We start from the raw sequence: 110,194 nt of genomic DNA on the forward strand, positions 1-110,194 counted from the left end.
ATCATTACCACGATAAAAATCATTCAATTTTTTTTTATAAAACATAAATATTATTAATGCTATTATTGATCAAAATCTATAAAAGATATAAAAAAAAACAATTTTTTGATAATGTTATTGATTATCAAAAACCACGCAAATAATCGTTTATAGAAAATAAAATTTTTTAGAGTTGTCATCAATGCAGTTCGAATATTTGCAACGAAAAAAATAAGAATCGATCAATAAAACGTTCTAATTTTTCTAATCTAATTTTTCTAAACTGATTTTATTAATTCATACATAATAGATTTTTAAAAATTATAATATACGAATGGCATATAAACTGCGATAAAAAAAGAAAAAATAATTGTATAATTTTATTTATACTACTACGAATGCAAATTTCAACGATGACAAATTGCCTACGTCAAATAATCAAAACACTTGAAATTTATATCTAATCAAAATTAATGCAATCATAATGCAACATATTATCTAATTAAACGTGAAATAAAATTTTCGAAAAAAAAAAATTAAAAAAATATAACAATCGATGAAACCGTATACGTGAAACAGTACACATGAAACCATAAACGTAATAAGAAAATTTGTACATTTTTCAAAGAACGATCAAGTTCTCAGAAAAATATTTTCTTAGTATGGCCAGTTGTCATAAAATCCTTATTTCAGATAAGAATCTCGTCTGACAAAATGCACTACTACACATTATAAAATTTTACGCTGATAAGTTTTAAATGTTCACTTCATATGCTTTTATTTCCCGCATCTAATCTATTTCACATGAAGATAATTCAATATTTTATTATGATAATCTCTATCTTTTACTTAAAATTTAAAAAATATATTTCGTTAATTCAATTTTTATCACGTTTAGAAATCTTTAAAAACAATTGAAACAATATTTTTAAGTTACAATAAGTATCACGAACCAATAAAATACGTATCGAAGCACTGTTCTTCGAAATAACCAATCGCTGAATACCACAAGCTAGATAACGGTAATAAATTCGTGATTAGTTTAACAAGGACGTTGTATGCGATAAAATATTGTCAAATATATGCAACGCGCGTTTATTGTCCATTAACTTTTCCATTTTTCTCGATGTCCCTAAGACTAGTACGCGTACACGTGTACTACTTCGTCTCCCTTCCTGAACGCGGGTTTCCATGTCGACGGGACGACGTACACTATTACCTGACAGACGTGTCGGCTCTCGTCTCTCCCAGATATAAACCGCCTACGATCTTCTGCGCGTGCCATTTACTTGCTAAGAATTAGTCATCATTCGATCGCCAAATTAAGACAATAAAATCATGTTTTAATTATGTATTATTGTATTTTTACTAAATTTTAAGTTAAAAAGTTAATAAAATCAATCGAATTATTCTGATATGTACATGAAAATTATTGGAAGTTTTACAAATAGATTAGAAAATAATTTCTATTGTGTAGCAGCTTCAGGAAGTGAATTTACGTCAAACTACTATTGTTATTGTTCACGCGTATTTTCATATTTTAATTAATATGTATTGATGAACAATTAGATAGAATGAATAAATAGATCTTTGTATCACGATACTATAAAAATTGAGTTGGTAATATAAAAGGCTTGAAAAAAGTTTTTGTTGCATATCAGAACGATAAGAAATAAACCTAAAGATTCATATCATGTTCACTACTGTTTATTTCATTTAAAATGAATTGATGAATATCTACTAAAATATTTAGCGATATATTAAAGTTTCTTCTATAGAATGCATTAATAAATATAAAAAAAATATTATTTACTAATATAAATATAAAACAATAAGATGAATATAAAAATAAATTCTCAATTGATTGACAAATTGATTGAACTTATACACTCTTGCTTAAAGAAATAAATAAAAAGATATTTAATAATCTTTAAAATTAAAATAGTTAACACACGATTATCTATAATATTTAAATTAAAACACATATATTAGCATATTAAATTTTTAGTAAATAAATACTATACAAAATGTAACATAATACAAAACGATTTTCCGACTGTAATACTACGCTATAGTTATAATAAATTAGATCAAGAATTCTCTTTGAGAAGTTTTTTGATTTCTTCTAAAAAATTTCTAATTTCTTACATTACACTGTTAATATTTTCATTGAACGTATAAGAAATGACATATATTTTAAAAATCGATTTTCCAATACGAATATGGAGATGTTTCATTAAATTATACTTTGTAAGGGGTAAGTATACTTTGTACATTTAAAGAATGTGCCTTGATATTCGAAATCGTCCTTCACTCGCAACCTATATTCCAGATTAAATATCCTATCTGTTTCGCACGGTCAACACCGCATCCACATTTATCACATTCTATGCAATATGCACAGTTGTCACTGTGTTATTACCACTCTATTTATTCTGCAACTACACATTTGTATTATTATCATTGATAAAATGCAAAAATTATATGAACACGAAACATTTGTCAAAGAAAAGAAACGTATATAACACAAAGTAGCCATATTGCTATTAATTAATTAATAAAAAATTATAAAAAAAACATAATTATGCGGTTAAAATAATAGAAATGAATCGATCGAAAGGTTATTGAATAATTAAATTTCATCGATTCGAATATAATTACATAATATAGAGTTTGGAAGTTACAAATAATAAGAAACATAATCGATTCTTATCCTGTTATTGCCAAGAATCGCCCTTTAGCGGAAATGGATTGCTGAGACTCGCAAAGGACATTACACTTTTAACCTATCCATGAAAATGTTAATCCACCGGAGTGTTTTTATTTCTATCGATTTTCAAGCTACATACAATATACAATTATATACATAAAATGTTTCATTTTTTCGTTTATTACCGTATTCGGTGACTACAATTTGCCATTATTTACACCAATGACGCACCCACATATATTAAATTACACAGAAAATTCCATATATAAATAAATGCATCGAGAAAAATTATATCGACCTATAATTACGATCTATAATATGATAGAAAAGAAAATATATTTAATCATGCAAAAATTTCAACATTTTTTAGAATCTATTTGCAGCAAAGTATAAATACCGAGGAAAACTTACTAAACAACCATATAGATGATGAAAAAGATTGCGTGATTTCTATAATTAGTACATAGGCGCAATAATAATTTTTTGAAACGGAAATAAAAGCGAAAAAAAATAATCGAGGGAATGGTGTAACAAGGAGCGGCTCTTTCTATTGGTTCGTCCAATGGGTGCGTATACATAGTTATATGTAAGTCTGTTTATTTATGAGGTTAGCTTTCGTGTTTGCGATCCGTACGACGTTGATGCCGAACTATAGAATATACACATTATGCCACACCCTATTCAAAACGAGATTCTAGTATATTTTTCTTATCAATAAATCGGAAAATAAATTAAAAAAAAAAAACGAAAATATAACATAACCGATAAAAAAAACGATTTTTTTTATTAGTTTATATAGAAGCATCGTGCACGAATGATTCGCGTGCAGATGGAACAACGAAGTCAAACCCTAGTAGTTTTTAATATTTTATGTTACAATCAGAGAATCTTATTAATCTTATTTTGAATATAACATTTAGATATCGAAAATAAAATCAAAATAATATATTATAATGTTATGGAATCGTTTGTCAAAAATTTATTACATTTATTAAATTTATGAATTTTTTTGACAATTTTTCTTACTATTTAATGAGAAGTTCTAATTAACAAAGATCAATATTTAAGATCATGAAAATTTTTCTATTTCTTTATGTTACAACGTGATAAATTGGTCTAAATAAATATTTCTTTAATACTATATTTAAGATAAAGATAATTAATAAAGATAAAGATAACGTCTAACATGTTAATTATAATATTACAAAATATCGTATTATGAAAATATTATTGCAAAAATTCGATTGAATATTCGTTTATCGGCAAATACAATGTTAGAAACATTTTAGCGCTAGTGAATTGCATTTTAATCACGCATGTAGGCAATCTTCCAAATCACGTTTTTGTAATTGGCACTGGCTGAATTTTGGTTGTCAACGTGATCATGTATCTACAAACTGTTCTGAAACAGGTTGGCTTTGGAAACATCTGTTTCGTACACGTGATCGAAATGATATTCCTTCCATTACGAATATCGAGCTACCTGTTGATGTAGACGCAGATTTCAAATTGATATTGAAAATGAAATTGAATCTCGAATTAAAATTATCTCTATTCTAAATAGCATTATTTTGAACATGTATATTTAATAAATAAATCGATAAAAATAAAAAAAATTGTATTAATTTAATTCAAAAGGTTCAGATTTTCTTTCAAACTTTTTTCAAAAAAGTTTATCATATGATCAGATTCATTTAAACATTATCCAATAGGAAATAATTTTACAATCGGAAATGGAATTTTTGGCAACTAGTTTTTTATGAGACTGACATGGATTTGTGAAAAACCATTCTTCTCAAAAATAACCCTATGAAATTGGGACGAACGAAATGAAAAGCTGGCTGATGTTCAGCGACATATGCAATTCATATGAAAGAAAATTTGTTCCGCGTTTCATAGAGTAAACAAAATGCACGCGTTGATAGACTGTCGAAATAAACTAGTACAAGAATAATATTTCAATAATTAAAAAATCTAGCTATAAAAAATATTTTATACATTGTTTTATACATAAGAAAAAATATGAAAATCAATTAAAGATATATTTAACGAAATCAATGACATTTTGATGATTTAAAAGCAGAGAGAAAGAAATGCAGTTAGATGATAGAACCTAGTATTCAGGTAGTATTAACAGGCTAACCGCATACTATTGATCATTTGCGAAATTATAGCAAGGCCATTAGTCCATATTGTTGAATGAAAGAAATAAAACCTATCGACTTTTCATATAATGGAATACAAGTATAGTATATATACCGGGTGTCGCGCGATAGTTGTTATCGTCATGCAATTGTTTCATGAGCATACACGTGTAATGCAAACAAGAGCAAGTGCATAAAGATGTTGTACAGTTAGGTTAGGTCACCTAAATCGATGCATTATGCAACAAGTAGTCAAACAGAAGTGCAATGTTCAACCTATTCGCGTGAAAATTCCATAAATATAGTTATGTATATATCAAATTTATTAATATTGTCGATGATGTCGATATACATAAAGAAAAATAATTGGAAAAATAATTTTTATTGTTTTTTATTGTGAATAACTGTTTCGTCCTTGTGTAATCATTTATTTTAATTAGAGATGATGCGTGTACTTATTACATTGATATTACACGCGTAATATCGAGTTAAGATTTCAATTTGAATTAAATATAATTACATTTCCAGTTTAAATCACATTTCATCAATGATAGATTTCTAACATGTTCACTATTTTATTTGAAAACAGAAGAAAAATAATATTATATGATAAATTGATATGATTATATTATTTCAATATTAATATAATTATATTCAGAAATAAATAAATTCATAACTGAATAAAACAAATTATATATAAATTTTTTCAATAATTCTTATTTTCTCAACTATACAATAAAAAAGTTGAATGAAAATGTAATGTTTTAAATAGAATATTAACATAAATTAAAATTGAATATTAAATTTATATAATATAAAATATATAAATAAAAAATATATATAGGTATATAAATAATTCATATTATATTTCTATTATATACATAATAATAAATTTCATAAAATTTGTAAATATTATCCATTTATAATGCATTTGTATTGTAATTATAGTTTATTCTCTACAATAAATTGTTGTAACATTTACAATTACAATATAACCTCTAATGTTATATACATTTCAGAATAAGAGAATAAAATATTTATACTTACAGGTACTGAGCCGTATGTCCGTATCAACTATGCTGTCATATGCATGTTGCCAGCTTGTCAGCATTTCACAGCGTTAGAAGATAAATCCAAGCAAACTCCAAGGAAATTACACAGCATGCACTAACACACGATTTATAACCACTAGTATATTCGTTTCGCACCCAGGAAATGTGGTACAAAAGAAAACGTCTTACATTTAACCTTAATAAAAACATACGATATCCAACTAAAGTTAACAGATTATCAGTGTCAATATAATGGATCCTGTCTAATGGATGCTTACTTTTAATCTTTGACTTTTTCTTTCTTTTTGAAACGTTTCAGAAATCTGCACGAATTCGTAGCTCGAAAGCAATACTTCGAAAAAATGCTAGCCGCATATGCGACACTATCGAAATCTACGTCGTCTGTCATAGGCGCTGCCTAGATTCTAAGGACTAGAAGTAAAACACGTAGAAGTAAAGTACATGTGATGGAATCGGTTATTTATTATTAACCCCCAGGCCATGGGCGCGAAACAACGTCCCTCTACGAGTATCATGGCGCCATGCGCTCAGAATAATTACATTTTCGTTGTTAGATGTCGTTATATGTCAGTGCAAGCGCTCTCTATGATAATAAAAATATCTAGCAACTAAATATTAATATATCGGTATTTTAAATTTAATAGAAATATTTTTTAAATTTAAATATTAACTAATATTAATAAATTATAAATTTTGTACTTATTAAATATTAAGATTTTAATTTTAATAAATTTTATCATTTTTAAAAGTAAGATGTAATAAAATACAATTTTATGAAAATTATTAATAAATAATATTTCATATAATATTTCATATAATATTTCATATATATCAAAAGAATAATATATTTTTTTAATCAATATTTGTCGTAAATATTAATATTTATTTTAAAATATATTATGTATATAAATTAAAAAAAAAATTAATTCAATATACTATATTACTATAAAAACATTATTTTCATATAAACAATTTTTAAACAATAAATCTAAGCGCTAGATTTTGTTAATGCAATTTATATTTACTAGACATGTCAAAGAAGTATTTAAAAATGGCCGCATCTACGAAGTAACTACGAGTGATTTTGAAATTATAATCGATATATTCTTAAAATCATCGTAGTAAATACGTCAATGGCCTAATTTATTTATAGTATCTAATTCTTTTTATTAGCCTGCCAAGTATTTTGACGCAAGAGCCTTGTGAATACTAATTCATACTTTTACATTTCCGCCTTGTCGAGACGGTTTCTGAGTCAGTCGTGCATTATTTATTTGAAATGCATCTTTTCGCACAATCGGCTCTATAATACTTGCAGGTAATTGACACTTTTTTTCTTATATAAAATCTTGTTTTTTAAAAGCCGCATCACAATTAAAATTGTGCAACAAAGTTAACTGTGAACAGCCAACAACCAGAAAGATACATTTTCAAGAGTGTAAGAATTTTGTGCAAAGAATATGTCGCCCGGTGTTAACGATGGTTCACGCAGCACAGGCACACTCCCAAAAAGCAATAGAAGAAATGATAGAAATAGAGAACGATCTGCTGCTAATCAATTTGCAATCCGTTCTGCTTATCATGGATATGCACAGCATTCTAACAATTTGGTAAACTAATATAAAAATATGAATGATAATTTTTATTTTTAATGTTAATTTATTTTATATTAATAATATTTTATATTAAAACATTTATTAAAAAATAAAAAATTAAAGATAAGTTTTAATAAAGTTAAATAATTTTGTTATAATTTAATTATAATATAGTAACATATTTCTATTTAAAATCTTAAAAAATATTCTATTGTTAAATAATATTCAGTATCAAATTTTATTATAGATTAAATATAATATATTAAATTAACTGTAACTTGAACTTTTCAAATGAAAACTTTGTACAGCAATCTGTATATAGTAGTTTAAAAGATAATCTATTAATAGATAGCTGAATAGTGGGGAAGTTCTCTCTAAGAATACATATCCAGATACAATTCTATCTTGAGACAGTAGAGTTTTAGTATTTCACTCATCATTTCTAAAAAATACAAATAATTATTTATATATCTAATTGATTTTCTTTTTTATAAATTATATGTAAGTATCAGTTGGATTGGAAACCAGTTGTGGAACAGGAACATTCAAGGATAACAAAGAATAGTAACACAAGATCAGTTTTTTCAGCACTATCTAGTTCTTATCAAGATATACCTGAATTTGGTATATATTAAATTATTTTTATATTTTAATTTTTATAAAGTTAATAATAGTGTTAATAACTAAAAAATTATTATTTTAGTATCATTTAGTAGTCGACAACCATATAATTATAGTGCAGAAGAATATTCACATTGGCAGAAGATGGTTCCACCAATTGATTCTCAAACTCAATCTCCTCCAAGACTTCAAGGAACAAAACCATCAAATGTTGATAAAATGGTAATGTAGTCTTTAATATTTGATTTATAATTTTATTTATTTAATTTTTTCATTTTATTTAAATTAATAATTTATTATTTTTATTTAATGTTTGTTTTGCAGCCTGATAGAAGTCAAGTAGAATCACGTTTAAATCAAATTAGAGATTATATCAGAGTTACATCAACTATGATGGATTCATTGAATCAATCCAGTGATCCTGTAAGTATAAATATTAGTCATAATATAATATTTTCTTTTTTTTTATAAGTTGAATATTTTTCTTTCTATATAATTGTACTATAGCGTGCACAAGCCCAAAATGAGAAGTTGAGTAGAATGGTAGAGGATCTTCATGACAGTGAAAGAAAACTAACTAAACTCTTGGAACAATATCAAAATCATGGAATATTTTGTGAGGTTAATAAACTTCAAGAATTATTATTTACTAAACTATAAAAGCTGTATACATAAAATTTTTATGCATGCTTCTTTAATTTGAAATTTATAAATCATATTTTATGTTTATTAATTTTATGCATTTACATTATTTTTTAACGAGAGAATTAATAATAATTTTAAATTATTTATCTTTTAGAATGGTGAAAATAATAGAGAGGAAATAGAAGAAAATGATGTAAGTAGGGAAATGGAGCTACGTAAGAAAATGGAGGAATCTCAAAGAAAACTTGCACAATTACAAGAACATCAAGCTAGTTTAGTTGGAATGCAATTGCGTGTTAGAGAAAGATTAAATGAAGCACGTCAAGCTCAACAAGCTCTTTTACAACAAGAAAATCAAAATTCAATTGGTTCAGCACTACCATTACCTATGAATATTGAACAACTTGAATCTGAAACAGCTGCATTAAGAGGAAAATTGGCTCAACTTCAAACAAAGAAAAAAAATATGGATCATCTTGTAGCAGAATTACAAGCTGTAGAGATGTCTGATAGAGGCAGTTGTGTCAGTACATTTTTTTTTATTAATTTTATTCAGTTGAGTGATACATATAGTTATGTTTTTTTATATTTAGAGTTCTGAAGGAATTATCCAAGGAAAATCTTCAAGAAGAAATTCTTCAAGAAATTTTGGAAAAGACAAAGCTGCTGAATTAGAAGCTATGAAAGCACAACTTGCTCATTTAAAGTCATTAATGGAAGAAGCAACAAAAGTACGTGAATGTCTCGATTCTAATTCGGATCGTGAAATAGACGTAGATGCAAATGGTGAAACATCTGGTATGGATGGAAATGAAGATGAAAATGGAACAAATATTTCATTTGAACGTCAAAGTGATACTGACGAAACAAATCATGAAAAGATCAGAAATACTGGAGACAGGCCAACTGTTGAAGAAATTCAAGTATAAATATAAATTAAAACTATATATTATATTGTTATATTTCTATAAATTAATAAATAAAAACTTTTTACAGGCTGTTACCCGAGAACTTCGAGAACAATCAGCTTTATTACAAACTACTAGGGCAGAATTACAACGAATAAAGCAACCCTTATCAGCAATGCATTCTAATTCTACATCTGTATTTTCGACTTCAACTCCTCCTCCATCACTTACAGCATCAACTGGCTCTGATAAAAAGCAAAGTAATACTTGTAACTATGAAATTCAATCTGCTCAGGAAAAAAGACGTCAAATCGATGATATTATGCGAAAAGTATTTATTTTAAATTTTACGTATTTATTTTAAATTTTTATATATAAAAAATAATATTCAATATTTATTTTATTATTTATATTTTTATTAAAAAATAGGAATCATCTCAAATAAATGTCAATCGAGATATAGGAGGAGCAAATGATTTAAGTAGTCATAGAAGTTCTAGTTCACATATTAGTCATATAGGTACTCCTGCTAATGTTTGGCCACCTTCGGCAACAATGGGTAATTAAAATATAAGAATATTTATAGATATTTATAGATATATTTAATATCTATTAATTAAAGTTATATTTTGATATGCAGGTGGATCTAATGATCAAAGTGTAGATGGCGTATCTTCGGAAAATTTAATGGATATTGGACCTCAAACGACGGCGATTGAAAATGGATTCAGTGGAAATTGGTGGACATATCCACCACCTCCGTTAAGTCAATTACAACATGGTAAGATATATTTGATAAATAAATATATATAAATTCTATTATTCAATATTTATACAATATAATAACTTTCAAATATATTTTATAGGCTCAGCAGAGTATTATCGACAACTTTTATTAGGTTCTCAAGCGCAACAACTTCAAATGATGGGTACTACGATACAACAATGTTGTCAACTATTATGGTCTCAACAACGAGAATTACAAGCTATGCGTGCAGCTATTACTCAATTACAATCTCACTTGAGACAAACACAATTACAACAGCGAAACAATAGCGAAAATAACGATGAATATTCTAATTTAAGTCGCAATATTCATCATCTTGGTGAAACATTAGATTCTGCATTACCACCAAGTTCATCTTTGCCAAATCTAGTATCGTTACCAAATTCTTCTCCTGCATTATCTCATATTGCTACAACATCTTCTGTTAATTCTCAACATCAGCAACAACAATTGAATAATCAAGTTCCTCCTGGGAATAGAGCAAACAACTACTGGGATAATTTCAGAAGGTAATAATATGTACATGTATATGTTATGATGACATGAATTTTATTATTATTTGTCTTAGTGCAGTAGAAATGTTATTGTTATTGAAACAATTAATATAAATTACATCATTAAATCGAGATTTTTAAGCATGTAATCATTTAGTACAAAGATGTATTTGATAAAATTTCAAAATATTTATTTTATGATTTATGGAGTTCAAATTTATATAATTTTTCTTTTTCTCTATGTGAAATTATTTGATGTTTTCTTTTCAATTTAATATCATTAAAAAAATAATTTTTTTTATGACTGTAGGTAATTTTATATTCAGATCTTGTGCATATTCATCTCCCATCTTTGTATAAATCTAATGTATCATTACATAAAGTAATAAACTTCACGATCTATCTCTGCACTTTTTTTTATTGTATTTCTTACTTATTACTACCCTCGTTTAAAATATATCACAAAAAATCAATATTAATTTGATTACCCAATCTGTAAACCAAAGATTAGTAAATAAGAATGAGGATAGTATATTGGTACGTAAATTATGGGTACGTAATATATGTTTGAGAATTATATAATAAAATATTTTAACTAACAATAAATATTCAATATAATAATCATAACTATTTTTCTGTGATATCTGTTGTGTTTTCCCTTATCTTTTTAAAGTATATACTCAAAATTATTGTTTTTTTGTCATTTTAATAATATCATATATTTTATTTTTTCAAGCATGGTATGAATAGTTTGAATAAAATTTTGTATTTGACTTGATAAATATATATTTTTTTACTATATTTTCAGTTATTCCAGACAAAATTTACTTTCTGGAAATATAAAAACAATGACTGATACTATTTCTGGGCCCATTGCAAATACATCTGGAAATACTATATCAAGTGTTAATACTTCTCTTATGTACGTATATGTAATTATATAAATTTCTAACAACTATTTTATCTCTAAAAACTAAATGTAAATTTTAACATATTGTTAACAAAAGGAAGGATAAACGTAATCGAGATCAAGGAACTGATAATATACCTTTACCTGCCTTAAGTGTAGCAGAAACGCAATATTCCTCAAATTTGCAACTACAGTCTAACTTGCAGCAACAAGAACGAGAAAATACCGTTATGCGTAGTAATATCTTAACAAATGAAGTATCTCAACAACAAGTTGATAATCTTTGGGAAGATACACATTCATCATTTCGATTACCATCTGTAATAAATGATGATAATCCATTTCAAAATTTAAGGTATATTTTTTTGAATTATTTTTTATCAAGAAAAAAAATTAAAAAAAAAATATATAACGAAATTAAATTTTTATAAAATTTATTATGTAGTTCTGAAATGAAAGAAGTATTAAGTTCACTCATACATGTGAATAAAAACCGGCCCGATTATCTTGTTATTATATTAAGAGAAATCAAAGCCATAAGCGAAGATCATAGATTGCGACCTCGTTTATGGAGATCATTGCGTGCTTTACAAGATACACAATCTTTAAGTAATCCATTGGTTTGTATATTTATAACATATATTTATATAATCAAATATTAATATAAATTAATATATATCCTCTTGATAGTTTTATAATATATTTATATATATATTTTTAAAGAATGAAACAACTGATCAAACTGCCAGTGAAAGTTGTCAATCTAGTGATGAAGATTCCGAGGTAGATGTAGTATTAGGTATGGGAACAGAAAATCATTCTATAACAGAATTATTTGTATCATCTCAAGCAGGAACTTCATCTCCTACAGCACATATACCTTTAATAGATCATTTAGATATGCCAGTAAGTATTATTATGAACATAATATATTTTTAAATATTTAAAGAAAACAAAAATTTATATTTTTCGTATATTTTATAGGGAACATCTTCAGCTGATTCTGCAAGTGTTCTACCTTTAACATCTATTAAACCAGGTTACAATGAAGATCTGGCAGAAGCAGATCAGTCAAGACCCGAATCTTCTGGTAATCAACAGGTATTTTAAACATATTTTAAAGTTATTTGATTAAATAAAATAAAATATGTGCAAAATATATGAATTATATAGCTTCCTGACAATGAAGAAGAAAATGAAGGTCAAGGTGAAATAGTAGGTCATACTGAATCTGCACAAGCAAGATTTAGTGGTGAAGGAGACTTAGAAAGTTTAGCTGCTAAAGCTGAAGATGAAAGGAATGAAGATAATGCAATATTTTGATATTGAATTACATTAAAAACTATCTTTAGTTGTATACATAATCATTGAATACATACTATAAGATTAATACATACCTTTTTTAATTATATATAATATATTATAATGCTATCAAGAGCATATTTTATAATACTGATTGAAATTATAATTTCTTTTGTAAATTGTTTACTTATTTATATACTAATTTAAATACTTGTCAATATTAATAATTCAAATACAAAAATATGAAATATATGATATAATTTTTTTATTTATAATGTGTATTATTAGGTTGTAAGGTCTAAGGCTCTTTTTAGAAAAAAAAAATATATATATATATATATGTATATAAGTATTTATTTTTGATTATACATATACTAGAATGTAGTGACATGTATAAGTGCATAAGAATGTATGTTTTGTGATACAAATAAAAAAAGAATATAAACATTAAAAATAATTATCTATATTCTATTTAAAATTCTGTGCAGTCATTATTATCTAATTGCAAACGATAAAACTGATATATTGAACATCCATGTGTTTCAAATAACATATTTTCATATTCAACAATATTTTCAAGTGATTTATGACTATCATTGAATAACAATTCCTCACAATTTGAATTATTTAAATTAATATGACTTTCTGTTGTCCAGTTATTATTTTTAATCACAGATTGTTGCACATTATTATCAATAATATTTACTTGAAATGCTTCTGATTCACAAGATGTAATGGTTGAGCCATAGTCCTTTGTACTTGTGTCTTCATGTACATGGTCCTTACCACCGCCTCTGAAAGGAAACCCATTGCCTTAACTCTTAATTTAACCGAATACCTCCTATACCATTTATTGTTTTCAGCAAATTATATCCTTACCATGAAAAAAAGACCAAACTTACTAAGTGTCATTAGTTTATGAAAAAATATAAGCATCCATGCTTTCCATTGCATACCATTATCCATGGTACAGAAGATGACAGGATGCATTAAGCTTCAAAATAAATTTAATGCCAGGATCGGATGAAAATCTCTGTGATCACATGTAAATATACAACTCTTTTCCCCCCATAGGAAGGAAAACTGAATATTCATATATTTTAATATTTATCATTAGCGATATACTAACAGAATTGAAGCAACAATAAATAAATTTCACAACGATATCCAAATTTAATATTCGAAAAATATTTTTACTATTACTATACTTAAATATTACGTACTTTTCATAATAAATATTTTCCGTGGTTAAAAATTTCCCGCTTAAAAATAAGAAAGGAACAAACAACGACCTCTAACAAGATCTATTTAAAGTATATACGAATATAAATTAATGAAACCGCGCTTTTGTATAACGTATTATAATAAATTGATAATCGTAATATTCTTATTAAATCTTTACCTTAAAAAAATATAAAAAAATAGAATTATAAATTTTTTCCTACCTCTTCGTAACTTTTTCAGTTGACTTGTGGGATTGAAATCGCTGTTGTGTCGCTTCCGACTTCTGCGTTGAAACATATCCGCATCATAAGTTGTTTGTTGTTGTGATTGTAATTTGTCACTAGTTTTTAACCGATTCTGTACTGTTGCTTTTAAAATTATAGAATCGTTGTTCAAATAATCAGACGTCATAGAATAATCACATCCGTCTTCATCAATTTCCATAAGTGTATCGTAAGAGCAACAATCGATTAAAGATGGTTTTGAAATTCCGATATGTTCAAGCATAACGTTATGCTGAGTTTCTTTTTTACAATGTTGTACACAACCATAATACATGTTTGACGATACGAATGATGGAGCAATGATTCTTGATTGATACATAGCATCACTTGTTATAGCCATTATTATTCTTTTTTACAAGTGGTTTTTAATACTAGAATGAATAATACAAAAATATGTTTTTATATATCACTTAATATGAACTTAATCACATAAGATTGCAAGAAAACATAAAACACTAATGGACACAATGTTCACAACTTTCCAAGAAGAGTAACGAATATTCGGGTCAGAAGCCGAATCCGCTCGAGTAATGAATCGGCAATTTTCGGCTTTTCTCGCCCGATTTAGTTAGTTTCTTTAAATCCCCACCAATTTATTTTCAACAATCGACCTATATATGAAAATTTATATTGCTTATGTCAGAATCTGACTCAAGTTCTTAAAACAATTTCTGAATAACAAATTTATTTTTAATTTGATTTCCAGATATTTAAAATAGAATCATAATATTTCTATAATTAATTGCTGTTAATATTGCCTAATAATATCGTCGATATTATGATTCAATATAATATATATAATGAATCTTTGAAAATATATTAGAGATAAATTTTAGATATAAATTTTTGATATAAATTTTTATTTAATTAAAAATATCAATTATTTTTTTATTATTTAAACATAATTTAAATTTTATCTAACACATACACACACATATATACACACACACACATATTATATGCTACGAAATATGCTACGAAGTATAATCATAGATAAAACATACTATAGAGTTACCATCTTATAAAACCTTATATTTCTTGTTTTGAAATCCATAAAAATCATTATATTAAATATGTTCTATACAACTTATAATGATAAATATAGGAATTACATTTAATGTATCGAAGTTAAAGAATAAATAAAACGGAAATAAAAATGTCGTTTTTGTTATATTGTTATATATATATATATGTAATATAATATAATTATATGCTATATATAATATAATATAAAACATATAATATAAAACGAGATACAAAATAAATTTAATAAATATATTTCTTTTGTTTGAATGAATTTTTTTTATCCCATGTTTCAAAAATACTAAAATTTTTTGTCAATTTAATATTATTCTCAATGTTGCTTTAAATATTCGTATTAGTATATATTAAAATGTATTATATTTAGAAAAGTAATGTTTTATACATATTCTATACATTGCAAAACTCAGAAAATTATATATACATTTTTTATATAAAAAATTAAGAAACATAATTTTGAAAAAGAAGATAAAAATATGTTTACTTAATTTTTTGTATCATGTCTATAATCAAGTGCAAAATTATATATATATAATAAAAAGAAATAGAAATAGTGAAAAAAAGATAGAAATAGTATATAAAATAAAAATAATATATAAAAAGAATAGAAAGTGATGAGAAAAAAATAAAAATAGAATAAGAATTGACTGTCAGTGCCATCTTTTGATTAAGATTTTTTTCAAAGGATAAGATAAAATAAAGTAAAACTAACGCCATCTGTTAACAACTTGTTGAACAATAATTGTTAAAATATTTGAAGAGATATCTTCAGCACTTAAGAGATGGCGTTTATTGTCTATTCTTATTCGTATTTCTATTTCTATCCTTTTCTCACTATTTCTTATCTTTTTTATATGCTTCATTTGCGCCACTCTGAAGATGGCGTTAATTTCAATATTTTTATCTTATCTCTATCTTTTTCTCGTTGTTTCTTTTCCTTGTCCATATGAATTTTGCAAAATTTATATTTTTATATATTTTGATATTTGATTAACTTGTTTTCTTCGCTTAATTTATTGATAATATTATTGCAATCTATTTTTATTTTCAATTTTTACATATCTATTATTTTTTTTTATTTCGTATATTTATATGTTATAAAATATAAATTAATATATTATATAATTTTATTTATTTAATTTTTATATACATTTTATACATTAGAGAAAATTCAATGCAATAACGCAAAAAGTTTCGTTCTTACTATATCTTGGAAATTAACATTAATCTATTATATATATTATATGTAAAGAAAAAAAAATAAGGAACACTGATTTTTGTGCAATCGATATTTCATCTGTGATAATAACAATAATTTTTTATTTTTTTATAATAATGATCAAATAATAATGATGAATAAAACGCATAAATATTTGCGATTTAATATACTTAATATATTTAAAAACATTTATGATAAATATATAAATATTCATGAATGAAACATGAATATTATAAAATGCAAAATTCGTATGTAACTTTAGATTATAAAATAAAATGCATAGTTTCCACATATCTAAACGGTACAACGATCGAAGCGCAATTAGCTTGTTATTCTTTTTACGCTTAATCGACAAAGTTGAGCGTTGTTACAGGAGAAATATCAATAATATCTGTAACTTCTCAAACGAATATTTTTAAAATATGTAAATGTTATAATTATTAATATTTCACTAATTATTTATTTTATAATTATAAAATATTATAATTTATTAATTTTATTGTTTTTAATTTATTAATTAGTTTATTAAAATTTATCATATTTTAGAAATATTTTTATACGTTCTAGAAAATATTACAATTTATTAAATATTTATTTTATTCAATTAACTTTTTGAATGTATATAATGTAACAATGTATTTTTATTGTTTGTATTCCTATTTACCCACAATCAGAGTCCACAATCAGAGTAGGGCAAAAATGTGATTCCTATATGAAAATAGATTTTTCCTATATGAAAATATAATGATAAATAACTTGGCAATTTTTAGATTTTTATATTTAATTTTTTCATCTTTAATTTATGCTTTATTTCAAATGAGACAAGAGAATTGAATATGTTCTATAATATGTTATGCATGCATTTATAATTAAAACAGGAACCAAAAGTCAAAAATTGGATCAATAATATTCGATTATATTAAGATTATAATATAATTAACGCGTTAAATTATAACTGTTTTGTTGCTCGAAACAATATTGTTTAAAATAACCTAAAGAATATTTCAAATTTGGAAAATATCTTCTTTGAAAATTTTCAAATTTAGAAAATGCCCTCTCTGTTCGAATACATTTACCTGGGGAAATGATTACACGTTGCAATGCTTTTGCCCTTTTTTGCCTTTTCAAAGAGCCCTTTCCGGATAATTTTGGTATTTATGGGATTAATGTTTGTGCTATGAACAATACACACACACACACACGTATATATATATAAAATGATGGGTTTTCGATAGATCGACAGGACAGCTGTCGTGGACACACGCCGCTAAGCAGCTTATGTCGATTCATGAAAATTTTTGCGCTTTTTTGGAAAATCGATCTCTAATCCGACAGATATTAGAATTATCGGTAATTTCGCCCGAATGAAATGATAATTGATTCGAGGGGGAACGTTGCGGATGAATCCTTAACAGAATGGCGTGTGTTTGCCAAGGAAAAAGAATTTTTATATACGATATTTTTATCGATAAACGTATCTAAGATTCTAAAAAAAGTTCTCATAATTTGTAACATGTAATATCGATTTAAATAAACAGAAAAAGATTCCTACAACAACGAACGATTCGACGTTTTTTCTATTCGACGATTAAAATTGAAAATTTGTTTCGGTTCGAAAGGAAAAACCAATTTCAAATTCATATCTCACTCGCTATTTTGCGTGTCAATTGTTTGCATCGTTAAACTTTTATCTTTGCAAATAAGTAATTAGACTGACTCGAAACGTTTAAATAACGTTTAAATAAGGAAATTATAGTTGCCGAGAATTGTAATCGTTGTTCTGCAACATTCCACACGTTCTGCAACATTCCTAATTCTGAATTATATCAAACGTATCGTTGAAGATTACAAGTTACAAATGAGAGTCATATATCGCCGGATTATATCCCGTTTGATACAGAATTGAAAGAGGAACCGCAGGCCTGAGTAAATAAGGTGGATGGTAATGGGTGGGTTCTTGCCAATAGAGAAGAACAGCTTGTCCTCATAAAGAAAACTTCAATGGTAATCGCAGTGCATCATGGTTGATACGTGTGAACACGTGAAAATGGCAGCATATGCTCGCAGAGGCAATCGCATAACTCACAAGAATGTCATTTTCAAAATGGGAATGACCCGAAAGATCGGGCGAAGATCGGTTTATAATAAGAATTATCGCAAACAGAAAATATTGTGTACTTGTACAACGAGATAGAAAGAAATAAATAATTCATCGATATATAATTGAACTGTCGATTATTGAAAATTTTATTTCGGCAAAAATGGGCAATGATGTAATTCAATTCAGTTGTTGTAATTAATCGTATCGTTGCAAATTTTTAGTTTTTTAAGGAATCGTATTTAAGACTTCGAACGCAGAAAAGTTACTTGTTTTATAATTATTTTTATAGATAATGATATCATCTTTTATTCAGAGATTTCTTTGTTCTACGGACATTAAATAAATGCAGATGAAAGTGAATTAATTAATGAAAAATCAAAGGATAGGATATTCATTGTCATTTGTCGAATTGGATCAATCACTCTGTTTATATTGTAACGTTTCTCCACCATTTATCTTTAGATAATACCTAAAGTCGTTTAAAAATAACCGGATATTGCAAAAATGTAATTCCTAACCTGTTAATAATGATTGGTCGAATTAATTGCAAATCATATTACTTTCGAGAACACATTCGAACATATTTCTTCGCAAAAGAATATTTAAATCGCGAGTCGCGAGTCAATATTTGGCGCGAGGATGCGATACAATGCACTTTGAAACGGAATTTTCGATCGTGAAACAAAAAATAAGAAAAAAAAAAAAAAGAAAAATCCAATACTACGCTTCAATTTTTTTTCATAGACGTTGTTATTTTAGGAATGCTTTGACGAATTTATCTATTCCGTTCACAAGTGTACTCTTCGTCGGACGAATCGGCGAGGAGCGAATAACGCGGTGTAATAAACGCGATATTTATACAGAACACTCGAACGAAACTTTGCTTTTACATCAAAGTTAATTTCCCTTCTATAAATCCTAATACCTCTGCGCACGCCACGATTCCAAATATCGAAACAACGTTGTTATCTCGCCCGTAATTTTTTCGCTCACGCTCATCGTGAGAACGTGAGTTTGTTTCAACAACGTTCTACCGCCTATGCTCTTTCCGACGGGATATAATTTATCGCGAAGTACAAGCATTGCGTAACTAACACGGCATAACTAAAGACGAGCCCTCGACGAGTCGGCACTCGACGCCACTCGAACGCACAATATCGAAATGCTTTTGCTGAAACGGTCTCTCTCTTTCTCTCCGTGTCGTTCGAGTTTACGTTGGTAAAAAGGAGGAGGGGGGAGTCGACATTGTCAACGTTATACGAGCGATTCGATCCACGTTTACGACATTGGGGAGAGGCGTTTAAGTAGTCGAGTTCTGTTTCTGCACGTTCCCGTACGCTCTGTTATTTTACAATGGACGAAAAACAATCGTGAATTTAATCGAATCGGACGAAAATTAATAAGTGGAAAAGTGGGCAACGTTTAATAAATTCTTCGATTTACTTGGCTACAAACTGATTCAATCTTGGATCGAATTTAGTTTCATCCTATATTTTCGACTTCTTTTTTTCTCGAGAAGATTTCTTTTTGATTAAAGACTCTCTCTTCTCCTCGACGTATCGTTAAGAAATCGTTCAATTTTCTTCTCCTTTCGCGAACCACTCCATTAGCCTTTCTCGATGGATCATTTCCGGATGGATCGTTCCTCGATACTTTTCCTTTCCTCCTGATATAATTTCGATATACCTCGTGAAAAAAAAATATATATATATATATATATATTCATCAATTTTGCCACGAATCCTGTGAATTTATCTTGTGAAAAAAAGACAAACGCGACAAAAATTTATATACATCGCTTCCACAAAAATAGATCGGGTTTTAGAAAGAAAGTTTCACTCGAAGCCGGGACCGATTCGAGCTTTTTATAAGTGGTTTCACTTCGATTCAAGCTTCGAATGCTCCACGATTTCCCGTTATTTCGACAGAAGCGTGAGGCAACGGGATGTTTTTTGTTCCGTCGGAGGACAGAGGAAGAAGAAGAGAAAATTAGCCTCGGCAAAGTTTGCAACGCGCGGGGCGGAGGGAGGGAGAGGAGGAGGAGGAGGAGGAGGAAGGTTTGGCGCGGTAACCGGACCAAATTAAACTTCCGTCTGTGTTTCAGGAACGGAAAACCGAAGAGCGGGGTCACTCTCGTCATCGATTTTCTCGCGATATTCCGGCTTCTGGAAATTGGCACGATAAATCGTAATACGTTGGTTTAACGATGTCCTCGAAAACTGCGCGGAAGTAATTTTAAAGCAGTAAACGGATAATAGTTTCTCGTTATCCTCCTCCATCCTTTCATCGCTTCCATTCCTCCATAAGAGAGATAAAATGTACACACCTATATGTGTGCACAGATCCCGTGGAAGCTATAAATTATTGTTAAACGTATGTAATTATCTGGTGTGCAAGTCGATGGTAAACCCGTTTGCAATAGGCAGGGAAAACAGGCAGCTTGATTAATATCGAGCCTCGTAAATTACGACGATACAGAGTAATATAACAGAGACCGTTCGAGCGGATGGGATACCATTCGAACGTGAATCATCGCGTCATTTGATATAAGAATCGCGCGATTAACCGTTTCTACCGTTTCAACGCCAAAAATGTTCTCGAATGCGATCACGGGCCATTGATCGCTCAATGGGACACACGTTTCTTTCATCGGGAGAGAGAGAAAAAAAAAAGCCACCAGAATTGTGCCCTACCTGTTTTTGTGGAAATCACCGGAGATGTAGAGAGGAGTGTCCATTGGTTCGACTGTTAATCGAGTGGTTTTAGAGGTGTCGGTCGAAACGAGCGAGGATCGAAGAAAGAGAAGAGAGGGAGAGAGAGGGAGAGAAAAAATCAGTGTCCTTCGGTGCGAAAGGGCGGCGAAGAGAGGGCGGCGGGGCGAGTGGAGGGAAGGACGGATATTTTCCGACACCTGGTAACACGCTGCACCCGTACACGATCTCATCGGATCGGAAAATTGCCGTAAAATTGCCGCAAAAAGTGATATTTTATTCCTTTCAGTGATGGCTCACGATTTACCAACCGCGCTCGATACGTTCTTTGGGATTATTTATGGGATTTTATGGACTCGTGTCTCCTCCTCGTGCTCGAGCCTCGTGCACCTGGCTTATTCGGTGTCAATAACAATTATTTCCATATGTACGATACTTTTTATCTTCCTTCTCGATGGATCCGTTTCGACCAGATTCCGATTTTAAACTCCCGTTCATCGTATATATCCTATTTATACGTGTACGTACGTACGTACGTTTAACAAAGCGTATTATTGCGAGAACAATGCGGCCGAGCGACGGCGAAACGCGAGTTCGTTCGTCGAACGAAAGAATACCGTTGGTCGCTATCCCCTATATACGAATAAACCGTTCGATGAATCGATATTCTATCGAACCTATCGATATCATCCACGATATTGTTCTCCACAAAGATTCGCGAAGTGGAAAGACGTATTATAATAAAATATCATTGGTCCTCCTTCACCTCGAGTGTTTAGAAATAGTCGAGGAAATAGATTTTTACGAACGAGGATTTTTCGAAACGAGGATATCCGCGAGCCTGTTCTTCCTTCGAATCAATCGCAAGGAATAAAAAGATGGATAGAATGGCGCGTTTAAAAGTTTCAATTTAACCGGGTGCAATCGTAATCCTGTTTGCTGCACGCTCGTCGTTGGCGTGATTTTGCGTTTTCGAGGCACGTCCGCAATTCGTAAAACGTGCCCCCAACCTCCGACGGCTTTGTTACATTCGAGCCCGGCCGCGCACGCCACCCATAATGGGATTAATCACGACGGGATTGACGCGGGGCCGACAATGAGCCAGTTAGCGCGACGACGTGGCCTTCATCAACCGGTGTCTTCAGGAATTATTATCCTGCCACGCGCTTATTATGCGCCACGTGATCGGTGCCGTCCACCCGCGGCACGCATCGAAACTCAGTTACGGAGCAATCTATCGTTCATTGTGCAACCCATCGAATAAAGTTTCCTCGATCGGTCGGAAACGGTTTAACCCAGCCCACCATTTTCATCCTTCGCGACTCCATTCTTCTCTCGTATTTAGCCATGCCGATTTCCCACTTGTTTATTTCGTTTCAAAACGGAGTGAGCGTTGGATAGAATCCAGAGGAACGTTACGAATATGTTGGAAATTGGAGGAGACTTCTCAGGTGTTTCTCGGTAAGTTATTAACAAGGAAACACTGGCAAATCGCAGTCTGGTTGCTACGACCGAGGGCGAACAATGTATATACGTTTTGGAAAATATGTTACGAGATGAATATGATGTTTCGATTGATAAAAAATTATACGACAAAGAAAATAATAAAATTATAATATTCGTTCCTTGTTCGAAGTGTATTGCTCGGAATTTGTTCGTCGGCGCGCAGCAATGCTACTCTCGATTAGGCTAGGCGTTTCCTGATTGACCAGTATTTTTCGTTAATCTTAAACTCGTTGGACAAAGCGTAACGAGAAATTTTTGGAAGGAAGGAAAAATCATTTCGGCAATCTCTAGTTTTTAGGGATGTTCCAATATTTTTATCCAAACGAATAAATAAATACTCGGTATCGTATTGTGGAAATAATAAAGGTGATGCATCTTGGCGCGAGTTAGCTATTTACAAGTAGGTTGCGAGGATGAGATATAACGAGGGTAGATTTTCGATCACCCTTTCCCCAGGTCTCACCCTGATGAATTTATAAAATGATTCAGGACGAACGGAGAGAGGATGCGGAGGGAAATTGCGAGGAGGAAGAATAGCTCTCGTATCGCCTTGTCATCGAAACTTCATTTTTCGCGATTGTTATTCAACGATGAGGGGATGATAGAGAGAGAGACGATCAACAATGCATCGAACGAAATACACAATAACCCCATTTTCTTCACAAACGTAAGCTCCAAATCTGAAACGTCTCTCTTTCGATCCGATTTTTCGCGAAATTACCTTGGATGAGATTCTATTATCTCCAATCGACGTTCGCTGGAAATGGATTCTTCTTCTCCCTTTTTTTTTTTCCAACTTTATCCCTGATCCATTTGAACGATACACGATTGTTGCGCAAAATTTTAATAACTCTTGAACGCGGAGAATAAAGTCTTTCGAGTAACGAGGGCAACGAGCCGTCCGTTTTAACTGTCTGTGATTTATCGAAGCACGTTGTAGTTACAGATATAGACGTAGAATAATCAGCTTCGAAATTTCAAGTTCGCGGGTTTTAATATCAGCATTATTCAGAGGGAGAATCCTCTTTTGCCCCTTTCTTCCTTTAAGTAATTCATTCTCTCGCAGAGATCTCGAACCGGTCCGTTGCAAAATTCAAGCTCATTAACGATTAACAGGCCCGTCTCTTTTCGATTTTCCGCAACCCGACCGAGCTCTTTACGAACAATTTTACATCTGTAAATAAATTTCTCGAGGGAAGAAACAGTGTATCGTCCGGGCGTTCGAATTCTGTCGAAACTGTTCACGCTTTAAAAAGGTGTAAAAGCAGAGAGTATCCATGATTCACACGAGCTTCCTACACGTTTCACCGTGTAGAAAGATCCTCTAGTAAATTCCCTGTTCCGGTTGTACGCGTTCCCACTGTCTCGAGGATGGAACAAGCTCGAGTCCTTTTATCCGAAAAGATACACGATTTGCCAACGTTTGACCAACGGACGGATGGAGTGATTACGGTCCACGATACTCTCACGTCGGTCCAGGAAACGGAGAACAAGAGGAGGATACCGCGATACGAGGATTCACGGTGTTCAGGAAACCGTGCTGTATCCATGCACAGCGAGGCAAAAATCCGAAGCTGACCGCGTTACTCGTGAAAGCTTGGTCCGGGCGCGTGTCGAAACACGGGTACCAAGGCGGAAAAAAACAAGAAAAGGAGGAAAGAAAAGAAAAAAGAAGAAAAGTCGGTAAGAAGATTGACGGTGGAAGAGGAAAGCTAGCGAAATTATCGAATGATCCACGCTACGATGATTATCTCGTTGTTGGCAACAATGGCAGGCGAAGGGCCGGCCGACCGACAAAAAGGTCATCGATACGGATACGATGAATTTAAAAATCCGTGGACCCTTATCTTATAAATCTACAGATTTCTATCTAGACCATCTTCTCCATCTTTTCTTTTCGCCAAGTTTACAAGTCGGCAAAAAGTCATCGTTGCTCGCGTACGATCTTTCTTTTCTTCCTTTCTTTCTTCCTTTCTTCGAGGAACAAGTTATCTCGATTGCGGAGCACGAAGCAGCAGCTTTATCGAGTTGCGGAATGTCGAGTTCGATGGAAGTTGGATATCTCTATGCAGTTAAGTGTATACTACTTACGTAGTTGGCGTGTGTAGATAGATAAGGGGGGTTTCGCGGTCCGTCGGATAAACTTTCCTCTTCTCTCCAGAATAGCGAAGTTGACGCCCAACTTTTACTTCGTTATAAGATTTTCTCGCGTATCGACAACGATACAAATTTCATTTCCGCGACCGATCGATCGCCGTTCGGCCAATCTCTCGAAAAACTTGGCTGTCCTCTCAAAGAATTGTATATTATTTCGTCCATCCGGCGGAGATGATAGAGATATATATATATAGAAAGGGACATAGGGAAGAGATGGTTACGAGCGATGTTAATTGTACGTCGGCGAAGGAGGGAAGAACGAAGGGGGTAAAAACGGGAATAAAGGATTTCCTCCAAAAAACATCGCTTTTTGGCCCGAACTATAGCCGAATTATTTGGCCCGGATAGCACGGGAGAAAAGGAAAGATCCGAAATCGTATTTGCCATTCCCATGATTATTATTTACCTCTACCCGCCACCGTTTCATTCTTTCGTTCCTACTTTTCCTCTTCTTTCCCCTTCATCAGCCTTCCCTTTTATAGATGACCAATAGCGTAGGTTGAGGTCGAATTTGGAGGATGAATAGGATGCTCCTTTGGGATCCTGCATTCCGCCTTCTAAGAATGCACTTTTCCGCCCGGGTGAAATGAGCCGAGCTAATTTTCAGATCCTTGCCCCGAGATCGAGAAACGTTCAGGGAACCGACTCGTCCCGGAACGAAACGGCCGCCGGTCGATTCGAAATAATGGAATTTGGAAAAGAAAAGGAGTAAAAGTTTGCCATCACGATTCTCTTCGCGATTCACCCGCGCTCGAGTCGGACCCCGTGATTCGATTCATTTCTTCTTCCATCCGACAAAATTGTCGAATCTCTCGAAACGCGTATCGCGCTCGATCGAAGAGATCCCGATTCGGGGATCGGGGATTGTCTACCTGTCGCCGTTGCGTCACGCTTTATCGCGTTAATCTCGAAGGATTTTCGCTTCGATCGACCCGAGGATTATTCTTTGTTTGTTTGTTTGTTTGTTCCTTCATGTCGTGATTTCGATGATTTCCTTTTTTTTTCTCTTGCTCGGCTGCTCGAAATTTCGGCCCAATTTTGACGCAATAGGAAAAAACGCGGTGTCGAGAGAGAGAGAGTTTTATTAAGAGCTAGGCAATTTAAAAATTTGGAATCAAATCGGTAGCGGCTTCCAGCGAGCGATTTTTAGTCTTTATTATTTGGAAAAGAAAGGAAAGAGAGATTTGAAATTCATCGCGACAAAGGATTGCGTTTCTTACGGCAAATTTATTCTCCGTTCGACGTCTCAAGGGGGAAAAAGAAAAGAATTAATAATCCTTTTCTTGCGAGAGAAACGATCGAAAATGGATGGAAGAACGCTTTATCTTTTTCTTCGAAACGACCGATCATTTTTACGACCAACTTTTACGATCGCAGAAGAATCTATTCCGGAAGAAAGTTGCGAGTCGAAGGAAAGTTTTACGAGCTTGATGCGAATTTGAAAAAACCGCGGAAAGGAAGAACGGGTTCGATTAGCGTGAAATTCCTATTAGGATCGATGAAAACTCGTCTCTCGACTTTTTTTCAAACGTCGTCGAAAAAAAATGGGAAATAATTGGCCTGCCCTCTTCCATTTCACCCTGATTCCAGCTTTTCTCTTTTCCTCCAGCTTTCTTCCAGCTTAACCCCCGTTAAATAATTTGGTTCATCGTTGACCCCGAGGCGTTCCGGTTTACGCGCCAAGAAACTTGGAGATCTGGTTGCCAACGTTGGGTAATCTACGTTGAGGAAGGGGAGGAGGGGGGAACTCATTAATATCCGCCGTTTAATAATTTTTTGGCAAATGTCCAAAATTATCTCGAGATTATGCCGCGAAGAAGCTTGCGACTCGCTGCGTGGTACGTCAGTATAAACCAGTCCCCCGGATATTAACTCAAAACTATGTTACACGATATTACGAATTTTGAAACTTTGTTTGCACCGATTATACAACGAGTTGCCCTTAATCCGTCATCGAAAACTAACTATTTTATCGATGAAAACAGTTTTCAACAGTCGTCAAAAGTCGAAAGCTGCCGGATTGGACGTTTCAAATATTTATAAGGTGGTGAGCGAGAATTGAAAGTTGCTCCACCTTTCAAAATATTCTTACTAATATCCCGAGCGTTAGAGCAGCACTGTTACTTGGGAAGAAATACACGGAGGAAGCTTTTAAAACTAGATCACGAAGGGTATTACTACTGGCAAAGAAAATTGAAAAATACCCAGCTACGTATGCCACTCCTCGAGACGTACTCTTTGAAACTTTAGCAGCAAAGAGATTTAGAAAAAGAACGGGAAAATTGAATTAGAATTTGTAAAATCTTTTCGATCGATATCCATCGTCCCTTATATTATCGATTACGGATTATTATATTGCATATAACTTTACTCGACATTAATATCCATTTTCAACCAAGAAATCGGAGATCCGAGTCAAAATATATATATATATATAAAACCTATTCTTCTTCCACCTCTGTTCGAACATCTAGTCTCGGCAGTTCTGGAGTCTCTTCCTCGAGGTTGGGATACGCCCCAAATAAAAAGGGGAGCCAATGGTGATGGCCTAAAGGAGGGGTCCCACGTGAAATTAAAATATCCTTCGGTCGTAATGATTCGGTGGTAACAAAGTACGCTGCATACGCGCGTCTCTAACTTTTGTTTGCGATATTCGATGTTTCGTCGTCGGAAGGGTGGCGAGGATCCAACCCCTCGCAAGGAGGGTGCGGGCAACCCTTCGAAATCGGCCGGACATATGCTGGAAGAGAGAGAGATACGCGTATTGTATTATTCACGAGCGGCTCGTGATACAGCGTTACCCCCCGATTTTTAATACGGGGTGGTTCCGGCCTCCTCCTCGCCTTGGTAACATCGTAATGGGATTAGTCGCGTTATTAGAGGTTTAAAATCAAGGGCTTTGCTCTCTCTCTCTTTCTCTCAATCTTTTCTCAAACGCGCCTTCGTGTCGCGTTTAATTCGTTTGCCGCGATATCTCGAATGCTCTAAGTGGATTAACGCGAACTCGCTAACGAAGGGAGCAAAGCGTTAAATTGTTCGACGTTGTTTCGAAATTCTTCTTTATCATTTCCATCGAGAGATACGACTCGTTACGCGTTTCGACGGCGATAGAAAAAAAAAAAGGGCACGAATCGTCGTCGTCGCCGTTATCGTCGACACGTGACGTGGCGATTCTCGAGCCGTGTATTCGTGGAGCAGGTGGTCGAAGCACGTTCGAGTACGGGAAAATGTGGCACCGATACTCGATACCTCGAAAAGAGGTTCTCGACGTTAAATATTAATTTTCCGGTTCCTGAACACACAACGTGAACGCGGTCTCTACACGCGACACGGTCGATAAAGCAGCCACGTAGTAATCAAAAGATTAACTCGGCGAGCAGCAAGATACCCTACTCTAATAAGTCCAAGTGGAAGTCCGTCATTCCGTGTTCGACACGGTTCGTTGTTCCATTTCTTCGATGGAAACGATTGAACACGACGTATCGCGTTGCCAACGGATACAATGAAACTCGAATTCGTTGGCAATTTTCGGGAATAACGTAGTTATTCTAGCGAATTATTTCACGAACAAATTTAATATTCCCTGCTCCCAGTCTCAATGTATGCCTATTCGTGGAATTATTGAGCGAGCCGCGTCTCCGGAGAACGACAAAAACTGGAACCTGGCCTCCCGTTTTCATCGATCGTCCAAGAGTTTAAGAGTTTGCATAACCGGGATCGTTAAAATTCTCGGTCGTGGAATAGGGAACTGAGCGATAGTCCTGCTTTAAAATTCTTGGCGTATCGATGGTTTGACAAATATTTATTTATTTGTCTTCGATTCTTCCGGTTGATACGCGAGCGAGGCCGTTCAAAGATATATACGGAATAATTTAACGACAAATGCGTGGAAACGAAATTAAAGTACTCGGGAATTAAACGGGAGAGAGGAATGGTTGAAAACGGCTGAAGGATTTTTCCAGAGTTCGTAGGATTATTATTATTATTCGTTTGATATTATTCATCTAATAAAAGCAGCGGCAAACTTTATCGGAAACGTGGATCGTGGAATCCAGATGCTTTCTGGAATGGAAATTGTTCGATGGAAGAAAGGGAGGAAGAAAAAAAGCTGCTCGTTCCTCGGATTCGATTTGGATCTTTCGAGTTATTGAATATCGATGCCGAAACACTTTTCTCTACGTTCCTATGTAGAGAAACGCGAGATGAATTCCTAAGAATTTTCTTTTTTTTTTTCCCTCTCCTCCGCTTAATCGAATCCTCCACTTCACTTTTCGACACGATGCTTTCAACCAAATTATTTATCACCCTTTCCTTTATTACTCTCCTTCCTTTCCCTTTCTCTTGAAATGTAAACCGATCGAAATGTAAACCGTTTCGTACGAAGGAGGAAGCGCGCGAAGGAACCGAAATTAAGGAACGTTACCTGGAAAATTTTCCCTTCGTGAATGTTTCCACTGATTGCCGTAAAACATTCTCCAATTTCACCCTCGAGGAAACCACTAATGACGCTTCCTTTAGTCACGTTGGATTACCACCGTGCCGTCTCCTCCTCCTTCATCTTATCTCGATTGGCCGAGCAGATTCTTCGACACGTTTTACGCGAAGAAATAACGAACGACGAAAACATCGCTCTTATTATTCCTATCATTATAGAAAAAACAGTTAACTCAAACAAAGAAACGAAGAAACAAACAAACGCGATATTCACTTTAACCGAACCCCACGCATCCCTGAACGTGTATCCTCCGGATTTCGCGCGTGTTTCCGCTAATTTAAAATCATACTTCAAAATCATTGCGAGGAACGAATGCGGCCGAGAATAATAAGGAGACGTCGCGGGAGAGGAGGGTTGGAGCGTGCGGCGCAGGCCAATAATAGTGGAAAGATGGGAGTATACGGGAGTGTATAAAGTTTCCGGACGTATTAGCCACCCGTCGAATTAGCGTTGCGAGAAAATGCCCTACTCGGTGTCGATCCCAGGGGAGGCGATCCGTTTGGTCCCCGCGCGCGTTTAGGGTGAATCGAAAAGGGGGGCACCCTCGAGAAAAGGGCGGGGCCCTGTACAAAAGGGGGCCCCAAGGAAACCAACCCCTGGGTGGAGTTAGCAACCCCCGTCTTTATATATATATCTCGAGCGCTGCTTTGCCGGGGTGCAGAGGACGGTTTACCATCGAACCGCGAGCATCTCTGAGTTTCTTTATTTTAAAAACCTTCCCGCGAATCTTTCTCACCTTTGCCGTCCATTCTCTCGTCGTTCGTCCTGGTTCGAACGATAAGATTGGAAAAGTAGAAGAGAAATTATAAGAAAAGTGACATCGGATGTGAGTCGGAGCAGAGAGTTCGTGCGGAACGACGGTTCAGTGGCTTCGGGATCGTTTAGTGTTTCAATTCGAGGAGTCGAAATCGTAGGATCTCGGGGAGGAGAACTCGAAAACTCTTGGAAAGTTTCGTGACTTCGGTCGTTTTACGTGTGAATCGAACGGATAAATTAAACGGTATGTCGCGAAGTTTCCTCGTGGACTCGTTGATCGGGAACAACTCGCCACCCGCCTACCCTTTGCCGTATTACGGCAATCAGTTGCCCAGCTACATGTTCAACTTCTTCAACCTTGGGTTGGGCTATCAGCCGATAAGGCCGGTGCCGAGGCCACCCGCGATGCCCGTTCCGCTCCCGATCAGCCCGCCCGCTTTGGGCAATTTACGCCCGATGCCTGGCCACAGCCCTCCATCCCCTTTAAACACCTCTGCGAGCAGACTTTCCGGTAAATCGCTTCTCTCCTCTCCGATCTATTCGCCAAAAGTCGAACGGATCTTCTTCGATCTCACCACCAATTTTATTATCTGTGCAGACGTTTCAGCGGCAGGAGAATCGCCGTCGCGCAACAGCACCCCGACGCCGCCCCCCAAGTCGCCCAATTCCATCAATAACAGCTCGAAGAGGATCCGAACCGCGTTCACCAGTACCCAATTGTTGGAGCTGGAGCGGGAATTCGCCTCGAACATGTACCTGTCCCGGCTCAGGAGAATAGAGATAGCGACGAATCTGAGATTGTCGGAGAAGCAGGTGAAGATATGGTTCCAAAATCGCAGGGTGAAGTACAAGAAGGAGGATCTCCCCTCGGGCCAGAGCCAGAAATGCTGTTGTCTTCGTACGTGCGGGAAGAGGAAGGAGGGTACGTGCGGTGACGAGTCGTCGAGTCGGAAATGCGAGCAGGAGGACGAGAGGTCGATCGCGAGGAACGCGAAGACGGACAAAATGGACGCGATTGGCAACGAGGAAACGTCGAGCGTCGAAATGCCGGATCGTTTCGACCGCTCTTTCCCGGACAACTCGAAACGATTTCTACGGGAGACGGAGGAGGGATTAAACGTCGCGGGGGTGATCGGTTACGAGAGGGACGTTCACGGTTTGCCGAAGAGGAGGTTGGACGGCGACGGGGCCGAGGAGGAAACGGACGACAAAAAGAGGCGGGTCGATGGGTCGCTTTATCAAAACGCGATTCGAGACACTTCTGTCGCGCCTGTGTTCAGGGGTATAGGATGCACCAAGCACACCGTGGAGAGGATCGTTAATTCGTAGAAAATGAGATCGGAACAAGGATTCGCGTTGTATCGTTCGTTATTGTGTATGCGATCTACGTAAGTCTTGTAAATATTGTATATAATAATATTTTTGTACGATAGCAAGAGAAGAAAAACGCTGTATACGAGGAAAAAAATAAAATGATTGAAATTGATCATTGAAATTTATCTCGATGCGTTTCCATGCTTCGAATATCCTCGTTAATGGAGTATTACGTTCTGTAATGTATCGCTATTACTTTTTGTCAGGATAAATAACGTCTTATGACGTATCCCTCGTTATATACGGTACGCGATTGATGGTGTAATTTCATTATAAATTTATTTCACGATAATTTCCCAATTTGAAACGATAATAAATAGCAATCGTACGTAAAATACGCGTTAATTTAGAAGTTTACGAAAGAATTACGCGCATTGAACGAGCGGCGATAAATATTTCATAATGTGAAACGAGATAATTCGTGCCAATTTCGTCGTATCGTCGCGTTATTGCTTTGGCCGCAGCGGTCAATCGTACGATTATACGATTATATCGATTTCCCTATTATAAAAATTATCATCGAAAGAAAATGATCAACGCTAGTTTGCACAGCACAACGTACTAATTATTTATACCTATCAAAAAAAATTGAAAAATGGATCGAAACGTTTATAGATCTTCGTGCAAAAAAAAAGCGTTTCCCTTCCTACAACGCATTGGCGGAATTCGAGCGAAAGGTCGTCCATTCCGAACAAATAATAAAATCGGAAACAAATTTTCAATTTTCAACCGGGGGATCTGTAAAAATTCACGGGCTACGATATTTTGGATTATTCGTGATAAATGAAACACGGATACGAATGGAACGAGTTAACGATCATTAATTACTAAATATGGATACGTGAAACGGGATCGTCGTTGGGAATCAATTATCCCGTCCATTTTCCAATTGTTAGCCGCGATTACAAAACGGATTAAAAGAGCGAGAAAAATTGGACGAAGAATGAAAGAAGAAGAGGAGGAGGAGGAGGAGGCAGCAAAGGTGGCAAGGAACGTAGAAAAGAATCGGCGATGAACGGGCGCGTCATTGTCGACGTGAAATCGGGTGTGATGCCGTAAATCCTGGAAATTTGTCAAGAGGCCCCCACTTTGGGCCAAATTTAAGGTAAAACGTAGTTAATGGCGTTAAGGAGCGGCGACGACGACGAGGACGACGACAATGGGCGGAGGCACTCTCGCATCCTCGTCGATCGACAATGGGACACTTGTGAGCTCCTCGCGCTGCGGGTGAGCGAACGAATGAAAACCGGCTGTCTTTTTTTTCCGCCACCAGGTTCCAGGTCCCATTCACGAATTCGAGGTTTCGTACTCGGGGGCCTCATTCATCCGCGGCCAAGAACGAGCGACCGTTTAAGGGAAAAAGTCGGAATCAAAAAATTCAGTCAGCTCGCGCGCCTCGCTTTCCTTTCCCTCTTTCTTTTTTTCTAGGGGGAGAGGAAAGCGGTGGTTTCAAAGGATCGGTTTCCTCTTTGATTCACCGGTTCGCTTTCGAGTTAGCTTGCCGCTCAATGTTTTTAACGTTATTTTACGTAACATCGATGCAACTCGAATCGATCGAGTTTTCGTTCCTCCATGGGAGGAAGGAAGATAAAAGGTTCGGAGAAGAAGTTGATCGGAATCGCGGAGGGAAATATCCCTATTTCGCGGTACGCGTAACGATCGAAACACTCTGTTCGTGTTTCGTTTGTTTGATTCGGGGCACAAAGGGAATTGTTTTTCCTTCCTCGCGCGCCAAGGTAAGAGATGAAAGGGGTGTGTACATCAACGTAGTTGTAATCACATTATCGCTTTGGCATGCAGCGAATTTCGTCTCGTTCTCGAAAATACGATTTTCTCCAGGCGCAATCTACTTACTTAACTTACTCTCCCTCCTGCGAAACAACGACGCGACGCTCGTGATCAACAGATCGTGACACATTATCTCCGCGAATGGTAAACTTTGAAATAAAGATTACTTTCCGCAACTTTCTCTCGTCAATTTTTCTCTTTTGGTCTTATTTTTTTTCTCCTCTTCCTCTTCTATTTCTTCTGATCATTCAAACAGAGCAGATTTCCATTTCGATCGTGGAGCGAGCTGTTCGAATTCGAGCGAATTTCAGGGCAAATGATTCTGCGACTGGCGATGGCCGGAGCGGCAATTCAATTTTCCGGACCCTCAGGCGTGTACAGGCCTCGTCATTCGCCTCAAATTCAATCCGATCCTAATGCACGATATGCAGATACCAGAGAAGCAAGCTCCTTTATTACGAATCTATCTCGATCAAAGTTTCAAAGTCGACTAGATAGACGACTAGAAACGAAAATCAAAACGGACAAATTTTAAGAAAGGCGAAGAATTAAGGAGGAATCTTTCGTGACCCAACTGAAAACCCAAGTGAAAATTAATCCTCGATTGGAATATCGCGTTGAAGAGGGAAACGTAGCCTCGTCGGCGTTTATTACGCGCTGTTGATTACTATCGGAATTGTAATTACGTTTATAACCGTATCGATGCGCCGCATCGAAAGAAATGATATTGGAATCGATTTCGAAATCGTTTCCGTCTCGAAAATCGGATCATTCGAGCCACGTTGAGTTGAAGCGAGAGAAAGTTGTTGGGGAAACACGTTGCGCGTTTCGTTGGATCGCGCGTACGAACGAGTCGCGTGGAGAAAAACTGCTTTCGGGAAGGGAAACCGCAACGGTTCTCGCGCGTGGAAACGAGGGAGAGACGGCGGGGCGTGGAGGAGAGAGAAAGAGAGAGAAAGAGAGCGAAAGAGGAGGAGGAGAGAGGAGAGTGGAGGGATTAGAAAGGGAAGGAAAGAGGACGAAGGGGGGAAGCGAGGCTTTCCGGTTCCGGAGCGCTAATTCATTTCATCTTATGCGCAGTGAAGAGGCGCTCGATCAAAGTTGAAAAGAGTGAGCGCGACAGCACTCGAGTAGCGGAATGGCGGGGGTTGCTCTCGTCGAAGGGGAAGCACTCCGGGTGATGGTGGTGACACGACGAAAGAGTAGAACGACGGCCACGGCTCGACTCGGCTCGGGCACTCGAAAGTTGAAACCGTTTTCTCGTGTTTGCCATTGCGGAGGGACAATGGCGAGGCGCGGTTTCAACGGTGAATGCAGGGAATCCCTTTTTAACGTTGTCGCACCACGAGTACCGTAACGAATTTTTTCTTCCTCACAAAGGGCGCGCCTCTTCTCCGCGATACGCGGACAGAATTCCACCCGTCCTGGAATAACGCTCGCGCTCGCTTTGGAATTTATTCGACGCGAGCCTGATACTGAATTTTGAATACCTGAACCAGCCATTATACGGGGATTAATGCCTCTTCCTCGTCCTCTCGTATCCCCCTTGGATTTTTATCATTTTCCAGTGGAAGCGTATATAACGTAGCCAACGACTAAGTTCTAATTTCTCTCTTCTTTCTTGGGAGAATCGTTAAAATATTTACCCTCGTTAAACTCGATTTCCTTCCTATCCGTGATGGACACGCGACGAGTAACGAAAAGACTTCGAAAAGTGTTCTTTCATCCACGTTATTTTCCTGGTATATTTCACCGGGTCCGGATTAAAACTCGTATCACGTCTCACGAGTGAACGAATACGAATCTTTACAAAGAACGAATTATTATGGATGGTTGGCGCGCTCACGCGCGCTCCATTTTGTCCCCTCCTTTCGTCCCTTCGTCTTGACGAAGGCATTTCGCCGCCTTACGACGATGACGGTGCACAAAACCTAAACGTTTTAGGGAAACGTGAAGACGAACGGCGCAGCTTTCTCATTGTGAGGCGGCCGCATTGTCCGATCGACTGCACTCGCCAACAACGTAAGTCACCGCAGCTACGCGCACTGTCCTCGACCAATGACACGAGAATAATTCCGCTGCACCGCCCACAACAACGCAACACGGGGGACTCTTTTACCTGAATTCGATGATATTCAATTCGAGAAGTTGTCATCGATGGAAAGCAATTTCAATTCGAATTGAAAAAAAGCATCGTAAAATCATCCTCCCAAGTCGTCGACGTTTGTCTTTTATCCCAGTTGATAATTAATCCTTCGCCCCAGTTATTACAATGTTATTCTACTTTTCCTGTTATTGTTATTAGCGGAGGGGAATTTCATCTACGAGAGAGAGAATTTGTTCAACTCCGACAAGCGGGGATCCGTGGAAAAGCGTCAAGTTTTGGGAGGTGACCCGGTTTCCCTCCGGTTTCTAGAGAAGAATAATAGAGACACGGTTCCGACGAGTCATTAGGGGATCGTTACACGTGGCAGGTGCCTTATCGCTCTCCTCGAGCGCCGTTTGATTTTCTTATTAAACCGTGAACCACGCGTGTCCCACGCATCTGCCTTCGTCTAATTCTGCCACGCAACTTTCAGGAAATTAAGCTTCGTCCGTTCGATTTTTAACCGTAAAACGTGCGTGGCCGAGCGCGACGATCATCCTGGCATCGAAGAGTTAACGTTGTCAATTCCACGAAAATGGAAAGGAAAAATAGAAAAAGTTGAAATCAAAATTTAATGACATTTTAATTCTTAGTAAAATGTATAAATATTACTAAAAGAAACAGAAGGAGAATAAATTTTGAATTTTCGAGGTTTCAGATTCGAATTCGATTCATGTTTAAAGATCGTTTGTAATAATATCAGAGTGGATCGACGTAATATTTCCACTTGTTTCTTTTGAAATTCGTCCTTTCGATTCTGTTTGTTACGATCCGCTTTGTATCTATACGAGAAACTCGAATAGAAATTCTATCCTTTAGGAAGAGAGGATGCAAACGAGACGTCTCATCCTTTTTCATTTTAATCGTAAGTAGAAATAGATGTGCAAATGGTTCCTACATATATATATATATATATATATATATATATATATATATATATATATATGGTTTGGAGATGAATGTTTGAAAGTTACGGGATAATGAAATAATAAAATTGTAGAAATGCAAATGAGCATCTGCCGTAGTGAATGATATACGAGGCAGGCTGCTCGTAATTGTTTACGAGCCTCCTCGTGGTTGGTTTGTACGCGATGATACGCGAAATATTCGCAAATTGTTACGAATGCTCGACGCGTCTAAATTTTATGCGTAATAAATGTAACGTATGCGAAGAGACCGATGCAATTCCGTTGCACATATATATATATAATTTCGCGAATACACGCAGAGAACAAATATTTTTAAAACTAATTTATATTTAAAAAAAAAAATAATTATTAAATAAATTATTCTTTCCGTTTCCTATTTTTTCTCCTCTTTATTTAACATTCGCACGTGATTCGAATGTGAAATAATTCAATTTGAGAATGGTCGCAAAACAATCCATGTTAAATTAAAAGCACGAATCAACTTGATGGAAATAATGAAAATTCATTCGCGTGACTTTTTTAACGTACTCTTTGACCGTAAAAAAAAAAAAACTTGTACTTTTAATTCGTATAAAATGTAATCGTATTACGTTTGGCGGAAGGGATAGCACCAGTAAAAAAAAAAAAATACATCGGTCCAGTGAAAGGGGAGGAGAAAAAAAAACGGGCTCAGCCGGGATTTGAACCCGGGACCTCTCGCACCCAAAGCGAGAATCATACCCCTAGACCACTGAGCCTGTTGTGGAAAGTCTCACTTATTACGGCATGTAACCGGTTGCCGTAACACAATTTCGCGGTTTGAAGATTAAATTAATCTGAACGTTGATTGTGATGTTTCGCGTTATGAAATGAACTCTCTGCATCGATCGATCTTTTAATAATCGTAATTAAAATCGGAGCTTTGACGTGTAATTTCAATTTCTCTGCGGTTAAACGTAGATACCTGTGCATATATATGTATATATAAATGAAACACGAGTAATATCGAAACAATTATTTGATTAATATTATAATTAACATTTCTACCGATCATCCGTATTATTTGATAATATTTAAATATACACGTATATTTGATTGATTAATCCTTTACACGAAGATTAGGCGTAAAAACAGAGAGAAAGTCGTGAATGAAAATTCGAAGCTCGCAGACAATGTACAGTATATGTAGCATATACGAAAGCTTCTTTTCAAATTCGAGAAGATATTCTGACGCGCTTAGCAACGAGTAACGGTGCAATGAACTTTCGAGTAAATATATACTTTCAGCGCGTTTTATATCGCATCGTGTCGACAATCGCACGTATCAAGTGTCCGATAATCTTTTTTACACTCTTTTGCACAAGTCGATACATCATTGCCAGATCTATTCTTCTTATAAAATCTTATCGGAATCGAATTGATAATTGAATATCGCGATCGAATAATTTGATTAAGATCTATCTTTAAGATGTACCTCGTATTTTTCCTTTTCTTTTTTTTTTTCCACTTTTAATTTCATCGTTATCGCGATATTCCCTATATTTAATCGAATAAGTGGATGAAACATTGGTGGGAACTGTTCGATGCTTCAATTTCTTAAGAAACTAGGTCGAAACGATTGCGAAACGAAATTGCGAAGAGCGGAACTCTGTTTCGAGATTAATAGCGAGATCGTAAAGTCTGCCCTATTTGTCATAATTAGCACCATGAAACAGCCACTTAATTTCCATCTCCCCTTTCGTGAAAGAACATTCTCTCTTTTGTATCATTCGCGGTGATGATACAAAAAAAAAGGAAAAGGAAAAAAACGCGCGTGTATTGTGCGTGGCCACGTGATGACGAACCAACGCGAGAACAGGCTACGAACCCGACTAGCAACCCGTGTACAGCTGGTCACGAAGGGGTCGGGAGATTTGTAGTCGTTCCATGATTACACACCGCCTCGCCGAGGCAGAATCTAATCCAACCAGAGACTCCGCTGAATCCGTAGTTGTCTCGATCCCGATAGAGACGGAGGCAATCGAGAAACCTAGAGATACAATACCTGTGAGAACGAGGACTGCTACTACTACTACCATCCTGAGAGAAATGAGACCTTCGTTGAATTTTCTCTGGATCTCTCCATCGATTCGCCATTCCTTCTTTCGCTTTCTTCGCGCAATATAGAAATAATAGAAGAAACGGCGTTTCCTTCCATTGCGAAGATTGTTCCTAGACTATTGTATCCAAGTATCAATCCAAGTATCGATTTCCGGGATGAACTGCGAGAAATTCGAGAGATGAAAAAATTACAGTCATGCAACCTTTGTAATCTCTCTAAGAAGGCAAGAAAACTCGTTTCGATCGCTCTCTTAACGAGTGACCACCTTTTAACGTCACTTTAACAGGTTCAGATACCGATCTACCGACGCTCTTCCCTCTGGAGGTGGAGGAGAGTAGGGACACAGTTTTTCACGCGATGATTCCCGAATCGGAAATTTGATCGAGGTCCACGATTTGGAGAGGAAAAAAAAAGCGGAGGAGAGGCGACAGCTCGGTCGATTCCGTTCCAGGATCGAAGACGAGGAACAACCTGTCCTTAAATCTCGTCGAGTCATCGCGCTAATCCTTATTTAACCCTCCCCCCCTCGGTTTATCGGCACGATCGAGCAGCGGGATTAACTTAACCGTTTCGACAACAATGGGGCGCACGAGAAGACACCACTTAGCCCAGCTACACCTTCCTCGTAACCCAACGGTATCTCTCGATCGAAGGCTGGCACCGGTACCGAGAATCGCCTGTAAAGTTGTCAGTCCTCGTGTCCAGATACGTGTCAGCGGAGGAGCCGTTCTGTAATGGAAATCGAGTAAGGAATGCAATTAGCGGGGAACATCGGGCATACGAAAGCGACAATTAGTGGTGACACGCTTGACAAGCCGCCGGTACTTAGACAATGCGATAATAATGATCGTTATCGGAATGATCGTTAATATAGGGACAATATCTTCTCCGTGTACCGTGTGTCGATACCGTGTATTAATTAATCGGTGATATTCGATCGCTCGATTTCATTGTTGCAAAGTTTTTTTCAAAATTGAATCGCCTGTTTCATTTTTGTTTTTTTTTTTTTTGGAGAAATGATGGAGTAGCCGTGATCGATTGGAGGTTAAGAATGAATCGACGAATAGCAATAGCACTATCCCTCGTAATTATCACTCGCGGTGGCGAAAATCGTCAACGTTGAAATCGTTTCGAGATTAATTAAGCCATTCGCGTCCGTTCGAAAGTTCTGTTTCATTTTTGTTTTTCCTTTTTTTGAAGAAATGACGAGTATCGATTGGAGGTTAAGAATGGATCAACGAATAATCGCGAAAGTCGTTAAATCGTTTCGAGATTAATTAAACGAACCATTCGCGTCCGTTCGCTGGAACGTGAAAACGCGCGGGAACGTCGCCGTGTTTCAAATGACGGCCCGTTAATGAGGGATTTGCATAACATTAGCCACCCTTCGACGCCGAATTAACGTCCCTCTTCGACGGTGACATAATAGCGGGACAATGAGCTTCGACAGTGCGGAGGGTTGCGTTAACCGATGCTATAAAAAATCGTGCCCACTTATGCCTATGCTAATTTTATCCGCTGGCGTGACCAATCGGTCCGTTGTATCGACCAAATGTGCCATCCTCGAGACAAGAGTTAATTGGTTAAGGATTGCAACGTACAATTGCCGGCAATCAAACCTATTTTTTTTATTTCTATAGATACTATTAATAGATTCGAATAAGCGAGTTTTAATTCTTAAGTTAAAGATTTAATAAGGGGACAGTTATAAGCGATATAAGAGAAAGTAGTTCGATTTCTTTTCTTTTTTTCCTTTCTTTCTCTTCCCATTAAAGTCCTAATTAAAAGTTGAAAATGGCAATGTTAACTCGATAGCTGAAAAAAGTTTTTGGTCCAATTGCGTGTTAAGTTTGAACTGGCGCTGGGTTTGAAAGCATCGACCAGAGGCATGATTTTGTTTATTTCTTTCCCGTTTATTTGGTCGTTCCTTTCCCGCGAAACCAGAGAGGCAATTTAATTAGCTCAGGACCATCCGTTGAATTCATCTTTCTCGAAAATAAAACCACAACCGTAGCCTCAACGTCACGACGCCCATACAATTACGCTTCTCTTCTTGACTTTCGTTTCTTTTTTTCTTTTTTCCACTTTCCATTCAAAGCTTGGCTACCGCTGATAAATTCCCAGATAATAATCACGCCTCTCCTCCATTCTCTTTTCCTCTCTTTCGCGAGAAACGTCGAGTTCCTTGAAAAAAATCTCGTTGTCCACGAGTGTTCACCTGGAAGAAACGAGAGATAAAATCGTGGCGGTTCAAAAGCGCATTCGAGTGCAAGCGCGCGAACATGTGACGGACATATAAATTGGAGATTCGATTAAACTTTAAATTCGGTTTTTGATCCATTTCCATCCGGTGCATCTCGAATTTTTCTTTGTTCGAACACGTGCCGCAGATTTTTTGAAAATTTTCCCTTCTATCTCCTACATTCTCCAATTGATCATTATATTTATATTACCAAATTTTTGGAAGAAACCAATCAGAAACGTAAACAAGCAAGTGACAGCAATGGTCGTCGTCCACTACTCTATGTTCGTTCATTAGCCTCGCGTTTCCTTTGTACCGCGTTCGTACGTTTCAACCACCGATAACCCCAAACGTTATCCTGTTTATTAATCGCCCTGGAAGACAGTATTATATCGCCGGCTGTTCGTTCCCCGCAAAGGGACAAAGCTGAAGGCACGCGTGATTTACAGCACGATGCAAGTTCCGTGCGATTATTTCGACACGAGTTTCAAAATGGTGACGACGACGATCGATAATTTCGCTGTCCGTCGCTTGTAAATTGTTTCCTCCGCCAAATTCCTGGCCGTGTATCGCCAAACTTTTTTGATTTCCTCGGGGACGAACGCGTACGATTTCTATCCAGTTGAAGAAAGTACGGTTGGCGAAAATTTGAATACAAGACAAGTTTAGAGCGAACGAAGAATAGAGAGCGAAGAAACGATTTTGAGTTTACTTGAAAACTCGCGCTCTCTCAATTTTCCTAGTATCGTTGGACAAAAATTTAACAATTTCCTCTTAACATCTCGAACTCGTTTCTGTTATCGTCGTTTAGGGGTTATTTGGCGCGGTGTCGCGTATACATGCCGCCTCCTCATAACGCCACTGTTTATCGTAGATTGCTTTGCTCCTGATAGCTTATCGCGTAGCTAAGACGGGAGGAGGCCCGGGTCTAGCGGCGAAACGATGGTCGATCGACCTATTTCCCTCGGCTCGTGGGGTCGGAAGGTTGTCTCGCAAGGTCGCGCGCCTTTCCACCGAATTCAAGTTAAAGGAAACGCTTTAAGACCTGCTCGAGTCTCGTCTTAAAGACGCCTTCGATTTTGGATCATACATCGATTTCGTGTATGCTCGTATCGCGACACGATGTACGCGCGTAGCAAGATTTTTCAATTCCTATTCTTCTTTTCTTTTTATCGACTCTCCAAACGAATTATCGATCCGACAAATTTTCGATCGACAGGTTTTTCCAAGGTCACTCTCCCCAAAATCAGGGAGAGAAGATTTCACGTACGACGGTGCTATTTGTTGCGAAGCGAGTCTTTCCCATCTGTGGAACGGGACGTACAATGGAACAATGGCGGGAAGAGAAAAGGGTCTGATTTCCTCGAGGCACATTCTTATTTACGCGGTTAATTTAATACGACAAAGAGGGAGTTTGTGTAACGCGTCCTTCCATTCTTCGAAATTACCTCGAAAGGCAGGGTCTCGTCGAATCGATACGAGATCGTGGCGCGTGTACGTGTACGAGAAACGTGCGTGTCTGGGCCAGGTAGCCCAGCTGGAATTCGCGGCATCGTGATTCTTCCGCATCGCGTGTAAGTGGATCACTCGTGAATCGCTTAAGCAAATGCCGTGGCGGTACGAATTAACGACGAGCCAGCTCTCCTCGATCGCCCGATTTTCTTTTCAACGCGAGCCACTCCAAGTCAAGGAGTCCACTTAATTAACGGTCGCCCCTTCCTCTCTCCACGTCTTTTAACAGCATTGTTACATGTGACGTGTGTTTACGGATGGGGGTACACCGCGTTTGAGGGTTCCATTCCGACGATTCGAGCTGGCAAGTGAACCGTTAAAGCCCAAGTGCCTCTCGTTCTCTCTCTTCGTTCTCTCTCTTTTATGCAAACGAGACGCGGGCCGAATATGCATCGAGTGTGCAATTCACCTTCGCCGTGTACGAGCATTCTCGAGTTTAATCGATATCGAGACGTTTAGCCAAGAATTGCTCCACGGAATTGTTCGCTCGTTCGAATTATTCGTAATACGTTTCGTAATACGGACGGTTTAATTTATCGTCGAGACGATGGAAATGGAAGAAATCGAAGATGAAAACCGAGTATGCGAGAAAAATTCCGATCCTACTTCTTTTTCACCGCGGGACACTGGTCGCTTTTTAAACGTCTCGTTGAATCGGATGCGGATTGATACGAATCGAAAGACATGATATCCGACGAATTAACTCGGTTCGATCCCTCGGGGGATACTTTTATCCCTCTCGTGGATTAATTTAACTTGTTTAATCTTCTCGGGATACGGAAATGAAATTTTACAGACACGTTTATCTTGAATTACGGGATAAATATTTAAATGATAATTTTCCTTGATTACGTCGACGCAGAAAGAAACGTACTTAAAATATCTTGTAGACATTTTTCTCCCGTTACCAATTGTAACAATCTGCGATGATTTATGAATACAGACATTCGAGTATAAATATAACGCAAAAGGGACGAAATGATCTCTTATTAATATTTTCTATGGTACTCTTTCCTCGTAGAATTAAACGTATATACTTGTACAATAAATGTTAAAATATATTTCTCAGCAAGCTTCTTATGATCCTTTGACTGCTTCTCCACTCCATTATAACGAGAAAATTAAACTTTTAACTTATGCGGGATATTTTTATCCCGAGTATCTTTTATGTACAATCAAATTGAGAGAAAATTGTGGCGGCCGTTTAAAGGGGAAAGAAAGAAAGAAAGAAAAACGCGGAGCGAGAAAATTCCTCGATGATGGATCGCATAACGAACTTTCCAAGACGCCAAAAATTATATAAAATTTAATTCATCAGGGCCAAGTTGTAACTTTTTTAAGTGGCCATCGCGTCTCTTTCGAACGACAACCCTCTCCCTCGATCGCGAAATGTAGTTAAACGTAGCTTCTTGAGTACAGGCGTAACCCAATAAAAGCGTGGTGGCGACGAGAGGGTCAGCTTTTCCATGCCAGCCAACCGTCACGGGAGTTCTCAAGTTCACGCCCGTAGATATTTGACGTCGACCCTTTCGAGAGATCCTTCCTCGTATTTACATTTCCATGTCGTCGTGCTGTGTACAAGGTTACCCGATTGGCCGCGTTAAACGGATTAAAGGGGGCGTACGTACGACCAACCTTTTCTCATTTCGACTCTGCCGATTCCTACTGTCACCGCGTGCGTATCCACAAACGCGCGTGTGTGTGCGTGGAGGATACGACGTGGTTTTACGTGTCGTTACGCTCAACCACGCTTTCCTCGAGGCTGCGATGAACCATCCATTCGTGAGTGCACACGAGATTAAACAGCGTGCTTCCTCCCCCTCCTCCTTTTCGAGGTCACGGATTAAGCGGAAGCGGTTTCAAAAAGAATAACAAACGCGGAGATATAACGGGAGATTTGGGATCGGAAAGGTTCGATTTAAAAGCGGAGGATTTGTCTCTGTTTGTCTCTCGAAAGGATCGAGAAATTGTTTCGTCTTTGTACATTTTGCCATCTTTGTCTAACGCGATCGAACGATAGCGTGGCTCGAGGATCACAAAGAGTCGAAGATTTCGCGGTGGATAGAAACGATTGGTCAATTTTCCAGAGTCAACCGCAGAGGGGACCTTTCGCCTTTTCTCTCTTTAAGGAGAAAGGAAAAGGAACGGCGAGAAGGGATTGGCAGTTGGAAAAATTGCACGTCCGTTGCTGGATTATTTTTCGTTAAAGAGAAGGGAAAATACACGGTGTCGTTCGAGAAACGGATGATTCACTCTACCTCATAGGTAATTTCATCGATCGATATTTTACATTAGGCGAGAGTAATCATTGTTTCGAACCGCTACAAGCGGGATGTCAAGTTGAAAAATTCGTTATTAAGAAGCAGTGGAGGCACTGTCGGCGAGGAAAAATGGCGGAGGAACACGCGAGTATACGTTCCACATTGAAGCATTTGAAACATTTACGAGTTCCTGTTTTTAATCGAGCAGAGAAATGATAAATCGAGGGAGAGATTGCTCGCGATTCGCGAACGAGAGAACGAAAAAAGATGTATCTATAAAAATTCGATACTTTCGGCGAGGATTTGTAAAAAAATTTTACGCGATATTATTCCGCGACGGTTGCGCGCAAACAACTGCTCGATCTCGCGGAGAAATCGAGGAACGATCGTTTAATGGCTCGTTTAAACGAGCGGCCATTGTGCGAACGGTTCATTCGCTCGGATAAACACAGATCAAAGTTATGATGCGCAGCTCGTTCCAGCCCGTCGATTATCATTTTTTTCTCTTCCTTCGTCCACAAGGAGCGAAATGAAACGCCCGTACGAGCCTAAGTAAACGAAATCGAAAACTGGTGGCCTGCAACTCGTTAATAATAAGGCCGTTGCATTTTACCACGCTCGCTTTCCTATAGCTTTCTATTCTTTTCATTGCTCTTTTATCGCGCCGTAATAAAAGATATTACTTTTTATGCGAATACATTAAACTATAATTTTAAACACCTTATTATACACGCGATCTTATTACATCTATGATCTTTCGATTAAAGTAATATGCACGCGTATCCAAACGTAACTTAAAAAAAAAAAAAAAAAGAAAGAAAGAAAATTGTAAATAAGCGCAAGCAGGAGATATTAAAATCGATATGGCAATATTTCAAATATCGTTTAACGGCCTTTACAGTCCGATCTAATATTCGAAGAGGAGGGGTCGTGGAGGGGTTGTAATAATTCGCCGTTCGATAAACACACAAATAACACGGATGATCCGTGACCTGATATTATAAGCATAAAGGGTCTCGAGTAAACTCGAGGTACTGCGATGAGCCCAAGTGAAAAGTAACCGACTGCGATACACACGTTTCTTTCACGTTGTGTACGTATCGCTGGCAAAAATTGTGGACGCGCGTTTGATCGAGAAGACACGACCCATTATGCGTCGATAATGCCTCGGCAGCATGGTCGAACCTGGGGCCCGTGGGTGATCCCATTGTTATCCATCCACGATGGATACCCTTGGCTGTGTACAGAAGTGCTTAATGCAATAATACACTATAAAGATACCATCGGGAACTCGATGGCCCGTGTTCTTTGCTCGGCTACACACCCTGACCTCTCCCCCTCCTCCGTCCCAACCAGATTTTCTTCCTATGCAGGGAACGGTGAAACTAATAAGCAACACTTGTATTCTCCTCATCTCGACTCTCCATCTCGTCGGTAATTGCTCGAATCAATTGTGTCCATACTGGTTCGAAAGAGGGCCTAACTGGATAAAATTATTTTTTTTCCGATTTTATATCAAGGAGATTTAATTTTTTTTTTTTTACATTGTGGTTATATCGAAGAATTTGTTAAGTGACGAGTGTTCTGCATCATGGCAAGTAAAAAAATAATTTTATAAGTATAATTTTGACATGTAAAACATATAAAAAATCATTGACAAATTTTCATTACATTTGTGAATTTCTAACGTGAAGTGATTACTTGACTTTAAGCCTTAAATCCCAAAAAAAAAAGAAAAAGAAATAATTTGTAACGATTTAAATAGATATTTTAAAATAGATATTCTGATATGCCATATCCGTTATAAAATCAAAATTTAAATGCTTTTTAATAAATTTACACAATATTTCTCAACAATTGAAACGTGACCGATCAATTATCGATTAGTTCTCTCTCCCTATATATTTTATTTAATATTTTAAAAGAGTTTTAACGTACCTTTATCACATTGAAACGATTATTTTTTCTTTTTATGAATTTGAAAATGAATTTTGTCCACTTTTAAGTACATTGTTCGAACACCGTCGCTCGGGTCTATTAATAATGAAATCCGTGACACTGATATTACGCCAAAAAGAATCGATCAAAGGGGTAAGGGATAATTTATTTTTTCGCGTGTTCATTAGAGGCGAGATGGATCGAAAGTAGGGATGGGGGGGGGGGGGATTTATCGTTTCGCATATACGCTCGGTCAGATCACCGATCTCGAAGAACACGTTTCGTGACCGAGCCGATCTGGCACGTCGGGCTATTTGCCGCATCATGTTCACGATTTCACGAGCATACGAATAATTAAGTGGGTCAGGTCAGCTGCCACTTCGCCTATGAAAGTCGTAAAACCCAAAGGAGCCCAACGGGTAATTCTAGGTTTACGAGGCTGCACACAGGTGCTCAATGGGATTAAATTTAATCGAGATACAGATTTATCGGGTATAATGGAATACCGATGAGTTTACGGTGAGTTATCGCGCCGTTTTATGAGGGGGGACAATAAACGTTACCGTTAATCGGGCAGCAACGATTTCGGTTTATTAAATATTTAATCTTCCGTTTCTTATTGCGAGTACACTTGTACGACCATTATTCGAAAATGGATAGTAATTGATTCTCGATTCGCGTTAAATGGGTTCAAGGGTTAAGGAAGTTGAAAAGTGGCAAAGGAGGATCAAACGACAAGATTTTTTTTTTATATCCATTGGATGATATATTTTAAGTTTTTCCAAGAGTTGTTTCGGTCACGCTGATGAAAAAAAAAAAAGAAAAAGAAGGAACGAAGAGGGTTAGAGCGCGTATAACAGGGCGACCAGGTAAATTACGTCACACCCCGCGGTGTTCAGGTATCCACCAGGTGTCACCAGCCACTACCCAGTCAGCGAAACCATTAACCATTCCAATTCTTCCCTCGAAAAACCTCTCTTCGACGAACGCTCCCACTCGCCCCCAAACTCCTAGCCCTATGTTTTGCCACCGTGCGAGAGTGCAAAGTCGTTCGTTCGTTCGTTCGTTGCCGACAATTCAGCTTTGTCGGTGGCCGCGATGTCTCGTTGCTTTTCTGACAAATTGAGGAGACGAGGGTAGCCTCGTAACACGGTTCGAAAACAAATTTGTCCGCGCAGGGTCATTGATGGATCGTGTTCCCTTCCAATTTCCCAGTTTTGCCTCCCCTCCTCCCCCGCCCCTACGAACCTCTCTCGAACGTCCGCCGATCAATCGCGCCAACATCTCTTCCTTCTTCTCGCGCGAAAGATCCAAAGATCCTTCTTTTCCTAATTTCGAATTTTTAAATTCAAATCATCCCAGAGATACTCCTCGCTTTCTGCACAGTTCCTTTTTCAAAATCTCAGCAGGACAAGATCCAGTGGAAATTGATTATCGACGAACTGGCGAGTCGGTGGATTTCGCTCCACTCGAAGATCCTTTTCTCGTGTATTTACACGGTGAGAAAGAAAAGGATGTGTAGGATGTCGAGGCGGTGAAGAAAGGGCTTTTGCGGCAGCTGCGCGTTGCGAGGCTCGTTGCACGCCGATTTCCAACCACGGGGAGGAGACGATTGGTCGAGAGTGGATTTGGAGAGACTCCGTTTAAATTTGATACGCCGGATTCGGGGAGAGATCGAAGAACGGATCGAAGAGCGTTTCACGCCTCTCGAGGATACACTGCCGCCTCTTTCTCCGTTCGATCATCCACTCTTGGAACCAAGGGAATCGAGAGAATACACGCGTGCTGCTCCCACTGACGCTGCGGGAAGGAAATGGGCAGAGAGGAGGGTTGGAAATCGGTGAATGAGCGCTCGAGTGTCCTCCGGCGTTCCGTCGATTTTGCGGAGAACGCGTGAAACCGGGAGAAATTCACGGCGGACCGCAGATGCGCCTATTCTTCCTCTCCCTCCCATTTTTTTACGTCGATCCATCGTCGTTTTACGATTCTTGTTGATAGAATTTGGACGATAATGTTGCAAACACGTATGAGATATCGTATTCGGTAGAGCGTCGCGATCGAAAAATAAAATAATTCGCGAATATATATGTGTTATTTAATATATCGCGTTTCAACCGAATCGTTCATTGTTCGCTCGCTTCAATTTTTGTTGGGGAAAATTTTAACGATTGAAGTTGAAGAAATAAAGTTAGACTTTAACTAGAGGTACTTTGAATAATTTATTATGGAATAAAAAGTATCGAATAATCGCAATTAATTGTGATCGACGAGTAAATTTCATTCGAGCATTTTAAAATTATTACGCGAAAGTAAGTAACTTGTTCAAAATTTTAGCCAATTAATTTTTTCCATTAGTGGCCAATTTCCACTGTCGAGAATCATTCCTCGTGTTTGCGAATTATTCACAGAATATGGGCGCGTAAATTTCTGCTTTCCCTTCTGAGAATTTGATCCACCAGTGATCCAATACCCTTTCCAACCATGGAAGTAATATCCTATCTATTCGATTCGATGTCTTTCCATTTTATCAATCGATCTAATTGAATTCATCTTCTTAAATAACTTTTAACCCAAATTCCATCTTCGAGCGACGTCTCTCTTTTATTTTCGTTCGATACTTATTCGAAATAAATTTCACGAACGATTATTAGAGATTTAGTACATAGATTGGATCTATGCGCTAGGTTGGGTCAACGACCTTTTAATGCGGGTCATTCACGGAGGAAATAATTAAGGAAACGACGATCGTGAGATCATTTCGGTTGAATTATCGCAGATATCGGAAAATTCAAAGCGAGCTCGACTCGTTCGCGGTCCATGAAACAAAATATTGGCGCGCCAAGGAAAAGGTTAAAGGCACGTTAAAGCGGATAATATACTGTTCCCCGTTCCATTTCTTGTCGATTAACGTCCGTAATTTCCGCTTTATCGCGACCGTGCTCTTATCAAAAATATTCTTTAATGCGATATTCCACGAAGTGTATTAAAGCGTATACGTTTCGATTTTGTTGAGATAACAGCTTTTTATTGCCATAGCTCGAATTGTTCTAACAATTATCAAGACATTTTTTTTTTAATACCATTTTCAAGAAATGTATTTTTTAACATCGATAATTGTATTATAAAAATTATTAAAATTAAGTTGATCGATTACGCGAAGATTAAGACTTTATTAAATCGTATTCTTTTTGACTTTGTATACGCGTCGTTTTTTATCCGTATTGAGTAATTTTCCAATTTTTTCGATCTCTTCTACGTTGAGATAAAGACGGCAAAGAGAATTGATATCTACGCTTCTTATTTTTCATAACCTTTGTTCTCTTCGATTATTTCTTTCTCTTTGAAAAATTTAATTCTTTCGAGTGGAATCTAAAGGAGTATTAAAAATAGAATCGTAAAACATCGAAATGGAAAAAAATAACAAATTTACCGAATTCTTTAGTTTTTAAAATTTGATCATGCTTTTATGCTTTTATCCATTATTCCATCATTTGAAAGAACGTATCATTTGCAAATCCTTCAACGATCGAGAAGACAACTCGGATACGACAAAAGAAGAAAGTTTCTCTTCCGATAAACATTTTTATTGGAAAGTCGCACAATCGACGAGGATGCCAGACGATTGCAATATCGCGTATCGTATTGAATAAAGATAGGTCAGTATTAACAACTGGGGAAGCGATCGTGACTTTATTACGATTCAATTCGCCACGAAAACACGAAGGAAAATACTTTCCTCGAGCTTCCATTGCCATTTGTCTGTTGGCACTTCAACAATCTGATCGATGACAAAAGGATTTATTTCTCTTTCACGGAAACTGCTTATAGACTGCTTTGCAAAATCGATTCCCAGACTTCGAGAAAATTGCCGTTCCACACCTTTCCATTCGAAAAGCTCTCGAGGATTTAACTTTCCTATTCGAAATCCTCCGTTCGTATCGATAGTTGATAACGATTCCAAAGCGTTTCCTTTCATTTTCCAAGCGCACGTAACACGTTTTTAAACGCGGCGAAGTCAATAATATCTTCCTAAAAATATCTCAAATTCCAAAATTTCTCGAGAATTCGGATTCGAGAATTATACTCGATCCTGTACGAGTATCGTTTCGTCCCTTCCACGTTTCAGTCCTTCTAATTCGAGATGGTGCAACGATTAGGCCACGATAAATTCAACTTAATTCCGTAATTCCGATAATCGTTCGGATTAACGCGTGGATCGATCGAGTTAAATTTCCAGACGCACATATCGAACGATCCTCTTCGATCCCTTCTATATAGGATTCGAACGAGAGGAAAATCCGAACGTTTTCACCGCGCGTCGAAATGTTCCTGGTGGATGGTGCTCGTCCCGCTCTTTTTCTTTCTCTCCCCGTGACACTCGCGAAAGGGGATGAAAGAGGGCTCGGCTCGAGTGGTTCGCGGGTTCCAAGATAAAGCCTCGTTTCACGCGCTCGTGATAGAGATTCTCGATCGACCGTTGGCATCGACGTTTCGCTCGTTGAGAAAAACGTGGATCCCTCTCGCCTTGCACCTGCGCTCGCTAATACGAAATCGATAGCGCGACTCCCGATAGCTCGACGAGGGCTCGTGGGAGAACGCGCCACGCAGGGAGGAAAGAAAGAGAAAGGCAACGATTCCGATTTTTTCCCTCATTGAGTCGCGCAGGGAACACGTGTCCCCGAAGAATCTTCTTCTCCGTCGCATATGCTGGTGTCATAAACCAGCATAAAGGATATAAGAGAGCGATGCTTCTTGAGCTTCGGAGATGCTCAATGATCCCCGTGAGGCCATTATTATACTCGTAGTAAGTCGGGGACTGACCAGATGTTAAGGCCGGCCCTTCGACTCGGACCGGTATAGATTTCATTCACAAGACGCTCGGCCGGCTCCTCGAGTCGAGGCCCATTGTGACTTGGAGTACCTGTAACCTAGAAGATCCTAGGAATGGGAGGGGGAGGAGGGGCTGGTGTACAGGGAAAAACGTAAAATTTAAATTTCTCGCACGGGAGGGGGGCGAGGGCTCGAAGGCCCCGAGAGGCTCTCATTGAGGAACGCGGAGCTCGAGGTATACAATGATAAAATGGCTGGGACGAGGGGAAGAGAATCGTAGGAGGAACGAATGGGAAGAAATGGAAGGAGGGAAGGGATAACCTTACTTGCTTCGGTTTAGTTGCTCGGTGAAGACGCGATGGGTAACACCTTTCTCTCTCTTTCTCTATGTCTCTCGAGGGTGTTTTCTTCTCTTTCGGCGCGAAACCCAAGTGCCTCTTTCCAGCTTCATTCACAAAGTCGCGGGGATGAATGGAAACCGAACTGGTGGGCGGTAGATGAGAGGTAATGTCATTGGAGAGTGTTAGGCTCGACGGGGAGTTTTCGGATCGAATCCCAGAAACCTCCGAACAAGGGCTGGTCGAAGGGAAGTCAACGATGTTTTTAAAGCCTTTGAGGACGATTAAACACCCATTCGAGGAAATTGGATACGAATGTTGTAGAATTTAAAGCTGGCTGAAATTTTATTTCTGGTTTATTTATTATATCGAATGTTGCCACCAACATTCGTAAACAGAAACGCGCAATTACGTATAATTAAATATATTTATTCAGTTAAATCCGTACATTTTATTCCTTGCTCCCCCGGTCAACGAATGGAAATAGGAATTTCACTTCCTACAATTCCAATCCTCTTTTTTCTTCTTCTTTTTCTTTTCGTTCATCGAAAATGAAACGCGAGTGAGAGGCGTTTAAATAGCGCGTGAAGGGCCTTATTTTCTAAGGGAGGAACGGTTAGAGAGAGGAGGAAGTGAAGAAGGAGAGAATGGATTTTAAAATAATTAATAAGTCGGCTCTTCCTCGAGAAAGGAAGGTCGGTTCTTCGATCGAGGAAAAGTGAACAACGCGAAGAGGAAATGAAGCGAGGAAATCGACTCGAAGGGACACTCCTTACTCCTTTTAGCCTCGCCCTTCGGAAAGGCCTTCGATCGTTCGAAGGACAAGATTTCGAAGGCTGAGAGATTAACCTAGATATTCCGTTTTCTCCCTTTTGTGTCCATTTTCTTTCTTTCTCGTTCTCTCTTTTTCCTTTGTCCCTCAACACGCGTGAAAGAGATAACGAGACGCATAATCGCTTACTGTATTATAAATAGACACGCGTATATTATTTCTGTAGCGACGATACTTTTTCATCTTCTCCCCGCGACGAAAAAGGGAGATGCGAGATTTATTGAACGAACGCCACAATAGAATGAATTTATTTATTCTCCCCTCCTTCTCATTACATTAGAAGAGAAAGAAGAATTTTCTAATAAGATAAAAACAACCATCTCTGTTTCAAGATGAAGTTTATCAGTTTACGGTGCGATGTTTGAACAAAATGGCGTCAAACTGTCACGCGAGTTGACGACATTGTACATAAACCATAACCATTGTTGTTGACCGTATTGAGCGTGCACGGGCCAGGGTGTTCAATGAATTAAACGGAAATCATCGAGCCACTGGATGAGCGTTAAGTTTACTCTTGTACTTTATAGGTCAATGGATCCTAATTGAGATATCTGGATAGCTGTAAGCGCGGCATAACCGATTCCCGAGCGCATAGTTTCCGCATAGTAATTTTGTTTCGACCGTCTCGTTCCGGCGATCATCGAGAGAGATCGAGAAATTGAAGCGAATTTGCGTTATGTATTCGCGAATATCCGCCCTCCTGGCATTTGGAAGGTAAACACGTTTGATTAAGAGAAACGGAGTAGGATAACGGTGGAGAGAGAGAGAGAGAGAGAGAGTGATCGGTCGTTAAACGAGCGTTTGCGGTAAACGGTTTACGACGTTCTAATTTTATAAGCGATATGAGCGAGGAGGGGATCGTAAGACGCAGTGGCGGCTTTCTCAGTCGTAAATTTTGATTTGTCAGAGTTTCTTAAGCCCTGTTTGCAACACCTTGCTCCTTCTGCATTCTTAAGGCAAAAAAGGAAAATGGCCTGGTGGTTGCTCGTAATTTTCCAACGAGGCCCCTAAATGTCCCTACCACCGGTTGAACTTTTTCTTAGAAATTGTATCTCGTTCGTGAATTCGAATACGAATCGTCAGTTTTTCTTCTTCTTTTTTTTTTTTAAGGATTAATCAAAGCGGACGTATTCCAGAATATCGTGTTCTCTTGCGAATTATCGTCGCGACGTTAGAAATTAAGAAATTAAGAAACAATATCGCAAGTTGAAAAATCCCTACGAGTTATTCTGAAAATTTAAAAACGGGGTATTTATAATTTAACGGCGAGCGCTGTTACATCGCGTTAACGTTGACCGTCGTATTTCTCAACTTTTATTCATTTTTCGTCGCAAAGAAAAATGTGTTTCGTCCGGGTGTACCGTTATAAATTTTTATTTATTCAAGTTCCAAGAACCAGTCGGACGTTCTTACGTCGCGACGATAAAAGTCTGCAATGTCCGTCGAAGAAAGCCTCTTACATAGCTTTTCACCGCGTAATTTTTATTTCGCAAAAGTTGCGAATAAGTTCTCGTAAAAAAGGAAGGAAAAGATAAAAACTCGGTATTCACGGTTTTGAAAGCTACGTAATATTTATATAATATATAATATTTTTACAAGGAGGGAGGAAAAATTTCGTCGATGACACGATTAAATTATTAAACGAGGATGAGATTCGTTTAGCGAGGATGGAACTGATTTCACTTTGACATACCTACGAGTAGCAAAATAATCTCTCCCCCCTCTCTCCCCCCGCATCGTCGTCCTTTTCAGGGACGAACCGCAACCCCAGCCTCGCTTCCTCTCCAGGCGACGTTTATTAAATTAGAAACGAAGGGAGCGCGCTTCTAGATGCAACTAGCGCGAGGGTACAGCTGGGCTGGAAGCATGTGGAATACGTGGCGAGGAATCTTTGCCCACCGTTTTGATCAAAACCTTGCGCGAGAACGGCGCTGGAATTCATCTTTCCGTCTTTCTCCAGTCCACCTACCCTCCATCGATCCGAGAACTCGAAATCAATCTTTGAGCACGTCTAAAAATACTTACGTCGTGGATACGAAAACATCGAGAAGAAGTAGAATGTAAAGACGAAGGAAGTAATTTTCCGAGACGACTGCATGGATATTTCATTGAATCGAGGTTGAAGCTTTATATATAATATACGAATATCGTTCGATTGGATTTTCAACGCGATGACTCCAGCCGCGTTGCTCGATTAATATCGCATCATCATAGATTCATCGATCTGAGAACCCGCAGATTCATCGGATGGCGCAGAGGCATTCGCCGCATATTCATCCTCGAAAACTAATAATTTCACGATCGTTATACGACTAGGTATAGCGACGGGTGGCCCGGAATCGACGATTAATCTTCCCGTTCGAGTTTGTTGCCTTAATAAACGCGTGATGTGACAGTTTCGAGCACGGATCCATTGTGGCGATCTTCCTTCCTTCGGTGGAGCACCTCGTTACATCTCGAGCACGCTGTGCACCGCATTTCGTCGAATCACGCGATGGCCGTCCCACCATCTCCACGTAATTTACATCGCAACGATGCACTTCAAAACGAAACTCTCCACAGTTGGCCATTAACGTTGAAAAAAGTAACTAGTCAAAAATTTCGAATAAACTTACTTTAAATAAAACTTACTAAGTTAAAACGAACTTGGATAATGTTTATTCGTGGTTGTTATCATCGGTTTTCCGTGTAACGATCTCACCTTGTTTCACAATTATTATTTCCGATCGTTATTACGTTTTGAACGATAAATTATTTAACTTATCCAAATAATTAACTTGGATTATTAAATTTTGCCCATCATTCCCAACGATCCTATGATTATCCTCCATTTTCAATTCGCGTGAACCAACGCGAACGATATCGGTGAGAAATTATTCGATCGATTCGAAGTTACGTTCCATTCCAATGGAAGATAATGGATATTTGTTGCCATTTGTTGTCTACGATCGAGCAAGAGTTTCGAGATATATATACATTTATTCCCAATTATTATCTTTTCTCATATAATTTCAATTCCAAACATTAAATTTTACTCGTCACCATTTCCAAATCGATCCTATCGAACGCGATACCTGTGAGAAATCGATTCGATCGATTCGACCTTCCATTCCGTATAATGGATATTCGTTACAATTTGTTCTCTACGATGAAGCAAGAGTTTCGACGGTGTGTATGGAAATTTTCTTACGGAGGAGGACACGTACACGTACCTATATACATCCTTGAAAGGTCTCCGCCATCATCCTTCACTGTCACGCACGATCGCGTTTCCGTTCCCGAGTAAACAGAGAGGATGAGGAACACGCGTAATTTGGTCGTGTTTGGCGGCGTTGAAGGCGATCGCTCGGCCGCGAAATCGGCGAAATGTATTGGGTCGCAAAAGCGAGCGCGTACGCCGAATTGTGTCCCCGGTGACGCGCGATATATCATAATTTTGTAACCGGTCTGAGAAAAAAACCGGTCGAGGGGGACCTAGTTTGGGGAGGAGGGGGCCCCAAGATTGAATATGTTTCGTGTATTCATAACCCGACAATGGCCACTTGAACCTGCCTTGTTAGATGGGAGCGCTGAAGCGAGAAACTGGGTGGAGTCTATAGGCCGGCTATAGGTCGTTTCAAGATCCGTTGAACGTTATTGATGATCATATATAAATATGTGTGTGTGTGTGTACTTCGGTTTCTCGATCAATGATCGAGAATAACTCGACACCGTGTCACTGTAACGTGCACGATTGGCCATCGATGCTGAATTTACCCGATTCAACTAGAGATCGACGTGTAATTTCATTGAATTTATTGATATCGATCGAGGATCATGGCGTGCACAAAAGAAGATCGGTGATCCCGATGGATTCCGATTGATTTGAATGGAATCGCACGGCTGGATCGTTGTTACGATTGTAATAAATACACGAGCTATAAACGTGTCGCGATATGTAAAATAATATTAGGACGATTATTTATCACGGTCGATGATTCTCATCTCGTTTGACGTAATTTCTTCCTTGCGCGCGAGGAACGCGAAGAATGCAATTATTTGTCGCCCGTAATCGCTCGTGAATTCTCGGAAGATACGACTCGGAAAGGGTGGATCGATCGAATTTGTTCCGCCATTGGCACAACTACGCAGCCAGAGACCTATATATATATATATAGCGAAATTTAATTCTTAATTAAAGCACGAATCGCAGAGAGGACGATTCGTTACGCGCTATCGAGCCACCCTAACGCACCTGCAACGCCTATGCCATTCTTCGACACGTGGAATCCGTAGAACGTTGAAACGAATAGCGAGCGAAAACAAATACGCGTCACCCTGGACCAATCCTCGTGCTAGCCAATATGTGTCCTCCACCCTAAATTGTCGAGTTGAAAAAGATGAGGCGACGCGAGTTCGATGCGCCACTCTTCAATCATGCAGTGGCGCAGCGAGTTGAAACAATTTATTTTATCGACAAATTTTTCCAAATTAAATTTATTCCAATTCTTTTGGAACAATTCTTATAAATCGTTCTTTCAACAACTTCGAAGCTCAATCGAACGTGCTTCAAAATTTTAAATCTTTGAAATGAGCAATTCTCGATCATCCTCATGTTTTTCTTCCCTTTCTTTCTTTCTTTCTTTCTTTCCCTCCCCTGGCGTGACACTACGCAGAAGAGAAATCGAAACTCACCGTTTTTCGAACAGCGAGCCAACTCCGCAACGATTCGGATCCGTTAGTAGCGGCGCCATTGGAACATCGAGACGCGGGGTTGTTTCGGCACCCCCTCTGCGCTCCTCGTTGCACCGTGCACGTGTGCCATCCCGCGATTCGTCATGCTTCTGGTTTCAAATGCGTTCTACGATCACGCGTGTTAATACGCGTTAATGTCCGTTATATATCCACGCGGTGTTTACATTGTGCACCAGTTACAAAAGATATCGCGATCGTTTACGACGTTAGCCGTACCTTCATTTTTCTACGCATATTGAAAGCGAGAGGAGGAGAAAGATGGGCCTGCGAATGCTGAACCACACCAAAAAAAAGGAAGAAAAAAATCAACAGCCTACGAGAAACCATTCGAACCATCGATCGTGTTTGCAAAAAAAAACGTGTTTACGTGCACGATGAATGTGACTATGTAGAAAGAAAGAAAGAAAAAAATTAATGATCTTTGTCGTTGCTCGATGACCGTCTGGATCGGTGGAAGAGAAGCGACGGAAATGGAATCGTCATCGATTACACGGTTCACAGTGGACGGCGCTGCGACAAATTCGTATTAATGACCAGGCAACTTTCCTTTCGACCAGTTTTTGCATACTCATCGCTCATCCACGCAATATGCGTCGTGTAACAGTTGGTAGCGGATCCGAGCGAGTTTCTTTTATTGTCGATTTCGATTTCGCTTCGCGCGATCATATGTCGAAAGGAGGAATGGCGTGAACGTCTGTCGCGAGACTCCTTGAAGGGCGGATTCCACAGTTCGACTCCGTCTGTAATTAATCTAACAGGATTCGTATCGGTCGTAACGTCAGCGTGACGCGAGAGGGGATCCCAAATTTACATTCTTCCCATTGTAAAGTAAACAACGATGAATCGTTATTTGCTCCCGAATAATTACTTTTACCTACCAAAGCCAGGCGATATATACTAATCGCAGAGAATTGTCGATCGAAATTGGACGACAGAATTGTCCGTGAACGTTTGCTCGATTTACGAAGGAGGAAGCTCGCCGTCGATTCGCAACTTTATCGCGGCAATAACGTTGCTTAAAAAAGAATCTTCCTTTCTTCGTCCTCGTATTTCTTCGTTTAAACAATCAATTCCCAAAATGAATCCCCCGATACATCCCCCTTCGTCCGTCCGAATTTAAAACCAACCAAACTTTCTGTTTGCTACTCGTTATCTTCCTCGAGAGAGACAGAGAGTTTATAATATTCAGGCGATGCAATCGCGATGCCTCGTCAAATATAAATACGCGATTTTTGCTTCCCGTGGGAGGGCGTCCAAATACACACGTACACGTACGCACGCGTGTGGGGAAAAGCGGGGGCAACGGAAGAGCGCAGAGAGCGGTCGATGCACGCGTCTTCGGCTTTGATGCACAATCAAGTGTCTCTCGCGTTATTGTTCGCGGTTATTTGCCCTGCGAAGTAGTCAATGAGGAGTGATTTAGTAAACAAGTAGCATATTGCCGATGGCAGCCCGTTCAACCGTGTGATTTAATGGTTGGACGGGATGGTTGGAGCGGTTAACCGATCGATTCGTTCGCCGAGCGAGCGCTCTTATCGGTGGGAAACGGCGCCCGCTCTCTCGGTGACTCGTCGCTGTTTTCCTCATTTAAGTGGCCGCGATTCATTAAACTTGGCGGACGGATGGACGCGCGCATCGACTTGTCCACGATTTCAGCACGCGTGGTTTCGCCCTCGCGGTTCGATTCATCGAGGATTCGCGTATTACGTCGATTGCAATTTGACGAACAGCGATCAATTAGGGGCACGACTCGGCAAGAAATGTTAACGCTTCGATCGATTACTGTCGTTTGTATCTACTGTGGACAGCGGATGATGAATGATTTGTTGATCGTTTGCCAGATCCCTTTGATTATTTAATTGCAAATTTAGCCGATAAACGTGTCGGAATTGTTCCAAACGAGGTGGCGCGCCACTGTGAGAAAAGAAACTGACGATTGTTAAAAGAGCGTCAATCGTTGAAAATGTTAAAGAGCAGCCTTGGAATCGAAACGTGGACGACTTCTTTACCCCGAAGAGGGGTAATGCGAATAATCTGGCAATTTTACGGAACATTGATCCTGTACAACGTGGACTTGGCTAGAAGTCGCAGGAAGTTGGGTTAGTTTAACGTCTATTTGCGAGGACGACCCAACGCTACACTCCTATCCCCGTCATCTTTCACCTCGAAAGCTATATTTTTCCTGGTGATACCTTCGCCTCCAGCACGTTCCAAGAACATATGTCGATCCTTTGTGCGAGATCCAGAAGATTTCCAAAAGTTTTTCCCTCTCTCTCTCTTTTTCGTACCCTTGACACCCTCCGACCGCCATTCGAACGGGCCATTGGCGCGTGGTCGATCCCGTTAATGACCCACGCCCGTGCCAAACGTTCTCCCCCTTCCTTTGCTCGCAGTTTCAGGTATTTTTTTCTCCGAGGTGAGTCTTCGTTTGAGAATCTTTCGAATCGATGCATGTTCGATCGAAGGATACGCGACATTTGAAAAACAATTATCTCTCTCGATCAATCTCCCTTTCGATTATCGCGGATAATTAGCAGAACGTTCACGATAAGATTGATTTATTCACCAGCTATGCTTTCTTCGAAGATAAAAGTTTCACAAAGTTCTGAGATGTGAAAAGAAGAAAATTTACGAATTTCTTTAAGTATTCCGAAAAAAAGAAGGAAAGAAGAAAAGAAGCGATGATTGATAATCGAAAGCGAGCGAATGGAAGAGGAAAAGCGTAAATGATCCATCGCCATCTCATTTCCTTTAATCCAAAAGTTTCAATTCGATCGACACCCGACCGTTTCCGATCTCATTTCCGTTCGAATTATCGAGATCCGGTTTTACGCGAATCCTCTGCGAAAGCTAATTAACTTTCGATCAAATATTACCACCGATTTCTTTGACTGCCGGATCGAAATTAATCCGTCAGCTGTCCATCCTTGCGATACCTTTGGGAGGGGAGGGGATTAATCGATCGCGATTAAACGCGACAGTTTTCCAGACGTTCGTCCGGGGAATAAAAATCGGGAGCCCCTCGTTGATGATCGTCCCATAAGAGGAGGGATAAATTCGAAGCGGGCGAATGTCAAGGTACGGTTTCCACGATTGGCTCGATAAATTGGGCAAGAAGACCGGCAAGTGCGACATCGCATGAAATTCTGTGGGCCACGTGTGACAGGGCTTCCTCTTCCTTGGACCTTCGTTAATTGGACAAATAAACTCGGCTCGCTTTCACCACGGATTCCGCATCTTCCCAAAGGATTAGAACTTAGCAACGATTCTCGAAGGGGCGAATTCGATGCGAATGCTTTGCTCGTATCGTTGATCTGCTTCTGTTTTAGATAAGATCGTCTCTGATATGATATTTCGCGTTATTAAGCTCATTACGTTACTTGGACTAATAAATTTTAAAAATCGGGTCCTTTCACGATCGGATATACATTGTTTCTTTTGAATCTTTCTTTTCGACCATCTGTTTTTATTTTCATTTAATAACGTTGAACGAAGGTTTATTATCGTGAAAAGAGAAGGTCGTCGTATAAACAGATTTTTTTATATTATCTGTCTGAGATTGCAGCATTTCAGCTCGCGGATTATTTCGAAATAACGGGATTAAGTGGCTGATCGGAATTTAACCGCAATACGCGCGGTTTATTCGAGATTCTGCCCATCGACATTCAAGCGCAAAATTATGCTCGCGTGTAATAGTTGAACGTGGCTATTGGCTGAGGCTAGGAAATTCTTGGTTTCCTTGGAAATCCGTTTTTTGTGACAAGTGATAGGTAAAAAATTCCACGAAAAACGGGTGGATATTTTAGGAATATTTTTGTACAGATACTTGGTGTAACGCAGTTTCATCAAGAAAATCTTTGCGCAACGCGAATAATTTACATAGGATTTGCATTTTGCGAATTTTGGGAACAAATCCAACTAACGCGGGAAATAACGCGTTACCCTGGTTAAGTATGGCGCACGAATTCGATTACAACGCGCCACGTTTCTCGAGAGGCGCTGCCAACCGGCTTTACTCCATCCGACCAAACAGACAATGATCCTCGACGTGGTGAAATAGGGCTACGCCTTCCCTCGAAAATCGATGCTTTCTCGCGCCGGATACCCGGCTGAATTAAACGAGTATTTTATCCGCGCGGGAAGGAGTCGAAATCCATTTGGACGCGCAAATTAGAAATTGAAAATCTAAATATTTTCCTCGTCGACGACACTTTCGACACTTGGCGAATCGATGGAAGGAAAGAGGGAGGGAATCCTTTGCGGTCAAATTCTTTCCTTCTTCTCTCGCGTGTTTGACGGTGAATAAAATGGAGCGCGCCATTTCCCGAGAAGAAAGGTGAAAAATATGCAAATATCAGATGCTACGTAGAGAGGAAGAAAGAGTTTTTTCTCTCTAACGCGCCCGCTGCTATGTACGAGAGACCAAAATATATTCAGTCGCAGCGCATTCGTCTTTCTTTTATTACGTTTCATTTCATTTCTCTTCGCCAAAGCGTCGCGCTCTGCTTTACCAAGTGGTAGTAGTAGTAGTTTCTAATTTAGAGCGTAAATATTCTATATTCGAATTTTTATATATCCCTCGTGTGACACGTATGCAATGCATTCGTGGATAAAAAAAGAAAAAAAAATAGGGTACGTTCTTTGAAAAATCCACGTGTAAAGATAGATGGAGAGAGAATAAGTGATTTTCGTTTACAGGAAAGATCGAAAAAAGCTTTGAAAAACGTGTTTTACGATTCTCCTTGCGGGAAACGATAATTTCCCGCAAGATCCCTGCGTGGATAAGATTCAAATTAGCTCGATCCTCAAAGATTTTCACTGGGAGGATACACGCGCAAACATCCGAGTGACGAGTTAGGAAAAAAAAAAAAAAGGGAAAGGGAAAGTTTCTTTTTCCTTCCTCGAACGACGGTTCGAGAGAGGATGGTTCGCTTCGCGTGAGAAATTGCGGTTCCCTCATCGAGGCAGAGATATCAAACTTCTCCTCGTTCCCTGACAATTATCCCTCCGTCTCTTCCTCTCGTATCCTATCCTCTGTCCCTTCCGATTCTTCGCCGTAGGAACAGGCGTCGAAGGAGGAAGAGAACTAATACCCAGTGATAGCCACCCTCCGACCGCGTGCCAGAGAACGAAATCAATAAAGCCAAGTTTTACCGCCGCTCTTTCTCTTCCTCCCTCCCTCTCTCTCTCTCTCTCTTTTTCTTTCTCCCTATCGTCTCTCATCCTCTTCGTGTCTTCATCCCGATTCCATCTTATTTTTTTAGTTTTACGCACCCCTTATTTTCCTCGTTGCTTGCTCGCTTCGCTTCATAGAGTCGTTAGAGACATTTTTTCCATCCAGTGAACAGCGTTAATCCTCCGGCGTACTTGGAAGAACGAAAAAAGGGGCAGATTTGCAGGAAATGAAAATTAGCTTCGAGTAGATTGGTGGGATTTTTTATTTGAAAAGTGTAAAAAGCGAATCAAATTGAAAGCTAAATCTTTCCATCGTTTTATATAGCTTTTACGTAGAATGCGAATCGAAACGTACGAAACGTTGATAAATGGAGGGATAAGGGTAGGTAGAGAAATTGTTGTTATCGCGGTGAAATGCTATAGCGATTGCATGCATGTAACGTGGAAATCGTATTTCACCACGAAAATATCAAATAAAGATTGAACTTTGGCCGGTTAAAACGGCTCGTTTTTTTTTTTTTTTTTTAACTCGCTTATATGCAACAAAGTTTTCAAAGAAGCGCGTTTCCATGGGGAACACGTTTTGCGAAAGTATGTTTCGCGCATGAAGCCAATTTTAATAAGGTCACGGGGATTAAGTTGGAAAATTTAATTTGCATAAAAAACGTTTTTATCCACTGCATTCGGAATTATCGAAGTTGACGACGGACCGAATTGGATTAAGCTGCCTCGTTATTGAATTAAATATATCAAAAAGTGAATCTTTTGATCAGGCTACGGTGAATCTACGCAAAACGCGAATCGCGACGAACATATTTATTACTCGTGACAAATGAAAATGAAGAAAGGGATCTCTGGTCAATTCTGGTCGTTTATAACGATATAAAAATATATATCATTTTTTTTAATTCGACAAAATAAGAATCTACGCAAAACGGTTCACGAACGATACTTATTACTCGCAAAATTGTGAAATTGCAATTGAAAATGAAGAAATGAAGGACTCGTTTATGAGATAAAAATATATACATCATTTTTTTTAATTTAACAAAATAAAACTGGCAATAACGTTCTTTTGAATAAATTCGTTCTTTCACGCAAGAAAACGTAAAGGAGGATGGATTTAGCATTGGTGAGAGATAAGGAACGATGAAGACGCGAAAGGAAGGACGAATCATCCGGCAATATTTAAACAATCTTACACGCATCATTATTCCATCCAGCGTCTCGTTCAATTATCCCCACCACCTATGCCCTCTTCCTCGCAGGCAAATGTTATGTCAGCTCCCTTTGATCGTATTCAAAAGATACTATTCGTGCAGGGTGCGACAATGGGAAAGGGGATTGTTGCGGTCTTGAGGCAAAGACCGCGCGAAAAGTTCCGGTTTGTCTCGGGATCCGGTTTTTTTCACGGTCGCGTCGCTCATCCGTGCGCGCGCGTGTGTGTGTGTGTGGACGTACATGCATCGTGCACGGTGGGCGTGCCGCGCTCGACAAATCGCCTTTCGATGTATGCCTGAGTGATTTCGAATGGAATGGAAACAGAGCCCGGAGGAAACAAGGGGGATGGAGGAACCGTAAGTATCATTTCTCTTGGTATCGCACGTTACGGATACTATCGTGTCTCGCCTTTGCGACAAATTTCGAGAGGAAGGGGTTGAAATGTCGCCGGGATCTCGAGTGGAACGAAAAAAAGGAAAAAGAAAAATGTACTCCTTTCTAACGATGTGAAATTTTGTGAAAATAATTTTATAAAACAATCTCGCGGAGGATTTCGTTTATCCGTGATTTTACGGCAAGTGCACGAAAATTTGCCTGCCAGCGGGATCCTCGAATGGACGAAGTTTCTTCGCTCGAACAGTCGAGACATCGAACAGTCGGTTCCGAGCGTGAAATATCGATCTGAAAATTAATTAGTTAGTTCGCTACCGTTTCAACATCGTGTCTTCGATGTACTGCGTCCGAAAGAGAGAAGCGCGATCGATATTCGCAGCCGAGTCAAAAACTTTCGGCCGGCAAACGGCTCGGAGACGGGGGTGGAAGAAATACGTATTCAATGTCGTTCGGCAGTCAGTCGGCTCCAACTTTAATTACATCCTATTCTTGAATTTTAAAATTATTAATAACGCGATAGTACGGGCAATTTTAAAAGTTTCGGGATAAATAATTCTTCGTCCTCCCCCCCTATGCAAACAATTTGTTTCCATCCGCTACCAATTCCGCGTAAAACGAATTTTTTTCTTTTTTTATATAAATTTCGCTCAATCGATACGTTCGTGTCTCGATTATACGATACCTGCAACGTGTGCGTTTACTTTCTGAAATAAAAAAAAGAGAGAAAGGAGCGGAAAAATTCTGTGTGTGTGTAAATTCAGTTCAGCGGGTAACAAGCGCGGATGCAACGCGACAATGGAATGGTCAAACTAATGGAAACTCGGAATGAGACGAGTCGGTTTGGACAAACAGTCTGTCTGGATTCTAAATTCCAGGTCAATCGATCTCGATTCAATCTTGTCCCCGGCAAAAGACGCGTCGATTCGTCGAGCCTCATCGATACGAGGATACAATGGAAACTACGAGACAAGAGCAAGGCATCATCATCGATGCAATATATTCGTACAGACGACGCCTTTTACCCGTTCCTCACAATGCGATCCCTTCCAACCAAGGATCGATCCTTTTCGAGACGTTCCTTTGAAAACGGCGCGGATGCCATCCTCCTATCGACGTATCGAAAAGATTAAACGCAATCGCGTCGCCCCATCTGGAGAAAGTTTGGGGAAAGAGAACGGTCGGATGAGAGTGGCCGCATCCACCTCGATCCGAGAGGTGGTTTAATTCGTTTTGACAACGCTGTTTAACCCCTCCCAACTGGATCTCCGCGCCTCCTGTTATTTCCTCCTTGAATTAGAACGTTGTGCACTTCGGCAGATGCCAGATTTTTTCCGATAAGCCGAAACGAACGAAACATATTCGAGCTAACTCGACTCGATCTAATTCATCGACGAGTGAAACTCTCTGTCTTTTCGCCTCTCCTCTCCTCCCCGTTATTCTCGTGCCAATATCCGGAATTCGACTATTTGCACGTGAGAAGAAAAAAGGATCGTGGAAACTTTTAATTTGACGGGGCTCCGAGTTTGCGCTTCCAATTTGCATGGCTTTAAAGATAAGATTCGGAACGACGATCGCCTAGATTAACGAGGAAATGTCGCGAATTAAATATCGAGCGAGAAAAATGCTCGTAGTAAACGCGCTAGCTTCTTTTCTCTTACTTTTTCTTTTACTCTCCTTCAGTTAGTTGGACAATACAGTGAATTAGATTTATAAAATAATCGACTCGAGTACGTATTGCTCTCAAAAAAGAGAACCAAACATCCAACGAGGGGAAGTAGTATATCGTTATAAAGTATACCGTGCGTGAACAGTTAATGGTCCTGACTAAAAGATCCATAATAGAGAAACTTTGCGCAAAATGCCGCTTTATCTAACGGAGTCGGGTTATTGCGCCGTTTGTTGCGTCCACTCCAATATGGCTGGTAATACGATACCTCTTTAATCATAACCTCGAAACTGTACAACGTTCCACGCGTTGAATATGGGATATCAAGTTTTCGCGATAAGATCTGACCGGCTGCCACGCGCAAACGTTTTATATGTTATGAAAGAAAATTATTCGATTCTGATTAGCTGTACCTCACATTTATCGTACATATGTACCCTTAATAATGCTTGTCTGTCTCTATACATAGCTCGAAATATATCCTCTCGAATAAGTTTCTGTCGAGCAACGATTACTTGTCGCGGGTTGAATAACAGACAATTCGTCCAAATTCCGTAGCAACTCGTTATCATTGTTGTTCGAAGTTTATTCAGGTCGCTTAGACTTTTACCCGAACTCCAGTGATTTCCAATGATCCGGTGACGATACGAAATTTCTCTCGGTTGACTTTTAAGGCGAGCTCTCGACGAGTATTCTCGAATAAGCCTCACGAAATTTCCTCTCTCAATCGAGAGCATCCTTAGTTAATCGGACAAAAAGTTTCGCTTCGTATCGACGTATCAAGGCAACGACATTACATCCGCTTCCGGGGATTCGAAGCGCTTAAGCGAATCGTGCGAAACGATATACATATACTTTTATCGACCTTGACCGCCATTTCACGCCTGGCAATACATTTCCATAATCCGTTCCACGGAGTTCAGTTTTTCGCCCCCCTTTCGTCCACAGCTCATTAAGGTTTCGACTAATCCTGTCTACGTCTAAAATACGAATAAATTCGTGGCAATAGACAAGATTTGGGGATCAAGTTTTATCTTACAATTTCGCGACAAAAATATTCGAGACTTCGTTTCTAGACAAGGATGAAAATTTCGAAATTCTGTTATTGTTCGGTTCACGCGAAATTAAGGGAGAAGGGGAGAAGAATAGGATGGAATTTATGCGCGATAACGTCGATCGATGTATCGATGAATCCGTCGATTCGTTGTACGATTAACGGACGATATAACGGACGACGACAATGAAATTGCTCCGTCGAAATTATTCGAGCGCCGCTCCGCTTCGATTTAATCGACCGCAATCAGGTTTGGGAAGGACGGATTAAACGGGTGGCAAGAATGAATGCGCGATACATATGTTTAAGCATTGTACACGTGCGCCACTACACTCTTTCTCGGCTCGCTCCTTCTTTTCCCTCCTTTTGTCGGGATCCTTCTTTGTGGATCGTGTGTCACGTGACGAGAATAGAATTGCCGTGTGCGGCTCGAATAAAAATCGTCGCGTCGTCAAATGTCAACCCCAAAGTGCAGCCACTCGGGTTACAAGGCAAGGGAAACACGAGTCCAAAAAGGAAAAAAAGGTCAGTCTTCAGCCTCGATTGTTGTCGATTGTCGACAACTTCTTTAGGGGGAGGGAGGGCAAATTCTCGCGCCTTACTTTATCGATTTTTCTCACTCGATCTCTAATTTCGCGACGAGACTCGCGAGAATTTCCCCTCGAATTCGGGAAAACTCGAAGACCCGGGACAAATTCGGACTGCATCGGAATCAGAAACGAGGAAACAAAAGTAAAATCGTAAAGTGCGTCGTAAGATGAAAGAAGGGTCGATCGAAATTATATATTGATAAAATAAAACGGTTAGGTTACGTGAAATAGAATATTATTGGTAATAAGAAGCGAAATAAATATTTTTTCGCAATTTCGTTCAGCATTCGGGGCATCGACGTTCTCTCTTTCTGTGAGATGGAGCCTTTCTCGTTATTTTCTCGCCGTTTCATCGGCATCCACGTTGGTAATCCTCTTACTCGCCACGATAAAACGGCCCGGTGATCCTCCGCCGATGGAATTTAAGAGCTTTACGCCCGGATCCACGAAGAATCCACGGAGATCCGTGGCCATCAACTCCGTTTTCCCATTTTCGAGGAAACGTCCGGGGAAAAAGGCGGGGGAGGGGGGGAGAAAGGGAGAAAAAAGGTCGAATTATTTCCCCCTCGCATATCCACCCCATCGACGATTTATCATTTATCTCGATAAAAAATTTGCGCGCGGAGATTCGGTTCGACGACCACGACGCTCTTCTCGATCGTAGTTCGAAAGGAAAGAAAGAAAGAAAGAAAAAAGCATCGTTTCAGAAAAATTCGCACTCGTTGGAGAACGAGGAAAAACGAGGGAACTGCACGCTCCACAGGATTTCACCTTTCCGTTGTTTTCCTTTTCTCGTGCTCGTCCTTCCGGAATACGGGCCGACCTATATTTACATTTAGATTGAATTTCGTATTTTCCAAGAGCAAGTTTGGAGCATCGCCTGGACCACGCTGATTTCTAACCGGACGAGAAAGGTGCATGTTACCTTCACATTCCTTTCTTTTCTACGAAATTCGTGCTTCCTCGTTGCGAGGATATACGTGAGCGAATTTAGAAACGAGACGTACACGCTCTGACTAATTTTTCGCATTCGTTGGCAGCGTATTTTTTTTCCAAAAAAAAAAAAGAAAGAAAGTTTAAAACGACAATCAACGATTCTTGTCTATTGGGCTTAAATTAAGCGAATTTCGTTCGTTCGATTCGCGATCACAATTCCCCGAGCAATCGTGCTCGATCGTTGATTTATATTATCGACAAGGACGATTGTCTTTTTCGCGAATCTCGGTCATCCCCTTCCCCCCGTTTCAATCGTGTTCATTAACGGCGCGTAATTACACAGGAAAATGCAAATTTGGGACATCAACGGTCTTTCTCTCCGACGCAAATTTCTTTCTTTTTTAAAAAAAAAATATATCTGTCTATAAATGTACATAAAAATTCGCTTATCCTTCCTTTAAATCTATCTCGATCCTTCCAAGAGCACGAAGGGAAAATATTTTTTTTGGAAAAGGTTCGAGATATCTGCGAAAATTTTACCTCCATCCATTCGTTGGTGTTCCATGTCAGGTTGACTGGAGAGCGACGGCGAGACGGTGGTTTATGCGGAGTGGCAGGGGACGGGTATGCACGAAAATGGATGGCGATTCGGGGTCAAAGGAGAGTTATTCATTGGCTGGTTAAAATGTAAATAGTGTGTACCACGTAGACACTTTTATTCCCAGTTACTCGGCGGTTACGTTATAAATGTGGGTCACAATATTAGTCCATCATATCGGCTTATAATTATCTCGCTCGCAGATGATGCAAATGACGTAATATAATCGCAAGATGATCGATTTAAACGATTTCTTTCCCCTCGTTCATTCGCATCGTTCATTCTCGGTATTAAAGGAGAACGGATATCACGTGTCATTAACGAACGTTACGCAGCTTCCGTCGCTCGATTCTTTGGTAATTCGATATTCGATGCCTTCGATTCGTGCATTCGATAATCGACCGTAGATATTTCGGAGAATCGCTCATCGACGCGTCGTCTTCGAAAAATACAAGTCTCGAATTCTTCTTAAAAAGATAAAAACGTCCAAGTGAGATTCTTGCATCGAATGATCCCCTCCCAGTAGAATGGAACGCGTTCTCCTTTTTCTCTTCTTTTTCCAATTCATTGTTTTATTACGCGACGAGTAGTTGCGCGTGTCACGTAAATGGAATGCGACAGAAAGATTGTATCGCGGTCGGTGTTTGATTAGCGAGCAGCTGCGAGAAAAGGGGGATGGAGACGGGGTAATAGGCCATGGAAGAGGAACGACCGAGTTCCTCCGTACCGAGAGTGGTTTAATTTAACGAAACACGTCGAGGCTCACGATAAGCTGTGCACCGTATTGAGCGTACGGTGTCGCGCTCAACCCTCACTGCCTGCTGGCTGGCTACGTGCAGATAATGCGTTCGCAATTCGACGTTCAATTTATTTTAAACGGCCGCCGCCGTTTATTGACGGAACGTCATCCATTAAATCGTGGTTGGACGTTTTTCTTTGCCGGTCAAATTGTTAATTAGAGACGGAGAGTTGGAACGTTAACGGGGCTGAAAAATTAATCGATTAAAGGTTATTTTAAACAGCAATAACTTTATACGTATTTAATTCAATCTCCTCGTAATGAATTAAATATAAATCGAATAATACACCGATCGATAAATCAATCGACATAACTTATTTTTATTATCGACTTTAAGTCGTTAAAGTTTTGCGAATATTAGATCATTAGAAATATATCGAGATAATTTAATATTTCAGAGAAGCGACAATTTTTCATCACACGTCACCCGCGTTAAAGAACGACTCGACAATTCCGCAGACGTGGCGGAGCAAAGTAAAGTATGATGGCACAAAAACCAGTATACGTACCGTATAAAATATAAAGAGCAACTCGTATCTGTCGCGACACCAGGGTGAGAAGAAGCGTCGTGGAGAACGCGTTCCCGAAAGAGCGTTACTCCACTCGAATCGATGTAAGCGCACAAACTCGCGCAAGAGTTGTGCCGGGATCTCTGGGATCGAAACGACGACGCGTCAACGTTAAAAGAGCTATCGTTCGCAGCGCAGAAAAATCGCGTTGGAATCGCGCAACGACTTCGAGTAATATCCTAAGTATCGTCGACTCGAAGATGTTTCCGAACATCTCTCTTTCCTTCTCCTCTTTCCTATAAAAAAATAATTCTCCATCCAACACGATCTCGCACACCTCTTCGAGACGCTTCTTCGAACCGACGATATCTCGATATTTCTTTTTTGGCCGTCGCTCGCCGATTCGAGCAGAGACGTCACCAACACAAATGACGCAAACTCCGTATTGGACCCTTTGGAAAAGTTTTGGATGCGATGTCTCCGACAAATCCGCGGTATTCTCGTGGGTCACGATCCACGCTGATCCCATCCTTCCTTTCCATCCTTCGCTCGACGGACGGCGCGCAATTTCGTTCCCCCTTTTTCGGCCGAGGCGCTGAATCGTGGATGCGTGGACGAGGCGCCATATCACGCGGTGGATTTCAATTTGTTGGAGCCGCGCTGAAACCGGGCGAAGAAAGAAACGTGGCCTGTTCGTTCGATGATTTCTGGCTCCGCGAAACAAACAAGGCGAAACTATATTTCGGGGAATTGTGCGAGCCGAGGCGTATCGAACGATAACTGCTTCTATCGTACGTGTTTTCGATGTCGATTTCGCGCACGACGCGATCTCTTCAAACTTATCTAAATACGTAGAGACGAGGTATATCTGTACATCTCGTACAGAAACGATGATACAACGATGTCGTATGCTTCAATGGATAGCGGAAGTAGCGTAGAAAAATGTAACGCATTCGCGATGGTAAGGTAGATCGGTGGATAGCGGTAGAAACCTTCCCTTTTTCTTTTCTTTTTTTTTTTCTTTAACGAGGATGCAATTTAGGCGAGATCGATGCAACAGGAAATTAGTTTAGGGAACGTCGAAGGTGTGACACGATAAGAGGAGCAAGTTGAAATGTTTCTGGACCAAGTGGTCGTTGGAGAGATGGAACGGTTTCCACCGCTATTTCCGTGGTGGGGAAGAGAATAGCCGTTCGAACGCGTCGAACAATGGTGAACGTCTACGTTAAAGCCTGGACCAGATTCGCGACACAAGCGCGTGCAAATCGTCTCTAATTTCTACTAATCGTTAGTTAGTTTCTTTTTTTTTTCTTTTTTCTTTTTTTGAGACACGTCTAAACGCACATCACCCATCTCTAAAATTCGAATTCTCGAGAAACGTTGTACACATAATTTACGTAATGCGTATTTATGGATTTGTTTTTTATACACGGTATATGTGATTAGGGGAGTCTAATTGGAGGATCCGTTTCAAATCAATCGTTTGAAAATCAATAGGATGGAGAGATCGTAGAGTCGCGATTACAAATCGGGGATAAACGAAGGAACCGCGCGACAACAATCAAGTTTCAGCATCTCCCCGCCGTTATTCAATTAAATATATCGGACGACTATCAAACGATCCAGTATAAAAATAAATAAGCTCTCTATTCTATGTAAATCCAACGTCAACGCGTTAACATTAGACGCAATCAACACAATCGTTAACGCTTAAGTGCTATCTTGCGATCGAAGAGAAGAGAAGATCGCGAAAGAGAAATCGTCTCAATTCCAAGCATGCATATTTGCTACCGCATACGAAGTAACGAGATTTCCCTTTCTCGATATATAGATCTATATTACATCCATTCTATCGGGAATCGTGGAAACGTTTCTAGTCAAAATTCATTCGATCGATTAATTTGATATATTTGTATTACATTTCAAAAGTTTCTCCGTTCCATCCATCGGTATCTCGTGTTGCGTTTCCGTGCAATATCGCCTCTCCCTCCCCGAAAGGAATAACGAAACGCTTTCGATTCGAACATTTTCGATTCGTCTCTTCTTTCTTTCCCTCCGTGATTTCAAAATCCAAGAATTTTATTTTCTTTTTTTTTCCATCCTCGATCGAGATTGGCGAGAAACAGGAAAAGAAAGAAGGAAAGAAAGAAAGAAAGAAAAAATAGAGATATTCGTTTTCACGATTTCCCGACCGAGTTGGGATAAATAAAATAGCAGCGAATTTAGTTGCGGATAATTGCAACGCACTCGCGTGTTCGCATCGTTCACACGCATTTGTACACACTCGCTCGCACACGGCCGTGAATTCGCACGATTAACGAAATAATCGATACTTGCAGATTATGCTCGCGTATGAATTGTCATGGAACAGCGGCACGAGCAAACGATTTTCGTGCTACACTATATCAAGCTAATTAATTCAACCACACCGTGATTAACTGGAATTGTACGTTTCGTTGACTCGTTTTTGCTTTATGATTACGAACGAATATTTATCGACGAAAGCTTTATCGGTATACGAATATTTCAAGAGTAGTTCGAATAGTAAGGATGCGCTTACGTCTGCGATTTTTACCGTGACACGACGAGTAAGTAGACAAAGTTATCGCGAAAAAATTTTATGCCCGTTTCGAGCGGTAAATAAACATTGGAGAATCAAATTTTCTTTTCGTTTATGAAAAAAAATCCGTCTGAAACAAATTGTCACGTAAGAAATTTCAGACGTAACCGTACATTTATTCAGGTCCCTTTTTCGTTCGTGTCCCTCTAAATTCTAAAGAAAAACGTCATCGAGTTCGATCCTATCGCGTATTTTCTCTTTTTTTCTTCTCTAATTGATCCGTTGTTCCTTCTTTGTACTTCGTTGTTTGCACACGGACGTTATTCATTCTGCATTCTAGACCTATCTATTTGTTGTTTTTCGTTTTTTTTTCCTTTTTCTTTTTTAGAGAAAATTCTAAGGTATCAAAGGGGTTTCAAATTTCTCTCAAAATCGTATTTTTTTTATTTTTCTTTTCTTTTATATTTTTTCCTTGGTTCGTTTAATTCGGTATTATATCGAGCGATTTTTCTATATAAATCGATTCGCCGAGGAGACAAATCGCCAAGAATTTTGCATCTCGTAAATCGCAACACGACACACGCTACGACGACGTTTGACAGTTAGGAAATGAAATTTCCAGTTGATCTCAGCCCACCAGGCATGGGAAAATTTCGGGTGATTCCACCGATTTAACGGATTATCCGCGTTCTCAACTCGAGCGTCGTAAATTCGTGAGTCGCCGATATAAACATATATCATTTTAACAGCACAAATAAATATTTTCTCCTTTCGCGTATATGTGTGTATGTGTATGCGTGTACGTATATCTACAATAATACATCTTTCTTCTTTTCGCGAGGCTCGAAACATATTTCAAACGATTATCTCACTCTTTCTCGATCGCGACTCGCGGAAAAAGGACAAGCGCGATTAGAGGGATACAATTGTCTAACGAAGTGGTTGGTTCACATACATATTTTTTTTTCTTCTTCTTCTCCTTTTTCCTCTTCTTCTACATCGACAAAGTAAATATTGATATTACAGATTAGATAACATTTACTCGTTACGGACGATTACAAGTATGGACCCGTTTTCCAAATCCACGCAATCATGGACGTCGAACGTGTTGTTACTCGATGAATTACCCTTCTCTTATAACTATAATTCTCATCTAGATGGAGCACGTGTGAAACTTGAGAAAACTTGTACGTTCGCGTTCTCTCGAAATACCTACTCGAGCTTTTTCCTCCTCCTCCTCCTCCTCCTCTTCTTCTTATTTTGGTCGATTCGTTAATTTTAATTAATATAACAGATACAGCGTACGTTTACAGATATTTATATATGTACATATACGGAATATGCATATACGTGTGTGTGTGTTTCTCTTTTCTTTTTTTTTATGTATACACCAAACCGTGTCATCGACCGGCTCTATTTCACCGGCTGACGAAACGAAATTTCCGAGATTGCGTTGGTTTAATTGACACTTATTCTCATTTTATCCTCTTTCGAGTTCGAGATTCTGTTCGTATTGAATAGCGATCGGGATAGTATCTCTGTCAGACACGCGTGGACGTTTTTTCGGACTCTGCAGGAGGGTGGATTTTCAACGTGGAAGGAACGACGTCGATACGTTATCCTTAAAAGTAATTTACAAACAGACGTTCCCGTTTAAGCTTTTTCTTTATCATCCGATATCAGTTCCGTTCATCGTGCTCGAGCGACGAGACACGAATAATAATAATGGAACGTGCACGCGTGACATTTTTTTTCTTTTTTGTTTATACTATTTAAAGGCGTTTCACGATTTCCATCATCTTGTTGACAATGGAAAAATGACAAATCAAATCATCGCATCTATTCGATCTAATCTTTCGACGTCTCGTGATTTTTGTTTGCACTCGCGAATCTATATTTAACGAAAAACTCATTCGCGAGACTCCCGTTTCAATGGAATGGATCGTCACGTTACGGAAAACAATGGTTGAGATATTTTATAGAATAAAAGAAGTTGTATCGTATCAATTATTCACGATTTCAGTTATTACGCGATACTGCTCGTAGTTTCAACGATCTCATAATCGCCGATAAAAAAAGTGAAACTCGTTTGTACGGATTTTCGATGCGACAGTAAAACTAATTAACCATATATTACACGCTCGTCAAAAGAAAAGTCGACATCTTGGTTCGGAACTTCATCGATCGCGCATTTTCGAGACGTTCGAAAGTGTTGAAAAAAAGGGGGAAATAAAGAAAAGAAAAAAAAAAGAAAAGACAAAAGCTTACCTTCGATCCCTTTGATAAATATTATCGATGAACGATTTATCAAGCTTCCCTTCTCTGACGAGATACTCGAGTTTCTTTGCGAGATTCTCTATGTAAAATCTCCTCCCGGTTAACCGTTTACTTTTCTGTAATCCTTAACGTATAGGCAAACACGGGTTCGAGAATCTTTTCATCTATTTTCTTCTCTGCTGCGCACTATTCGCGGCTCCTTTCTTCCAAATACGCGAGAAACTTCACAAGAGGAACCCCGTTCTCCATGGATTCGATGAATTAATTTCGGTTTAATCGAATGGCGATACTTTTCATTCCGTCTCAAAGCGAATTCAAAATTTCAAAATATCGTAAAGGGAAATTTTCTACGCGAAATCCAATAATAAACAATAGACCACGTTCGTAGTTCTCGAATGGATTCTGAGCAATGGAGCGCACCCACGTGTAATTAGCTAGGAACGTATATCACGTTTATTCTCTTCCGTTTATTCGTGGAATGGGTTTCATCTTGGCTTCGATTTTCCCAGAAATTCATTCCTCTTAGTTAACGGTCGATTAAATCGGCAAGAACGAATTAATTGGCAATCGAAAGTGAGGAAGGATAAACTTTTCTCGAAACGTTTTTTTCCCCTCCCCCCGTTCGAATCTCGAAAGGTAACGCGAGATTTAATCAGATTTTATTAGATATCGTAGAGGAATCCTCCTTTTCGACCTCGATCCTCGCAACGTTCGCTAAGTTACGAAGCGCCGGTTTCCATTGTTCGAATCGACGTCGCAGCCCAAGCTCGATCGAAAGTGTACCCCTTTTCCATCGGACGGGGCGAGATTACGATCCGACAGGTTAGATTTATTACGATTAATCTCGTCGTTGGAAACGATGTCGCCGTTTCGTTGTTTCGCACGATACTCGCTCCCCTTTATGACACCCTTCAGAAGTTGCCCTTGGACGACGCTCTCCGGCCCATCCTCCGCCCGCCCTTTCTCGCCCACCACCTCTCTTACGCGAGTAAAGAACTCCTGCGGTTATTTGTATCTGGAAAAAGAAGCCAACACGAGTCGATGATAAAAACGTAGATTGCGTATTTTGTTATCTCGCAGCGCAGACAGATAACGAATGTAAATAAATTGAGCGATCGAAAATGCGGGAAAAGGATATTTGACGAGTCTTGGAAAATTTTTGGAATAGAAAATGTTCAACGAAACAGGGTATCTTCCTCGTAGGGTATCTCCTCTCCGAGCGAAGTGGAACCGAAACGACGGTTGTTTCGTTCAATATGGATAACGTCTTCGCGTTAACGCAGCAAGTTTTTATTCAAATCTGAAACACGAATGATCGAACGTTCGAGAGATATTAAAATTTTATATAGAAAATTTACGAGGAGTATCGAGCGCTGATGTAGCAGTTTACCGCCACTTGGTGTAATTCGCCTCGAGTCGTCGCACACGTTGGTATTCACGATATTTCTTCACGGTCTTAATATTTCACGCGATTATCGAAACTTCCATTCTCCTTGATCGATGGTTTTTCGTTACGAAAGGTTAACATCGGCCATCTTCTTTCCGCAGCGACGGTCTATTTCTCCAAGAGACACCACTGTTTTCCGTCCCCATAAATTACGTCATATCGAGTTACACGCTTCGTTTTTACCCGAATTATCTCGCAAAAGTGTCTCTCTCTCAAAACCGAGAGATAAAATCGGAAATGGAAAATCAGGAATCGCGAATTTTGAAATTTTATCGCCACTTTTCCCTCGCTCCTCGAAACTTACAGCTGAATATAATAGTAACAGCTTTCCTGCTCGAAACGCGATATATCATGCTCGTTAAGATCGATTCGAGATTCGAAACCTGTCTGCAAGCGACCCGGTCTGCAAGCTCGCGTATCGTTTAACTCGGTACGCGTGTCGCGCAATTCTTTCCCCGATCGATCCTTGCGACACGCGAACCGGCGTTTAGCACGGAGGAAAGACACACAGGGAAGGAAACAGGGATGGGAGAAAGCAGCGGTGTTTTCCACGCAACGCAAACGAAAACGGTAGAATACGTTCGGTTCATCGACGCGGCCATTTCTGCAACCGTGGCCTCCTCGTATTTACGAGCCTTACCAGCGCCGACACGCGACCAAATTCGTTGACCTACTATTTTGCACGTAGATCCAGTTAGCGTGCACGTGTACGGCTGATTGCTTTCCGGGTATAGAATATTTGGCTTTCGCGTCGCATGCATGCGAAATACCGTCAGCCATCTACGTTTTGACCCAATATCTTAAAATATCTCGATTACACGCGCGGCAAGAGTTCGTCTCTTGCTAGGCCGAATTCGATGCAGATTAATCGGTGTCCAAAGCGACTTCTTGTGATACGATGTTTCTGAGATTGTTTTTTTTCGTGAAAAAACTCAATACTCTAGAATATTTCGATTACACGCGTGGGAAGAGTTCGTCCACGTCTCTTACTAGACTGAATCCAGATTAATCGCTGTCCAAAGCGACTTTGCTGTTTTTGAGATTGTTTTTTTTCGTGAAAAAACTCAATACTCTAGAATATTTCGATTACACGCGTGGGAAGAGTTCGTCCACGTCTCTTACTAGACTGAATCCAGATTAATCGGTGTCTAAAGCGAGTTTTCATGATACGATATTTTTGAGATTGCATTTTTCGTGAAAAGACCCAATACTCTAGAATACCTCGATTACACGCGCGGAAAGGGTTCGTCCAGATTAATCGGTGTCCAAAGCGAGTTGACTTTTCGTGATACGATGTTTCTGAGATTGCATTTTTCGTAAAAAGATCCAATACTCTAGAATACCTCGATTACACGCGCGGGAAGGGTTCGTCTCTTGTTAGGCTGAATCCAGATTAATCGGTGTCCAAAGCGACTTGACATTTCGCCATACTGATTTTTCTGAAATTGTATTTATCGTGAAAAGTCGAGAAATGACTATTCGCATGGAAATTGAGACAGTTGACGAGGGGGTACAACTGTTAATTATTCGTTGTACGATCTTAGCAATTACATCGAAACGGAATTTCGGTCCAATTTTGAATAGAATTTTGTATAGATCGAGATGAATCTGTGCACCACGCCGCTCTCCGTTTAATTCTATTACACATTTCGAGCGTAAGCCGCGGCTGCGAGGAACAATCTCTGCAACAAAGAGCGTATCGAAGTATCAATATTGATGGAGCTTCGTAACCCTTGAACTTTCCAAGCTTCTATCAAACGAATCCTACGGAAAACAGAGGGAGAATGGTTATTTCTATCTATCCGTTGCTTTGAAACGCGCACAACTTTTCTCCTTTCTTTTTCCTCTCCTTTCACGTTCCGCCTTCTCCTCTCCCCTCGTTTCCATGTTTCGCGTGCGGTTTACGCGCACCAGGAATTCCTATTTCCTATTTCGTACTAGCACGTACACGCGTACGAGCACAATGGGAAGCGGCGGTTTAACGCATCGTTGGCCAACAATCGCGTCGAATACCAGTAGCTTCGCACAGTGGTTTCACGCTCCACCCTGCACGGATCCGCGGATTCGTATCGGGACGAAACGGGTGTCGGATCGAGCGCCACGATTCGATGCAGGAGCCGACGCAGGATTCCCGGGGCTTACCTTTCCGATAATGGGCAGGCCAGGATTCTGAAAGACGCCAGCACGGTTACCACGAGTAGCATGATCCCGAACGTGATGTACATCACGCCAAGATGCACCAGGGAGAACATGTACAGCGTTTTGTGACAATGGTCGTTCGGAGTGTGCAGCAGGAACGTGTACGATGGCCACATGATGTGAAGTATCCAGTAATTTCCTGCGACAGAAATGTGTCGTGTCGTCGACCGTTTGGAAAATATGGCCAAAAGATCGAGTTTCGTCTCGTTTCACGGAAGAATTTCCAAAGAAACGGTAAGCGAGCGAGCTCGTGCCACCTTCGACTCTATATAGCGTATGTGCGAGGAGAAACAGATAAAGAGAAACAAAAAATAGTTAAGTTGGAGGCTCGTTAGTTTTTTTTTAAACGGACGCAATTACGTTTGTGTATGTATATATATATGTATATATATATATATATATATATATATATGTATATATATATGTATACACATTTATAACTAGGCGCGATCACGAACGAAAATTAGGTTACACAGCAGCTTACCAGCACCAGTGTCTGGTAATTACCGTGGCGGAGCACGGATCGATCGCGTCGTTTCGCGAATGAAAAAAACAAAAACGCTCGCTCGATGTCCGCTACGACGAGAGAATCGGGAACATTTTATATTTTACCCGAACATTCTTTAACATTTGTCCTCTTTTTTGTTTTCACTTTTTTTTTTATCATTCGAACAGAATCATCCCCGAAAAATTGTATTTCCGTCGTGAATCGCTTTGAACGTTCCCTTTCTCTCTTTATCGAATCGCGTACACGGTGCGTCAGTCGTTAAAACGTCGAGACTCGTGACAAAGGCATTAAAACACGGGGACGATTAAGCGTCGAGTCACGTGATCGATCCATTCCTCCCTATAGTCAGAGTTGGTCGTTCGAATAAAGTTACATCAGGCGATTACTTATTAAAACTTATTTAAATATTTATTGAATAGCTATTATAGTTGAACCTCAGCCGTTCCGTATTATTATTATTATTATTACGTTTTATTATTGTTACGTTTCCGAGCGATAATAATAAATTATCGAAGCAACTGAACAGAAGCAGAACTTTATTCGTAACTTTGACTATTAAATTTTGCTCGCCCATAGCAAAATTTAATCCAGATAAACGTACATATCCGTATCTGCACGGCGTGGCGTGTTCTGGCACGAAGCGAAGGAAAAATTTCTTACCCATCACGAACCAGCCGAGTAGGAAGCATGATAAGACGATGATGATCAATTTCATGAAGGAAATTTGGGGCCTGTTGGATGGAACCGGGGGCATTTCCGGCCTCCTCGACTGTATCTGCGAGTAGATGAGCAACATCATGAGCATGGTTCCGAACGTTCCACCGATCACCAGGTACATGGGTATCCTCGGCTCCTTTGGACAGTCTTTCGAGTAATTCCAACCTGCGGAAAAGGAAATTTCGACATTTTCTCGATATTCTCGCTCGTATATTTCGCCCAGCCTGCCGGAATCCCAGCTCTCTTTCGTTTTTCGCGGTTGTTTATCGAATTGGCAAAATTGGACGGATCGATATCAAAAAGTTTTCGCGGTTGAATAATGCAACGAAGCTCGCCTGACTCTCGCTCACTGTGTCGCGTCCTATTTCGATACTCAACTAGGCTTGCGTGCCAACCATCGCACGCCCGATGCATTCTTCGCTGTTGCTCCCTCTATCTTACTTATTATCACTAATTGCTGGTTAATCGTAGCAGACCAGGCGTCGCGTCGCAATCTTGATTTCCACGCATTTTCATAAATACGTTCGACGATTCGAAGAGAATTATTCCCCACGAATATACGAGCATCGTACGAACAATATCGTAATAAATACGTAACAAAGAAAGGCATCCTCGATACAAAATTCTAATCCCCGAGAAACGTAACACAATTCTCCGTTGGAGCAAAAGTTGCTCGTTAAAATCGCGGGATAACGAATCATCGATCAACGAGTCATCCTGGGGGCTTTACCGCAACGCGGCTATAAATCTTCTCTTACGTGGTAGAAACACGTTCACCGACACACGTAATTTTCCGTGCTTCTACGAACCAGCCGCGTCGTTTTTATCGATTCCAGGAACGTTCTACGCTCGGCGAAAAGGTGAACGTACCGTCCGCGATGTTGCTCGCGATAAACGCGAGTTGCTGGGGTCGTTGGCGACCCGCCGAGGGAGCGTACGTTTCGTAAGTAGCGCGCGAACGCTCGCGTGTCGCGGGGCGAGCAGACTCAATTAGCCTGGGAAACAATGGAGGCGCGTTTCAGAATTTCGGGGAGGTTCGTGCCTCCAATCAGATCCTTCGATCCTGTTTGTATCCTGTTTTCAAATTCGAATCCCATCCCGCATCCGGTTTCTTGTTATTTGCCTTTGATCCCGTGTTCGTATTAGCAGTTCCTTTCGTTTCCTTTCTAGAGTTGGAGGGAATTGCTCGATTCGTGCGTCGATTAATTTTGATTAATTCTCGAGGAGGGTTCGAGGAAAAGAGTTTAATATGTCGGGATTTTCGCCGTTCCCGTGATTTCTTCATCGTTCTCGCGTTTAGAATTGAACGGATGATCGGATTGCAAGCAGGAGGAGCAGGGAATCGCGTTGAAAGGGTCATCGTGACCTACGTTAGAAATTAATGCGAACCAAGGTTAACAAGCTGCTTTCACATCACCGGCGCATTTCCACTGCATTAACGTCGAATCATATGCAAATTTCATGTGTTCTATATATATATATATATCTTTCGGTGAAAGCAATTTACAAATCGAGAAGTTTTTGTAGGAAAAAAAAAAAAGAAAATAAATAAAAAAAGATCGTGCACGCTATTTGCGTATTATCGCGATTCAGTTTGCGATACGAAAGGAGGGTTTCGAAAAATGGATTCTTCGAAACAATTTTTCTCGATTTTTCATTTATCGAAGCCCAAGGATTTATCGAAGAAACTCTTGCCTCGTTGTCGCTCTTAAGATCTTCTAGCTCTATCAAGTTGGTCGTTAACGAACGTGGAAAGTAGAATAGGTGATAACGTTACGAATGACGACAGGCCTTCTCCAAGTTTCGCCCCGACTAATTTATTGATAACCGCTTATAAGCCGAGTATCGATTCGACTCGACTCGAAACGTGGAACTCGCCACATGTGTGTTTGCTACGCAATTCAATGCTAAGCTTTTCCAAGAGAAAAATTTCATTTCCCTTCCTCGGCCAATTTCTACCGGTTTCTAATTTGAATTGAAACAACCCTTCCAACTGGGACGAAGCGCAAGCAAGTTGAATCAAGACCAATGAAAATATTTCAAGGATTGAGCCCTGCTGACGAATTTTCCTCACTCACCGTAAATCAACATGAGGATCGGGACTGCCGACAGGCAGAACAGGCACACCGTAACAACCCTCGTCCTGCACACGACCCTCATTCCGCGGAACACGAAGTCGCAGATGTTGTTCGCCTCCAGATTCGCGTCCTTCAGCTGGAACACCACGGAACCGTAGGTAATCACGCCCAGATTCCTGTTCTCCGCCGTGTTCTCGGCCACTTTGGCGCCGTTCGCGAAAAGACGCCGCGACTCGTCACCTGAAAACTGAACGTCGACACGGGTTAGCCGACGGGTTCCACCGTAACACGAGTGGAGCCCCACTTCAATTTCAATATTCCAAGTGCTTTGTCGACAAAGGAAGGGAAGGAAACCGAACCGATTTCCCGTGGTTTCGAGACAACCGAAGCTTAGACGCTGGAAGCCGCAACCCTTTTCGAAATTCCACCGTGGAGAAGGTGAAAATTTGCACTTTAGATCGCTCGCGAAAGTTGCAAGAATTCGCGGTGAAATGGCTAAATTTCAAAAAAAGAAAAAAGAGGATCGAAACGAAAATTTTTGAAATGGTCTTCGCATCTAACGTGCAATCCGTCTGCTTTTTACGATTTTTTTGTAAGAGGAAATCGTTCTTTGCCTCGCGCGCTCATATACACACACACATACGCACACGCACACGCACGACACGAGCCAGTTCGTTATGTCGTTCGTAAACTTTCTCGGCCAAGAAGATGGGACATAAGATCGCGAAATATGCGACAGGATGAAAAATACGCGGTCGTATTTTTCGCGATGAAATTGCCGTACGTATCGTAGCATGTTACCCTGCTAAAATTCCAACGATGTACATCGTTCCTGCTAACGAAATTCAATAACCGGGTCGACGATGCGGAAAAGGAAAAAAAAAAAAAAAAAAAGAAGAAAAAAAAAAAGAAAGAAAGGAAGAAAAACGGTTTTCGGGTGGCGGTGCGCGCGTGGAATATTTTATTTGGGTAGTATCTCCGCGTTGATACTTTTATACCACGAATACCACCCCCTCGTAGCAAAAGCGGAATGAAATCATCATTGGGAAGGGGATACACGAAACGATTCCGTGCAACGATATTTCACGGAATAGTGGCGTAGAACGTAAAATTAAATTAATAGAAATTAAAAAAAACAAAAATTGTTTCGAGGAAGAATAGCGAACGTGTATCTTCACAAACTGTTGAAGAATGCTTTGCGAGGAATTGTAACCGCATTGTACTAACGAAATTTTCCTAAGAGGAGGGTTTTTCAAGGCTTTCAAGAGGTGGTATCTCGCGCGAGGAGGAAAATCTCGCTTTATCCAATTTTTCCGTGTTCTTTCTTCTCGAATATTTTGTTTTTTTTTTTTTTTTTCACGCGCAACAAATATCGGATAGCGCGCGAAGGAAGAAGAAATACATACGCGTCATACCTGAGACACGGAGCTGCTGGCCCGCCTGGAATCCTCGAACGTGTTTGGCCCATATCCTAAATTGACCTGGACCGTGCTTCCGCGGGATTTGACACTTCCCGTGTTCACCTCCTTCCTCTCCCGAGAAGGGGGGGAATTTCGATTCCCGTTTATTCCTGCACAAACATTACAGAAATCTTGAAATATATATATATATATATATGTTCACCAGTGGAAAAAAGTCTCGAGAGAGGCGTACGGGTATTTCTTCCATTTTAAACGCCACTTTTGAATCGTTCGAAGTCGTATAATTATTCAAGACTGGAATATATTCGAAACTATCAATTTTGATATTAATATATCTATAATATATCTAGTGTACATACAATTACGTTTATAAATTAAACTATTATATAATCGTTTATTAGCTTATATGTATTATAAGAAGTAAAAAAAATTGTATACTATATGATTTAATAGTTGAAATTACTTCGATGTATAGCTAGGAATAAATGTTAGTTAGTAATTACTTAAAGTAACGTTATTCGAGATTTTAATTACTTTTTCACGAGTTGGTCGATGCCTAACCCTGCCCCGGATTCTATTAATATGGATTGATTATGAAACAGAAAAATAGGCGTGAAAATAAGCGTTTCCTTCCGCAAGACTTGTTTCCACAATAACAGACGAACAATTATCTTGATTGCTGGAAATATAAATAATTTTTTTTCTATTAAAAAATAAATAGAGCCTGTGACGAAATTATTCTTATAGGGAGAGATACCCTTCTTCTATTTTTTAATCTACCTACCAAGTCTTGGACAAATCGGACAGCAACGTGTTTCGAATTCGCAATCCGTGAATTCCTGGCCAGCATCGGTGCAATAAAATACATCGGAATAAATTGAAAGCAGATATCACAGTTGGAGAAACACGAGCAATTTCGAGCGATTGCGCTTTATCCTCGACGGCGCGACGGAGTCGGCATGACGAAATCCAATTATTAATTTTTCCCCTGTTAACTGGTTGGCCGCTTCCTTTCCGTGAATCGTGGCTCCCGTTTCCAATCCAGAGAGGAGTCGATTACCAAGAATGTCGCTTAAATCTTTAACGCGTCGATGATTTATCACTTTTCAAAGATATAATTCCCGGAGTAAACTACTTTTATCAACGTAACCTTTTCGAGATCATCGTTCAACGAGTGGGCGTCCGATTATCTATCCACTTTCTTGCAAAGTTGACTCTAAACTCTTTCTTTTTTTATTTATTTATTTATTTATTAAAACGTGCGATGGAAATATTGCAAGTTTGCGATCAAAGGAAAGAGAGAAACGTAGAAAAGAACTTTTATACTCGCTCATTCGCAAAGTCAAATATCAATAACAGCTAAGATGCATCCTGTTAACGATATTCATAGACGAACGGTGTGCAATCTACGCGATGGCTTTAGGCCCACCTAATTTATACAGCGCGTATTCCGAGCTAAACCGTAGTAGTAGCCTAGTTGTCTCGAACTGCTGCGTACACATTTGGGAGATTGGCTCAGAAAGCTTAATGCGGTTGCGTCAAAACCGATGAAGCCACTGACGCTAACTAATTCGCTCCTATCCCTGTCCGTAATAGATCAGACGATCAGCCGATATTACTCGGTTCATTAAGAGATTCTGCGTTCTAGCGATCCGAGCCAATGCTTCTCCAACGATCTTTCCTCGAAAAATCGATCGCGAAACACGGAAATTTAATCGAAAGTTAATCGCGATAAATTTAACCATTAACGACTGATTTCCTCCACTTGGATTACCTCGCGAGATCCAACGAAATTCTAGGCAAAAATCTATGAAATTTACGACCCCCTTGAGCTATAAAATAATCGAATCCTGTTTTGTCGCGAGGCGAGGAACTTTGAAATTAACGGCGACTAATTATTTTATGTGTAACGTACCCTTTCTCTCTCTCTCTTCCCTCCCCTTCTTTCAACACTCGTCCAAGAACGCGAAAACGAAGAATCTAAGATCTCACCAAGGCTCTATTCATCTTTCAACGACCATCTTTCAAACAAATTCGAAACATCATTCTATCCATCCTCCATCATTCTTATTATATACCTTGATCGGCCGAGCCTCTCCTCGGATCCTGCGCTATCAGGCTCGCCTTCGTGCCTCTCCTTTCTTGCAATCCGCTCAGGCTGCCCCTCGGCGTCCTGTCGATCGCGTGCTCGGGATCGATGCCGCGGCGCGGGCTCCTCGCCTCCTCCTCGTTGGCCCCGATCGATCCTCTGTGCGCCGCCTCGTTCACGCCGATACTCCCCCGCGACGATCTCTCGTAAGCCGGTACAATGGAGCTTCTCGGGCTCTGGTTCAAGCATTCGGAGGCGATGGATCCTCTCGGGCTTCTCTGGGGGCTGCGATCGACCAGCTCCATGTTCGTCACGCTCCCCCTCGGGCTTCTCGAACAGTTGGGTATCAAAGAGTGTCGGGGGCTTCGACTCGAGCCGAGGTTCCCGTTCTCGGACATGAGCGACGTCCTCGACCCGGTCAGCGGGACCAGGCTGTTCCTGGGGCTCCTGTTGTGGCTCACGTCCGCCACCAAAGAGTTTCGAGGGCTCAGCGGGGGCGGGTCGGGCAGCAACGAGTGCCTCGAGCTGTAAAGCATGTCCGGCGCGAGGTTGGCGTCCGGGACCAGACTGTTTCGAGGGCTCCGCGTCACCCCGCCGTTCCGGGGTAGTGCTCGGTAGTAGTCGTCCGGGACCAACGAGTTTCGCGGGCTTCGAGCCATCTTCTGGTTGAACACTGCGTTCCTCGCGTCCACATACTGATCCGCCAGAGGCTTGTGGTTCATGGCCTGAAAGTATCAACGGCACGCTATTTCCTCAAAGTGTGCGCCAGTTTCTATACGTCACGCGTAAAAAGGAAGTAGGTGTAAACGCGATCTCTATTTTTCATTCCTTCCAATTTGACTGTAGATTGTATGTGGAGAAGAGGAGGAGGAGGAGGAAGAAGAAGGTACAGGAGGAATAATGTTTGTCCGTCACGGTTTCCCCTTTTTCCTCCTTCTCTGAGATATTATTATAATTTGGGAAGAATGATACGAAAGGAGGAATTGCATATGGTCGAAAGGGGTGTAATGATTAATGGTGGAACAACCTCGACGCCGTTTCCCATGTCGAGAGCGATATCAGGCACGATGCTGCCCCGTGGCGAACGTTGGCGTTCCATCGTTCCTCTGAGACTCGTCGGTGGCAAGTCGACAGGTTTGTCGGTTGCCACGCTGGCGCGCCGCCCCCTTGGTCCGGCGATCGGCGAGGTGTGGCCGAGATTCGTCATGTTCCGCGATGCTCTACAGCGTCGCGATGATGTGCTCCGATGCAACATCACAGAGGCATTTTCTCATCCCTGGAAAATCGAAAAACAACCTTTCCTATTCTCTTTTCTCTACGAAATGGAAGGAAAGAAAATTCATTCGTTCTAACGAGGGTTCGAGGAATAAAACGCAACGTTAAATCGATTGATTCTTATTAATTGTATATTACTGGCTGGTTTCTCGATCCTGCAAAAGGAGGTTAAACCGATATCTTTCAACAAAATTGCTAATTCTAATTAAATCGTTAACGAAGGATCAACGAGACCTTGGTTGGCAAAGGTCTCGAGGAAACGAGAAGCTAATCGGCTTCATACTTTATTTTCTTTTTTCGTCGGAATATTTTTACTCGGCGAGCATGCAAAGTGTCGACGAGCATGAAACGCAGAGGTCCTCAGTTAGTCTGGAAAAGATAATCAACAGTATGGAATCAATTTCTTGCAAGGCAGAGGACACGCCAGGTACGTAATAAACCGGCTTTTATAAAGATGACCCAGATACCCCCCCTCGGTGTAGGCGTCGCAGCTCATCGAGGTTTCGACCCTTCTTGATCGCGACGAATACTTTCACGATATCTTGGTTACGAGTCGCGTTTCGCTCCAGCAACGATTAATCGTGAATGTGAACGAACAACGAGATGGAAACGATGCCGTTATTTAATGAAATTGAATTTACGCGCTATTACTTTTCATCTACTCGTCCAACGAATTTCAATTGTCCGCTCGCGAGGGAAGGCGATAATTGCGCGAAAAGTTTTCCGTATTTTTAGCGTTAAAGTTTGTTAAAAAAAAGTCAGTCGAACTTTTCAACTATCAAAAACGTGCGGCAAATTATAAATAAGTAACAGGTAACTATATTACAAAGTTGGATCGTAATAATGTAATTAATAAATAACGCGAAGAGTAATGATAAATTTCATTTTGAAAAAAACTTTTCGTAACATTTTTCTCAATTTCCCTCGCAGATAATAAAGCGCGCGAGGAGAACGTTTCGTATTCCTCTGCCACGTCTTCGAAACGGACGAATCGTACGAAGTGGAGCGATACGAGGCGAAAGAGGCGGCTTTTTTTCCCCTGGGAAAATTGGATTCCGCGCCGGGCATCGGATATTTAATAGCTCGGCACGCCGACATTAAGCTTGACAGAGGATGCGCGGTCGCTGATAATTAATGTTCGCGACGACGGGCTGCTCTTCTCCAAGGGGAAACGGCAGTGTCTAACGAATCGAACGGAAATTGCACGCCTTCCGTTCCGTAATTGTCTAACTTTTCTGGAATGTTACGCCTGCCGCGATAAAGGCGGAAAGGATGGATTCGTAATTCTCTGTTAATTGCTATTGAAGAATATTAATCTGCGGGGGAAAAAATATTAATTCGTTATCTCTATCTGTTATCTTCCTCGTCGTTTTAAATACTAGATTTCTAGATTTTTATTTACGTAATGTAAATTTATACATTCGTAATAATTATTTTAAATTATTTATTTCATTATTATTATATCGCATTGTTCGGTCAATCTAATTTTCACGCTTTTCCAATCTCGTTTCACGCTAACTAAAGCAAAGGGATTTAATCCACCGAGGATTCGTTTTATTGATAGCGTCGAGTCGAACAAATTTTCGAATCATCAGATTCGTAAAAGTATAATCTAGGTGTTTATCTTGAGAAAAAATTGCATCAATAAATAAATACCATAATAAAAAGAGAAAAAAGGTGAAATTTCGAAAGTTTCGTTTCAAATCTAAAATTAACAAAACTCGATCGAGATTTAATTAAACAGGAATTTAATGGAAATTGAAAACGCTGATTCTCCTTGTCGCAAACGATACGCATGATAATCGACTACGCTCATCGATCTATCAATTTGTCGTCGCAGTTTCACACGTTGGCACACGTTTTTCATCGTTCGTTAATTGTCTCCATGTTTACGAAGCCGGCATATAATTACGATCGAAACTAGAGCGATTTCATATTTCATTTCCAACGTTAGAGGACGAGATATTCCGCGATGGGGATCGTGGAAACGTCGTCACGAAAGAGGGCGACGCGAAGAATGAAATATCGCAATGATTCGATTATTAAACGAAACAAGTACACGGAAAGTGTTACGGTTCAACGAATCCTTTATCTGTTAAACGTGGATAACCAATCCAGCAATGAAATTTCTCTCTCTCTTTCTCTCTCGATTTTTGCGTAACACCGGAAATTAATTAACCAAAAGCCGTCAATTGCGCGCGTTCCAATTGCTAATCGTTTCGATAACTCGTTATTACTATTTTCCTTTTATTCCGCACGTTATCACGGCACGTTTGTATAATGCCTTTTCCAATGTAATCGCGTGTCGGATAACAAGAACACGCGATCGTTGTTTTAACAGAGTCGAACATTTGGTCAAGCTTCGCTTTCGTTCCGATCCGAGCGACAATTTTTCTTTTAATTTATCAACTCTTAGCTCTTTTCCCTCTTCATTATTGTGGTTCACACGCAAATTTTATTCGCCGTTAAATTGATAATTTAACGAGAGAAGGACGTGGAACACTGCTCAGCCTGTTCAGCTTAGTTATCGTTTTATTAGAGAGCGTTAATTTCGTATCGACCGTCTTGACCGTTAGAACAAGTTATTGAAAACTTAAAAATTTTAAAGTGAGCAATAAAACACGCGCGCAAAGCGAAGAAATAGGAACAAACATCTTCCTTTGTCGGAAATCAGGTTAATATCTTAACAGTGTCTGTAAATTAATCATTCTGTCCGCATCGAAGAACTGGAAATTTAGAACTCCTTCCAAGGGATCGTCGCCGACTTTCCAATTCCCTTATCGTGAACCAATCGAATTAACTACCGAAATATAACGTGCTCCGAAATTAAAATATCGTCTCTCGCAAATATTATTTCGCTAAATTAAGCTCAAACAGGACTTCTAGATATTTAATCTCGCGAAACACACAAATTCGGTCACCGAGAAAAATCATCGTACGCGAAATTAAAACAACCACTTTGCGAAAATATTATCCTAGAGAAAATTAGTCCAATTAGAAACCAGCGGCCATCCTTCATCCCTCGTGCAACCCACGGATGGACGGAACTGTCTTCCATCCATTTCTCCCGAAAATTCATTTGTCTCCGTCCGCGACGGAGGCGGAGGGAAACGAAAGCCGACGAGTTCAACGGGGCGGAATCAAGGCCAATTTCGACCGCACCTCCGCACGCGATTCTTCTCAATTTCTATCGAACATCACCCCGAAGGGGGAATTTTTCCACCTGGTTTCGCCGCGAAAGCCGGAGATAAAAGGGATCGAAAGGGGCGAGCGTGGAACGAGATCTCCTCTCGAGAGGCTTCGTTACAACGAGAATCCGAGAAGACACGTCTCTTTTTTCAAGATCGATGCGCCCAGAGTATCGTAAACGTCGTTACCGAGAAAATTTCTCATTTCCTCGGACAGAGGGACGGAACAAAGTTTCGCGGATTCATCGTTCATCCCAAGATCAAAGTATTTGTATTTCCATTGATCCGGACGATTGATATCTTCATTCAGGATTGGGAGGAGCGCTGGGAGAACGAGAGAGGTGTGAGAACGATCGTTAAAGGTGGATTAATCGCTCGGGGGGGGATGTTAAAGGATAGTTAGGAAATTGTTCGAGGAAGATGGAAGATGGAACGAGGGAGGATGTAACGTGACTACTTCTAGCGTAGGAAATTTATTCGAACGGGTTGATGGAAATGAGCCTCGGGATTTCAACTTCTCGATATATAAATTTCGCGACTCGAACCTCGAATCGATTAGAAATTTTTATTACTAGAAAAGAAAGAGAAAAAAACTTCGTGGTCGAGTTGTGTGCGAATGTGATCCATCTTTCGGGTATCGTGTTGCGCAACAACGTTTATTAACCAAGTTCCCAGGATAGAGTTTGGAAAATTGTTGTTATTATTCGGGGGATGAAATTGGGGGATGGAGGATGGAATGGAAACTATATCACAGACGCACATGTCGTTCATTCAAAAGAAATTTCCGACAATAACGTAAAAAAAAGAAAGAAAGAAAGAAAGAAAAAAATATCGAGAATGGAGGGAGCGATATTCGAGCGTTAATTGCTTTAACAAGCAACGAGCGATCGATCAACCGAATGTCATATTCTCGACAACAAAAAAAAGGGAAAAACAAAAAAAAAAAAGGAGAGTTCCCTTTGATACAGAACCTCTAAATAAACAATTATAATCGATAACATTTCGGCCCACCTTTATATATTCCTTTTACTTATATAAATCTGAATAGAAGAAACACTTTTATTGTCTGACATTTACTTTTATTTTCAATTGCATTCCCAGCTTTATTTCATTCGGTGTTGTATTTTTTTCTTTTTTTTTTTTTACAACTACGATTTTAACTTTCGATGAGATAAGGAACAAAGTACAAAAGTTGTCGAAATGAAAAAATTTTCAAAAGGGAGAGAGAAAAAAAAAGAAAAAAAGAAGAGGAAGAAAGAAAAGCAGATTGCCGGATATTTATCCGACAAAATGGAATACAGTTCGTGACAATCGAGAAAATAGTTGCATTCGTGAGGATAAGTTACGTGCGATCGAGCTTGAAGTTTTGAAGCTGTTGTTCATCTGTTAAACGCCCGAACGCCATTCTATTCTCTTTTTTCAAACGAATGACAGGGATATCTCGCCTAAAAATGTCTCTGGAATGCATTTCGTTTAATTTTACACCGCCAGTTTTTTAATTCCGAGTGAGAAGATGAAAAAGATGCGTATCGCGACTCCATTTAATTCTTACGACATGGACATTCGAATCGTTTTAACTTTTTAAACAAAAGATACGCGTTTTTTTTATCAAAACATCCATTTTTAAATCCAAATTCATCGTTATTCGACATATCCGTTACCAGGCTTCATAATAATTTGTTTTTACAAGAGAATTATCGAAATCAAAAGTCGAGGTATGTCAAAAGATTTTTGGATACGGGCGTAAGAGTTAAGGAAATTAAATTCCCTGACATTTTCTTCTTTCTTATCTCATTGCTCGTAACTCAGACGTCGTGCAAATGCGAACGAAGATTCGAATACAGATCCTACAACCTATCCGAAGAAACGGGTATCAAATCAGTAAATGGAGCGAAACGAGATCGGCGAAGTTGAAATGAGAATCTTAATCCTCGTCTCCATTGTTCGTCCCTTTATTTTGCATTCGTAATATTCTTTGTGTATATGGGATGAAAAATTCACGAAGTGGAAATTGTATTCGAATCGCATTGTTCCAACGAGAGTCAACTATTACAACGTAGAATTCGGACTATTTAACTTGGAACATCGTTGAAAATTCATTGGAGAGATTCCGTTCCATTAATCCACTATTTTCTTCGGTGTACAAATATTATACACGATTTATAAATAATTCCAACCGTTGCCATTCAATCTAATCCATTGTAAAACATTGGTGGGTTCATCCACGGGAATTACACTTGAATATGGAATCCGCCATTTGTTAAGGAATATAAGCGAAACAATATCGAGCATAATCTTTTCTTAAGAGTTATATAATAATAATTTAAAACCGGTATTTCGAGCGGAAACCCGGGCCAAGTGGGAAATGGATTCAACGAAGGAGAATAAAAATTGTGATAATATGTTGACAAAGCCGGTTATGCTAATAATAATCTCGAACGAAACGGGCGCGAACGTAATCACCTCGGCTCAAAACTCGTCCTTAATTCCCCTAAATTTGCATAACGTTTCAGACATTCTGGAATTATCGAGATGCACATAGCAATGTGAATTCCTCAAGGTATTGTAAAGATGCAGATTGGTTTACAACCGGGCGAGAGCTACCCGAATTTCGATGCTATATATTTATGTGCGTGTTTTGTCGAAAGCCATTGGTAAATTTGCCGCGAAAGTTAACACTTATTTTTCGACGAGAATTTATAATATTTGAATTTCGTAATAATATTATGCAATAATATAAATAAACTGTATAATAAACGTAACGAATTTTTCTCGGCTCCTCTTTCATATTTGGAATCGAAAGAATTTCAATTTGTCAGTCAAAATTGATAATTGTAGAAATTCGTAGTAAACGGAAAACAGGAGATATCCGTATATTGCAACGATTTCTTTTTTCTCGTTACGACAAATGCTGAAAAACTTGCGCGATTTACTTATCAGACTCGTGGCAGTTTTACTCGTGAAATTTTTCGTTAATTAGCACCGTTTTCGATTTGAATCGCGCTATCCATCTTTTTGACCTGTCACTGAAAAACTATATATAGAAGAAGGAACGTTATCGGATATGGATCAAAGTTTCCAAAGATAGAGCGAAAATTGATGCGTTTTGGAACGAAACATTAGCCGGCTGCTAATTACGCGGAGGGTTAAGCGTGCAAGATTCCCGCTGGAGGGAAGATTTTCTCTTTGACGTGGAAAATGCGAGCGATAATCGTGCTTAACGATTAATCGCAGCACAATGGCGTAATTTTTAGACTTATTTGATGCCCCAGAAATGCCAGTAATTATTTCGCCAACAATAAAATTCACAAGAAAGAAATAATAAAATAAAATATCCGAATCGCACACGATAATTTGCCAATCGAGGGCGCGGGACATTTCAAGCTCCCTTTGCTAAAACGAATTGCGAATTTTAAGCCGGTTAACTTAGGAAAACGGCATAGGAGGATATCGAAAGCATTGCGCGCATCGATTCGCCATTCGCTGCTTGTAAACGACTGACTCTGTACAATTTCGCTTATTAACGATTCGCGATCGATATCGTGGAAACAAAAATAGAACGTAATGCGCTTATTTTATATCCAACCAATTGGACGATTGGCCAGACGATAGAACCTTTAGAAAAAGGGTGTCCCTGTGGCGCAGTAGTACGAGTCTTTCACGTGTCAGACGGTGGAACTCGCAACAACTTGATGGAAGGCACGTCCATCTGTTAACTGTTCAACGTTTCGAACGATTTAGAATTTCGTGAATAAATGAATAAATAAATAAATATATATATATATGTTTCCTTTCACGATCAATGGAAAATTCTAGAGATGAAAAATTTCGCATCGTTAAATGTGAACCGAGTGCTCGTTACCCATAAAACGGTAAGATGAATAATGCGAAATAATGAGTAATTAGGGTTTAGTTGTTATATACGAGAAAGTCTTAATTATGTACGATATGAACGAGTTATTTTTTTTTTGTTTGTACTATTTTTAGTCGATAATCAACGCCAAGAATAATATGAAGTTGCATGAACTAGTTTTCTATGGAGAGTAAATTATGATTGTGCGAATAACGAGGTGTTATTTTCTAAATTAATAAAGAAGATAGGCGGAATTAAAACTTTTGAAATTGCGCACACGTACACGTGGATTCTCGAAATTAATGAATTCCACGATTTTTGATTTTCCAGAAATGGAAAGATAAATATTACGAATGATAATATTTAAACACGAAAGTAGAAAAACGAGGTTGTGAATCTTGTTATGGAAAATGTTACAAAGTCGAGGGAATTTTAATATAATTTGTATCGTGGGACATTGATGCGTATCTCAGGGATGTTGAATGCTGTTGAGATTCCTTGTTTTGCATCTCGTCTTTACGATCAACTAAAAAAAAAAAAAAAGAAAGAAACGCGTTAATAGACGTTCTTATCGAGAAAAAGAAAATCGGTACATTTTGATCGTGACTTTTCTCGTCAAAATTCAATTCGATGAATTTTAAATAACTGTAAAAATTTTGAGATTAAAAATGATTGCAAACCAACTTTTTCAATAACGAAGATGTTGAATTCTTTCCCCTAAAAGATCGGTTAATATATTTTCTATTTAAAATTAATACATGTATTATAGATTATATTTCCGTAAAGAGAAAACTCGTTAATCGTAGGATTAATTAAATTGTTGCTTTTATTCCCCCATTAATGTCCTTCTCTGTGTAGAATAACAAACGAAGATAAACGTTTAACGAGAACATTTTTGCGATGGTATCGTTAAAGAAATTATTATATCAAATTTCGAAAATCGTGTATCCTCGTGTAAAGAAAATCCAAGAAGGAAGAAACTTTTGTTATTCTTCGGAAACGAATTCATACAAAAGGGGAAGTTCGATCAAAACATCGAATACAATACAAGAAAGAAATTTCTTCCGTAAAAAAGAATTTATATAAATTTATATAAAGAATAACGATATGATCATAAAAATATTTTAAAACTCATAAAGTCGCAAGTACGCGTTTGATGGGGACGCGTGTACAGATAAATGTTAACACAATGAAACACGATTGAAAAAACAAAAAAAAGAAAAATCTATTGAAATGCGTTCCTTGCGCCGCAACTACGATTAAAAGGATGTTCCATAATCGAAATTTTATTCCTCCGCGTGCCACGCGCACGCCTTCGCAATTAAATCCAATTAGCCGCTGCAGCGGGGAAAATTATAGAGGAATATCTCCGCGCTATCACGTACGAAGAATTTCCCAGAAGCGATGCCACGATTCCACGAATTAAATTTGCATTATCTCGTATTAAAATTATCCTTAAATTTCCTTTTTTTCAACGTCGTGACGAAATCCTCGCCTGCATTGTTTCGCACCCTGGCCGTGGAACAATAAAACCCGTTCGCGTTCTTCACCCATTAGCGCGCCCAAATTAACCAACCGGGGAAAATTCCACGTCGAAAACTCGAGCCAATTGTCAATTGATCGAAACGGGGAGTTTTTCTATCGTAGAACCGGAGAACGAGGGTCAACGCCCAATTATTCTCTCTGTTTACAAACGTCTTGAAAAAGAGGCGTTTCTCCTTCCGCGAGTATAGAGGCGTAATTCCACGTATTTCGTAGCATTTGTATTTCTTTTTTCTTCTTCTTCTATAAACACCGTTTTCGTCCGTGTCGTTCGTTTGCGAAATTGCTTTGTCCCCCAAACCAGCGGGAAACGAGGCGGTGAAACGAGCGATCGCGTTAATAGAGTTTTAAAGATTGCTCGTTTGAATTATTTACTCCTTCCCGTTTCCGTCCTCTCCATGTGTCAATAACATCCTCGCGGTAAGTCAACACCAAGTGTCGCTATTGTCACAATCGATCTTTCGTTCTACGCCACGCAGAAGCTTTTCATTCGAAACGTAGCTGTATTACGTAGTTCAGTTGTACGTAGATTCCAAACTGCTCTTGTTTTGTTTCAATCCCGAATATCGAAATATCCGACGTTGTTCCTTGAACGAATCAACGCAATCGAGCTCCTCTTCGACTCCACCTCGGTTCGAGCGAATTAAAATCCAGGGGAAAAGTGAGCACGTAAGAAGTCTTAAAATCGATTATTTCGATCCCAGCGAATGACGATCAATCGCAGCGAAAAGAGAGGAAGAAAAGGAAAAAGGCATGCACGACCTTACTCGATCGACTATTTCGACTTACCTCCGTGTACAGAAACGGTGGTAACGTGTTCACGTCCACCAAGGAGTACGACCGCGAGGTATCCTCCTTTCCCGTTGGTATCATATGTTAAAACGGTTTCCGCTGGAGCACGGTCCGAGCAAAGGATCGCGAACGACGACTATTCGCCCTCCTCGCTTTAGACGAGAGACGGCCTCGTGTCGAGAAGCAGGCCGTTTGAGAAAATATATTTGGGCACCTCCTCTGTTCTCCGTGAAAAACGGGGCAAAGATAGACGGAGAGCAGCACGTAACACGGTTTGTTTTCGCGTTCGCGTCGGGTGCCGGTCGCGGCGCAAGTTGTCGCGTTCGCGGCTTGGAGCAGACTGAACGCGCCCCGCAGCTCTGGCCAGCGAATAGCGTGACGCGCAGATCGGAGACGCTCTCGGTGATACGCCCCGTGATTGTGGGCTCGACCTTAGCCACCACGATCCTACTACGATTTCTGCTTATCCTGTCGTATCTGGAGTTAGTCGTTCGATTCTTTCCCCCCTCGATCTTAAAGGGTACGAAATTATATGGGGGAGAAAGTTTTTTCGAACGGTCCTCGTGAAGGGTAATTATTGGGGCGGCAGAAATCGGGGGGAAGATTTACGGAAGGGATTAACTCTGGTCGAAGAAAATTCTGATGCGATTGGTTTGTATCGTATTGGTCGCGGTTTAACGACACTCAGGTGTAATTTATTTTGTCGTTATTAAGAGAAAATTTCCTCTGCTTCTCTATCGAGACAATTTCGTATTGTGATTCTTGTTTAAACTCGTGGTATAAATAGCTTCGATATTAGAAAAGAGGGAATATTTCACCTGGCGTCCGTTTATCTCCTGCACGTTAAATCGAGTCCGTGATTATGGTTAATTGATTTATCCTTGTTCTTCATTTTCTTCTCGGTCGACAATCATCCCTCATCCCCGTGCCAAGTTTCCAATGTTCCAGGAGAGAGGGATGGGGGGACGATGAAAGTCTTTTACTTACTTACGTCGGCCGTAAAGAGTTTTCGAACCTTTTTAATACCTCTTCACGAAGAAGAGTTACGATTTTTTTTCGCGTTCCATGAATTTTTCATCCACTATGAATTTCCCACGTCGTAACTCGCCACAGTTTCGAATTCCTCTGGTGACCACCACCTTCGATTCGAGCCGCTTTGCGACGGCTTTGGATGGATACTTGGATAAAAATGTTACGACGGCGTGTTTATGTGTTTATCTCTTTTCAAACAGATTTTTTGAACAGACATGGTTTAATTTTAGATTTAGACAAACTTGGCAACAAATATCGTAACAAATATTTTACCGCGAAGAAATACTCGCCGCAAAGAAACGTGGGAGGTGAGTGAAGTAATTAAATGTGATAAGGGAATTATTTTTAAGCGACCCAAAGGTCGATTTCCCTTCTTTGAAAAAAAAAAAAACAATGCACAATCGATGAACTTCTATAAAATATCGGAGATAATTACTTATAAAATATCAGAGATATCGACTGTGCGTAAGAAGCGGAAGCAGCGAAATCGAAATAATCTTAATCGGACGGATTTAAATTTCTCTTGAAATTTTTAGTTCGTACCCGCTCTATCTTTATTCATGGCCGTTCACGCTTCGCGTTGCGATAAAATTAAACGGTTATATATCTCACATTCGGCAGTAACGCCACGCTTTTTCGACTCACGCGTTAAACGCGATAAACAAAGAATTCCACGAAATGCAAACGTTAATCGCCCCTTTCCCCTCCTCCACTCCTCTAAAAAGCACGAACAATCGCGCAATTGTAAATTTTTTCCGCGTACAATTATTTCCTCCGTTATATCATCGTGATTTTACTGCGGAGAAAAATCGGAGGAAAAGGCTGGAAAATTTTCATTGCCCGGAGGAGTTTTATAGCACCCGTGTTCTTTGTAAAAACCTCGCGAGTAAAGCCTGATCGAGCAAAAAGAAAAAAAAAAACACTCTATTTCTTTTTTTTTTTTTTTTTGCATCTCCACTATACGACGTATATATTTTAAACAAGCCGTTGATTATTATTTGCACAACTACGTTTCTCTCCATATGCACCAGTATTTTTTTCTTTTTTTTATACAACAAGAGTAAATATGTTCAGCTTTTTTATTCGTCGATGAAAAGATTTCATGTATAAACGCGAAAAATTACGCAAAAGTTACACGAGTAAGTATTCGGTATTAAGAGAGGAGCAAGAAATTTTCGCGATATCTTTGAGAAAGAATGCTACAGTATTTACGGAAAATTCGAATCTTATCTCGATGTAAAAAGTGCCGTATAAATGAGAGAGAGAGAGAGAGATTTATCCTTTGTGTCATGTCTGAAATGCCCGTGGAAGGAGCAAAGAAGAATATATTTGTTTTCTCGTGATGTTGCATAAACACACGATCTTATTCGGCAAAAGGTAAGGCATTTCTATCGCTCGAGGGATGCGCAGCTTCTGTTCTCATAAATACCCGGTATCAAACACGTTGAATATTCATATTTTTTTTTTTTTTCGTTCGCGAAACACGAATTGAGCATTGAGCGTTCCTCTTTTAATTTGTTTTTAATCCTCTAAATCGAATATCAATCTGTTTGTTATTTTTCCAATTTTTACGCATAATCTTCGATGATGGGAACGAAAATTTTTCACGATCTTTTCGAATTTTAACGCTTAATCGAGTTTCGCAAAAAGGAAATCGTCTGTCGAGAAAGATGAGAATAATCGTGTTAACAACACTAGATTTAGATAAAAACATTCTTTTCTTTTTCCTTTTTTTTTTTTTTGAAGTTAAGAGTTTCACGTGTAACTGTTATTTTTTTTTTCAAATTCTTTAAGCAAAACTGAAATTTCATGCTTGACTTTTCACTTTGTACCGCAAAAGTGAACTTTTTTTTTCGATTTATCCGCATGAAAGTTTAAAAATACATATATATATACATATATGAAAATATCAAAGTTTCTCAAATACCGTGTAAATTTTGTTCGCAATTTTATCAGCCGACTGAATGGGGAAGGATTAAAAAAGCAGCGTCTTTGAAAAACATTTTTCAAACCTGGGGGTAACATGAACTTCAACCTTAAGTGAAGCGATGATGAGGAAAGCAAGAAGCGTTTTGTATCGTGTTACCACAATCTCCTTCGACAATAGTCAATCCCCTTTATTCAAAGATATCTTCAATTATCTGCCTCTTAGACAAAAAAAATTACAATGAAAAAGAAACTAGAGGAAAACGTCTGAAACTTCGTGAAAAACAACGCCTTTTCTACTTTTCTTTTTTAAAATTAACGTTAATCGCTTTATCGGATCGATCGATTTCACCGGAATATCGAAGTTTTCTGACCTTATTCGAGCTTCGAACAGGGTCATTCGTACTTGGGAACACGAAATTAATTCAAAGTTGGATTAATCGGTGGCAGAGAGTTCATTGTCAACTCGATCATCGTGATTGAATTTCGCGAAAGCCAGTCCTAATCGTGGAAAAGACATGTTTGCAATTCCTGGATGCTCGAGTAATTTTGAGACAGGTTTGCACACGCTGCATGCGCGTGTGGATAGCGCGACGATTAAACCGTCCTTCTAACGCTTTCTTTTTTCTTTTTTTTTTTCGATTTGCTAATCGAAATGGACGAATCTCGATGGGATCGTTTAACGCTCTCTCGCTGCGCTTTCAGCATTTTCACGAAACGATTTCGGATCAAAATAACGACTCTCCTCCTGCCTTATACCTTAAATAAATGGTAGGAAAAAAAAAGGAGGAACACGACTGAGCGTGCGCCATTTTTTTTTTTTTTTTTTTAACACCAATCACTCCGAGCACGAGACGAGAATCGGCAAACGAGGGGCAAAGGATAATTTAACGAACGTGACTATCGATAATTCTCGATAATGAACCTGTTAATCAAAAGCGTGCTTTTAGCTAAATCAATTATGCGCAATTATCCGATAGTGGTGGTAATTCGACACCGTTGAAAAAAAAGAAAATCAATTGATCCGCGCGCTTTCGAGTCCTGTATATAATGGACAAGTTGCAAAAGACGTCGAATAATACGTCTATTACGTCCTCGAATCTGCAAATAGAGCGTTAAAAATATCACAGGGTTAGGATAAATCGTAAACTCGGTCTTTTTCCCTTTTTCGAATTTTTTTTTTTTTCATTATTATTATTCCTTTCACTTCGCGATATCCAAAGATAAAGATATCTATTCTCAGATGGTATCTGCTATGCACTCGACGTCGCATCGTACGATCGCAACGATATTTTTTAATTATCCAGGACATTTATACTCGATATCGACGACACGACTCCGTTACGAATATTCCGTAACTTGAGCAGCGTTTATTATTTATCGTGCAAACAGTCGAAACTGTTATCGATCTTTATTATCTACGCGACGGATCTCACGATTGCTCTAAGGCTAATTAAAAGTAACGTTGAGGCATAGCAGAGTGATTCGAACGCGATTCGGCCTTCGCGTTGAACGTAACTATAAATTTTCCAGTGTTATGGGCAAATGGAATTTGTAAACGTGATGAAAATAGGCCGATCGCATCAAAATATGCGGTTTGCTTCCGAATATTAAGCGATCACTGTGGATTAATGGATCGTGAAACTCGTTTCAAGGTGAGCAACTTGAAAGCTCTCCTTTCCAAATCTGTCTTTTCTCTCTTTCTAATTTATCATTATTTTTTTTTTACTAACTTTTAAATTCGAATCAAATTTTTACAAAGTTTACAACATTCGTGAGAAGGATTTCACTAAATGGATGTTCACTACTTCACTAAATCCCACGTCTTTTCAATTTACAAACTTGTTTCTCTTTCTCTCTCTCTCTCTCTCTATATATATATATATACATTCGAATAACTACAGGGTAATTTCATTTTTCAACCTCCTTAATTCTCGTTCGCTATACGGACTCCGCCTCGATTGGCCACAATCGTACACAAAACTAGTCACGAACTTAGTGTCGAAACGCAAACTTCTTATTCTCACGGGATTACGTTCGTTCTACGAGAACGTCTTTCGAATATCAGAAGTAATCGAAAAAGGAAGAAACTCGCTCTTCCTTCTCGTAGAGAGTCACGTCTCGCGCTATTCGTCACGAGATCGAGATTAATTAAAATTACGGGTGGAGTTGTGGAGGTTCGTTGATCGAGACGAGCTTCGTCTTTGCCTCGACAGCGTTTCAATTTTCTCTGTGCAGCTCAACAACTCTTTTCAAACAAAGCCAGCCAACCGAATTATCATATTCCAGCAGCGCTGTTTGTAATTTCGCGATCTGGGATGGCTCGTTATACCGTGGCCCGCTCTCTTTGCGCAATGCGAACACAATGGAGAGGCATGGTGCAATTAGAGATGTTCATTGTTAACGAGAAGCGTGATTCCTTTACACGCATGAATTTTGGATCGTTTTAAAGTAAAGTCGTTCGTCGTTCGTTCGAATCGAACGTGGAAATCCATGTTGCGATGTACATTCTCGATATCGGTAAATCGTCTTTCGTTGGATCTCGAATTACCATACATATTGCAGTTAATAGAATCGAACTTGGCGAAGAATGACGTGGAAGAACGAAACGTTTGTTACGCCCTCTAAACAAGTTTCATTCTTTCCCCGAGATCGAATTTCGATTTCAATCAAAATGGCATTAGCATTGGCCCGCCGGCGAGATATTTGCCATGAAAATGAGCTTTCGAATTAAATTCCGTCCAACACGAATGAACAATCAATTTACAAACTGTATTAATGAACTGTTTAAAAGGATCGATTCGAACCCCACCACCATCGTCCAATGAGATGTTGTCCCAATATTTTTTTTTTTTTATTAGATCGCTCGTCTAGAGAATAAACGGATGGAGTTATCAAGGAGATGAATCGATTTCCACGGATCTTTTAATTATGTTAATTCTTTTTCTTCTTCTCTTAAATGTCTTCTTATCAGTGGCTTTCGTTCGATTCGGGGAACGTCCAATTCTTTAATTCGTTTCATTCCGTCTTACTTTCGCTTCGATTTGAGATAAAAGAATATCGATATTGATATCGTGAATTTTCCAAGAAAGATCGAAATTGAGCTATAATTGTGCACAGGCACGAAATTATTCAATTTAAATCCGTCTCGATATCTAAGCATTTCGTATCAGTGGAGAGTAAATGTTTGATCCCTAAAATTTCGATCGTTGTCTCCTTGCAAGGAACCGGGAAGGAAGTTCGGTTGTTTCGTTCGAAGCAGGAAATGTCAAGGACGATCTCGAAATGTTGGCAATATCGGGAAGAAGTCGCAAACTATTATAACGAGCATCTTATCTTGAGGGAAACACACTCGATATCCCTCGGGGAATAATAGAATACCATCTATTTTTAATCATATTCCATTTTACTTATCGTGAAACAGATCCCACAGAACCTCCCGGATATCGTCTTCCTCTTTACTTTTTTTTCAAAGCAAACGTTGTTTAGAAGTTTTATTCAAAAAATTCCAAGGAGTTCCAAGGAAATTGATGGGAAAATTGGACGCGAATCTGGCTTTCCTTTCGTTTTAGTTTTTCGATCGGGGAAAAGTTTCGACGATTGGAATAATTTCGAATAATTTCTTATCCCTTCTCCAAGAATTTCTTCTCTCTCGGATTTCCTCTTTCATCATATTTTCCCTCCTTTCTCCTAAATAATTAGATTATTTTTCAAAGGGATAAATCATCGTTGGATAAATTCCGTTTAAACTTGTTCGTTTCAGGGGAGAAATCAAGCAATGTTACGCGCTCGACTTCCCTCAACTTACACCACCACTGTGTAAAATATTTGTTTCGCGATATGTAAGGGTCGAAGAGTGCTCACCCTCGAGACACCCTATTCTTACGTGCATGCATAGTCGATAAAGACCGGGTCACGAGTGTGTTGTAGTATTAAAGAGGAAAGGATAGTCTCGCGTCAGATTCAATTCGCGGTTTCGATCGTTTTCGATTTATCTTTTGCACTTGGCCGCGATATGCACGCCTCGTCCGAAGGATGATGTAACGCGAAGTATAAAGTATAACATTTTCGTGATGTAATTCTCCGCGTTTTTCACTTTGACAAGTATTACGCATCCTGGAAAGTACATAAGAAAGGAAAAGATGGCGGAAGATTTTTCATTTTCCACGGCGATGCGAGGTTGCAAGATTGTCGTAAAATTGGCACATAAAAGTTTTCGTTCTGCCGCCTAAATGTTTAAAATATTGGTTAATATCCGGGAATAGGGGGCGAAAGGAATAAAATGGAGAATGGAATTCTCGTGTACCGACTAACTAGATTTTCTTTTTTTTCTTTTCTGGGGGGTGAAAAATCTGCGGCGATCAATCTGCGGTCAGTTTCCAGTTTCTGAGGTAAAGGGACAGAATTCTGATCGATCGTTCAGACCCCTACATACGTAGGCTCGAACTTTTAACTTGTTCCATCATAAGAAAGAAATTAACGCATTTTTCGTTAATCCGTAAAAATATCATCTGCCTGTTGTTCGTTCATCGAAAGATTCCGAATTGTTAATTTTCTAATTTGAACGAAACTTTTCAAAATGGGATGGAGAAACGCGAACTCCGGTAATTTATCTCAATATTAAAGCTTTTGGATAGTCGAAGGAATTAAATAGACTTAAGGAGACTCGAAACTCGTTTAATTCGAACTTACGCAGCGTTAATTTTCTGAATTCACATTGACCGTTAATTAACGTAATATTGTATCATCTTCTCTTTTTATTTTTTCCGTTTAATCATCGTTCAACCGTAATAATTATTCGGAAATGAAAGATATATAAAAATCAACGAATTCTTTATTTTTGTTCGCTACGTGAACTTCGCGTTCCCCTTCGAAGCTTACTTTAGCTAAATCTCGATTGAATAAAGTCAATATCTTAATAACGTTTTTTTTCGCTCGAAAATTTTCACTCATGTTTAATTTAGAGTTTAAGATTAATTTATCGAAATATCCTTCAATTATATCCTTCATTTATTGAAATTCGTTCTTATCACGGAGTGTTAAAGTTTCTCTGGAATATTAATTAATATTATAATTTGCGTTTAAAAGAATTGATAAAACTTGTCGAGAAATTTTGCAAATAGCGACGGCTCGTTTCATTTGTAGATTAATTTTTAAGATGAGATATTAAAAACGATGTGAATGAAGCTGTCTTCGATGAAAGAATTAATAAGTATTTCGGAGGGAATCGGGGAATTAATTAAACGAAAAAATTTCCATTCGATCGAATTCTATCGAACGATTAAACGATTGGCGGCTGGACATTCTACTTTTCCTTTCTTCTCTTCGTTAAGCGTGTGAAAAAAGAGAGGGAGGGGGTGGGAATTAACGATAAAAATAGAATTAATAAAAAGATATATCCTAAGAGAATTTTTCTTCTGAGAAATTGACACTTCGAGCTCATCGATGCAGTCAACCTGAGGAAAAAAACTTTGATAAAGAAACTTGGGACAGGATAATCTTTATTCCCATGGTGGAAGAAACGTATTATACTTACAAAATTTTAATCAAGCCTGTTTAACCAACGATATTCTTTCCCTTTCGCTAAAATACCATCGTCGTTGATTGAAACGAAGAGAGAAATTCTGGAGAATTTTTTCATTATCCGATAGACGAAATTAGAAGTGTTTTATGAGAAAACATCGATCCTTCCAAGATCAACGAACGCTGTTCCATCGTTCTGACTTGTGTTTGCAGTTATTTTCAATCCAATATCAACTGAACGAAATTGTGACTGGATAAGATAAACGATTGGATTAGGATAATAACCAGATACGTTTAAGACGTCGCTAGACGAAAGAAATATCACGAATTCGTTCCCAAAATTGAGTATTTGCCATAACCTTAAACCTTTCCACGTGCACACACGACGCGAGTCGGTGAACCTCGAGGAGTCTCGAATCAAGCAAGTGCCACGGGTGTGTCGATTATCAGATTGGAATTTCCGGTCTCTGACCTTTTGTTTTTACGGGTGGATTCTTGCCACGATTCTTGTAGGTTGTCTCACGGGTCACGGGATCTGGGACGGTAATTAATTTCTCGAATCGCTACAAAATAAAAATCCAATTTCGTTAAAAACGTTTCGAACGTTATGACTCGAGTTGAGTGAAAATTTTTATTTAGGAGGGTAGGGCGCAAATTTTTTCCAACGAAAAATATTTTTCAAACGATCGTCGAAATCTGTGAATTTATAAAAATAATAAATGCGAATTTCGAATTAATTTCGAAATTCGACGAATGTGAAATTTTGCCCGTTGAACTGTGCGCCATGTGCGCGATGATATTTCATCACACGCGCAATTGAACTGGTAATTAAAATTCATAGTATTCATAATTTCATATTGCCGCTTATTCGTACGAAATTGTGTATCAATACGAGAGGCATTAATAGCCGCATTGATCTAGGGGCGCAATAATATTTCATCGACAATCGAGTATCTCGTATGGGACGTGTAATAGAAACGTGTCTCTCGTTGTCTGACGAGCAATGGCCTTTACTACTGCCAACTATTCAACACCGATATTCAATGTTCTAATGCATCTGCGCTGTTACACCAGACTGGTCGTGATGTGAACACCGCGATACCGGTATGGCTGAGTGAAAGTGATGGGCTACATGTCGCGTTATTCTAACTTTTATCCGAGAACGAACGTGTTCGATACGTGAAGCAGTTATCGTTAGTCCAGAATTCGATATCGATGTCAGAAGGAGAGGAAACGTAGCTCTTGGAAGATCTGTGGATTTCATTGATTTTTTTTCATGTAAAAATCTTCCTTAAAAAAAAAAAGAAGTATACGCAGATATAACGATCGATGAAAAGTGATCAGGAAATAAATAAGAGTTAATTTCTTTCTTTGATCGACTTGAATTAAATTCGAAAAAAAATTAACGCGAAACGTTGGAACGAAAGCGGTCTTTCTCTTTAACAACGTCTGATCAATAATAAACCGTACCACTGTGAATTACTGTTCATCGTTGAATCCAAGGATATTCGTTCGCCGTGGAATATTCTCATTATATTTTTTAAAAAAAAATCGTCACAAGGGTATTTCTATGCAAATACTTTAATGCATATGATTCGATTCAAGGGAAACTTGATCAACAAAAGGAATATTAGAATTTTGAACAAATGGACAGTCACGTAATCGCTTTCAATTAAATGGTATCACCTTCATGAAGCCCGTTTTATATTCCTCTACGCGTCTTCTCTCGTTGTATACACACATACAATAGAGATTACACAAAGGAGACAGTTTGTACACGAACTTGTAATTGCAACCTTGTACGATACGTTGGATATACCTCACGTTCTTACGGTTAACACGTATAACTGGCAACTTTGCCCATTTCTCTTGCGGATTACATCAACTCTTTTATGAATAAATTATGTGACAGTTGCGCGAACGAAAGAGAAGAGAAAAGAAGAATCTTTCGTTGCGCAATTGTAATAATAATTACAAAAGATGTAGATAGATTTAAACAAATTGTTGTTTGAATTATAAAAATCAATGTCGAATTAATTTGATCCCTTTCAGAAAGTTAGAAGCATACCGACAAGATACAAGCGAGCTTTAATTTGGGTAAATTTGTATACGAAAACATTTTATATATAATAACATATAAACAGGAGTAATAAGAGAGGTAATTTAGCAGGTTTCGAGGTGGAAGAGTGGCGAATAAAACGTTGCCTTAGACGCTAATTAAACGTTTCGTGTATCACGGTTCGTTGAGGAATATCAGAGAAATTCAACGTTTAAATTAAAATTAGATTATGCTTAATGGCTATTGATAATTTGAACAACGACGTCGAATGTGAACGATTAATCCAATGATTAAGACTACCGGAAAGAGGATAAGATTATAATTAATTTCAATTCGTTGCAGTTTAAAACGGAGAAAGAATCTCTTCTTGTATCGTTTCAGAAAATCGTCGGAAATTGTTGCAATAAAAGCTGCTCTTTAGCTTCCTGTGGACAAACGGAATCTCGATTGTCCTTACCATTAATGCTCTTACAGATTCAATTTATGCTTTTATTGCTTTTTACTTTTCATTTTCAAACTTACGTAAGTTCTTCTACAATTAAATTGATATTACGAGACAAAGGAAATTATAGAATTTATTTTTAATCTCGAACTTTTCCATAACTTCTCCCTTACCCTCTCCCCTCCCCCCTAAGAAAAATCTTATCGCTCCTTCTATGTTGGATATCGGTTTACCTCTCTAAGTTCCTCATCTTTTTTCTTTGTACCATAATTCAATCCATTTCTTCCTCGTATCTTCATATTTTGTTTGTGCACATTGGGCAACATTAATCGCATTTGAAACTTTTACAGTTGGGAAAAGATAAAACACGACGGCGATCTAATACTGCTCGTTTTTACATCAATTCTCGTCCCAAGATCAAGAATCGATAATGAAAGATTGCAAACACACGTGGAAAAGACATTTAATTGTATCGTTAAATCGTTTAATTTTCGAAACAAAGACACCCAACTAGGAATTCTTCGAGGTATACGTATTCCTGGATTTTTATCGAGAGAGAGAGAGAGAGAGAGAGAGAGAGAGAGAGAGAGAGAGAGAGAGAGAGAGAGAGAAAGAGAGAAATACACATAAAACGTGATATATGAAACTAATTAAACTTATAGGATTGGAAACCTCTATTTCGAAGAACATTACTATAAAATTTTCAAGAGCTTTCTCAAGTATATCTTGAAGTGCATTCAATATTTTTCCTTAAGGAAAAAAAAAAAAAAAACGAAAGAAAAAATCAGGAATTGCATACTGATTTATACAGGAAGAGCAATATCGATACAGATGAAAATGATCGAGGAAGATACACATATATTTCAAGATTTTTCGATTTATAAGTGGGTCACTGGCGCCTCAACATCGTTCGATTTTCCTTATGCGGAAGAAATATTGCATTCCGCATCTCTTTAAAACGAGGTCGAATGCAGACTTGGAAGTTACAGAAAATATAAGTTCCTTAGATAAAGTTATTGTTATCCTACGAGATTATAGTGGATACGTAATAAAGTGTCATGAATCGTGAATAATGGTCGGAACTAACTGCTTTGATAAAAATGTTGTCAATTTCGCATCGGTTGGAAAAAGGTTCTGGGATGGAAAGTTTAATTTTATTTTGCGGAGGAAGAAAGGGATTAAAAATTGTTGTAGCGTAAATACGAAAAGAATTATCGATAATATTTGCACAAATATTTTATGAATTGAGGTATGACTGACGAAAAAATTTATATAAGCCGGATTAAAAACAATTTATTTAACAAACTATTGAAGTGACGTTTATAATGTACTTGATGATATCGTCTTTTTTTTTCTAGATTGTAAAAGTTTATTTCAAAATAACAAATTTATGCAAAATTTATAAGAGATTATTCTCTTAATTAGTTTCAAGATATTCAAAAAAATCATAAATAATTCTTTTCGCCAAGTTTACCGAATAATTATTGTTATATACTTGTTTAAATATAATATAAGTTTATTTATAAAATTTAATTAAAATTTATGTTTTTTTAAGTGGCTTTATAGAGAACACAAATTATAGAGGAAATTCCTTTTAACGATTTTACACGAAAATGCTAATCAAATAGAAAGGAAAGTAAAATAAATCAAAAGTCGAATCGAAAGGGTAAACGTTTGGAATATTCAGAATCTGAGGTTTGGATAAAACCAATATCCCTATCTCTCTATCATTCTATTTTTCTTTTTTTTTTTCTTTGTTTCCTTTGTCATTTTTTTTATGTAAACTCAATTGAGATTTTTCACATTATATATATATATATATATATGTATACGTATCCCTATATGTCTAAAGCTTAAATGATGTAATAAATTAAGATAAATTCTAGCTTTAAAAGGTTTGTATATAAAAACATTTTTGAGGCATTGTTTCATTCCTAGAATAATGAATTGCATTAAAATAGTGAATTATTTATTCTTCGTCATTAAATTATATAAATCAAAAATACTTATTTCATTTACATAAATTTGTTTATTTCTTCATTTCGCTGTTAAATTTATCAAGTGGATATTAAAAAATTTCCGCTAAACTAATTTTATTTATATTATAGTTAAATATTATTCTTATGTATTTATTTTGAGCTGTAATTATATTACATATATACTTACATTTTTTTGTTTATCCTAGTATCTTATAAATCGATTACGTAGAAATAATATATGTATATTTGATAATCAATCATATAATATCAAACTTTATATACTCTATGTATGTATTGTTTATTTTATATATGCTAAGTTGAAACAACTTAAAACAAAGAACAATATAAACGCATTTATATCAATATTATCAGAGATGTTCGATAATTTTAAACTTTAATCATTTATTTTATATAATATAGAAAATTTTTTGTTGTTATATGTAGAATATTTTAATTATGTATTAAAAAAAACATAATAGAAAAATCGATTCCAATCATTTTTTATTCATGTTTTTTGATAAACAATCTTTTCATTATTAATACAATCTTTGATATATTTTTTTCTTGTTCATATATTGTTGAATATAATTAAACAAATATTTTTTGCTAAATTATATTATTTTTTTTATTGAATAATTTCAATGAATAATATTAATTAAAACTATTTGTTTATTGTAAAA

General features: G+C 38.7%; 4 protein-coding genes and 1 non-coding gene across 14 annotated transcripts; 2 read left to right on the forward strand and 3 right to left on the reverse strand.

The window, feature by feature from the left end:
- The first annotated feature begins 6,937 nt into the window (after nt 1-6,937).
- LOC108002879 (uncharacterized) lies at nt 6,938-13,622 on the forward strand. Of its 10 annotated transcripts, none has more exons than XM_017064843.3 (18): nt 6,942-7,224; nt 7,300-7,516; nt 8,008-8,125; nt 8,205-8,344; nt 8,447-8,545; nt 8,630-8,743; nt 8,922-9,290; nt 9,361-9,690; nt 9,764-10,006; nt 10,105-10,234; nt 10,316-10,456; nt 10,542-10,971; nt 11,765-11,878; nt 11,964-12,221; nt 12,312-12,486; nt 12,590-12,772; nt 12,851-12,967; nt 13,040-13,622. In XM_017064843.3, exons 2-18 carry the CDS (start codon nt 7,367-7,369, stop codon nt 13,187-13,189), a joined length of 3,261 nt encoding a protein of 1,086 aa, XP_016920332.1. In that variant the 5' UTR covers nt 6,942-7,224; nt 7,300-7,366; the 3' UTR covers nt 13,190-13,622. The 10 variants fall into 10 exon arrangements, with proteins under 10 accessions (XP_016920334.1, XP_016920332.1, XP_028524994.1 ...); XM_028669193.2 differs by having other exon boundaries at nt 13,056-13,622; XM_062071305.1 differs by having other exon boundaries at nt 8,014-8,125.
- Nucleotides 13,499-15,629, reverse strand: LOC108002881 (uncharacterized). The gene is made up of 2 exons (XM_017064852.3): nt 14,614-15,629; nt 13,499-13,960 (listed from the first exon to the last, which is right to left on the reverse strand). The coding sequence occupies exons 1-2, from the start codon at nt 15,014-15,016 to the stop codon at nt 13,641-13,643; spliced, it is 723 nt and encodes a 240-aa protein (XP_016920341.1). The 5' UTR covers nt 15,017-15,629; the 3' UTR covers nt 13,499-13,640.
- A 14,794-nt stretch (nt 15,630-30,423) lies between these two features.
- LOC108002744 (GS homeobox 1-like) lies at nt 30,424-32,161 on the forward strand. The gene is made up of 2 exons (XM_017064574.3): nt 30,424-31,173; nt 31,261-32,161. The coding sequence occupies exons 1-2, from the start codon at nt 30,909-30,911 to the stop codon at nt 31,989-31,991; spliced, it is 996 nt and encodes a 331-aa protein (XP_016920063.1). The 5' UTR covers nt 30,424-30,908; the 3' UTR covers nt 31,992-32,161.
- A 5,403-nt stretch (nt 32,162-37,564) lies between these two features.
- Nucleotides 37,565-37,636, reverse strand: Trnap-ugg (transfer RNA proline (anticodon UGG)). Its single transcript has one exon. It is a non-coding gene; the product is annotated as a tRNA-Pro (tRNA).
- A 31,745-nt stretch (nt 37,637-69,381) lies between these two features.
- Nucleotides 69,382-96,903, reverse strand: LOC108002897 (uncharacterized). Its single transcript, XM_017064879.3, has 8 exons — nt 96,551-96,903; nt 86,931-87,179; nt 85,893-86,628; nt 83,809-83,963; nt 82,394-82,640; nt 80,259-80,480; nt 79,034-79,229; nt 69,382-76,459 (listed from the first exon to the last, which is right to left on the reverse strand). The coding sequence occupies exons 2-8, from the start codon at nt 87,156-87,158 to the stop codon at nt 76,450-76,452; spliced, it is 1,794 nt and encodes a 597-aa protein (XP_016920368.1). The 5' UTR covers nt 87,159-87,179; nt 96,551-96,903; the 3' UTR covers nt 69,382-76,449.
- Nucleotides 96,904-110,194: the final 13,291 nt, after the last annotated feature.

The sequence above is a fragment of the Apis cerana genome, linkage group LG2 (genome assembly GCF_029169275.1).
Source record: "Apis cerana isolate GH-2021 linkage group LG2, AcerK_1.0, whole genome shotgun sequence".
Lineage (NCBI taxonomy): Eukaryota > Metazoa > Arthropoda > Insecta > Hymenoptera > Apidae > Apis > Apis cerana.

What these genes read in the sequence shown, in the direction of transcription:
- LOC108002897 (XM_017064879.3), bottom strand. Translation starts at nt 87,158, where the DNA reads ATGTTGCATCGGAGCACATCATCGCGACGCTGTAGAGCATCGCGGAAC. An exon ending in GAGAGGCTCGGCCGATCAAG is followed by an intron (nt 83,964 to 85,892) that starts GTATATAATAAG and finishes ATGTTTGTGCAG; the next exon opens with GAATAAACGGGAATCGAAAT. An exon ending in CCAGCAGCTCCGTGTCTCAG is followed by an intron (nt 82,641 to 83,808) that starts GTATGACGCGTA and finishes GTCGACGTTCAG; the next exon opens with TTTTCAGGTGACGAGTCGCG.
- LOC108002881 (XM_017064852.3), bottom strand. Translation starts at nt 15,016, where the DNA reads ATGGCTATAACAAGTGATGCTATGTATCAATCAAGAATCATTGCTCCA. An exon ending in ACTGAAAAAGTTACGAAGAG is followed by an intron (nt 13,961 to 14,613) that starts GTAGGAAAAAAT and finishes TTCCTTTCAGAG; the next exon opens with GCGGTGGTAAGGACCATGTA.
- LOC108002879 (XM_017064845.3), top strand. Translation starts at nt 7,367, where the DNA reads ATGTCGCCCGGTGTTAACGATGGTTCACGCAGCACAGGCACACTCCCA. An exon ending in AATCCATTTCAAAATTTAAG is followed by an intron (nt 12,222 to 12,311) that starts GTATATTTTTTT and finishes TTTATTATGTAG; the next exon opens with TTCTGAAATGAAAGAAGTAT. An exon ending in TAGATCATTTAGATATGCCA is followed by an intron (nt 12,773 to 12,850) that starts GTAAGTATTATT and finishes TATATTTTATAG; the next exon opens with GGAACATCTTCAGCTGATTC.
- LOC108002744 (XM_017064574.3), top strand. Translation starts at nt 30,909, where the DNA reads ATGTCGCGAAGTTTCCTCGTGGACTCGTTGATCGGGAACAACTCGCCA. An exon ending in CTCTGCGAGCAGACTTTCCG is followed by an intron (nt 31,174 to 31,260) that starts GTAAATCGCTTC and finishes TTATCTGTGCAG; the next exon opens with ACGTTTCAGCGGCAGGAGAA.